Source organism: Ruditapes philippinarum, unplaced genomic scaffold (genome assembly GCF_026571515.1).
Source record: "Ruditapes philippinarum isolate M1 unplaced genomic scaffold, ASM2657151v2 ctg38_1_1_1_1, whole genome shotgun sequence".
NCBI lineage: Eukaryota > Metazoa > Mollusca > Bivalvia > Venerida > Veneridae > Ruditapes > Ruditapes philippinarum.
Genome location: NW_026860353.1, coordinates 399,808 through 522,471, shown reverse-complemented (window position 1 = coordinate 522,471; position 122,664 = coordinate 399,808). Strand labels below are relative to the sequence as shown.

Here is a 122,664-nt window from a genome sequence, read left to right as displayed (position 1 = left end):
TTCGGGCGATTCCGTCATACTGCGGAATCAGACGAAGTAATATTACGGAAATCTAAGCTATTTTAGTTACTTCGGTAATCCCAGTTTGTTTATATAAATAGGATTTCTATTTTTACTTGATTTATCGGTTTAAACCGTAATAAATTATAAACGAAATTGTTCCGTTTCAATTGTTTTTCAAGACGCAAAAATTTAGTTTCTTTTATAATTGTTTTGTGTCTGTATTAGTTTTATACAATAGAGAATGGTGACTGTAGTAGTATTCCGTCTTCAAAGGGTGGTACTGCTTACCAAATCACGCATGATCGAGTTATATTTAGATCTACTGAACGCAATTCAACTTCTTGGTGAGGTAATCTAAAAATAGCCCATGCATATCATTAACCTTGCCACGATAGCGCATCGTATTTGTGATCGTGTAACATAATAGATACATTCTTATTAATTGGTACCACGTAACGAAGTCTTTTAGTGCATTTACTTGTCTCTAAAGCTGCTATATAAATGAAATTAGCAACTGTCAAAACGAAAAAACCCTACATATCCCTTTAAAAGTGAAACTTTTTTTTACGAGAAAAAAACAACTAAATAAACCCTTTATGATATGCAAATACGTAATAAAAAAAAATTGTGATAATAAATTGAAACAAAAAAAAAATTAAAGGGAAGGGATGATGGCACAACTGAGCAAGCCTTTCCTTTTAAAAGGAAACTTTATTTTAGTGTCCAACTTTATTTGTCATCCAATGAAAACGCTGTATTTCTAAAAAATTATGTGCGTTAATTTTCATAAAAGGACAAAAGTCGTTACTATATCGAATTCCGTTCATAGTCGACTTCTATTTTTCATAGTACTTCATAGAACGGCATAGTGACGTAATAAAGTGAGTGATTAAGAGGCCAAGTATATGTTAGTGTTCATCCGTGCTGTTCTACAGAAATTAGAAACTTCGACGGGAGCGATAGCGACAGGAGAATGTTTCTAATTTCTGTAGAACAGCTAAGGATGAACACTAACATATTTAGTGTCAAGCTTTATTTGGCCCTTGATTACGTCACTACGCGGTACTATGAAGCACTATGAAAAATAGAAGGCGACTATGAACGGATTTCAATATAGTATCGAATTTTTTTTCTTCTATGAAAATTAACACACATAAATTTTAAAAAATACAGCGTTTTCATTGGATGACAAATAAAGCTGGACACTAAATAAAGTTTGACACTAAATATGTTAGTATTCATCCGTAGCTGTTCTACAGAAATTAGAAACATTCTCCTGTCGCTATCGCTCCCGTCGAAGTTTCTAATTTCTGTAGAACAGCACGGATGAACACTAACATATACATAGATATCCAGGAGTGAAGCAGTCTTTTTATAATGCAGTCCTAAACATTTTTTTCTTTGTCAATTATTAGTTGTGGAGCATTTTAATATTGACTGTTTTTTAAGTATATGTTAAAGTTTATTAATACGTATTTACTAAATTAAATAGCCCATTTCACTACGATTTCTCACGTAAATTAGCGAAGTGCTACGATCAGATTCCGAGCATATAATCAACTGACCAATCAAATGCTGGTGGATGCATGTACAATCTATTACTAATAATAGTAACATAAAAGTAAACAAAGGAAATTTACATGGCGGATTCTTATCACAAAGTTGAAATATTTTGAGAAATAGGCCGTTATATACTGCATAGTTAACTCATTGACGATAATGCATCAGTTTTAACTTCTCTCCTATACCTAACGCCACGATAACGAGTCGATATCGACTTTACACCTGTCCTGTTTACTTCCCGGTCGCCACGTTGTAGCGTCGTAAATCATTGGTTGTTTTCAAGGTATTCCCCGAGAATATTTAAATATTAGCCAATCAGAAATCGTCAGTATTTGAGCTTACATTTGAGACCGATGCGGAGGATAATCCATTTGATTCTGATAATGAAATGTTTAATTTTGACATCAGAAAGTAGTTTAAAAAAATGAAAGTAGGGATTTTGACTGAAGGGGATTATGTCCGTACACCAAAATGAAAGTGTTTGTAGGGGTTTCCCAGAAGAATAAGCATTTTTTAATTCAATAAACACTCGCTCGTCAGCCGCTGAATATCGTAAATATAAACAATACATGTACACTCGAGAACCAGTATTTCATTGGTCAAACATATTAGCACTTTACCTCCCACGTGATGCGTGTCTACGAATGTTTCCGATAAATTACGAAGGGCTGGTGAAATGGGCTATTGGTCAGGCGCAACGCAGCCGCGCGACCAATTTAGTTTTTGTATACTAATAAATTTTAACCAGATTAGTGTTTTCATAATTAATTATCATTATGTCGATTTTCTTTTCTTTTCTTTTTTTCTTCTTTTAGATGTCTTTATCTATTTACCTAATTTTTGTTTGTTTGAAGCTTTGCAGAGGTGTAGTTACTACATATACACAATATATATACTTCTGAATGTCAAAAAATGCTGTACAATACCAAAATATTGTATGATATTTGGGGACCGGGAGGATTAACTTCAGTTTAGGAAATGCAGTTTCGGAGTGTATATTACTTTCTAACAGAGAATATTGATAGGTTTGTTTGGTTTGTTTTTTGATGTTGTTGGGTTTGTTTTTTTTTGTTAGTTTTTTTTTTTTGCTAATTGGCTATTTTTTCAATTTGTTGTAGTCGAGTGTACATTCATTTGGTTAGTTGCGCTTGGAATGTTTTTTTTTTCATCTGAAATACCAAATATTGTTCATACATTGTTATCAATACATTGCAATATATGTCGCACTACATCTTTAACAGGGATATGAATTCATTATATTAATATGTTTCAATGTTTCTCACGATCAACAGAACGCTATAACTATAACATGCATTACGTACTTAACTGAAAATGTTTCAACTTGGTATTGAATCCAGTTCCAGCTTGTTATGAAATCTATTTTCAGTCTGTAAGGCAAGCTTAATTCAGTTTGGTTGGTAGTTGGTATTTGGATATTCTTAATTCCCGATGGTAGTTGAAGACCTGTGAAACCCCAACTACCCGAATGAAGTTAGTTGATTTTTCGAACTTTGCATGAATTTCCCTCAAAATTTTTAACTGATAATAATATATATTTTTTCCAAAACATGGTAACACCTCCTGCTCTTGTGACTCAGTTGGTTATTGGGGTGAATTCCCAACCACAGACCAGATTTTATTGTTGGTTATTCGAATGCATTTTCCGGAACAAATGTTACTGATTTATATGGAGATATATATATATATATTTACAGCACTACCAAGACAAAAGGTTATAAGCAATACAGATGTTTTGGTTATTCGTGTAAATCTAAAACTACCAACCTGAAAAAACAAAGGGAGGTGGTAACATGTTTTAGAATATACACATTTTATTATATGTACGGAACATTTATTCCACAAAAATACTTTTTTTCTCTGAAAAACATGCAAAATCCAAATTACAAACTACATTTTGGTAGGTAGTTGCGGATAACCAACTTACCCGTTGATATAGGGTAGAATAAATGTACATGTACATCTATCTTGTTGTTACATTTGTTCTGGAATAAATTCTTTTTTTTTTGTTTTGAGGGGAATACATGCAAACTATTTTCTGGTAGAGAGTCGGGGATCCTCTGGTTGATGTATGAAGAAGGGAATACTATCATGATGTTTAATATATCGATATTTCTTGTTTCATAATTGTTACATTGGTTCCGTAAAAAAACTCGGAAATACATGCTAAATTCTAATAGCTATTAATTAACTACTTTCTGGTAGTAAACATGTACGATCCGAGGGTGATCGGTTCTATTGAAAAGGAGCCAAGCCCGTTCGATCCTTTATGTAACACATTGATAGATTCTACATGTTTTGTTGTTGTTGTTTTTTTCAAATGTTAAGCGGTCATGACTAAGAAATCTTTTTGCGCAGCTTTAGAATCAAATGGTTATAAAACTCGATTGCACATCCAGGGAATTTTCACCTAACATAATTATATAGTCAAAGGAGATCAAACGCACAATGTGTTTTTAAAAATTTAATGTGATTTGCACACATTCGAATGAGCTACAAAATGATACCACCATCGTTATCTTTGTATTTCACATAACTTAAGGTTAATGGCATGCACCCTGGAAAGTTGCCATTAAACATATATACAGCACGTGAATGGTTTCCCACAAATAAATTGTCTATTTATAAAATAGAATGAGGTAGTCTTTATTTTCTGCACAAAACGTATTAATAGCCACGCTTAGTTTAAAATAACAGATTTAATCATTTTACTCATATCGAATATGTCGATCTTGGGATAGGGTGTAGGGCGACTATATGGGATAAGCCGAGTTATCAAGACAGAATGACACGATTTATTTTGCGAGTTGTCGATAAAATACAAAAAAAACAAAGCATTCATTTGAAATTTCTTGCGTTGTAAAACCCTGCATTGTTGCCAAACATTTTCTTCAAATGGAAAGACAATGTTTTCTGATCTCCGTATACAAATAATGAACTGTATAACTGTCTAATTATACCCCCACAAACGAAGTTAAGGGGGTATAGATAGGAGTCAGCTTGTCGGTCCGTCGGTCGATCGGTCCGTCCGTCCGTCCATTTCATGGTTTCCGGACGATAACTGGAGTTTGGAATGAGGTATTGTTTTAAAAAGGATGATTCAAGTTTACCTACAAATTACAGAGGTATTACTTTGATAAGTTGTTTTGCTAAATTATTTACTATAATGATAAATGAACGTTTGAAAAAATGGGTACTTGAAAATGATATTCTCACTGATGCACAGTTTGGTTTTAAATCTAACCACAGGCACGAGTATCGGACCTGGGAAGAAAAATTTGACCAGATTGATAATAAAACCTGTGTTCATCTTAAAAGTGTCAAAAACCTAAAAAATGTGTAAATAATGACCCCCTTTAAAAATATACTATAAGTTAAGAGAAGGCCGGAAACTCCAGATTCGAGCCTACGAGCAAGGGATTCATTTCCCGGGCCGTTGTGAAAACAATTGGCCAGACAATTAAAAAAAACTTTTATCACTATTTCACGTTTGTATTAAGCTTCCAAATGAGACCGACCCCATGTCTCTAGCCCTTCCCGTTCATGACATATCTATCAGGAAACGAGCGAATTCGTGCTAAAAATCCTTGGTAGACAGAATTGCGGCACAACGATTCGGTACGTAAACATAGACTAATACATGTTTGTCAGCTGAGTACGGGTCAAAATCACTTGAATTTACTAAATAATATTACTAAATACATTAAGTTGGACCACTCACAATAGTCAGTAGCATCTGATACACGCAAAATTCGAATTTCAAACCTTTCCACGGTCTTTAGATTCCTTTATCAGCTGTTCGATATTTTGTAACGAGTCTTCTGATTGGCCAATAGCAACGAACGCGCAACGTTTCACACAAGGATGCCTATAATGGCGTAGAAAGCCATTGAAAGACCGTGTAAATGTTTGAAACTCGAATCTCGTGTGTATCAGATGCTTTTGACGGTTGTGAGTGGTCCAACTTAATGTATACCTGCACACCAGTTAACGCACTATATGCATTTATGGGTTTACGATTTTTAAACTCTTGACTCATTTTCAACAGACAGGTATTCAAACTACATGACACAAGTGAACAAGAACCACCACCGTGCAGAGGGCTACGCTGGATTTTCTTTATCTTTTAATAACCTTTAAAAGAAAAAGAAAAAAATACTTTTTAAATTTTAATTGGTAGGTCTAGTCACACTTGTTATTTGGTCCAAGTATAAATCATTCCCTAATGTTCAATGTTCTCCCCTAAATAGTGAACAGTTCTGAACCGTGACATATACATCCTAAACTGTGCACATGGTCCAAATTATCAAAAGACAAGAAAGTAGGTCACTTCATCAAAATCTAGGTCAGCTGATTTTACATGTTACCAAATTTCACAGCTGTACATCAAAGAACAAGATAGTAGACCGATGATCAGTTCATGACAATGTTTGTCACCTGATATTAAAATTTAATTTACATCTAAAACTGTGCGCATGGTTCAAATTTCATTGCTGCACATCAAAGGACAATAAAGTTAGTCACTTCGTAAAATTATTAAGGTCAGCTGACATCAAAGTTCAATTTTACATCTAAACTGTGCACATAGTCCAAATTTCATAGCTGTACATCAAAAGACAAGAAAGTAGGTCACTTCGTCTTATTATCTAGGTCAGCTGATCGCTCATTCTCAATAAAACACAGCATTTGATGTTCCACTGGGTAGCTCTTATACGAAGGTTTTTCTTGAGGTCAAAATGTCGTTAGAAAGGTGGCTGCCACTTTGTCTAATAGGGACACTCTCAGTTTTACATTTCTATCTGTTATTTTTCTTTTACAAGTACCATTAATGCCCTAAAATGTAACATACGTTACTGTCGCCACCTAGAATTTTCAACTTTGAAATTGTGTTTCAGAAAAATAAGTTCCAGAATAAACGAAACATGTGCAATTAGTCATTGCTGTGTGTATATGCACTTTGATTATTGGTAAACATTATATTTGACTGTTAAAATCTCATTGGTATAATGGATGATCAAATGTCGCCAAATGCATATAAATAAATAGTGACAAACCTAAAACAATAAGAAGTGAAACCCAAATTACATAATTGAATCGATGCATGCTTAATAATACAACATATATATAATTATAAGTAAAAATAAGCTTGCAGCCTCTCAAATATCATTCTATTTTCGGAAACTTTCATTTTTTATTCAAATCTTTTCAACAGCACTTTTAAAAGAAACATACGTTACCATTATTTAAGAGCTAATCCATTCAAAGAAGAATCCAAACAAGAAAGAAAATTAATATGTGTGTAACTCTGATATATTAACCACAAATTATGGCGGCTTAAACGGTCTTGCGTCATTTTTAACCCACTTTCAATGTAAAAATGAAACATACGTTACAGAAACATACGTTATCAACTTTTTAAAGTAAGTTTATCAAATGGGAAATTGAAGTCAGAAAGCACATATTACATCAGCATTAACTTTTATTTGACATTTGTAAGTAAATTTTGTTAACTTTGGTCGTGTTTTTACTTGTTTAAGTAACCACAGTGAAACAAACGTTACTTTTATCAAACAGACTTTATATTGTTTACACATGCATATATAAAAACATAAAATCGCATTTTTATGACAATAGAATGATGTGCATTTGATTCCTAAATAAAAAAGTCGATTTTACATGTAAGTTTAAATTCCCGTGATAAAGTTCATAAATGAGCGAGTGTGAAACATACGTTACTCCAACTTACAATTCAACAATTTTTGAAAATTAAAGATAAAGTTGGGATTAGCATGCCTGTTAGTAACGGTTACCTTGTATAAGATGTAAGAAGACACAAAATTGTTTTTACAAAGGAAATGATATGTTAATAATATGTTGATGTACCAGCAGAAAATGTTAAAAATATATTACAAGATATTGATGTTCTCAGCAACAACTAATTCGTTTCTGCAAAGAGCTTACTGGCCGTATTTCATTCTATATATAATAATGTTAATATAATATCCGTAAATATAAATTATTTTACAAAAAATAAAATTGTTTTCTCAACCTTTACTTGCATTTGAATAAAATGAAACATACGTGACATCCTATATGGGGATAAATATCGAACTGCTTAGTACTAAATTTTCCAAATATTTAGAAAGTGGAAAGTTGAATGTTTTGAAAAAAAATGCTAATACAAAATTTGTGTATGCATTCGACCTCTCATATATTATATATGATATATATCCTTTGAATGAAGACATAAAATAATCATTTCCAAAATTGACTATTTTTGCTTTCTACGAATATTTAACTTTGAAGAAATTGACTGAAAATCAGCAAGGTACCCAACTTCTTTGAATTTTCCTGGGTTAGAAAGTCCCTCTAGATAGAGAATTTACAGATTTTGATATATTTTACAGATATTTGTTATTAATATGCAGCCAATATGTTACATTATTAGATCTTAAATCTACGTTACCGAAGAAATACAGTGTCATTACCGAAATAAATGCCATCCTGTTATATCATAGTTTCTTGTTCAAAATATTTCTGGCAAACTTGCAAAATACCCTAAACTTTTACTTCAGCGATAAAAAATGACACAATGATAACATCAAATTTTTAATATTTTTCAACCTCAAATGCTTTATTTTATTGAGAATGGGCGTGATATCAGAGTTTAATTTTACTTCTGGAACTGTGAAATGGTCCAAATTTCAAATCTGTACAGAAGATAACACGAAATTAGGTCACTTTGCTTAAGTCACAGGCTTATTGTGGCCAGGTATGAAGACAATACACATAGAACTTAAATAGATATGAACTACGTTAAAGTTTTGGGAAGGGAACGCCGCCACTACATTTTTCTAAAGAGACGACATGATAAAGCGATGACATCAAGATAAGATGAAGTGACAAGATGATAAGATGACGCTATAGCTCGAGACCACTGTATTTTGCATACTCTCTTTGGCATGTCGTTTTCTTGCTTCGACGTTTTGTGTGAGACGTCGAACATGCCACAAAACGATGGCACAAACGAAACACTTTGCAGCATGAATACTCATACAAATTCAGGATAATTGGCTTACTTTTACGCTCAAAATGCTAATAATCCATAGCAATGGCATAGAGATAAATTCTCGCCATCAAATTAAAGTTAAATCTTTTAGGGCTTGACGGTGACATGTTTTGGTCCTTACTCGATAGCATTATACTACTAGGCTGATGTATTCTCGTTAATTGTACAATACATGCATCGAAATTAATTATGTGGCTTAGTCTTCTAGAATGATGTGTTTACTTGATTGTGGGCCAATATTTTCGAGCTCGAATCCCACTTGGATAGGGATTTTCATCTTTTCATGAAGAAAGTGATAATTTTCATTTAATAGCACGGTATAATTTATTTTGTTTCAATATTTTCACTGTACAAACGGCACAAATTTCAATTCATTAGCTGGAATTTAAAAAAGCTTACCAATTTATATTATTCCTCGATATTAACACCGCTTATTTGGCTGGCTTTATTATAGTGAAGTAAATAAAGTAAACATCTTACTAAATACCCGTCCAATTATTGGAAAGCTGTCAATAATTATTATATAAATGGGAAACCATAAATTTGATCATTGACTTACATGAAAAATGATATCATTTATCTAAAATGTAAATAAAATGTAGACTATCTAAATATAATAAGTGTCAAATTGTTTGATTCAGTGGAATAAAAGGTTTAAATGTAGTACGTTGTCAAAACGTATGATATTTAGATCTCACCCCGGTACGGAATTAGACCCAACCCGTAAAAAGTAAAGTTCTTTAAATTTTTGAAGTGGCCCAGTTTAAGTTAAATTCTCTCTAGTTTGATTGGTCATAATTAAATTGTATTTATTGCATGTGTGTATTTTTGCGTGTTATATGATGACTTAAAAAGTTGTTTTTTGTGTATTCTCCAGGAACTCATTTGTTGGCGGAAGGATTAAAAATGTACTTCCCACCAGCAGTCCGGAGTTTTCAAAGTGGCGAATTTAAACAGTGTTACAACAGAATGAAGATTTCTGAAAAAATTAGATGGCTAACATATTATATTTTGGGTCTCATTTAACTTAGATAGTGTTGATGTATAAAGTTGAAGACAGTATATAATTCATCAAGAACAGTGGAATCGAAAATTAAGCCTCAAATGTGACTGATTTACTATAGAACAAAGAATACGAAAATTTACTAGGCCGACACCATCTATGTTGGCTGATTTGGTACAGGCAACCTATATCGTTACCGCCTTTTCATCTTGTCGCTAGCGCGCTGTCTGAAGAAAATGACCCCCTCAGAAACCTACAGAAAAGTGATCCCCTTCTCCAATCGCAACTACTCGGCCCTTTCCGTCAGTCTTCGGATAAGGTTATTATAGATAATAGCCGAGGCAGTTCCGAATGCCCCTTCTCCAATCGCAACTTTTCGGCCCTTTACGTCAGTCTTTATTATAGATAATAGCCGAGGATGTTCCGATTGCCCCTTCTCCTCAATCTCAATTTTGACCACAACTGAAATTTTAAAATGTCATTTGGGCAATAGTACGAACCACCTGTAGTCAACCTGCAACAACCGGACAAGCTCTGCACCAAGAATGGTAAAAATTACCTCAAAATCACATTAGAAGCCTTACTGGTAGTAGGCCTATGAGAAGAAGTGTTGAGGCTATCATCCACGCACGTGGCGGTTACATACGTAATTAAAAATTTGGCTACATAATGTCATTTTAGGTTACGTAATCGTCAACATTTACCAAAATCATCCACTAGTAAATGTTTTGTAAACGCTCCAACACAATATCTGTAAACAAATTTTTGAAAAAAAAAACAACACATTTGCTTATGCTTAAGAATTAACTAAACTCATAAATTTACTGGTTTATGATTACTAAATTTGTATGTCTACTAATCAAATTACTATTTCTTAGCTCAATTGAGTCGTCATCTAATGGCGGTGCTTTCAGTGACAACCAGTTTTAACTTATTTCCAGGTGTATATACCGGTATATAAAATAATCACGCATTATTTTTATCTGTGACAGAAGATAACTTCTGTCCCAGTTTTTTTTTATAAATGTAGACTTTCATCAGTCCTTCACATGAAAGAATCCAAACTCCCAGGTGGTTACTAAAAGTAAAATTGTTTTCCAGTTATTGACACCTTCACGTCCTTCCTTGCATTCTTTATCTCAAGCTAATTCGTCGTAATTCGTCAGCAGTTTAAGCGCATCCCATTCGACCCTTCGAAATCATCAAACGCTTGTTTTTGAGAGACACCTTCAAATATGAATGAGACCGGTCTGTTAGTTAGAGCGATTCAAACATTTGTACCCGAGCCGTGCTATACGAAAACATTTGTAGATTTTAACTTTTTTGATGGTTTGTAGCTTGCTTTAATCTAATTGATTAATTGTAAAATATGCCGACGTTGAAAAAATTTAACATCTGATCATTTACTGATTTAGTAGACGCTTATTAGATCTAGTAACAAAGGAGGGCCGGGGTCAACATCTGATCATATACAAAGGTGCTAGTGGCATTGATTTGACCTAAAATGTGTTTTACCTTGTTATTTATGCAATAAAATATCAATATACTAAAAAAAAAATTTTTTTCAATGTTATAGATCTATTAGATTCTATTAATTATAGACAAGGTATGCAACATCCGAGTACGAAAATAATGGGTGTCAAAATTTTCAACCGAGTGGTAATACAGATTTTCGCATGGAATCAATGCAATATATATTTTTCTATTAGAACTGACTATGAACAGATCCTTATTTACACTTAAATTACCGTAGTAAAGCCCGAAAGTCAGAAATCATCCAGGTCCGACAGATGAGACTGTCATGACATCAGTCTGTGCGAAAGTCTGTCGGTCCTTGGACCTCGCCAACTAAAAATCAGGAGGGCCGAGATAAATTTCTATTCAGTCGGTCCTCATGTCCGAATAAAATTTCAGCCAGTTGAAAATTTTTGGCCTTCTGAAATATGCAAAACTTCCAAGATCAATCTTTTTTTTTTTCATTTTTGCTTGTATTCACATATTCAGATAACCAAAATCACCGCAAGATACAACCGGTTTTTGCTAAGTAATGTAAGCCACCATCTTGTCTTGGACAATTTCCTTACCAAAACATATTTTGTCTCCAACCTTTGAACGATGTATCGTTTTCTTGTGAATTAAACTAAAGTTTTATATACATGTATTATGTTTTTGTATATTTTTTTCATAGTATCTGATAGATAAGTCTAATAATTCATATTTTCTAAATATTTTTGTTTATAATTATGGCAACATCCCTCCCCCACCCCTACAAAAAAATACCTTTCACAGTCCGGGCCGGGAAAAAATCATCAGGGCCGGAAATAAATCTAAGGATCCCAGTCCTTGTGGCCGGAAAAAAATTTTGACTTTCGCATTGACTGTGACATGTACATTTAATGGTTGAACGATTTTCTGCCTGTCCTATTTCGTTTTTCGACTTTCAGGCCTAAACAGAGAGAGCTACAAAATATCAGAACAGTATGTGGTTTTTATACAGGGGTTCTGTGCAGCCTAGTTTTACAAATAAATTAAACGTTAACCATAAGCTTACTTCAATTTTACTGTTTTTACCGAGCGTTCAGGCCGCATTTTTATGAGCCCATTGTACCTTTTTGGTCACTTGATCATCCACAGTGATAATACCCAGGCGCCATAGGCAAGATGAACAAAAATGAAAGGAAATTGTGACATAATTGACAACTAAAACTAAAACTTAAAAAAAAACTTTGTTTCAGAATATGATGTTTTGAATTTTTCTTAAAAATTTGCTTTCTTTTTGACCCTTGTTGCTGAGAGGTTGCTGTTAATGGTTGAGTTATATGAATTGCAGCCACTGTTAATCCCAGTGTGATCATAAGAGGTAACTAAATGGGTTCGAATAACTGGAGTCTATGCATCTCTTAGCTCCAGCAGGTGAGGTGGTTTTGACCCCTGGTGTTGCTTTCAAGTAATCAGGGCTTCCATAAGTGGAAGTTTGGGAGTCTTTTACTTCTGATTTTTGGCTTGTCATGTGACTGCCAAAATATACCCTTTTCCTTCTTTACCCATAGAATGTGACTTCCAGTGTTAGACATTTTGTAGTCTCCGACTTCCAAATTTTGGAACTTAATGGAAGTTGTAACACCTGGGTTAATCAAAATCATCTTTTGTGTTTTGGAACCATACATGTATGACAAATATGGAAAAAGATCCTGTCTAAAATTGTTTTGTCTTAATTATGCATATGATACTAAAGGACCTCCAGGGTGACATGCATAATAAAATTGTAGTTTTCTACATATGTTATATCATGATTAAAATTAGCTCTGCCCTGGGAGTCACTTGCTTTAGAAAAAACAGTGAGTCACCTCTTACCTTTACGTGAATAACTACTGTGCCCTTTTTGTGTGGATGACAACTGTGCCTAGAGCTTCTATGTTTAATGCATAGCATTTCTCAGTAGACCTCTGTTAAAGTTTTATGAATATGACTCATGCACCTCAGGGTAAAAAATGCCCACATCCTTGAGGTCAATTAGTATCATAAGGAAAATTAAGATAAAGCATTTTTCACAGTGTCTATTCTAGGATTTAAAAAACGGGGGATTTTTATCGAAAATTGAGAATTTATTACATTTCTTAATCTTTTTCCTTCTTTCTGTATGTAAAATTTACCCCCTGCCTCTGAAAAAATAGGGGGGAATTCTTAAAGATATGAGTGAATCCCCCATCCCCCCTCCTAGAATAGACACTGTTTTTCAGACAAGTTTTTCTTCCCTGACTGAAGTATTATTTTTGATAACTTGAACAAATTCACATTCAGGCGTATATTACCCAACCTTTGCAGTGCTCTTGTTTTAAAAATTGTTTTATTTTATTTCAATTAATGATTAAAAAGAACAAAAACATACTTATTCATTATGAAATGCTATGCAGATGAATTCCACAGAGCTAATTTCTTAAACATACACATAGTACCCGAAAACATTGTTAAGCTTAGTTTTTTAATTCATCCCTGTCCAAGAGTCATAACTGTTTCTGTTCATGTTTTAAAGTCTTGTCAGATGTTTATAAATAAAGAAAACAATTGGATGTGGATTTATAAACCTCATAGTAAATTTAATGTATATTCAGCATGGTTCACCGTTGTAGCAGAAACATTTTTGAGTCTACTTGCTATCTATTCTAACATTTCAAAAACAGACAAATAATGAATTGGTTATTTAAAAATTTTGCTGTCAGTGAAACACCAGTGGAGTCGTTTAAGAAACTATTTACAGGTAGGTTATTTTCTAGATCAAAATGAAAATTGATAATAAAAGACTTTCTATGTTTGTATTTTCAGTTGAATGCTTCAAGATAGTGTTGAGCAAATGTCTTGGATATTCCATCATCCTGGGATCAGTTCTAGGTAACATTAACTATCTTCATAAGTGACAGTCAGCAATATGTATTTTTTAACCCTTTCGCTGCCAGAGGGTTATTGTTTTATTGATCACCTATTTGCCAGAGGGTTTTCTAAGAAATTATTATTAATTAATATAATTATCATTATTTGTTATTAGTATTATAAGAATTATATATCTTTCCAAATCTGTGAGTATAATAATAATTATTGTCGATAGTATAATTTTCTTTATATTAATAATTATTATTATTAATTGATTATTATTGCTATTATTATTATAGAAACGGCTAAAGCCGTCCATATGGCAAATACGCCGAAAATAACAGGGACGTCCCTATGGCAGTGAAAGGGTTAATGATATTAACAAGCTACCATTTCAAGATAACTGATTCTTTCATGGGTGTGAATGGGATACATATCAACCAGTAATATTTTACATAATACAAATAAATACTTCATGACATCAGTTTAATTAAGATTTGGATTTTGTATCTGCTTTTGTTTATAATTTACAATATAACTTGCTTTTTGTCATTAAGAGTATTTATTTACAGGTGAGCTGATTTAATAAAAGGGTCATCATGTCACTGTTTTTTATAAGAATGGTGTATCTTGCTTTCCAGGATTGAGAAAAGTGGAGTAAAAGATTGTCACAGATAATCACTTCAAACTTGAAATACTTGTTTACTATCAAGGGCTGGTAATTTTGCTGAGAAGTTTTGCAGAATTAAGCCTTTATAATTATATACCATAATCATGCACTGATTAAAGTGAACACACTGGTCCTCAGACAGCACATGTTTTAATGAAGAAATTATTGCCCTTTCATTGACCTAGTTTACTAAATTTTAAACTTAATTTATATTTAACAAGTAAATCAAGGGAAGGAGAGAATACACATCAAACATCAGGAGGGTTTATAACTGGTTTATTCTAGGATCTACCGGTTAATTTATATTTATTTAACTTAGACAAATTTTTTATGCATTTCAGTAAAGCTTCCACAAATCATAAAGATTATTAAAGGCAAAAGTGGCGAGGGTATCAGCTTCTTTGGTCAGTTGTTTGAGTTAATTGGTATATCAGCTAATGCATCTTATGGCTTCCAACATGGATTCCCATTCAGGTAATAAATCAATCTCTAAAGCTTTCTGTTGGTAGGTACGTAGATGAAAAACTGTGGAAACTAATGAAAAAAGATCACACTGGCTTGAAGTCATTCTAATTTTAAATTTGTTAGCTCTTTGTGATTTAAAGTGTATCTGATGCAAAAATTATTGTTTGAATTTTAAAAACTATACTTCCAAAATGGTTGTATAAAATAAATATGGTAATTATGACGAAACTGATATATTGAATAATTCAAATATCTCGTCTTTATTTGACCTTGACCATTAATGTCTAATTATTGAAATTTGCTTAACTTGTCAAAATTGTGTGGGGGCGTGGGAGAATGGTTAACGTGTCGGACTAGAAATTTAAGGATTGCTGACCGCATGGATTCAAACCCTGTCAGGGGCATGCTGTTGTTTCCTTGAGAAAGAAACTTTCCATTCATTGCTTAGTACTGGTCGGTTCCAGGAACGGGTTCATGAGTGTTTCAATAACCTTATAGCTTCCAACACAATCAAACTTAAATAGATTTGTATAAACTAAATTGTCATAATTATAACCACATTGTACTTTAAAAAGCAAAAGAGTGATAATGCTTATAATTGAATATCAACAGTTAACTAGTTCATACATAGAAATCTTGTTTTATCTTGCAGTTCATATGGAGAAGGTATATTTTTGGGTCTACAAACCACTGCTGTCCTGTTTTTTGTCCTATTCTTTGGTGGAAATATACTGGGTGCATTCCTGTTTGTAGGAATATATGGAGGAATTATGGCATACCTACTTTCTCCAATGGTTTCCATGTCCCTATTAGCAGCTATACAAACAGTGAACATTGCCGTAGTCATGGCTGGTAAGGTATGCATCATAATTTCACACAGAAATGCTCTTTTAGATGATTAGAATCCCATTTAAGGAATTAAGGATGAGGAGATACTCTGAAAGTAATGTCTCAAATTCACAAAAATTATAATGTCATCTGAAATACTTTTGTACCTTCAACCATATTGCACTCATTTATTTGTGTCAATGTTATAGCTAAGTAAAGATAGCAGTCTTTGACATAGGTAGCCTATTGTATTGATTGAACATAACAAGATGCAAGCCCTGAAAATTTGTAATGACGCAAAAATAACAAAAACAAATCTTGTTGTATTAATTAAAATGGGAATGTATGTTCTAGTTTTTTCAGCTCACCTGACCATGAAGTGGTGAAGGTGAGGTAAAGTGATGGGGCTCTGTTGGGCGTATGTTGTTGTTCATTGTCAAAAAATGGGTTGTTAACACTCTAGCAGTCACAGTTTTGATTGGATTGTCATCAAACTTTGTCAGAATGTTTGTCAAAATAAAATACAGGTCAAGTCCGAATATGGGTCATCTCCGGTTAAAAACTAGGCCACAGGAGCTGAAAGTAGAAAAATCTTAAATTGGTCAGGAAAGTTGCTTTGATGATTTCTGGGTGAAGTTCAAATATGGGTCATCTGCAGTCAAAAACTAGATGGTCAGGAAGGTTGCTTTGATGATTTCTTGGTCAAGTTTGAATATGGGTCATCTCCGGGCAAAAACTAGGTCACAGGAGCTAAAAATAGAAAAATCTTTTTAACACTCAAGTGGCTGCAGTTTAATTTAAATATTCTGGAAATTGGTCAGAAAGGTTGTTTTGATGATTTCTTGGTCAAGTTCGAATATGGGTCATCTCCGTCAAAAACTAAATCACAGGAGCTAAAAATAGAAAAATCTTGTTAACACTCTAGTAGCTGCAGTATTGATCCAAATATTCTGGACATTGGTCAGGAAATTTGTTTTGATGATTTCTAGGTCAAGATTGAATATGGGTCACCTGGAATCAAAAACTAGGTCACACTGCCCAAATATTGAAAAACCTTGTAAACACTTTAGAGGTCACATTTTTGACTCATTTGTCATCAAACTTGGTCAGGATGCTTGTCTAAGTAATTGTTTGGATGAGTTTGATGGGTCAGGTGAGTGATCTAGGGCCCTCTTGGCCCTCTTGTTTAATGAATTGTTTTTATGCTTGGACATACAACTTATATTAATAAAGTAGTATACTTGTAATTCATGCTTTTAGCTTGACTATTCAAAGAATAAGGAGAACTATAATTGTACTCACCCATGTGTCAACCTAATACTTTGGATAAGTGTTTGCATGCTGGTTGATATCTGTAAAACTACTGAAGGGAATGGGTCACAATTTTAAAAAAGGCTATTGCCCAAGGCCTATAACTCATACATGTACTTTGACAGAATTATAGACTTTTTTTGAATTTATGAATTTCTACATTATCCAGTGCTCCAGGCTCTTGCTTAACTATCAAGCACTGAATGGTCAAGCAGGCTGTCCTATTGACAGCTCTTGTTATTTTCCAGTTAATTTGATTTAAAAGGTATATTATATTTATTCCACAGCTTCTGCAGGCTCTAGCCAATTACAGAAATGGAAGTACAGGGCAGCTATCAGCAATTACAGTTGGTCTTATATTCGGGGGATCAGTAATTAGAATTTTCACATCAATACAAGAAACAGGGGACCAGCTCGTAGTTATAACATATATGTGTGCAGCAACATGCAATGCCATTTTAGTAGGTCAAATGATTTATTATGCAAGCAAGAAGAAACAGGAATAAGTTACGGATGTTTTTATTAGGAGAATTGTTTCAATTTAGTATTTAATGAACTTGATAGTAATAGATTTAGGTAGTATATTGATTATAAATTTATGAAATTTAGTAAGATTTGCTTCTTTTTGTTCCAACTTAAGTGATTCATAAGAATTTTTTAACATATATTAGGTCAATGGAGCTGTAGTTTCCAATCCCACTAAAGACTTTAGAAGCTATAATGTTTGTAAGATAAAGGTCCATTGATGGTTCTAGTCATATGTCTGTTGTATGGCTGAAATGATAAAAGGTGTGACACATAAGGTCTTATACTAGCAAAGCTGAAACATTACTATATGACTTTCACTCTGTTCATATCATTTAAAACATTATTAAGAAAAAAGAAAAGGTTGAAAAAACTACAAACATTGTCAATCTGTAGCTCTGTAATAAGATGTTAAGAACAGAAAGTGGCAAAATTTGCTGAAATATCAGAAGCAGAATAATGATGACATTGTTTTACTTTAATTTATTAAGTCAACAAATCCTTATGAATTTTTAATAATTTATTAAATTACATTGCCTGCCAAGGCAATATACATGTACTTGTTGTTTAAATCGTAATAATTATAGATATACTGCCAAATGTATTTGTTTTGAATATTATATCCAATGATTTTGTTTTAATTAATATTCTCTGCGCTGTTAAACATATCAGTGTTTTATTCTTCATACAAAGTAACTTCCATTAAAGGATGCATTTACGAGGCCAATAGGTTGATAATTGTTGGTAGGTTTTGCTTTTGTTTTCCTGCCATTTGTGAAGTGATAACCTATGATTTTTTAAGATTAAAATCTAAGGGCATTAGATAATGTTTTTATTTAAAGTTTTTTCCAGCTTAGAAATTCATTCACATTAGGTTATTTACTTTTTAAATCTACCTTCAATTTTCTAAGAAACACTTTTTTAAATTCCAAGGGTGCTAGTTATATTTCCTCCTATTGGTCAGTATAGTTAGAAGAGACATGTATAATTTGGTTCATAATTTGTATTGTCTTGTGATTATAAGACAAATGTGGCTATAATAATGAAATAAATAGAATAAACTTTTGTGTTGTTTTTTAACTTGTTAATGAAAAAAATAATTATAATAACTTAAGTATCTTATTATGCCCCCATTTCGAAGAAAAGGGGGTATATTGCTTTGCACTTGTCGGTCCGTCGGTCCGTAGACCAAATGGTTTCCAAGTGATAACTAAAGAACCCTTAGGCCTAGGAACTTCAAACTTGGTATGGTGATTGGTCATGACCAGTAGATGACCCCTATTGATTTTGGGGTCAAGGGGTCAAAGGTCAAGGTCACATTGACCTTGTAAGCAAAAACGGTTTCCGATCAATAACTAAAGAACCTTAAGGCCCAGGAACTTCAAACTTGGTATGGTGATTGGTCATGACCAGTAGATGACCCCTATTGATTTTGGGGTCAAAGGTCAAGGTCACATTGACCTTGTAAGCAAAAACGGTTTCCGATCAATAACTAAAGAACCTTAAGGCCCAGGAACTTCAAACTTGGTATGGTGATTGGTCATGACCAGTAGATGACACCTATTGATTTTGGGGTCAAAGGGTCAAAGGTCAAGGTCACATTGACCTTGTAAGCAAAAACGGTTTCCGATCAATAACTAAAGAACCTTAAGGCCCAGGAACTTCAAACTTGGTATGGTGATTGGTCATGACCAGTAGATGACCCCTATTGATTTTGGGGTCAAAGGTCAAGGTCACATTGACCTTGTAAGCAAAAACGGTTTCCGATCAATAACTAAAGAACCTTAAGGCCTAGGAACTTCAAACTTGGTATGGTGATTGGTCATGACCAGTAGATGATCCCTATTGATTTTGGGGTCAAAGGTCAAGGTCACATTGACCTTGTAAGCAAAAACGGTTTCCGATCAATAACTAAAGAACTTTAAGGCCTAGGAACTTCAAACTTGGTATGGTGATTGGCCATGATCAGTAGATGACCCCTATTGATTTTGGGGTCAAGGGGTCAAAGGTCAAGGTCACATTGACCTTGTAAGCAATAACGGTTTCTGATCAATAACTAAAGAACTTTAAGGCCTAGGAACTTCAAACTTGGTATGGTGATTGGTCATGATCAGTAGATGACCCCTATTGATTTTGGGGTCAAGGGGTCAAAGGTCAAGGTCATATTGACTTCTTGGGTAAAAACAGTTTCTGATCAATAACAAAAGAACCCTTAGGCCTAGGAACTTTAAACTTGGTATGGTGATTGGTCATGACCAGTAGATGACCCCTATTGATTTTGGGGTCAAGGGGTCAAAGGTCATGGTCACATTGACCTTGTAAGCAAAAACGGTTTCCGATCAATAACTAAAGAACCTTAAGGGCTAGGAACTTCAAACTTGGTATGGTGATTGGTCATGACCAGTAGATGACACCTATTGATTTTGGGGTCAAAGGGTCAAAGGTCAAGGTCACATGGACCTTGTAAGCAAAAACGGTTTCCGATCAATTACTAAAGAACCTTAAGGCCTAGGAACTTCAAACTTGGTATGGTGATTGGTCATGACCAGTAGATGATCCCTATTGATTTTGGGGTCAAGGGGTCAAAGGTCAATGTCACATTGACCTCTTGAGAAAAAACGGTTTCTGATCAATAACAAAGGAACCCTTAGGCCTAGGAACTTCAAACTTGGTATGGTGATTGGCCATGATCAGTAGATGACCCCTATTGATTTTGGGGTCAAGGGGTCAAAGGTCAAGGTCACATTGACCTCTTGGGTAAAAACAGTTTCTGATCAATAACAAAAGAACCCTTAGGCCTAGGAACTTTAAACTTGGTATGGTGATTGGTCATGACCAGTAGATGACCCCTATTGATTTTGGGGTCAAGGGGTCAAAGGTCAAGGTCACATTGACCTTGTAAGCAAAAACGGTTTCCGATCAATAACTAAAGAACCTTAAGGCCTAGGAACTTCAAACTTGGTATGGTGATTGGTCATGACCAGTAGATGATCCCTATTGATTTTGGGGTCAAGGGGTCAAAGGTCAAGGTCACATTGACCTTGTAAGCAAAAACGGTTTCCAATCAATAACTTAAGAACTTTAAGGCCTAGGAACTTCAAACTTGGTATGGTGGTTGGTCATGATCAGTAGATGACCCCTATTGATTTTGGGGTCAAGGGGTCAAAGGTCAATGTCACATTGACCTTGTAAGCAATAACGGTTTCTGATCAATAACTAAAGAACTTTAAGGCCTAGGAACTTCAAACTTGGTATGGTGATTGGTCATGATCAGTAGATGACCCCTATTGATTTTTGGGTCAAGGGGTCAAAGCTCAAGGTCACATTGACCTCTTGAGAAAAAACGGTTTCTGATCAATAACAAAAGAACCCTTAGGCCTAGGAACTTCAAACTTGGTGTGGTGATTGGTCATGATCAGCAGATGACCCCTATTGATTTTGGGGTCAAGGGGTCAAAGGTCAAGGTCACATTGACCTTGTAGGTAAAAACGATTTCCGATCAATAACGAAAGAACCCTTAGGCCTAGGAACTTCAAACTTGGTATCGTGATTGGTCATGACCAGCAGATGACCCCTATTGATTTTGGGGTTAAGGGGTCAAAGGTCAAGGTCACATTGACTTTGTAGGTAAAAACGGTTTCCGATCAATAACGAAAGAACCTTAAGGCCTAGGGACTTCAAACTTGATATGGTGATTGGTCATGATCAGTAGATGACCCCTATTGATTTTGGGGTCAAGGGGTCAAAGGTCACATTTACCTCTTAGGTAAAAACGGTTTCAGATCAATAACTAAAGAATTCTTAGGCCTAGGAACTTCAAACTTGGTATGGTGATTGGTCATGACCAGTAGATGACCCCTATTGATATTGGGGTTAAGGGGTCAAAGGGCAAGGTCACATTGACCTTGTAGGTAAAAATGCTTTCAAATCAATAACTTAAGAACCCTTTGGCCTAGGAACTTCAAACATGGTATGGTGATTGGTCATGACAAGCAGATGACCTATTGATTTTGGGGTCAAGGGGTCAAAGGTCAAGGTCACATTTACCTTGTATGTTAAAACGGTTCCCGATCAATTAACTAAAAACGCTTAGGCCTAGGAAGTTCAAACTTTGTATGATGATTGGTTGTGACCAGCAGATGACCCCTATTGAGTTTTGGGTCAAGGGGTCAAAGGTTAAGGTCATGACCAGTAGATACTTGATAACCCTTGTTAATTGTTTGATCACTGGGTCAGAAGTCATGCATAATAACCTTATCACATGACTAACTGGCTGCTGATAGGGGGCATACATGTTTTACAAACATATCTTGTTAAAACCTGTCTTTATAGACAATTACTAATAGAAGATAAGCTGTATAAAGTATGGAACAAAGGGCACATTTACTAGTGAGAAATCTAATCTATACTTTCTTCTACCCAGGTGTCTTTTTAATCATTTACTGACTGCCACATAAAAAATGTTAGGTACCATGATACATGTTCAGCAATGTTAAGATGAAATTAAGGCATACTCAGATTTAACTACATGTATGTAGCTTAGTCTATAATTTGTAAAGCTTTGCTAAATTATTTACATTTTAAAACTGAAATTCCCCTTTTTTGCAAAAATATGTTAAGAGGAAGTTTAAAATCTGTAAACAAGTGATATTCATGTGAAAATCTAAGGAAGTACTTGTATGGGAACATATAAAGTTGTTCATGTTTTTCCCTTTCAGTCTTAAATCATATAAACCAATGATTAATAACTTTGTTTCATATGAAATAAATAAAATTTCTTCAAATTTCATAATTTTACCCTCCAAGTACCTAAACCATAAATTTCCTCTTACAATTAACCATTTGAATTTTAATGTCCTGTTCGGTGTTTTAAATCAGTATATACATGGTTATAATTGTAGGAATTCAATTTTTTCCTAATGGTTTTTATTGAGAAAATTACCATGCTTGACCGTGAATAGGAGTAAATTGATAGATAAGGGATGATTTTAAAAAATGATTTTGTTAATGCAAAATCACAACAGTTTAAGTTTTCATTTATGTCATGATTGTGAATTTGATCCACCGGCATGTTTGATTGCTTAAACATTGCAAAATGATTGTGACACTTGTTTATTTTTGATAATTCAGACACATTAATTTTTTATGATTCACACTTGTGAATTTATAACCTTTTATATACTGTAATACTGCCTTAATACTGTGATTGGACAGTGATATATTTATGTTTGTTTGTTTGTTTTTCATTATACGCCTTTACCCAACAATATTTCAGTCATTTAGGCGGGTAGTTTCCCAACCATCGTTCCTAGTACATCGAGTTACACCAGTACTAGACTACCTTCCTCCGCGCTAAACTACCAAAGCAATCCCGGGGATCGAACCCACGCAGAAAGGCAACTGGATTAGAAGTCATCGACTCTAACCCCTCGACAACGAAGGCGGTTATTTATGTAGTTTGCAATGAATGTTATCAATTTTTATTATCTTTTTTTCACATGAATAAACAACAAGCCATGTGACTGGAGGGAATTTTTATAAATATCCTTGAAAATTTATGATACAATGTATTAATAAAAATGAGGTGGTAAGGCAGTTATTCAAAATGTTTTATCATGAACAACTGCCATTATCAGTTATTTTTAAATCACCATTATAATAGTCATTCGGTTGTACAGAATAGATTGCTAATTTAGCCCAACCTAGCATTGTATATTATAAGGATAACATAATACATAATTGTGTATTTTTCTTAGATATGTAAAAACAGCGAATAATTATTTCTAGTAATGACAGAAGTTTCACATCATATTGTATTATTGCCACATAATCACATAATCACTTATTGTTTTAACTTTACAAAAAGGAGGAAAATCACATGTTACATGTCACATTGTCTTGCTCAGTGTAAAATTTGTTATATTGTTTTATGCAGAAATAAAGCAGTACATATAAATAAAATAGTGTTGATGTCTTTGCAAAAGTCAGGTCTTTAAAATGGTCGTACATAGGAATGTTTGGTTCACTTCATGTAAAAAAAAACAACAATTAGAACCGGTTGGTCAAAAAGATATGGTATCAATTGAATTTCATGTTCCTACAGAAAGACCCTTGTTCTAGGAATAACTTATGGGTTGCATACATCTTAATAACTAAAAATAGGTCTGATATTAATAAGACTGAAGTAAGATTATGTTGTGCCTATACAGTAGAACGTACGGTACAGTTGTTAAATTTGTATTAATTGTATCTGATATGTACTGTACTTGTATCCCAAGTAAAACGTGATTTTGGAGTAGAAATGAATCGGATTGGATCTTTTACTAATGAATAATACAGACGCTCTCACCCCTCATTCTGAAAGCTAAACAAGTCATCAAATTTTAACAATTTACTTCTTGAACAATCGATAGATCCCTCCCTACTCTGACCTTTGAATAACCGCAAACATTGACATACGTGTGCTCTTTTGGTGGTAAAATTCTTATTGCATCCGCTAATCTGATAATTAGAATTAGTCAGGTCCGAATGCGGAAACTCAATACTCCCACTTATAAAACTGGAAGTACAAAACGAATATGAATGATTTATGATACCATAAACGAAATTCTTAAAAAAAACCGAGTCTTAGGAAATGATATTTTATAATGGTATCCCATAATTGTATAAATACAAACTTTGTCATAAATTATGAAAATATTGTCATATAAATAGATACACGACAAACAAGGAAGTATTATGACGTGTAGGGGAAACGAGATTATAACGTAATGTTACGTGTTCCAACCAGATTTAATGTCACCCTCAATATATAATTATACATGTATATTGTTTTTCCTGCTAGTTTATGTGACATATTTATGCAGGGGTAACACGACTAACCGGAATACCCGAAAACAGAAGAAAGCCGAAATACCTGATAATAAAAAAATATTCACTCAAATTGATACTTCGTGTCATAATTCTAGTATTTGCCTAATTTTTAGTGTGTGTTATCATTTTCTCTATTTTTTTCTTATCGATGAATTGTAAATATAATTCTTAGTAGTAATTATATGTTTAATTTTGTATAGTCCTGAAAAATATTTTTGTATGCATATTACGTCAATAATAAAGAAAATAATTATTGTCCTTAACAGTTTTTATTCTCAACACTATTCTTTCAATTTTCATTCGAAATATTTAAGTTATTTCATTCTACGCACATAAAACAAATACCCGCCAACTCTTTTTTTAAAGTCGGGGGAAAATAAAAGAAAGTTCATATATGGATTTACATTGTTCTCGTTGTATATTTATCTATGTTTTATTTGTAGAGATGGGACTGCGTATAATAACGAATACATGTATATGTCGTTGTTGCAGAAGTATGTAATTTATTTCTATGCTCAATAAAATAAGACAGTAGAAATAACTTTTATATTTGTAAATACATGTATCTTTTTTTACTAAGATTACTTCCCGTTGAATGCATACGACTGTTTGATTAACTTCATATAAAAAATTAACAAACAACTAAGTTGGAACCGGTTGGTCAACTACTAGTATATCATATATGTATCTGTCAATATGGTATAAATTGAATTTTATGGTCCTGCAAGGTCTTTCAAATAGAAAGGCCCTTGTTCTTGGAACAACTCTTATAAAAGGGACTCCACTGAGGTTTTTTGACATGATGGGACTGAAAATATTTTTTTCAGATAAATGGACCATTTGAAGTAGGTTTAGACCACAAATCTTTTCTACGCTGACGATTTGCATTTGTACATGGCATTTAAACCAAATGGAGCCATTTCACGCAATGAGACCTTGCGACGGATTTAAGCATGCCTGAATGACATCATACTATGGATGAATAATAATAACTTTCTGAAACTCAATGCTCTGCCCCCTCATTCTGAAAGCTAAACAAGTTATCAAATTCCAACAATTTACTTCTTGAACAATTGATAGATCCCTCCCTACTCTGACCTTTGAATAACCAAAAACATTGACATGTGCTCTTTTGGTGGTAAAATTCTTTTGCATCCGCTTATCTGATAATTAGAATCAGTCAGGTCCGAATGCGGAAACACAATACCCCAACTTCTAAAACTGGAAGTACAAAACGAATATGAATGATTTATAATACCATAAACGAAATAATTTAAAAAAAAACGGAGTCTTAGGAAATGCTATTTTATAATGGTATCCCATAATTGTATAAATACAAACTTTGTCATATGAAAATATTGTCACATAAATAGATACATAACAAAACAAGGTTCCAAGTATTATGACGTGTAGGGGAAACGAGATTATATCGTTATGTTACGTGTTCCATCCAGATTTTATGTCACTTTCAATATATATATTGATATTTCCTGCTAGTTTATATATTATGCAGGGGTAACACGACTTACTGGAATACCGGATTACCCGATAACAGATAGAAGAAAGCCGAAGTACCTGATAGTAATGAGGTGTAATAAATCAATATTTACCCAATAAATACTTCGTTTCATAATAATTATTCTAGTATTAGCCTAAATTTTAGCTCGACTATTCGATAAGAATTTATAAGTAAAGCTGTTGTAGTCATCCGAGCGTCGGCGTAACCACTTATGGTAAAGTTTTTGTAACACCTCAAATATTTTCAAAGGCAATTGACATATGGCTTTGAAACTTTGCACACTTCTTCATCATTATGACCCTAACCTATAGACAGGAGGAGGTAACTAAATCAAGCATTTTGACCGAATTATGCCACTTTTTCGACTTACAATTTACGTTAAAGTTTTTGTAATACCTCAAATATTTTCAAAGTCGATTGACAAACTTTGCGCACTTGTTCACCATTATGATCAAAACCTGTAGACAAGAGGAGGTAACTATATCAAACATTTTGACAGAATTATGCCCCTTTATTGACTTTGAATTTACATTTAAGTTTGGATACCACCTCAGATATTTCATATTTTATTAACATCTGGCTTTGAAACAAGTTGAAATTTTATACTCTTCTTTGAGTGCATAATAGGACTCTCTTCAAGGCAAATAACTGTAACATGGTGTAAACGTATGTCAGGATGGGGAAAATAAATACAATTCTTATACAGTTTTCTAAGTTTATAACAAGTATTTCGGCAACAACAGTGTCTAGTGAGTTACTAATATTGGATTTAAATACATACAAACTTACAAGTTTGGATAACAATGTCGTTTGTAAGATGTTTACTGAATTTGAACTTTGGCGGTTTTACAACTTTATTTACATTACTTGGGGGTCAAGACCGAAGTGACAACATTTGTTGGATTCCGACTTTTATAAGGTTCGATGTTTGAAATCCACCAATAAAACAACAGAAATCCGGAAATCCTCCAATGGACAGACGGCCGGATTTCTGAATCTGAAATCTTGGATTTCAATGGCGGCCATATTGAAATCTCATATAAAATCTACATACGAACATCATTAATATACAGAAACATGTAGTGAATACTTAAGGATTTCTGACCTTAATCAATCATAAACTTTACATAAATTACGTTCTTGAATTGAATTTGACTGAAATTGACATTAACAATAAGAAATCTTCAATACAAAATATGAAGTGACAGATTTCAAAGATGTCTGTCATTCGACGTCTGCTACACAAAAATGTAAAGAGAAAATCAGTTATCTGCTATACATACAAGATAGTTTAACAATTTTATCAGCTTAAATTGCAAAGTCAATAAGTGTTAATACAGTGTTCCTTCAGATCAATCAGGTAAGTGAATCTTTATCTTGTAGAAGTCAACAATAGATGAAGCTATTGGATTTTACAATGTCACATGGATTTCATTATAAGTCCTGTTGTAAGTACATTTCAGAATAATGCTAGTATGTCAGATCCTTACAATGGATTTAAAGAAAAAAATTGCTGTTTAAATTGTTAACTAAGAAAATTTTACATTATCGAGGCTATTTTTACTATCAAGCACTTATTAAGAATAGTCGATCATTGTTGTCCTACCGACATCTCTTGTTAGTGTGTATTAGTTGCCCCGTACTTCACTTCAGTGTTGTTATATTTTCTTGTCCTTCGGGATCATTGATGCCAGCACTATAAAGTGTTGAGAATTGAGTACCGCTCAAGCCGGTGCTAGGGAGCGTGAGGGATGTTGCACTTATTCATTATCCCTCATGTACAGACTCAATCAAACCGAGTCTGCAATTCTTATTAGTCGCCGGTAGAAACCGGCGACTATATTTGTAACAGTTTAATATTATATCTATGGTAGGAGAAGGCCTTGAAATCTGAATATAAAAGCAAATCAATTACTGAACAATTAATTTAAGGACCACAATTATTTTTCATAATCTTAAAAATTCAAAAATAAAGTAACATTGCTAAATGAAATGAAATATACAAATATTGACATCTTAAAAAAGCAACATTACAATTTTCATAAAATGAATTAATAACGTATCCCTATATATGGACTAGTCATTGAATTTAGGGATACTTTTACTTTTTTTTTTCTTAGTGTCAAGCGTTGCTATTTTATGATTGATAAATCATGAATGATATTTGAAATGACATTAAATTATTTGGTTGTTTATATCTTATGAGACCTATTATATTTCATTATTTTATCTTATTATAAACAGATTCTCCCTGTTCTATTGTAAGAATCACGTGACTACACGTTGTATGTCAGTGTTATAGAATCTATCAATAGTAACAGATTGCTGATAAGACATATGTAAGTAACTTGTGATTAGTTGGAAAACGGTATGGCGTCTGATTAGATGCATTTGTATAAATAATTACAAAGTTATCTCTCATTAATCAGTTTCATATTTTATATCATTAGAAAGGTCTGTATACAATGTACTCATAATATAAGCACATTAAATTTCAAAACCTTTTCATTTTTTCTTGGTAAAGGGTTAAACTTGGCCCTTTCTGTCAAGGTTCAATAGTTTAGTTTAGGTTGAACATCACAAAATAGACTTATGAGAAAGAGGCACATTTATTGAAATAAATAGTGGTAATCGTCGTCTTCGTTATATAATAATATTCCGTCGATTTCTGTCGCGCAGGTTACCAAAACGGTATGACTGATGAATAAGATACATAATAAAGAAAACTAATAAAATATCTTTTTGTTAATATTTTATCGAACTGAAAGGCAATTAAACGTTTACTATATCGTATGTAACGACAGGAATATTGATTTTAACTAAATAATTTATTTTTTCGATAGCGCAAAAAAAAAAATTAAAAAAATGCAGATGCCACTTTTACGGTAGAATTGCATTGTTTCATGCAATAATTAATATACATGTATATATATATTTTCAAATATTCGATGACCGTTGATTATTTGGCGGAAATTATCGGATTCTGAACTATACAAAACAGATTTCGATGTCTGGTATAACGGTATATGTATAAGGTAGAATAACAAGTAGAATTACAAGAATATCACTCGCCTTACAAAATAAATCAAAATTATTAAATAATAACAAAATGTTATAAATGAAACACGATTTATCAACTTATGTATCATATACATGTAGTTAACAGAAATAATAAAAAAAAATTGTTTTATGAAAACTGCAAAAGGGATTTTCAAAGATTCGAACTTGGCCTACTAGGTCACAACTTCGTCCTACTTACCATCTGTAGGCCATCGAGCAGTATTAATTGATTTAATATCAAGATCTATACTATCAATAAAATCTTTAGCATAAATCATAATAAGTTACGTAAACTAACGAAACACCTCCCGAAAATTAATATATGTGTCTCAGGTCAATATTGCCAGACAATACTTGCTTATTAAATAATCATAGCAGTTCTTGACAATATTGCTAAGCAAATTTGCTTTATATATGATGTTTTATTGTGAATAAACAGTTACTCAACATATTGTTTCTCTTTTCTTTATACTTGAACCATTAATTAAACTGATATTTTCTTATATTTATGATAATACAGTCATTTTCTATCCGGAGACTTGATGCTTTAGCATCAAAATATCTACTTGTGTTACTTTGTTGTGATTAATGCTTCCGAGGGATCACTATTAATTGTTTCCAGAATTTTGTACATCACAATAGCAGGTGTCAAGTGCCGTGTGACAGCCGTAAAAATGCGTATTATGTCAGTGTTAAAGAAACAAGTATGCTTCTTTAAAAAGAAGCATGCGAGAGGTCTTTGTTGCTGCTGAACTTTTTTTAATTCGAAAATATTTGGGAATATTTTTTGCACAAAAGACACAATGAATGTTTATAAATTACAATTATTTAACAAAATAGAATTAATTATATTTATTTTATTATATTTATTTATTATATATTTTGAATATAGTATCATAATGAAAGTTTGTTTTACGCTTTGTTTTTTTTTAAAATGTTTTGATTGGACTTTTTTCGTGGCACAATAGGGATACTTTTCTAACAGGGAACAATTTATGGTTATGTCATCAAACTAAATTTTAAATAAATGATATCCATATGAATATTCATGTGGAACTCATTTTCATGTATGAAAGTATTAAAAGCAGTATCACAATAAAAGTTTAGAACTAGATTCTAATAAAATTCAATAAGCACGTTTTAGGTTAATTTTTATTTGTTTGGGTCGTCAGACCGAAATTTCAGACTCTAATGCTGTTAATTGCAAATACCGAAAGTAGTCCGCTTTTTTGAAGCGGTTAGATCCCTTTATATGTACACTAACGCCGAAAATTTCTGGGGAGATCACTGCGAAAAGATTGTCAAATGACAGGCGCATTAATTTTCAAGCAAAATAATTCCCGAATGGTCGAAGATTTCTAATATTGTTTTATTCTTTATAGATATACATGCTTATAGTAAGCTCCATGATTATTTACATCTGTGTTAAACAACAGTTAGCGTCGTTACAAATCCTAATTTAGAATAATATGGTTTTCTTCAGGCCGTTAACATGTAAATTAACCGTGGTCGAGGGATTTGCGCGCTCGCTTAGGTAGCGAGAGGTCTTGTGTTCAAATCCCAGTTAAGGCAACTCATTTTTTTTCAAATTGTTTAAGTCAAATGAACATTCGATTGAATATCAGTGTTGCAATTAGTCTTATAGCCAGTTTACTACAATTAAACCGCTGAAAAGCATTGGTTGCACTATACAAAAACAAATTGGTTTATAGTCTCACAACCTGCACCTTTCTTACATACCGAGACCCAAACAAATTCAGCGCCTTCTGTGCTTTGATTTAAGTATGTAGCGGGCATAAAGTTTGTTTATCAAACAATTTTAAGTCCCAGATTTACATAAAAATGTTTATATCATTTGATAAGTATAAACAGTGTATAAAGCTGCATGCCTTCAACCACAATATTTGAGGAAAATGTTGAGTAAAATTTGTGCCATTTGCGCCAAAAAATCTCCGTTGCGTTATTTACAGTTGAGCAGCAAAATTCGATACACGGTTCACTCGATCATACAATAGTGCATAATACTGTACCTGTAAAATTCACTGTAACTATTTATCAGAAACGCTATTCAGAAAACAATACAGTCATCGATCGATTTATACAATTTAAAAGATTAAAAAGGAATGAAACATCAACGTAGCGCTAAGTAACGTAAATGATATTTTCTTTTTTTCTTTGTACCGATTTGTTTACTTCGATGATAATTGTTTGAAACGTAGCATGCGCAAAACAATTTTTGTAGACTACTCCTTATGATATCACGCTGTAAATGAGATTCGTTCACTACACTCAGATACGCAAAAAATGGATACCGCCAGCAATAGTCTGAACACAGTGGAGAGGTCTGATGGCCTCTCCATTGATGACCTCTCCAATAATTAAGTTTTTCTTCTCAACACTACTCTTTTCATTCGAAATATTTAAGTTATTTCATTCTAATGCGCATAAAACAAAGACTTGCCAACTCAACATCTAAAGTCGGGGAAAATAAAAGAGAGCTCATATATGGATTTACATTGTTCTCGTTGTATATTTATCTATGTTTTATTTGTAGAGATGGGACTGCGTATAATAACGAATACATGTATATGTCGTTGTTGCAGAAGTATGCAATTTATCTTTATACTCAATAAAGTAGTCAGTAGAAATAACTTTTACATTTTGTAAATATTTTATTTTACTGTAACAACAGTTGATCCAGTATGATTTGTGACGATAGATGTGGCCAATGGTTCGCTGCAAAGATCTGATTCTAAGGGCCAATATATTCTACACAATTTGAAATAAAAATACGATGAATAAATGTTACTATCTTAGAAATAATATACTGACTTTTAACTTCAATGCAAAATATAAATAGGAATTCCATATGATAAACTTCCTTCAATTGAGCTACAATTAAACGCCACGTAAATGTAAAAAAGAAAAGAAGAAAAAAAGAAATGAAATAAATGTTAAGTTTTTACTGATTTTTTTTCTACTGGAAAGTTTATTGTATTAAATTGGACATTTTCTTATCATTAATTGGGTTTTTCTCGAGGTTTATTAGCATTATAACATTGATTATTCAAAGCATAGGCCTCTAACTCTATCTGAAAAAAGAAAAACTATCCAAAGAAATTGTTTATATTATATTTTTAAAATGTGAATGTCAGTCCGAGGCTCTGTAGAAAGACCGAACATTTGGTTTTTAGTTTAAATTTTTAAACGATACCTTTTTAAAATCTTTGATTACTCGGATTCCAGACCGTAACAACGACAGAATAGTTAAGATTACTTCCCGTTGATATACCCAAGCAATGTTCTTAATTCTTACTCCCTTTTCTCAAACACTTTGATTGATAGTGTGTGTATACACACTATCGAAATAGGTAACACAATGAAATAAAGAATCATGCTTCGCAAGGCGCCCAAAAATTCGATAAAAATATGTTACGACAAAATGACTTATCATAAACTCTATATTTATTGCCGACTGGTTAAGTTGTTAATTTGTTTGTCAACACATACCTACATTTACGTAAATAATATTTATATTTGTATTCATAATAATTTTATTATTTATTTGACATATGATTTTTATTTTAAATGTAATGCATTTTTAAATGAAAAAAATGTTTAAAATTTAAAAATCGAATAACGAAAATTTAATGTTTTTTTTCTTTTCCCTTTCAACGGAATAATGCTTTTTTTTGCTCGGGTGTTAAAAATTTTAAAACCCAGCCCAGGGGTAAAACCCACCTCATTTAGAGGGGGTAAATGGGATGTTTAAAGACTCCATTTAAATTTCCCCTCTTACGATCACGCAGGCCCACCAAGGGGCAACTTGAAAACATTTTATATATGAATTAAACTTTTTTTTTAATTTAAACATGTATTTTGCCAACTTTTGACGGGAGCTAAAAAAACCTAGGGGTTTTAAAAGAAAGTCATGGATTTTTTTCAAAGTGCAATAAGAAAGTAACAAATCACAAGTTGATGCCCAAAAACATTAAAACAGTTATCATTCATCACAACAAAAGGCTCGGTGACCTGTTGGCTGGGTCACCAATCTCACAAAAGTTCACAAGCATTCCCTGTGATTTTCTTTCTTTAGCATTTCTAACGGTCAAATTACATTTCTTAGAAACACCTATCATGAGTTAACGTTTAAAACTTGCTTTTATAGTGTAAAGACTACTGACAGTTAAATCATGAAATTCTCGTGCTTTTTCAATGTTTTCTTTGTCACGGGGGAGGAAGTGTTACACGAAGGATGGGAGTTCTTATGATAACTTGTTTGGAGTTCTTATGATAACTGTCACGGAGTTCCTGGAAAACGTTACGGATTTTCTGTGGAAAACTTTTCTATATACTTGGAGAACTCGCGTAAAAAAAATGGTTATTTTTAACTTTAAAATGGGGAGTTTGAGGTGCTAAATTAAGCTTTGAATAATTAAGCTTGCCCTACATATTGTATTATGTTTCAGAAAAAAATCTTTTAGTCCATATTTCGTCGCCGTTTGAAAAAATCTGGTAGTTTTGAGAAAATTTTCCAAATTACTTGCTAATTCGTACATATTGACCTTTTCATTTGTGATCTTCTTCGTTGCTATACATAATCACCTAATTATAGTGGAGAGTTGCAAACATAAAGCCCGGGCTAATAAATGTATACCCGATTTTTCAAATGTTACGGAGTTCTTGTGATAACTCAAAATATGTCCTGGAGTTCTTTATGATAACTTTTGTTACTGCCAGTGTGTTTCTTGTGCTTAATTACGGCACGTTTAAAGCGCATTTTATTAGTCAATTAAGTGTATAAATCATTATGAAGAATAGTACGCTTATCATTTGCACAAAAAAATGGTTATATAACGTTGGTTTTGATCGTGTTTTAGTTCCTAATTAAATTTGTGCGAAATCATATTGACTTTATAAAACCCAACGAAATGCACTAAATATTGTCTTTGTGTATACTGTTCGTCAACAAAAGTTTATGTCATATGTTTCCGCAAAATGCAACATTGAGGCATGTGGCAAAATTAAAACACGATCATTCAATAAATCTGGAGAAGACATGAAACTGCTTTGTGTACAGTCTATATAGGATAAACAGGTGCTAAGCTATCTTCAGGAACGACCGCCTCCGTGGTCGAGGTGTTTTTTAGTCGATGACTTCTAAATCCAGTTACCTCTGGCGTGGGTTCGATCCCCGGGAAATGCTTTGGTAGTTTAGCACGGAGGAAGGTAGTCTAGTACTGGTGTAACTCTCCAGGAACGATGGTTAGGAAACTACCCGCCCATATGACTGAAATACTGTTGGGAAAAGGCGTAAAATGAAACAAACAAAGAAAAAGAAATCTTCAGGAAAACCTGAATCAGCAGTAACATGGCTTAAACCGCCAAGGAAAAATTGTTTAAAACTTACACTTTTTTCTCAGTTACATGTTTTAAGCAACCGCCTTTCTAAAGCAGACAATAAGTTGGGCTTCCCTCAAGAAGCGGCTAAGTAAATTGTATCATAATATACCATTTGTATCATAGTTTGGGGACCTTTCTTTGAAAAAAGTGTCAGAGTTTAAATCGTATACATATACATGCACAGTGCGGTAACTGGAGTGCAGGTATCAGTTACCCGCACTCCAGATCATGCCCGTTGATTGGCTTCATTTTTTGCTGGGGTTTACATATTGTGACGGCAGAGAAGGGAAAGCGGCAGAAATATCATATTCAGATGCTCGATCATTGGTTACTTTTTCCCGGGGTTTAATAATGTGACAACAGGGAACGTGTTTTTATGTTTGACTATGATACAAAAGAGAAAGAACACCAAAACACTCGGCAATCTGATTTATACTCGGGGGCTACGCCCCCTTGTACAAATCAGATAGCCTCGTGTTTCGGTGCTCTTTCTATTACTTATCGTATATAACCGGGATTCCCTTCACACCCATGCACCCAAAATGTATGATCTTTTTATGCATAAAAAATCAACCGATTACTACCGATCTCTTCGACAGATTTGCACGTGCCCTACGGGTTCGAGCGAAAGAAGTTCGACAATATATTTTTGTAATCAATAACAGCAAAAGTTGTTGCAAAATTTCCACAATTAGGACTCCAACTTTGATAAGAAAAATGTATGCAGTAATTTTCCGAAATACGGAGATTGCTGTACGTCACGTGATGTTACATTTGGATTTAATAGAGAAAGGACAAGGTCGATAAACGATGAACCTTACGGTGACTCACATATCTTATTGCAGACTTACTTTTCTATCGTCATACCATAGTCATAGAACTTTATACGTTTCTATGACAAAAACTGATACCTTTTAGAAATTGAAATACCCGTTGAATACATAAAAAACGACACCCGTCTCATTAAATTTAGATAAAGGTAGTGCATACTACCTCCTATTTTGCTGAAAACCATTTACATGCACACCGATAGCATAGTTTACTTAATGTTCTCTAAAACTGCCAGGAATAATGTATATATGACGAAATCATGCTTGAGTATTAAATTCGAAGCGTATTTTTATCCTGTAAGTAAATTCTCTACATCAAGTATGTTTACAGCCATTCCAATAAAATTTAAAAAAAAAAACACACAAAAAAGACCAAAACAATCACAAAAAACACAAGAAACGGAGGTAAGAAAAATATCTCTTGAACTGAAAAACACGATCAAAACCAACGTTATATAACCAAATTTTTTGTGCAAATGATAAGCGGACTATGCTTCATAATGATTTACACACTTATTGACTAATAAAATACGCTTAAACGTGCCGTGATTAAGCACAAAAACACACTGGCAGTAACAAAAGTTATCATAAGAACTCCAGGACATATTTTGAGTTATCGCAAGAACTCCGTAACATTTGAAAAATCGGGTATAAATTTATTAGCATTGGCTTTATGTTTGCAACTCTCCATAATAATTAGGTAATTAAGTATAGCAACGAAGAATATCACAAAATGAAAAGGTCAATATGTACGAATTAGCAAGTAATTTGGTAATTTTTCTCAAAACTACCAGATTCTTTTAAAAAAAGGCGACAAAATATGGACTAAAAGATTTTTTCTGAAACAAAATACAATATGTAGGGCAAGCTTAATTATCAAAGTTAAATTTAGCACCTCAAACTCCCCATTTAAAGTTAAAAATAACCATTTTTACGCGAGTTCTCCAAGTATATAGAAAAGTTTTCCACAGAAATCCGTAACGTTTTCCAGGAACTCCGTGACAGTTATCAATGAGAACTCCAAACAAGTTATCATAAGAACTCCATCCTTCGTGTAACACTTCCTCCCCCGTGTTTGTGAGGATTAACTCACACTGTCACAATATATACAAGTGGCTGACTGGATATATGTGTATACAACGGATAGCGATGGAAATATAGAGGTTAGTAGTGAAACTTTATGCATTACAAATATTATCTTTATTTGTGAATTTCGATATTATTGATGATTTATTGACAATTTTTATGCGATTGAAATTATTTAAATATCTTACTTTCTAAACAAAAAACACATTGCTTTCTTCTTCTTTGTCTCATTTGTTAATCGTCAGTGATTTATAAACGATCTATGCCTTTTAAATTGGTGAATTTTAGTCCGGCGCCATTTCAGAAAACTAATTTTTCGTTTCAGTTTCAGCATCATGAAGAAACCTTGTACATCGCAGTGCCCCATTAACCACTTAAAACATTTGCTTGTAACCTTATACACATACTTATTTGAAATCATGAAATTAATTCACTACCCAAGGTTCATATCTCTAGCATTTATTTTGACATAATTATGGCAATTGTGATCTTTTGGTAATTCTATGTATGCATCATCAATCTTCAAGACTACTAAAGGCTTTCTCTTGAAACAGTATACATGTACATGTTTTTGAGATTGCAATCGACTGCATTATTGCCCTTTGTGAACTTAGATTGTTTTACATGAAACATTGATATCTTTAAAACTCCGGAAAGTTTTCATTTGAAACTTACCACACGTCTTCGGTATCATAATTTGGGTTCACATTCCAAAGCCTATAAGTCTTGACATGAAACCAATATGACCATAAAACTTTGGTCAATATTCAAGACTCGTAACTAGGTCATGCATTTTAAAATCGTTTTTGTCCGGGCATTTGTCAAGCGGCCGTCGTCTCTTGTTATTTTTTGCCTCCTGTTACAACATAGGTCTCAAATAAAATTTCTTAAAATAAAGATATAACTGTCTAATCAGCTAGAATCGTGTTTTGTCATCTAAAGAAACAGAAGAAAATATATGACCCACACATTATTGAATATGTAATGCAAAAACAACAGTACATTTGCTTTAAATATCACAAATGACGAAACGATATGCATTGTTAGTTAAAAAGGTATTGCTTTGCTGCCTTTTTTAAAAACTAACATATCTACAATTTGTCACAAATTCTGCGAAATGACCATTTTACAACAAATTTGTTTCAATGCCTGAATTTATAATGCATTTATCGATTAAACGATCTGTGTAATGTAAACAAGACATTATTATATAGCCTTTATGTTGTCTTATAACCTCGAGATGCACTTTCGATTACATCTCCGAATCTTCAACATCTCCGAATGTTTAAATAAGGTTCTGTTTCTCCTATATAAACATAAAACTAATGCTCAAATCTAATGGCCTTTTTCCTAATGGCCATTATAAACACCTATGTTTAAATCGGGCTGTTTGTTATCAAAACACTCAATTATGCTTAAATCAGACTATATTTGGTTTTTTTTTCTTTCAAATTATACATCTTTTACTCAAATCAGGCATTTTGTAATTTTTTCTTTATAATCATAAAACTTGTACTCAAATCAGACTACATTAAGTATTTCTTTTCTTTTTCCTAAAAATCACAGAACGTTTACTAAATTCAGGCTTTTTGGTATTTTTCTTTATAATACATGTGTATTATAAAGACCTAGTAAAGGTGTGATGACTTGCTCGTCGTATTGCTACAAAGTACGAGTATATTATTAATTCTTTATATTACAAATTTGTAAAATTGGAAACAGAAAGTTACGAATGTAAGATAAAGTTCATGAGCTTTTAATGAATGAAAGTAATGAAAATGACACATAAGCTTTGGTTAAATGTAATACACATATCTTTTTGTTTGTATCAGCAGCGTGTGAAGATGGATGGGTCTTGTATGGCACGAAGTGTTATTACTATAGCACAGGTGCAGTAACCTGGGACCAGGCGAACGTAAGAGTTTTTTGACAATTTTTGTTTGTCTCAATATTCGAATTAAATAACCTATTAATTCAAAATGTAATTTTGCAGAACACTTTGTATTAGAGTATTCTTAAATAAATTATAGAAATTACTGATATGTTACCGTTTCAGCTATTGGTATAACTACACGTCACTGTGAACTGGCGGAACTAATATGGTTTTATCCTGCTTTTTATTTGCCAAGCAGTAACTGTATAGTAACAGTCATTTCCGGTTCAAGTACAGTTTGGTTTCCGCCTACCTTGTTCATGTTGCGAGTAAATCACAGGTTTATCAAATAACAGACGATTTGCCTAATGCATGGAGGGCATGATTTAAAAAATTCAAACGTCGCAAAAAGTATCATTAAAACATCACCGCAATATAAATTCAATTTAATTATTGAATTGCTTTGTTTTTAGCCCGACTATTCGCAGAATAATCGAGCTAATGCAGTCACCCATTTGTCGGCGTCGGCGTCCCTGTGGTTAAGTTTTTGTATGTAAGCTGGTATCTTCTTAACCAATAAAGGGAATGGATTGAAACTTCACACACTTGTTCTCTGTGATTATCTGAGATGATTGACACAAGTCCCATAACTCTGATTCGCTTTTTTCATAATTATGCCCCTTTTTCGACTTAGAAATTCTTGGTTAAGTTTTTGTATGTAAGCTGGTATCTCCTTAACTACTGAAGGGAATTGATTGAAACTTCACACACTTGTTCTCTGTGATTATCTAAGATGATTGGCACAAGTCCCATAACTCTGATTTGCTTTTTTCATAATTATGCCCCTTTTTCAACTTAGAAATTCTTGGTTAAGTTTTTGTATGTAAGCTGGTATCTCCATAACTACTGAAGGGAATTGATTGAAACTTCACACACTTGTTCTCTGTGATTATATAAGATGATTAGCACAAGTCTCATAACTCTGATTTGCTTTTTTACATAATTGTGCCCCTTTTTCGACTTAAAAATTCTTGGTTAAGTTTTTGCGTGTAAGCTGGTATCTCCATTACTACTGAAGGGAATGTATTGAAACTTCACACACTTGGTCTCTGTGATTATCTAAGATGATTGGCACAAGTCCCATAACTCTGATTGCTTTTTTTTTCATAATTTTGCCCCTTTTTCGACTTAGAAATTCTTGGTTAAGTTTTTGTATGTAAGCTGGTATCTCCTTAACTACTGAAGGGAAATATTGAAACTTCACACACTTGTTCTCTGTGATTATATAAGATGATTAGCACAAGTCTCATAACTCTGATTTGCTTTTTTACATAATTGTGCCCCTTTTTCGACTTAAAAATTCTTGGTTAAGTTTTTGCGTGTTAGCTGGTATCTCCATTACTACTGAAGGGAATGTATTGAAACTTCACACACTTGGTCTCTGTGATTATCTAAGATGATTGGTACAAGCCCCATTACTCAGATTTGCTTTTTTGCATAATTATGCCCCTTTTTCGACTCATGAATTCTTGGTTAAGTTTTTGTATGTAAGCTTGTATCTCCATAACTACTGAAGGGAATGTATTGAAACTTGAAGAGTTTGTACCTTTTCGGACAATTTTATGTATTCATATAGGTAAGCATTATTATACTCTATGAAACACCCTTGTGATAAATTTTCGAATAGTCGAGCGTTACTGTCCTCCGACAGTTCTTGTTATATATATCCTTAGATGGCATGTCAGGCAAAGAACGCGACACTTGTAGAAATTCTTGACGAATCCCCAATTTTTATTCCTAGTGATGGTAAGTTAGTTATAAATTTTTTTTATTATTATTTTAGGGAGGTAAGGGCATGATAACTGTGTTTTAAACTTGTCTTTTTACATGCAGGCTTTATAACCTTTGACCCCCTTTCAAAGTTCCATTTTATTTAGTTTCGTCAATTGTTTTCTCGTTTAGGGAAAACGCATTCTTTTACCTTGGGACCATATGCCGCTTTCATGGAATGGCACTCACGTGTCACATTGAAGGTTTCCTGATAAACGCCGTATGGACACATCAACCGAATTCTTCTAAATTCAAAATTTTACCATTTTGTGGTTAAGCCAGTGCAAGGGGGTGAATGATAGCTTGCACTTTCCAGTACCGTCTATGAACAGGCTTTATCAACATTTGTCAATTTTGTCGTTTTAGACGTTCTAAAGGGATTCTTATTTCCACTATTTTACAAAAATGATCAGACGAGAAGAGTATATTAAATAAATTTAAATCTGTTTATCTTACTATAATGCCTGAGAGATACATGTATTCCCATAGATCTATAGACTAATAGTGAGATATTTTCAGCGATCAGTGTTCCTTAAAATTTTCTATGTATCTTTATGGCAAAATATGCCATTTTGTTAGTATTTTGTTGTACTCATAATAATTACAATATCAGAATATGGAGCTAGGGTCGTACCGTATTCGATCAGATCGAAAAAAAAAATACGTTGATGAGTACAACTAAAATACAAACAATTGTCATATCTTGTTAAAAAAAACCCAAGGTACATGCAATACTTAGAATCAATTTTAAACTCCAAATTATGAAATACTAACCGTAATTACGGTTATTGAATTTTCTAACCAGTTTTTTAGCTACAAACCGACCGTACCAGTTTAAATGGATAAACTTGACGCCTCTAGTGGCTGGTGATATTGTAATCAATAGGTTACAAGTATCATTTTGATTTGATAATTTAGCATAGCAGCCAGACATGAAGATTGTATTAGTGATGTATTATATGATAAGTGTGTGGGGGTAGGGCTACTTAGTGACATTGACATATTCATTTTTAGACAATTTCTTTTTACTACTTAGTATTTCATCCTTATTGTTTTTACAAGAACACGCAAATTTTTAACACGAGACACGTCTCTCTCTTTCTCTCTCGATTTGTTTGAAATTTGAGAAAATGATAACTTGATCACTGTTTATGCTATAATGCATTTTAAATTGGGAACGTTCATAAAATGATGTGTTTTTGCAATGCATATTTGTCATTATGTCAATAATATGACTCAGTTGTAGAAGTCCCTATTCACGGGTTTGTCTATTATGATCATTGACTTATTCTAAAATCTACAGTTATAATATTTATCAAATTGTCAGCGATGTCATAATAATGAAAATATATAAAATAATAAAAAAAGTGTAAAGAGTCGCTGTACTTTACATTTGTTGGTAATTTATAGGAGAATCAGCCTCGACGGAGAGGTGTACGTACTGTGGTTTATGAAAGGTGGTTTCCACAATTTTTTATTTTGGTATATTGGATAATACGTATACTAATAAGTTGGAGGCGCACGTAGATAGAACAATCAAATTCATATGCTAGTGTCAGCTTGTGCCTTGTTATTTAAATCTGCTTAATCATTGGTATGTTTTTTTAGCATGTAAGCACACTACCACCTTTTAATCTTAATAATATTTTTATCTGTCGTTAGAGATTAGACCAACTGTTCTCTGAAACTTCCCACAAGTACTCAAATCATCTTTCACACTAATATTACAAGTAAAATTAACAATGTATCTTGGAATGCCCAATGATTTACGATTGATTTTGTATGCAAAAAAAGGCACATTCTGGATTGGACTAAGTAGTAAGAACGACGAAGGTGAATTTATTTGGAACTCGGGACAACCTTTGACTTTTTCGAACTGGGTCAACGGAAGTCCGAGCGGTTCAAACAATGAAGACTGTGTTACTTTGTTCTCAAATGAAACCGTCTCTGGGTGGAAAGATTTTACCTGCCAGTCTACTGTCCGATATATCTGCGAACGGGAGCTAATAGGTAAGAGCAAAAGGAAACTTTGCAAAATATATATTCTTTCAAGAGGGGCAATTTTTAACCATTTCATTTTAAAAGTTTGTAACGGATTGCTTTTAAATTTGAACACTGTTTTCTCTAAAGTCACATGCATTTGTATATTTCGTTAAACTGTTCTTATTTTATCGAATTTTGAAAATATGAATAGAAATATTCAGTTAATTTCTGCTTGTTACATCCTTTGAATAATTGAATTAATAATTATCTTTTATGATGCAAGTATTGCAAACAAAACTGTGTTTATAATTCGTCATTTATTTGTATAACCTTTATGATTTATGAGGCCTTATAATGTAGATGTAGCAAACTTTCGTTACAGAAATATCACTTCCTACTTCCCCTGAAGTATGTTTATGGCTACGACAAGAAAACACCAGCGTGCATGTGACAAACTGGACATTGTTAAACATGGGCAATTTCACGGACAGTTTACCGGCCAGTATATGGGAAAATAATACATGCCCGTCAAGTAACTTTTACATCTGCGAGAACAACGCACATGGTACGTTCCTTGGAACGCACCGGGTAAGTTACCACTCATGGTATGTGTTACGGGCAAACGTAACATAACCACTCTACGTAGACTACGTCAGTTACGAGCACGCTAGTTAAATTACGCCAGTGAATCATACATGTCCCTCTGATAATGATAATGTGAACACATTTAGAGTTATCATTTCATAAAGATCATTATTAAAAACGAGCTTATTTATTTATATTTTTGTGTAGTAAATGCTAGGCATTGCTAAGCTTATTAATACAATTAGTTACCCTTTAGTCATATAGGTTTTCACTGTCGTCTATCATGATAGAAGGGGCATCCGTGGCCGAGTGGCTAAGGTCGTTCACTTCAAACCACTTGCCCCTCACCGCTGTGGCTTCTAGTACTGGTGTAACTCCCCAGGAACGATGGTTAGGAAACTACCCGCCTATATGACTGAAATACTGTTGGAAAAAGGCGTAAAATGAAACAAAAAAACAAAAAACAAAATCGAATCCCGACAGGGACTTTGGATTCTTTCATGTGAGGAAGCTATCCAGCTAGCTTACGGAACGTCGGTGGTTCTACTCAGGTGCCCGTTCGTGCCTGAAATAATGCACTGAAGGACATCTGAGGTCTTCATACACCAGTAAAGCTGGAACGTCGCCATATGACATATAATGTGTCGACCCAATTAAACAAACAAACAATCATGATAAAAGTTTTATGGCTAATGCCATATTTAACACAGACAAACAAAATGAATGATTAGACATTAGCATCAATGAAAATACGATAAAATTGAAAATACGGAATGATGAAGATATTAATTTGATAACCCCGCAATGAAATAATTTATTGATTTTTTTTAAAAATTTATTTCGTACTTTTTCGTGCAACAATAGTCCCTAATAATCATGTGATTTACAATGTAAACGAATAGAAATGTTATTAACTTAACGCGCACGTGTATGCATTTAATGAATTGTTAATCACTGTTTAATAAAGTAATACAAGAAGAAACTGGTCGCTTCCTTTGGGGTTCTTTATTATAAAATAATCCACTTAATAAACACTAACATATACGTAATAAAACGGTCTACTGATGTAAAATGATAGTACAATCTGTATACGTGAAGAATACTTCTTGATGACAATTACCAAAACAGTGGACGCTCGGATTATAGCACGTTACTTTTAGGACGCTTAATACTAAATAGTGGCAATAGAACGAGCTTTACATCAGGAAGCTCTCCTTTAGCAACGCTGAATAGAATAAACAAGTCTGCTCCTTTAACATGCAAGAATAGACATCGTCTTTCCAAAGCATAAACATTATATCTCTTGCACATTGTGTGCAAATTGACTCAAATGTAAAGTTGAAACGTCTTTATTTCAATATGATTAAAATGTATTGCAAAAACACGCATTTTATTGACCGCTTTTATCGTTAACACAATTTGTGCCTTTACTTACACGTGTCAATTTTTCTTTCAGGCTGTTATTTTCCTAACATCTGTGACGTGAATGCTGAATGTGTAAGTGTCAATGGAAACTACACGTGTATCTGCAATACAGGGTATAAAGGGGACGGTAATATATGCACGGGTAAGTTAACTAGATTCCTATGTTATTTCCTTACCACTGAATGTTAAATTCGCAGGTGTATTAAAATGAAATTTGTTAATGACTCTGCAAATCATATCTTTAATCGTGAATGTTTTAATGATGAAAATAAGAAACATTTATTTTCATTAAACACGATGCCCATGTACTGTTTATTAAATATGAACAGAAGTTACAAATGCGCACTGTTAAAAACATAATAGATGAAAGTTAAGCGGTAAAGGCTACATTCAAAATATAAGAATGAAGCTATCAACTGTAGGTCATTGAACACTGGATGATTTTTGTTATGTTGATTAACTGTTAGTCTGCTGATGTTTTGTATTTTCATTTTGAAATAGTTCTTTCAAAATATTAGGGATTTATTTATCCAAATACAAAAACTGAACTTCCAGCAGTCTATAGCCTTGCTTGGCTGCATGTACGTACACACAAACACGAAACAATATTCAGCGATTAATCGATTTAAGAGCTAAACATGAAACTGAAACGAAAGTAAAGATATGATAAATAAATGAATAAGAGGTATTTTACTTGATGTATAAAACCTGTTCAGAAAATGTGGCTTTTAAAAGTTGAAGTTGTTCTGTCGATTTAAACATCCTGTTAAATGTAAAACTCATTTTAATTACTGCTACCTCATTTCATTTCGTAAATTAAGGACGAATTATGTTTGTATAATTAACCATAGTTTTAAAGCCTGCTGACGCCAAAAATATTTCTCCTCAATATTGTTAAAATTATCCTGCATGAGTCATGGGCTGTTGTATGTAAAAGCCTTCTTTATCCATTTACAAAAGAACTGTTTGATGATACACACATTTTCGTTTGATTTCAGATATTGACGAATGCGCCGATGGTGACCATAATTGCTCTCCAGATGCTAAATGTGACAATACGCCCGGCAGTTTTACTTGTACTTGTAATTGGGGATATAACGGCAATGGAGTTTCATGTATTTGTATGTACAGACACAATTCTGAGTTTATTCATCGTTAAGAACACAATTTTTGTCTGTTAGCGGCATAAAAGCGGTGCTAGGCCCGGTTAACTATAGGTAGTGGGAAAAAGAACCTCAGGTGGTGGCGCAGGTTTTTCCGATCCTGTAATTTACTGCATTTTGATTGTACCTTATATAATTACGAACCAATGAGAGAAATAGAATGAAAATGATATACCTGTTTTGATTTGAGCACAGACATCTTAAGTAGATCTCGTATATAGGCTATTTTATCTTCAATATGTTACCGTCCCAGTTTTAGAGCAACGACCCTGCTGCTGTCCATATAATAATATGTTATAAAAAGTTACAAATATTTAACGCGGTTGGTTGGAGGGCCATTTGGCTAAATTTCACCACAATATAGTGTATGACGCACTGACTAGAACTTCTAAATCAACTGACATCCACAATCTAACTATATCTTTTACTGTATTTTTAGCTCAGTTACGATACCGGTGTAATCCCGATAACAGTATTAACCTGTTCTATCTGCCGGAAGATAGTTACTTATTTGCCATGCAAGTCGTCGAGAACGGAAATGACATACCTTGTACGGTGCACGACGAAAATGCAACAACTGTGACATTGACTGGATGCTCAAAGGTATAAAAACGCTAATATTTGTATCTTAAATTTTTCCAATTCTGAAAATGCAAAGATTAATGTTGAAATGCGCTACTGGTTTGCGCGCCGAACACACAATAAAAACTGCAAGTGCAGTAGAAAGTAAGTAATTTTCGTTTTTAGTAGATTTATATTATTGACAAAATTTATGAGGTTGAGAAATGTATAAGGGAGTATCTTCAGAAACAATCTTTTACCAGTATGTATGAATGGGTATTTGTTATATTCTGTTTGCAGTTTAAGTGTCTTTCTTATCGTTTTGTATATTAAGAAATAGCCTTTTTATTGCCGCTTGCCTTGATTATGAGTTTTTCAAGGGAGGGAAATGCGCATCACAAAAGTATTTTTAAATACAAAATGACTTTATTACCTCAAATGACCATTAACTATCTGGAAAACGAATCCAATACGAATCTCTCTTGCAGATGCCGAGTTGTGATATTTTTCTAGAAACAGTGCTCGTAAATAAAAAATAAGTATTCAGTCTAAATAAATATTATCACTTATTATTAAATGGAGAGTTTTCGTATTTAATTATATTGTACACAGGATGAGGAAATTATCGTTACATACGGGTCGTACAGTGGAGTGGTTACATACAAGGTACATGGCGGCAGAAATCTGGTGATACTAAAATTAATTTGTCTGGAGATTTCCGATGAAGGAGTTATTCATTCAGTAAACAGTTCTTTTTCAACACAGTAAGAATTTTGTTTTTATTATGGATCATCAACTTAAAATTGTCTGTTTTTGTAGACAGGGAACCTGTCATTTTTATTTGATTTGTTCCGCTTTTCTTAATCTTAATCATGAGCGGTTTTTTTTCATGCAGATAAGCGTAACAAAACTTAGCGCTTCTGACAAGTCATGTTTAATTATATTTTAACTTATTTCGGTTTATTAACCTATTGAAGTGTTTGGTTATATACAAATAAAGTACAAATGATTCTATTGGTTTATTACAACCAGGCTAGGCATAGACGATGACATCAAAATCGATCCTACATACAGCGTGAAGTCATTACTAAGTGCAGCTTCAACAACTGTGGGAAAGGAAATAACTTGGACCATACTCTTTCCAGGTAAATATGACACATGAAAATGCGATACAAAATACGGGATTTCTTTACAACTGTATTTTGTTGTGCGATAGTTCCTACTCTATTCCAACTACATCAATTTGTAATTCTGTCTTAATTTTCAATTAGAATTATTATGGTAGTGTTTTTCAAACGACAATTCTTTCCAAATAAGGCAGAATGTCTCTGTGGATCAGTGTTTCTGGTAATTACGCTGACTTAATTTCTTGGCCCGCACCGCTATGGGTTCGGACCTCGACTGGGGGTTTAAAACTTTCTAATTTCGCAAGTTGTTGTATACATATCAAGCATACAAGCACATGCAGTGAAAAATTTACTTGGGGCCGCAAAATGCCTTCCTCTCCGTTAATTTTTTTTTTATTATTTTTTAGAAATAGTTAACAATTTATACTTTTGTTTAAAAATAACAAGGCTGTCCTGTCAGCTACCCGGCTAGTATTTATGAAAAAAGATGATAAGTTTAAGTAGCCGCTTAATTTGCGCTTGGGAAGAATACAAAAATATACCGTAACTACAAAAGATCACATGTCAATGCTTGTGGTGAAATTAATTGTTATTCAATTAAAAGGTAGCTTGAATGTCGCCATATATAAATGTAACTAGTACCTAAACTCGGATATATGATTTTAAGGATGCCTGTTCTATTATATTCCATCCGTCAGTTAGCAATTTTGTCTGTTTCTTTTGAACTGGTGGAAGGTAATTGAAACTACTAGGCAGAGATATTAACCCATGAGAGCACAGATTCGAACTTCTTTAGATAAAGGTCAAGTTCACACTTAGTCATTTTCATAATTATCTTGTCTGCTCTGTATCTTTCAAACCGGTAGAAAGAAATTTTAACGTTTCGGCAGAAAAATTACTTTGCAGCAGAACACATGTTTTAGCTGAGAGTTACTTAACTTATAGAGGAAAAGTCATTTAATTTTCATTGTGTAAAACTACAATGTCTAGAGCTTATATATATTTCGCATGTAGCATTACCTTACTGACATTTACAATGCTGATATTCATCATGACCTTTGGTTTTTTTGCCCCGCCCCCAGGGACTCTTGATTTATAGAGACTTATATATAGTAAAAAACACATCTTAGACTTATTTTGAGAAAACTATAAAGCACACTTTGTGGACCACAACATAACTGGTATTAATCATGCCTTCTTGGTATAAATTGGCCTCGCCCCTGCGGTCACTTGGTTGGTATAGTCTTTACTGAGAAAACATATTTCAGTCTCAAGAGTTTAAAAGATTGTCATGTATCATTGTCTTGTTGGCCACTACAAAATGGATATTAATCATGCATCTATTTTATATAGACTTTTATAGCAAAAATTATAGGATTCTTATTGTGTAAAACTACAATGCCAAGAGCATGTAGCATTTCCTTATGGATATTAATTTCTTATCATGCCTCTTGTGTCAATATATGGCCAACCCCGGGAGTCACCTCATTTGTACGTGAATACTTATATAGAAAAACAACATTTAAGTCTAATTGGGTGAAACTTCAGTGCCAAGAGCTAAGATATTTAACATGCGGCATAACCTTGTTGACCTTTGCAAAACTGTTATCATGACCCAAGGGTCAATGTTTGGCCGCCCCAGGGTCAATTGATTCATATAAACTTATGGAGGAAAACACATTTAAGTCTTATTGTGTGAAACTACAAAGCACAGATCTTAAACATTTGGCATGTAGCATAAATTTATAGATGTTTACAAAAGTTTTATCAACCACGAACATCAGGCCAAATTGGTTCTTCCCATGGAGTGATTTGCTTTATGTAGACTAATGTATGGAAAAACACATTTTTGTGGATAACTACTATACTAACTAATAACGCATTCATAAAGTTGCCTAGAATACCTCTATAAAGTTTTAAAATGGCTCTTTTCATTGAAAATCCCCCTGTTACAAATTCAAATTCGAAAAGGCTCCAATACTTTTCACATTTGGCTGGACCATAGCCTTTGTAGCTGAAACTCATTCTTAAATTTCTTGATACCATGGCATTGAGGAGACATCTCAAAATTGCCAAAATCACTATTTCGCTATCAAAACTGATTTCAAAGTGTTGCAACTTCTCAATGGATTAAGATAAAGTCAAAGGCTTTTCAGTGTTGGTTACACATTACCTTAAGGTCGGGCTGATGCCATTTGTTAGCTTCCCCCAAGTCCAAAACCAAACAATTTCTTGGAGATGAGTGTCTGCTGCCCCCTTTAAACCCCTAAGCAGAAGGGGGCATATCCCCACTATGACAAACCCTTCATAAATCCATTTGAAAGGGGATGGTTCCGAAAAAAAATGATCACATGTTTAACAACAATCCTCAAACGAAAACAAGTGTTGGGGTCTAAATAGGACATTTTTTCACTATTCAAGGTCTCCACAAGAGGGGCGGCGGTGAAAAGGCGTGAAAATACGTATAGCAAAGTTATATTCAAGCCTATATTGCCTCGCTTGTTTAAATTATAAAATATCAATTCGTTGATTATCTTTGGATTTGATTTTTATACATTAAATTTGTAGAACACTATAGTTTAGAAGTAAGTAGCTGCACGGCGTATCCGGGTAACGATGACTCATCCTCAGATTATGTCAGTTTGATCTCTAATGGAGGGTATGTCAGAGTCTGGCGAATTATATCTTGATTTAATCCTTATAAATCTCTTTAATTTATCAACTGGATAGACGTTTTTTTTAATTAGATATATATTCATTGCAATACTGTCGAATTTAAAATAATTTTTTTATTTGTATTTTATTATGTAACTGCCTGAGAATCAAGAGTTATTAAGACTGGTTTTCGCCGAGGGTTGGGGATTCAAACAAAATGTCCGTATTGTGAATGTGCGTAGCGTGTTTTTATCTGGATCGCATATCCACTAGTGTAGATTTACATATGAAAATATTAGAGTTTTGCCTCACAAAAATAAATAAATAAAAAAACGTAGATCTACATTTCTTTATTGCTTTATTGCCTAAACTAAAACACAATAGATGTGAATAAAAATAATGTTTTATATGTTTTTTGTTGTAATATTTCAGATGTGCGGTCATCAATGACCTCATTAGTCACTTTGACATTTATAGTAATGGAACTGCTTCCGCCAGATTAAATGCCTTCAAATTTTACGGCTATGAGAGTGTATTCTTGAAATGTAGTCTGAAAATCTGTCCATCCGAAACAACTCCTACAGCTTGTATGGTATGCAAATAATGTTATGTTAATGTAAATGCAATCTAAAACTCTTATATTAACTTCGGAGAATATTCCAGATAAAAAATTTGTAGTGTGAAAGTTTGCCATAAGATCGTATGGCATTCCATCAGTGTTTAAAATTAACATACAATTGGATGATTGCCAAAAGATTGGTTTTTACGAATATATGTATACACATTTACTAAAATCTCTTCTAGTCGTCTAAATAATAACCGGTTTAAAGTTTAAATACATGTATCATTATTACAGACGACATGTAGCCGAGAAAAAAGAAGCGTTCAAATGAGAGCGTCAAGGCGACCAAGATCGGTACTTCCGGTGACAATAAGCAACTTGCTGTATGTAACTGAGGTATACTCTAGCGGGACCTTAAAATGTATGATAAACTTTTTGATAATTTACCAATTGTTGTGAAAAAACAACACATTTTTAAAAACTTTTTTACCAACACTATTTCATTTGAAATTTTTTGTTGTGGTTGAAAGCGTAATTAACTTTTGTGCTTACGTAAGTTAAATAAATATATGTTGACATAAAGAATAACAATAACAATATAATTTTTGTGCCCCCACTTTAGGGGGAGAGATTTAGATTTACCATTGTCCGTCTGTCCGGGCAAACATCCAATGGTCTATGAGCTTCATTCCAGCCATAATTTTAGTTAAAAAAAGGAAATCCCATAAACCGACTGGTTTATGTGGTAATTTTACTGGTTTATGAGGATCAGAGAACAAGCACATAAACCCCTAATGTTGGCATGTCTGTCCTTCCGTCTTCGTCTGTCCGTTCTCATTTTGTGTCGCACATAGCTCAAAGAGTATATGACCTAGAGTCATGAAACCTTACAGGGATGTTGATCAGTATGTTAAGTTGTGCACCTGCGGTTTAGCTTGTGGATTTATTCTGTTTTGGCAAATTTATTGCCCTTGTCTTAATAAAAATTTACAATTTTCAACTTGTGTTGCACATAGCTCAAAATTATTTGACCTAGGGCCATGCAACTTTACAGGAATGATCAGCATGTGTAGTTATGTACCTGAGCATTTTCGTTTAGATTTATTTAGTATTTGTAGAGTTATTGTCCATGACATAGTACAAATTTTTGCAATTTTCAACTTGTGTCACATGTAGCTCAAAAAGTATTTAACAGAGGGTCAGAATGTTGATCAGCATGTGAAGTTTTGCATCCGGGGTTTCGCTTGTGAATTAATATGTTTTGTCAGAGTTATTGCCATTGACCAACGGTAATTTGCAATTTTCAATTTGTGTCGTGGTACCTCAAATAAACTAGAGTCATGAAACTTTACAGGGATGCAGTTGTGCACCTTGGATTTCGTTTGTGGATCTATCCAGTATTTGTAGAGTTATTGCCCTTGACTTTTGTTTTATATGTTCCTTGAGTGCTTCAGTTAGAATCAATCAACTTTGCAGGAATAATCATCCACATCACTGTGAAGCTATACACCTGGGACTTTGCATGTGGATTTTTTTCACATTTTTAGAGTTATTGCCCATGACTTGGTATAAATTTGCAATTTTCAACTTGTTCATGCATAGCTCAAGAGTATTAGACCTGTAGGCCTGAAAGTTTACAAGAATGTTGGTCAGCATGTGTACTTATGCACCTTGGGGTTCGCTTGTGGATTTATTCAGTATTTGTTAAGTTCTAACCCTTCACTTAGTAAAAGATTTTTAGTTTTCAACTTATGGCACATGTTGCCCAAAAAATATTTGACCTAGAGTCATAAGATTGACAAAACAGTGGAGTGTGGGGGCACCTGTGTCCTATCGACACATTTCTAGTTAAACAGCCTTTGTATTTCTTTACCGATGTCTAATATTTTAAAGAAACTTATCTTAGTTGGATGGAATTTGGGGTCATTAGGTTCTAGGTCAAGGTCTTTCACCTAAACATATGTGATGAATTTTTATTTGTATGTTAAATATTTTCAACTTCTGCATTATCAAATAGCAATGGCATGCCAACTTATATTTTTTACAATAACAAAACGTCATGCCAAGTTATATAAATGTGTTTATATTTTCTTTTCTTTTTTGCACTTTTTATGTCTATTACGGAGTGAACGGATAAACCCTTTCTTAAAAATTGTTATTGACAAGAATTTTGGCCGGGGCATTTGTGTTTCTTTTCTTTAGTTATTTTGGTTTACATTTAATCAATATACAAGCAAATATTCTTCTGAAAAAATCAGTTCAATGTAGCTTTATACATTTTGAACATTTTTCCTTTTTTTCAAATCTCAGAATTCATTTTGAATCGTTAAACTTGAAGAACCATGAAAATACATAAACACCAACGTACTGACAGCCACATAGCACTCACCAGTCTGTTGTATTATAAGTTTAATTGATAATATTGTTGTAATTTCATTTCAGGTATCCTTGACTTCTCCACAATAGTCATGTCTTGTGTGATGATTGTTTTGACAGAGACTGCACGAGGATGATTATGATTATTGAGAAAACTATTTATAGAAAAAGATGAAATGTATAATTATGTGAACAAAGAAAAATAATATATTCCCAGAGATTAATATAGTTGGACAAATTATTACATGTAAATAAAAACTGTTCGTAATCCTGTCCTTCTTTGTGTCGCCTGCTACAAAACTTGTCTGAATTACTTCTCAGAAACTTATTGCGCAATTGTATCCAAACATTACAGGAATAATCAGTACCAAGTCTACTTGTGCATACCGCCAGCATTTCCCAGTTTAATGATTTTTATCAGAGCAATGGCTCTTTTTAAAGATTTCCATACTTATCCTTTTATATACCACTAATGCGATTTCGATGAGACTTTAAAGAATTGATCAGTAGCTCAAATACTTCCATATTTTATAATGTGGTCGAGGGGTGGTATTTTCCTAGACCGTTACCTCCCTATATTTGTCTCAATTGTTTTAATTTGTATATCTTATCACGGCATAATCTATTTACAAATGTAAGATAAAAACACTTTTATTTTATTTTCACATTTATTACAACATTGCTGTCATATTATGGTGATACAGATTTTTTATATATCAGCAAAGTTCATCGCTTCATTATCAATATATCAACACAATCTGACATAAAGAGACGGTCATATGATATACATAAATGTAATCACTAATTCTGATAATATACATTGTATTTGTTGACTTATACTGTAAAATAGTTTAACACTTCTTCTGATGATCGGGGTCACGCACGAAATGCCTAGAAAAGGTACCGTATTGTTTGACAATATTGACATAAGACATTTTAATATTCAATGACTTTTTCTCGGCAATTACTGGATTCCGGATAAACCATACGGAATTTAATGTATGGTACGACGGTATATGTATAAAGTAGAATTACCTTTACAAGCCTCGGTGACAAGGTGTTAGACTCACTTGGTTTTAAATTGAAGACTGTAGGTTCGGATCAAGTGTTTTTTTTTTCTTGTATTAATTCTTTTATATTTTCAAAACTTGACCATTATGTGATGTGGATGCATGTAAAGTCGCACATATTGTATTTTGTTTGTTTGTTTTGGATTTTACGTCACATCGACACAGTATAGGTCATATCGCGACGTTCCAGCTTTACTGGTGGAGGAAGACCTTTGGTGCCCCTCCAAGCATTATTTCAGGCACGAACTGGCACCTGAGTAGGACCACCGACGTTCCGTAAGCTAGCCGGATAGCTTCCTCACATGAAAGAATCCAAAGTCCCTGTCGGGAGCACATATTGTAATTAAATTAATTAAAATTATGAAATGAAAACAAATGCTAGAAATGAAACACGATTTATCAACTCGCGTTTCTTATAATTATAAGAAATAAAAGGAACTACAAAAAGGATTTGTCCAAGATTCGGACTTGCGACAACTGTGTCACAACTTCGTCGTCCTTAGCAATAGGCCACCGAGAAGTATTAATTGATTTAATATCGAGATCTATACTATCATTAAACTCCTAAGCGTAAATCATAATAAATTACGGTTAATGAGTAGCAGGTCAATATTGTCAAACAGTAAGCATAATTACTTCATATAACCGTCTCCTGATATATACTTCTACAACGTTTTGAGTACATTGTGTGTCATAAGAATAACTATCTATAAAAATATAAAAATAAGCAAAAATACAAATGGCAAGCAAGCAACCATTAAATCTATTTTAAATTTAAAGGGGTTATTTATAAACAACATGATTAAACTGCAGATAATTCTTTGAATGTAGATACATGTTTGAAAGTTAAGTTAATTTTAATAATCAATATCTTAAATTTTGGGAAAATGTCATGAAATTACGTAAACGCTTTCAGGATAGGTTTTAAATGGCTGATTTGTATAAATGTAAATGTCTTATAAAGATAGATATGTTTAATAAAATATTTTCCTAAAGGCACACTAAGCCTGAGAAATTATTAAGATTTTTCGTCTGAAGAGAAGGCGTTTTATAATGTTTTAATACACGACAATCTTCAAATCCATGTACCTGTATAAGTTTAATAATATTTCATTGCAACTAATACGTGTTTCACGTGCAGAAAGTAGCGAAAATGCGAAAAAAATGCCATTAATGTAGAAATACGCAAACAAACGTAAACTAACTGGTACTTTTAATTTGTTTCCCATACAAAAAACTATTATAACTTCACTAACGGCCTAAAAGCAAAAATATAATTCAGTTATATGGGCAACGGGTTCTGTGTCGGAAATTGTAAAATAACGCTAATAATATAAATACCTTTAAAATTTCCAGAAATGAGTTAACATAATTGTTAATTGTTGGACTTTATGGGCCTCTAATGTTTAATACGTTTAGCATTTTGCTTTGTCAAATAGTGCACTAAATATAAAAAAGAATGTATTTTTAACAATCGATTAATCCAAATTACTCCTCAAATTATCATTTAGTTGGGGTTTTTTTGTGATTGTTTTAAATTATGCAGTAGCTTCTTATTGGATTTTTTGTTTTCTTATTTAAGAAATGCATACGAAATTTTGTTTTCAGAATGGTTTAAAAATACACTTCGAATTTGGTGTGACCGTATGTAACAACCAGACAACCATTTTGTATGCTAACATCTGAGAAAAAAAAACATTCGTATTTTATAGTTTTCTGACGTGTATTACATCTAACTTACGGGTTTATTCTAAAATGTTATGATAATCTTTCACCAATATTTCCAAAAGTTTGCTTCAATTTGTCTAATTTAAGCATATTTTTCGTATTGTATAAAAGTTTCATAGGTACACATGTAATTTTTGATAAATCAATTTCGAGGATAGTAGTCTCATCTCGATGTACTTTCTTAGAATACCAGCCTGAAACAATGATAAAAAGTTACTTTGTAGGGTTTTTTTCTACAATAATAAAAAGAATATAAGATTAATTATTCACAACCACAATTTAAAATTATACAGTATTACAGTAAAAAAATGAGCTACATTGTTACAGGTAGAACATAAGATCAATTCAACTTGCCGTTTTCGGTTAACCTCGTACGGACACGCGAACGGTTCAATTACTTTATGACCTGGTGGTATGAAAAATGGCCTTTATTTTATCTTGTGACTATAATGTAACCCTGGTGTCACGTGACCTGCGTCCCATATCATAGGGAAACATAGAACGTTTATATATCAGCAATATCTATTATTTGAAAATACACCCGGTAAACCCGAGACACGTACCAAATTTCTGTCCACTTTGTTTCGATCATTACTACATTTAAAACATATAGCAAGTGATACCAACTGCAAAGACGAGTACCGCCATGGAACTTGTGACTGCCACTGCTGTATTGCTCGATGCTGTTTATAAAAGTATGAAAATAATCATTAATCTGTAATAACAAATCGTTCCAGGAAAATGTTGATATGTAGCAAGAGTTAAGAATAGTAAATGAAATGTTGTTTGTATTTCCTTTTTACATTATACCTCAGAAGTCAATATCCTTAATTGTTTCGAAAGGTCAAACATGTGTTTAATAATGCTTAAAAATGGGCTTAGAGCATGTTAAACCACTGAAGAAAGAAGTCGTAATTGTGCATTAATGTGTATTAAAGGTAGCAAAATGGAAACAAACAAAAAAGAATTTGATTTCCATACAAGATAATAAAAATCATTATAATAATACCAATTGCCAAAGAGCAAAACGAGTCCCATGTTTTTTACTTTGTAACTAAGTATCAACATCTTTTAGTTTGTATCAAGCCTCTCTTTTTATCCGTTTTTTATGCTTGGCCTAATATTTTGCTATCACATAGTATCAAACCCATCCTAGTAGATACAGTGTATATCTCTTTTCATGAGTGGCTAAAAATTAACTATCACATCAAGAGCGTCCAAGTAACATGTGATCATTGGATACCCCTCTTTTTATGCCTCACTCAATATTTTATTAGGCAGTATCAAAACCGCCCTAGAAGCTTGATGTGCGTACGCAGTGCTTTTTTCCCCTTTGAGGTGTTCTACAAGACTATCATGTATGTAAGGTGTAAAATATGTTAATTATATATTTGATAGCACAGCAGTTACTACATGTATATAGATATTTAGAATGAGTCGATTCAGTGTAACAGATTCCCGTCTTAACTTTAATAACATCAGAACATAAGTTTTACAACACTCACCTAGCACCAAACATTTCTTTGCAGTTTCTCCAGGACACGAGTCACAGAAAAGCGACGAACACTGGTTACTTTGTGTGCATGTAATTCCTGACGCCTTCTTTGATGTGTATTTTGCTGTAAAATGACATTGCTCAATTCACAGTAACATATGCAACAAAACTTTAACACTCAACAATATAGTTTAACCCCCTTATAAACAGATCATTATTATTATTAATGAACACGGTTTGCGTGATTCAAAAGTGCCAAAAATTTATTGGTTGTTAGAAGAGACATATTTATGAAAGTGTATTTCTGTCTTGCCCGCTCTACAATGTACCCCGCTCTACAATGTACCCCGCTCTACAATGTACAAATTTAATCCACTTGAATCATCCACTGATCCAGATATTTCGACAATTTTTTATCAATCTTGATGTCATTGGGTGTAATAACTCTAAAGATATTCGGAGTTTTGTATCTTAGACTACTTAAAAACATGGCCTGGCTGGTATTAGCTCGAACGACATAGACTTTGGCTAGGTAAGGCAAACATTAACATACGCAAACCACACGATAATTTCCACGAATCCTGTAATCGATGACTGATGATCTAAACCGTCTGAAACAACATATTTTATCTCCTCCCACAATCTCCATTTCAGATGCAATGTGAAAATACAGAACTTTTAGCTTGAATACATTTATGAACACAACGTTGACAATGCTTCGAAACGAGAACAGATGTCGTGTGGCGGACTAATATAATAATCTTTACGTACTCTAGTGGACAAAGTGTGTATGTAGTACCGCTATACTCCCTGGAAACTTTATCGTATGTGCTTGGACATGTACAAACACTACTGACACAGGTCTCTGCCTCCTGTCCTTGGTTGCTACCGAGGTCAAAATGTTTGGTGTATCCTACCGCTGTTGCACAAGCTCTAGTGGACAAAGTGTGTATGTAGTACCGCTATACTCCCTGGAAACTTTATCGTATGTGCTTGGACATGTACAAACACTACTGACACAGGTCTCTGCCTCCTGTCCTTGGTTGCTACCGAGGTCAAAATGTTTGGTGTATCCTACCGCTGTTGTACAAGCTTCAGTTGCATGCGCTTTCAAAATGGAAGAAATGAAACTTTTATTTTTTGTATGACAAATGTATTTTACTAAGTAAACCTGACAGGTCTTGAAATGGATGTCTCACAAAATGGCTTCTGTTCATTGTAAAAAAAATCTGGAAAGAAAGTGATCCCTCTGAAGTATAATCACAACAAAATTACATAAGAATTGCAGACTCGGTTTGATTGAGTCTGTACATGAGGGATAATGAATAAGTGAAACATCCCTCATAATTTAATAATTTATACGTAAATGTAATTAATGTACTGCATTTATCTTCAAACTTTTTATATGTTATAAACTCCGCCAGTTTTTGTTATTTACGACGATTTAAAATACTCCGCTACAACTAACACTTACACAAACATTATTGGCAGGAAAAAAAACAGAATCTAAGCACTGAAAGTGCTGGTGGCGCCAAACGCCGACAAATTTACTCAAAGATTTAAGTCACACATACTCATTATTTGCTCTGTTTTATACAACATATTTCGCAAAAATAACAAAAATAGCCGAGGTAGTCTGGGATCCTGATGTAAACGTTACCAACTAAGGGCAATCAGGAAATCTACACTATGTATCAGATAACCGCCAACTCTGTGTACACAATATTATCATCCTCACGCGAGTACTTGTGGAGCAGCCAAGCGTTATATAACTTGTGCGATGACTTTGGCAATTTTCTTACATACTTATACACACATAAGTTAATATTTTCAACAATGTTCGCCTACACTAATTCCTTGATAAGAAATGTAACTAAACGTACATGTATAATATGGATCGCACATACATGAAATCTTTACATTTTTGTTAAGTTTTAAGAACTACGAGTATATTTACTACACAAACAATAACTTGGCTCAAATATTCTGTTGGTAAAACTAAAGCAGTCTGCCACAAAAGCTGTCATAGCTCGCAGAATTTATACGAGCTATCAAAATATATGGCATACAAACGTCATTTGATGCCAGTAGAGGTCGCCAAATTGTACTTAATAGGTCAAGTGCAAATAAAACGCAGCATATGATATGGCATATATGACAATATATCATGACACATGGGTTCGATGTTAAAGTGAAATAATGTTATATACTTTAACATTGGCAAACAATGGCACTAATAAAATATATAAATAAGTGCTTATTCGTATATTCAAAATATATGCATGCATATATCTAAAATGATTTTATTATAAATACTCACGAACTATGCACATTTTGTTTTCTGTGATATAACCGGTTTTACAAGTGCAGTATCACAATAATGTGTGCAAGAAACTCTGAGTCCTCCAAAATTATAAAACCATGGAGGAAAAATGTTTTGTAGCCCATGCCGTCTACAATAAATTTCTCACATTCCGCCACTTTCTGCTATTACTTTTATAACTACTATAAGCAAAGTCTAAAGGACAAACACATTATTGGTTAAAACATCGCGTATATACAATAGATAAGGATATATAGTACATAATAGTATGTATTATACGTTCATGTTCAAGTGTTATTTAGCTAAAATTTCAACATGAGTGCGATTATTGACAAATGTTTAAATGAAGTCTTTTGCATGTTTATGATATACATTGTATTAACAACAGAAACATTGTTTTGTTAATCGTAAATAATTTTCTTAGACTATGAGACTTCTTGGACACACGTGTTTAAACAATTATTTTTAAAGGATTTCAAAATATACCAATTAAAACGTTCATGGCGATAACAAAATTGTTAGAAAAGTTATCAAAACTTATTATTTAAACAAATAAGAACAACATTTTTACGGCACAAAGTATCAAGAATGTTAAAAACCCACTGCTGTTAGAGCTGGTGTAGCCATAACACTCGTTGTCTGCCGAACATTCCTCAGTAATAGCCTTTAAACCAGTTGTGACACACATTTTCAAAATGCTGTTGTACGTTTGTCCGGACGGACACTTGCACAGGTTAAATTAGCTGTTACATTCTGCTCCATACAAACAATGCGTTGTTGCAGAGCAAGCTTCGTCTAACTGCTTGTTTGTCACTGAAATAATTTGTCGAGTTGTACTCCCCGTGTCAGGATGGGTGATCATGTGACATTTGTAAATGGTGCAAATGGGTCACTGCTTATGGTATTTACTAATGAAACACCATGAGTTAACGTCTAAAACTTGCTTTTATAGTGTAAAGAGTATTCACAGTAAAATCATGAAATTCTCGTGCTATTTCATTGTTTTCTTTGTCACGGTCACAATATATACAAGTGGTTGAATGGATATATGTGTATACAACGGATAGCGATGGAAATTAATATAGAGGTTAGTGAAACTTTGAGCATTCAAAATATAATTGTTATTTGTGAATTTCGATAATTATTGATGATTTATTCAAATTATTGACGTTTTTTCCATGCAATGAAATTCATTATGATCGTAATATTTTTGTTATCTAAACAAAAAATATATTCTTTTTTCTTCTTCGTCTCATCTGCTCATCTGTAAATCATCACTGACCTGGTGTTTCTAAACGATTAAGTTGGTGAAGTTTAGTCCGGCGCCATTTCAGATACTAAATTTTCGTTTCAGATTCAACATCATGAAGAAACTGTCATTGAAGTTTTTCCATCTGTATCTGATTTATATGTCTGCACTATTATCCTGTTACATAACTGTCAAAGGATCAAGTATGTTGTTTTTGTTTGTCTGTCTTTTTTGTTCCGCTATTTGAAGAAAGATAGTGGCTATCCAACTTACCAGGGCGTCGGTGTCGACGAAATTCCAGCTAGAGTTGAATTTTGAGCCAGCCCGAAGATCGAAATTCAAAATTTCAAAAACCCCATTTCAAGCTGGAGTTATTCTCGAGCCAGCTCGTAGATTGAAATTTAAAATTTTCAAAACTCAAATTTCGAGCTGGAGTTGAATTTTGAGCCAGCTCGAAGATCGAAATTCAAAATATTTCCAAAACCCGAATTTCGAGCTGGAGTTGAATTTCGAGCCAGATCGAAGATCGAAATTCGAAATTATAAAAACAAGAATTTTAATTCGTTTGAATTTTTTTTAAGTTAACTCATTGCAACCAATCTTTTCCAAACTGCCATGTTTTTCAACGTTCAATTTTCGTGAACAATTGACACTGACGTGTTCGTTTACGTTACGTAACGTTATATTACACTGTCGACACTGCCGATTATGTTTCGATTGCCGCTTCTGTCGTGAAACAAGATACTTCACGTGTGAGAAACACTATTTACTATTTACATTTTACTTTATTGACATATATGTTTACCGTTAAATATACCATTGTTTCAGAAACGTGTGCTGAAGTATACTCGAGTACGAGTTCACACCCATCTAGCGGCACTTATACACTTGCTAACGCTCAAGGACAACCATTCAGAGTTTACTGCCTATTTAAAAGCGGTTATGGCTACGCTTTTATCTCAAACACTATAAATGTGGACCCAAACCTAGCCCAGCTGTTTACCCAGAAGACCGAGATTCTTATCAGACACAAACGCACGAACGGACAGCAGTATGACGCCACAGTGGCACAAATTACCCGCTACTCGAGCAAGAATCTCGGCATCTTGTACAATTCCTATTCAGGGTATAACGTAATAAGAAATAGTCACATGACCCCGTATCTGTACGTCGGTTTCGTACCCAAGGCCGGAGTCAGTCATTACCATGACACGCAAGGCTGGAGAGTCCAGGGGAGAGATTTTACATTTCGGAACTGTGACGGCAACCCTAACAGTTACTTTACACTGTTGTATAATAGTCAGAGAAAAGCCTATGGAAGTTATTCGCACGGGAAAACAGATTTATTGCACGTGTGGTACGATTATGCGACCGCTACTAGCACGGCAGACTACATTCCTGATGAATTTTTCGCTAGCCAATTTGAGATTCATTTTGGTGGTTGTGGTGGGTATCAAACCTCGACCAGCTTTTCCGGTGTGGCCGGCGCCTCCATTGGTCTGAAATTCAGTAAGTTATTTATATAGAGACCTGCGAAGTGTGATTGTTATTATGGTGTATAGATTGCTCAAAGAGAACGATACCGTTTTTTGCCTATGTATGTCCATGTATGTCTAGTTAGTATTACAAAATTGAGTTATTTTCTTAAATGTTGAATTACGCCTTTATGTTGAGTCACTCTATGTAAGTGCATATCATATGTCCGATGTATGGCATCAAATTTTGTATTTAAATTATGATCTTGGACGTATGGAAATTATAACTAACGGTACATTAAAAATTTCAACTTTAGAACGGAACCAAGTTGACTTTTTGTGCACTTATGATCTTTATGTTGTTTACTAACTTTATAAGATTTGCGTTGAATATTTCTCTTGCATTTACCTCATTTCAGTACTGTCGTGTGGAACACCGGCGACAATTACTTCCGGTTCACGTTCTCTTACCGGAACAAATCCTGGAGATACCGTCACGTACAGCTGCAATGCCGGGTACACAATTACCAGCGGAAGTGCCTCTCGGACATGCAGTGGTGGTGTTTGGAGTGGGAGTCAGCCGACCTGTGGAGGTAATTTATATATGAGAAGTTTTTGATATCATGTAACTGATAGGGAGCAGTTCGTCTGCCTCTCACCTAGCACGTGGGTGAACGACAAGATTTATAAGCATATTTCTTATTCTGTGACCTAGCATGGCCAATTCGAGATTGTTTCATATCACCTCCAAACTTTTCTTTCTTTTTCGTTTATAATAAAAATATCAATCTAAACGTAATAAATATGCACATATTTCGTTTATTTGTTTCCCTTTCACTGTCACCGGACTTTATGTCACCCATTGAATCATAGTTTGGGGACCTTTCTGTTGAAAATGTGTCAAAGTTAAATCGTATACATATACATGCACAGTGCGTTAACTGGAGTGCAGGTATTTGTTACCCGCACTCCAGAGCATGCCCATTGATTGGCTCATTTTTGCTGGGGTTTACATAATGTGACGGCAGAGAAAGGGAAAGCGACAGAAATATCATATTCAGATGTTCGTTCATTGGTTCCTTTTTGCCGGGGTTTCATATTGTGACAACAGGGAACGTGTCTTTATGTTTGACTATGATACAAAGGAGAAAGAACATCAAAACACTCGGCAATCTGATTAATACTCGGGGGCTACACCCCCTCGTACAAATCAGATAGCTAGCTCGTGTTTCGATGCTCTTTCTATTACTTATACCGCATTAATGCTATCATTTTCATTTGTTTGTATCTTTATTGGTACAGGTTCCAAAAAATTCTCATTTGCCAATACACATGAACTATTTTATGCTTTTGCAATGAGTGTAAGTATAGTGAGTTAGTCTTTTGTATTGATTTCAAATTACTAATTTGTTTACATTTTGCTACCTTTACGACGTATTGCTGCAAATGAGGTGCTACTTTGTTCAACTATAAAAAAAATCCATTACAATGTATTATAATATTGTCAAACATCAGTTTGTAGTTTTTAAAGAATAATGAATTATTGGATTTTTGAAGCATAATATGCCTATAAATGCATGCCTGTAGTAAGCGTCTAACAAATTCATTGTACTCAGGTGCTTAATTTGGATTTTGTCTCGATACTTATGCAACATTCATTCTGACCTTATTACACTTATGAATTTATAAGTTCAAGGTATTTATGTTATTTTATAACTGTAATATTTGGCACAAACAACTTTTAAAACTGTAATCTGTCTGTTCAATTGCAAGTCATTCAATATCATTATTGGGTCAAGGGTATTTAATTCTGCATTTATTTCAAGGCGATTGTACACGCTCCTGCGATAAGACAATATGTTTCTTGTGTTTAATGATGCCCAATAAAACGGAAGAAGGATTTCGCGCATGCGTTGGACTGACAGATGCTCTACGGAAAATTGTAAATGTAGCGAAAAAATCAGCGAAACTCAATTTATACATGTATTAGCAGTCATTTCGGAGCTATTATTTATTTTAACTTGAAGAGTAAAACTGAAAACAATTAAATTATAAATAAATGGAACAACTTCAGACTGTTACGTCATATTTTTAATATATAATATATTCTAGTAGGTGTAAATTGGGCAGACATTGCTCACGACTAGGGATTATTTTAAACTATTTCTCGTTTGTCCTTACCGTCAAAACTCGGCTAATCTAAATAAGTAAGTGAAAGTTATGTAAACTTTGATCAAGTAGCACAAGGTTAGGTACTTAAAGGGCAAAGGTAATATAAAATCTCATAATAGGATTATACAGCTGTTTAATTTAATAGCATTTTGGTGTTAATCGTTCAAATATATGGTATAAGTCGAAAGTTCAGATATGATTGTGTCTTATACTGAAGGTATATACAGTCAATTGTTATAATCGTTCAGCAACTACGAGAGGTACAAAACTATATAGGATAATGATGAGAACTGTATCATCATCATCGTCATCGTCGTCGTTACCATCATTATGATAATAATAATAAAAATAATAATAATAATAATAATAATAATAATAATAATAATAATAATAATAATAATTATTATTATCATGACCGCCTCGAGGGATTAGAGTCGATGACTTCTAATCCGGTTACCTCTCTGGCGTGGGTTCGATCCCCGGGAGATGCTTTGGTAGTTTAGCGCGGAGGAAGGTAGTCTAGTACTGGTGTAACTCTCCAGGAACGATGGTTAGGAATTTACCTGCCTATATGACTTGAAATACTGTTGGGAAAAGGCGCAAAATAAAACAAACAAACATCATCGTCACCATTAACAACAACAACAACAACAACATTAATAATAAGAAGAAGAACAACAACAATAACAACATTTACATCATCATCATCACCATCATCATCATCATCTTCAATTTGTGTATCTTTTTGTAAATCTTTAAAAGATAATTTCTACGTTTTCACAAAGTCCCTTCTAGATGATTCAACAAATTTAAACATTTATTTAAATATTAATCCAATCAAAGTATTTTTGACAATACTATTTATTCTTTCTCGGGCTGAGATGTTTAGTTATAATATTGGCAAGTAAGCTCACATCTCGGTTAAGAACTAAGATTCATATAAATGGCGTATCCATAACAAACGATACGAATGATAGAAATAAGAAAGACCTCAGTATTTTTTATATAACATGTTATTGTTTGGAGAAGTAAGATGTCTAAACTACGTTGTCCCGTTAGGGCCATCTCGACACACATCACATACGATGGTGAAATGTCGGAACCCCGAAACAAAATATCATTCTGCTCTCTTAAATACAATGCATATATTTTACCAATTAGCAATAATTTTGTTCATGTGTCATTTGCTCGAAAGGAAATTTACTATGTGAGCAAACAGGCATCTTAGAATTATTCTGTTTCAAAATATTGACAAGGAAATTGTATACTGTTGACAGTAAATACAATAGTGTTATACAATTTCACATTATTTGATTGGTACTCACTTCTTTTGTAATTTCGTCAACAGTCAATATAATTAAGATATGTTAATATTAACATATGATGTCAATATTATGTAGCACTTGTTTTATATTTTATTCATTTTAAGCTTTATACAATTAAATGACATAAGTTTATTCGCTTCTTCATCATCAATGCTCTTTACATCCATTTTATTAATTTCTTATTCTTTTATTCCGTTATCTTCACTTGTTTTTAAGTTAAAAACTTACATACGTTCCCGAAACATTACTGAAAATTAAGCATCGCTGAAACTTAACATAACACATACAGCTAGATTCACATAATTAAACATCTAGATTCAAATAATTAAAGCTTAATTTGTCTAACGTTAGGATAGGTTGCACGATAATATTGTTAGGAACGATGATGATTGTATTTGTATAATTATGACATTGTATATTGTGTGTATATTAATACAACAACAACAAAAAAACAACAACAACAACAAAAAAACAACACTAAATAAAACTTTCATTTTACAGATATCAATGAATGCGCAAGTAACCCGTGCAAAAATGGTGCGCAGTGTGTAAACGGTCAGAATAGTTTCACGTGCAACTGTGCTTCCGGTTGGACTGGTACAACTTGTACAGCAGGTATAATGTTTTAACTTCAATATTATCAATTTCATCTTAAATCTGTTTGTTTCATACCATCTATTATATGCGTTTTGAGTAGAATATTATAAGATAAGCAGAACCTCCTTCCTAATATAATGGTTAAAATATTAATTTCTCGAAAGTTTTACCTCGTACACAATGTATATGTTTTTGTTTAATTAAAAGTCAAGTAATAAAATGTTAAAAATACTTGACGAAACAATATATTGTTTCATTTACATGCCGTGATGATCATTTCCGTCATAGATTTGCACAATTTTGCATTATTATTACACAATACACGTTTCATTTTCATATTCCTGGTGACTTGATTTAAAAGCATGCGAATATGGAACAAGACTTTCTAAAATTTCAAGCTTTAAGAAACTTGAAACTTTTCCCCCTTGAACTGTATGAGTTAACAATTTGATTTATGTCTGAGAAAAAGTTGTTTTTTTACGTTTATTTAACAATTTAGATGTAAATGAATGTGCTAGTAACCCGTGCAAGAATGGTGCTGCATGTGTGAATGGGGCAAATAGGTACACCTGCACATGTACTGCAGGATGGTCGGGGACAAATTGTGACACCGGTGAGTTAAACAATGTTTAGAATATATAAACATTGTTTTTATAATTTACTCAATGTGTTTGCTGTTGTTCTCAGTGCAGTTTTACCTGTCCCTTTCAATAAAATATGCTTTTATCGTAGTAAAGAGTTACAGTGAAGCAGAAATAAAACTTTGTTCACATATTCCGTGAAATAAATATCAATATAACTTTTAAAGCTGTGTCATATTTGTATGTTAATCGTAATGTATGCAATGTCTATAAGTTCCTAACACACCAATGAAATAAGGTTTTTACCTTTATTTTTCATTTACAGATGTCAATGAATGTGCAAGTAATCCATGCAAAAATGGCGCGCAATGCACGAACGGGCGGAATCAGTTTACGTGCACATGCGCTTCCGGTTGGACAGGAACAACATGTACAACAGGTGAATTTTAAATAACGTTAGAGGAAGAAGTATACATTCTCAGCCAATGTTTTTTAATTATCATCTTCTAAATTCGACAATTGATATGTCTCATACAGATATAACAGGAAATAAATCGCAGTCTTGTTTACCGACCATTCGGTGTATAAATACATATGAAATATGAGGGGGAACAATTTTAGTTAACTGTATGTAAGTTATCATTTATTTTTGTTTATTTTCCTTTACATTTAACACTGTGGCGCCGTTATATGTCGTAACGACGCTAAATGTCGCACTTGTCTCACTATTGCCGCTAAATGTCGCAACCGCCGCTACATGTCACCAAGTATTTTTCTGTTATATCGCAACACTAAGTATTTTGCCGTTTTATCGCAACACTACCGTTAAATGTCGTACAATTTTCCTTTACCGATAATTTTCACAGCACTACAGCATACAAAAGACATGTTGATTAATTTAAACAGAATTATAAATGACTCGTTCTATTAGAACTTATACTATGTACAATCATCTTTTAATAAATCAAATTTTTAAGTAAATGGTGGCTGGTCTAACTGGGGTAGCTATTCTAGTTGCCCTGTCACGTGTGGAACTGGGTCAGTTACAAGGTCAAGGTCATGTAACAATCCAACGCCAGCTCATGGAGGAACAACCTGCTCTGGAAGTGCTACTGAAACTGGCACGTGCACGAAACCTGCATGTCCAAGTATGTATACCAAACTGTTGTTTTTTCTTTTGTATAAAATAGGGAGGGGGCTGAAGGGGACTGAGTGGGGGAGTGATGCTCATATGTACGATCGTTGGTTTCAATATAGTCTAGGTTGCATGTATCTTATGTTTTATTTTTCACTTTGTATGTAATATCGTGTATCGCTTTCTTGTATGTTCCGATGTGAGATCTAAACTGGAAGGTGTACAAGTCTAATGTTGACAGATTTAGCAGGTTAATTGTTCAAATAAGCTTTCTGGAATGACCATCCTAATGCATTTCCTCAGCTTAGAAGAGTATTCAAATAGGCTATAACTACTGTTAAATACACATATAGTACCCGATATTTTCAAAGTGCAATGAATCTAAAACTAGACGGTAAAAGTTTGTAACCAACAAACAAATGAATGGTGTACGTATCAGCTTCGGATTCGGCAGCGATGGATCTTTTTATTTTGACAAGGCTGGTACGACGTCACATTTTAACAAAATTGTTTAACGCAAATACATGAAATACAAATAGAGATTCATTTCGACGATTTATATGGTGTAGAATAATCGGTTGAAATTCTAATGACCCGAGACACACCGTTAAAGCCATCTATAGCAAAGAGACGGTTTTATAATACTGCACGTTTGTAACATCGCTTTTAAATGGATAATCGTGACGTTTATATAGTTTTATACAACCGACTGCTGTCAATTTATGAAGAAATCACACATTTTTCTCTATAAAAAATGCTTGCTTGGGTTATATTTCTAAACAACCGTTTATATAGGGCCATATAACTGTCAACTAATAATATTCACGGCAATTTAACCTAAAAAGAGTCTTAATCATTAATTCATGATACCGTGCACAGTTAATTTCATTGGGGAGTTCGGGTGTTGGTACTGGGGGGGGGGGGGAGTAAAATTACATACAATAACAATTCTAATGCCGTTTTGACAAGCATATTATCTACAGATTCGTATTTTATAGAAGTATAAAAAAGACATGTTGTTATAAATGACTCGTTCTATTAGAACTTATACTATATACAACCATCTTTTAATAATTCAAATTTTTAAGTAAATGGTGGCTGGTCTAACTGGGGTAGCTATTCTAGTTGCCCTGTCACGTGTGGAACTGGGTCAGTTACAAGGTCAAGGTCATGTAACAATCCAACGCCAGCTCATGGAGGAACAACCTGCTCTGGAAGTGCTACTGAAACTGGCACGTGCACGAAACCTGCATGTCCAAGTATGTATACCAAACTGTTGTTTTTTCTTTTGTATAAAATAGGGAGGGGGCTGAAGGGGACTGAGTGGGGGAGTGATGCTCATATGTACGATCGTTGGTTTCAATATAGTCTAGGTTGCATGTATCTTATGTTTTATTTTTCACTTTATATGTAATATCGTGTATCGCTTTCTTGTATGTTCCGATGTGAGATCTAAACTGGAAGGTGTACAAGTCTAATGTTAACAGATTTAGCAGGTTAATTGTTCAAATAAGCTTTCTGGAATGACCATCCTAATGCATTTCCTCAGCTTAGAAGAGTATTCAAATAGGCTATAACTACTGTTAAATACACATATAGTACCTGATATTTTCAAAGTGCAATGAATCTAAAACTAGACGGTAAAAGTTTGTAATCAACAAACAAATGAATGGTGTACGTATCAGCTTCGGATTCGGCAGCGATGGATCTTTTTATTTTGACAAGGCTGGTACGACGTCACATTTTAACAAAATTGTTTAACGCAAATACAAATAGAGATTCATTTTGACGATTTATATGGTGTAGAATAATCGGTTGAAATTCTAATGACCCGAGACACACCGTTAAAGCCATCTATAGCAAAGAGACGGTTTTATAATACTGCACGTTTGTAACATCGCTTTTAAATGGATAATCGTGACGTTTATATAGTTTTATACAACCGACTGCTGTCAATTTATGAAGAAATCACACATTTTTCTCTATAAAAAATGCTTGCTCGGGTTATATTTCTAAACAACCGTTTATATAGGGCCATATAACTGTCAACTAATAATATTCACGGCAATTTAACCTAAAAAGAGTCTTAATCATTAATTCATGATACTGTGCACAGTTCATTTCATTGGGGAGTTCGGGTGTTGGTACTGGGGGGGGGGAGTAAAATTACATACAATAACGATTCTAATGCCGTTTTGACAAGCATATTATCTACAGATTCGTATTTTATATAAATATAAAAAAAGACATGTTGATTAATTTAAACAGAATTATAAATGATTCGTTCTATTAGAACTTATACTATGTACAATCATCTTTTAATAATTCAAATTTTTAAGTAAATGGTGGCTGGTCTAACTGGGGTAGCTATTCTAGTTGCCCTGTCACGTGTGGAACTGGGTCAGTTACAAGGTCAAGGTCATGTAACAATCCAACGCCAGCTCATGGAGGAACAACCTGCTCTGGAAGTGCTACTGAAACTGGCACGTGCACGAAACCTGCATGTCCAAGTATGTATACCAAACTGTTGTTTTTTCTTTTGTATAAAATAGGGAGGGGGCTGAAGGGGACTGAGTGGGGGAGTGATGCTCATATGTACGATCGTTGGTTTCAATATAGTCTAGGTTGCATGTATCTTATGTTTTATTTTTCACTTTATATGTAATATCGTGTATCGCTTTCTTGTATGTTCCGATGTGAGATCTAAAGTGGAAGGTGTACAAGTCTAATGTTAACAGATTGAGCAGGTTAATTGTTCAAATAAGCTTTCTGGAATGACCATCCTAATGCATTTCCTCAGCTTAGAAGAGTATTCAAATAGGCTATAACTACTGTTAAATACACATATAGTACCTGATATTTTCAAAGTGCAATGAATCTAAAACTAGACGGTAAAAGTTTGTAATCAACAAACAAATGAATGGTGTACGTATCAGCTTCGGATTCGGCAGCGATGGATCTTTTCTTTTTGAGATGGCTGGTACACACTACTGCTGTCAATTTATGAAGAAATCACATTTTTTCACTATAAAAGATGCTTGCTCGGGTTATATTTCTAAATAACCGTTTATTATAGGGCCATATAACCTGTCAAAAATATTTATAACTCGATTTTTCAATTCCTTATAGCGCCCGTAACGCTATTTACTATATTGACAGATGTTTACCGTTAAATATATCTTGTTCTGAAGTATACTTGAGTGCGATTTCACCCCCATCTAGCGGCACTTATACACTTGCTAACGCTGAAGGACAACTGCCTATTTAAAAGCGGTTATGTCTACGCTTTATCTCAAACATTTTAAATGTGGACCCAAACCTAGCCCAACTGTTTACCCAGAAGAGCGAGGTTCTTATCAGACACAAACGCACGAACGGACAGCAGTTTGACGCCACCGCGGCACAAATCACCCACTACTCGAGCAAGAATCTCGGCGTCTTGTACAATTCCTATTCAGGGTATAAGGTAATAATAAATAGTCACATGACCCCGTATCTGTACGTCGGAGGCCGGAGTCAGTCATTACCATGACACGCAAGGCTGGAGAGTCCAGGGGAGAGATTTTCCATTTCAGAACTGTGACGGCAACCCTAACAGTTACTTTACACTGTTGTATAATAGTCAGAGAAAAGCCTATGAAAGTTATTTGCAGAGGAAAACATATGTGAGAAGTTAGCAGTTAACAGTGATCTAAGCAAAAAGGCATTACGATTTATATAGGGAAATCAATGATCTCCTGTTATGCTCAGCTGGGTAAGCAATCTAGCAGAGCATTCCAAAATAAAGTGTAGAAATGCTCTGCTGGTATGCTCAGCTGGCTAAGCAATCTAGCAGGCCATTCCTAAATGTAGTGTAAATATGCTCTGCTGGTATGCTCAGCTGGCTAGGCAATCTAGCGGAGCATTCCAAAATATAGTGTAAAAATGTTCTACTGTTATGCTCAGCTGGCTAAGCAATCTAGCGGGGCATTCCAAAATATAGTGTAAAAATGCTCTGCAATTAAGCTCAGCTGGCTAAGCAATCTAGCGGGGCATTCCAAAATATAGTGTAAACATGATCTGCTGGTATGCTCAGCTGGCTAGGCAATCTAGCAGGCCATTCCTGAATATAGTGTTAAACTATTTAGCTTTTATGCTCAGCTGGCTTAGCAATCTAGCGGCACATTCCAAAATATAGTGTAAAAATGCTCTGCTGAATGGCTCAACTGGCTAGGCAATCTAAAAGGGCATTCCTAAATATAGTGTTAAAAATGCTCAGCTGGCTAGGCAATCCAGCAGAGCATTCCAAAATGAAGTGTAGAAATGCTCTGCAGGTATGCTCAGCTTGCTAAGCAATCTAGCAGATCATTCCTAAATAAAGTGTAAAAATGCTCTGCTGGTAAGCTCAGCTGGAAAAGCAATCTAGCGGAGCGTTCCAAAATATAGTGCGAAAAATGCTCTGCTGGTATGCTCAGCTGGTTAAGCAATCTAGCAGGGCATTCCTAAATATAGTGTTAAAAATGCTCAGCTGGCTAGGCAATCCACCAAAGCATTCTGAAAATTAGTGTAAAAATGTTCTGCCGGAATGCTGAGCTGTCTAGGCAAACATGCAGGGCACTCTTTAATAAAGTATGAATTTCGTTGGTCTGCAACTGATTATTTGACACTCGTAGACTTTCTGAAATATCAAAATCATCAAAATTCCTGAAAGTCTGTAAGTGTCCAAAAATCAGTCGCAGACCAGCAAAATGAACTCGTGGTAGGGTCGCTAGAAGTCAAAATTGTCATTATCTCCATTCGCACCACAAATTAATGAGAGTCTGCGAATGTCCCAGAATCAGTCGCAATCCATAAAAATGGACTCTGGTGGGTCCCTAGAAGTAAAAATTGCCATCATCTTTATTGGCACCAAACTTTCCTGAAAGTCAGCGAGTGTTTAACAATACACCGCAGGCCAATGAAATGGACTATTAAAGGTCCCTAGAAGTCAAAAATATGATTATTTCTATTGGTACCAACCATTTCTGAAAGTCTGCGAGTGTCCGGGAATCAGTCGCAAACCAACAAAATGGACTCTTGAGGGTCCCCAGAAGTCTAAATTGTCAATATAAGCATTGGCACCAAAATTCCTCAAAGTCTGCGAGTGTCCATCAAAAAGTCACAGGACAATGAAATGTTCCTTTACAAGTCAAAAATATCATTATTTCTATTGGCACCAAAAATTCCTTAAAGTCTGCGAGTGCCTCAGAAAATCCTAGAAGTCGAAAATGTCAATAAAACGTTGGCAACAATAAATCCTGGAACTCAGAATCAGTCTGCCAGCTGAGCATTCCAGCAGAGCATATACATACTATAATTCAGAATGCACTGCAAGATTGCTTATCCTTCACAGCATTTTCACACTATTTTTCAGAATGTTCTGCTAGGATGCCTAGCCAGCTTAGCATTCCAGCAGATCATTTTAACACTATATTTAGTAATTCACTGCTAGATTGCCTAGCCACTTTAGCATTCCAGCAAAGCATTTTTACACTTTATTAAGTAATGCTCTGCTAGATTGCCAAGACAGCCGAGTATTGCAGCAGAGCAATTTTACACTTTATTTAGGAATGCCTTGCTAGATTGCTTAGCCAGCTTAGCATTCCAGCAGAGCATTTTTACACTATATTTAGTAATGCCCTGCTAGATTGCCTAGCCAGCTTAGTATTCAAGCAGAGCATTTTTACACTATATTTAGTAATTCCCAGCTTGATTGCCTAGCCAGCTTAGCATTCCAACAGAGCATTTTTACTCTATATTTAGTAACACCCTGCTATATTGCCTAGCCAGCTTAGCATTCCAGCAGAGCATTTTAACATTGTATTTAGTAACACCCTGCTAGATTGCCTAGCCAGCTTAGCATTCCAGATCATTTTTTCACTATAACTAGGAATGCTCTGCTAGATTGCCTAGCCAGCTAACGTTCCAGTAGAGCATTTGTACACTATATTAAGTAATGTCGTGCTTGATTGCCTAGCCAGCTTAGCATTCCAGCAGAGCATTTTTACACTATATTTAGTAATGCCCTGCTAGATTGCCTAGCCCGCTTAGTATTCCGGTAGAGCATTTTTTCATTATATTTAGTAATGCCTAGCTTGATTGCCTAGCCAGCTTAGCATTCCAGCAGAGCATTTTTAACTATATTTAGTAATGCCCTGCTAGATTGCCTGGCCAGCTTAGCATTCCAGCAGAGCATTTTACACTATATTTAGGAATGCCCTGCTAGATTGCATAGCCAGCTTAACATTCCAGCAGTGCATTTTTACACTATATTTAGTAATGCACTGCTATATTGCCTAGCCAGCTGAGCGTTCCAGCAGAGCATTTTTTCACTAAAGCTAGGATGCTCTGCTAGATTGCCAAGACAGCTGAGTATTGTAGCAGAGCATTTTTACACTATATTTAGGAATGCCCTGCTAGATGCCTAAAACAGCTGAGCATTACAGCAGATCATTGACTCCCCTATATAAATTGAAATGCCTTTTTGCTTAGCTCACTGTTCACTGCTAACTTCTTACATACGGGGAAAACAGATTTATTGCACGTGTGTAAGGCCCAAACGGTTACACGTTTAAACGAATTCGTTTCGATTTTTTTTATTCGTAAACGGTTACGATATTTTTACCGTTTAATCGAACTGACCATATTGTCTTACAAATTATCTTAATCATTGCCTGTAATCTTGGATTTTCTCAATTGTATTTAGTTTAGTCCAAAGTAAAAAATGAAAAATGTGTGTTTACAAACCTTCACACACCATCACCGTGCAATAATCGCTCGTGACATAATACATTGTTGGTAAAGTTGATTTTCCTTTGGTGAAATGGGGATACAATGCAGAAAATGTGTGCCGCCTCAATCGTGATGAGCCCTGAACATTATTTACTTGTACATGTATTTAAAATAGAAAGTAAGTCATCTTTTGCGACTCAAATACATTGTGTAGTATAGTACATAGAAGTATCACCGTTTAAACGGTATCGTTTCGGTTCTTAGCAATCATGTACACGTTTACAAAATATTGTAAACGTGGGAGCCTTACGCGTGTGGTACGATTATGCAATCGCTACTAGCACGGCAGACTACATTCCTGATGAATTTTTCGCTAGCCAATTTGAGATTCATTTCGGTGGTTGTGGTGGTTATCAAACCTCGACCAGCTTTTCCGATGTGGCCGACGCCTCTATTGGTCTGAAATTCAGTAAGTCATTTATAAAGAGACTTGCGAAGTTTGATGGTTATTATGATGTATAGATTGCTCCAAGACAACGATACATTTTTTGCCTATGTATGTCTAGTAAGTGTTACAAAATTGAGTTATCTTCTTAAATGTTGAGTTACGCCTTTAGATTGAGTTACTTAATGTAAGTGCATATTATATGTCCGGTGTATATCATCAAATTTTGTTATTTAAATCATGATCGTGGACGTACTGAAATTAACTTACGGTACATTAAAAATTTCAGAATTAGAACGGATCCAAATTGACATTTTGTGCACTTGTGTCCTTAATTTGTTTACTTTCTTTAAAAGATTTTGGTTGAAAATTTCTCCTGCATTTACCTCATTTCAGTACTGTCATGTAGAACACCGGAGAAAATTACTTACGGTTCAACTTCTCTTACCGGTACAAATCCCGGAGATACCGTTACATACAGCTGCAATTCAGGCTACACAATTACAAGCGGGAGTGCCTCTCGAACATGCAGTGGTGGTATTTGGAGTGGGAGTCAGCCGACTTGTGGAGGTAATTATATATGAGAAGGTTTTGATATCATGTAACTGAAAGGGAATAGTTCGTCTGTCAACTAACAAGTAAATACACGACACGATTCATAAGCATATTTCTTATTCTGTGACCAAGCATGACCAATTCGAGATTGTTTCATATAAGCTCCAAACTGTTAGATTTAAATAAATCTAAACGTAATAAGTATGCACATATTTCACTTATTTGTTTCACTTTCACCGGACATTATGACAGCCATTATGCCGCATTTATGCTATCATTTTCATTTGTTTTTATCTACTTTTTTCAGTTATAGAAAAATCCATTATTATAATATTGTCAAACATTAGTTTGAACTTTTTTAAAAATTAAGAATAATTGGATTTTTGAAGCATAATGTGCCTATAAATGCTTGCCTGTAAGTAAGCTTCTAACATAATCATCAATTCATACATATTACATATTACAGATAAAATTATATTCATGAAATAATCAGAATACAAACGATTTTGATGTCTTGTGCCGGTGATTTTAAAGTCAAGTAAAGTTACCAGATCGGATGCAAATCATATATGCAGCAATATCTTTAAAGAACAATTTTACAAGATCCCAAAATATCAAGAGAATTAAAACGAACCTTTTCTTGTTAGTCCCCTACCGGTTTACCGGAGGGGACTTTAGGTTTACCCTCCGTCCGTCTGTCTGTCTTTCTGTCTGTCCGTCTGTCTGTCCGTCTGTCTGTCAGTCCGTCAGTCCGTCCGTCCACAAAACTGGATCCCGCGATAACTTGAAAAGTACTAAAAATATTTTTATGAAACTTGATATATGGATAGATGGCAGTATGGAGATTATGCACATCTTTTTCTTTTCTTCCTATGTTGAAAATTCTGGTTGCTATGGCAACAAAGAGGCTGAAAATATGGAAAATTTTACACATAAATTGGATCCACTGATAACGCAAAAAGTACTGGAAATATTTTTTATGAAACTTGAAATATGGGTAGATGGCAGTCTGGAGATTATGCACGTCTTTTTATTTTCTTCCTATGTTGAAAATTCTGGTTGCTATGGCAACAAATAGACTGTAAATATGGCAAATTTTACACATAAACTGGATCCAGTGATAACGCAAAAAGTAATAGAAATATTTTTATGAAACATCGAATATGGGTAGATGGCAGTCTGGAGATTATGCATGTCTTTTTCTTTTCTTCCTATGTTGAAAATTCTGGTTGCTATGGCAACACGTAGACTGAAAATATGGCAAATTTTACACATAAACTGAATCTAGTGATAACTCAAAAAGTACTGGAAATATTTTTATGAAACTTGACATATGGGTAGATGGCAGTCTTGAGATTATGGTTGTCTTATCTGTTCTTCCTATTTTGAAAAAATATTGGTTGCCTTGGCAACAAGTAGGCTTAAAACATGGCAAATATAACAATATTTGTGATTAGTCAAAAAGAGCTGAAAATTTTTATGAAATTGCATCTTTAATTCAAGAGTTATCTCCTTTTTAAGAATTTTGCTTTTAAAAATGTTATATTTTGGTAACAGGGATGTTTCAAATATTAACTTTAAAGTGTCCTTCAGTCCGTCTGTTTGTCTGTTCATAAAAACTGTTTCCTGTGATCACTTTTAAAGAACTTTTCCAACAAATTTACTTAAAATAGAGAAAAATTGAAACATTAGTAAATGGCCAATGGCCCTTCAGAATGTTGATGGGGTTCTAACCGGTAGGGGACTTATGGATTGCTTGCAATACTATGATAATTGCTTGTTTATCATAAAGCAAGGGTTATATAAACTCATTTGGTAGATTAACAAAAAGTCAAGTGACTTTATTTTTATTTTAAAACTAAGATTGCTATTACAAAAAAAAAATATATTTTCAAAGCCTATAATGAAAAAGAAAGAAAAAACTGTCATGTTTGCAATAATGACTCTAAGTCCCGAGGGAAAAGTCAGATTTTTAAATTTGAGATTTTCAATGACCTGTTTTGAGCACAACGACTTTATTGGCGTCCGCGCCGAAGCGCGACGACCCTTATGGTATGAAATCAGATTTTGTGAAAGGGCAATTGCAACTTCTAAGGCATTTAAGTCGGTCATAATAGCTTTTTAAAATTGTGAATTTCGATCTTCGAGCTGGCTCGAAATTCAACCCCAGCTCAAAATTCGGCTTTTTAAATTTTGAATTTCGATCTTCGAGCTGGCTCGAAATTCGACTCTAGCCCGAAATTCGATTTTTAAATTTTGAATTTCGATCTTCGAGCAGGCTCAAAATTCAACTCCAGCTCGAAATTCGGATTTTTTATTTTGAATTTCGATATTCGAGCTGGCTCGAAATTCAACTCCAGCTCGAAATTCGGCTTTTTCGATCTACGAGCTAGCTCGAAATTCAACTCCAGCTCGAAATTCGGCTTTTGAAAAGTTTGAATTTCGATCTTCGAACTGGCTCGAAATTCAACTCCAGCTCGAAATTCGGCTTTTATTATTTTGAATTTCGATCTTCGAGCTGGCTCGAAATTCAACTCCAGCTCGAAATTCGGGTTTTAATAATTTTGAATTTCGATCTTCGAGCTAGCTCGAAATTCGACTTTTGAAAAGTTTGAATTTTAGATCTTCGAGCTAGCTCGAAATTCAACTCCAGCTCGAAATTCGGCTTTATTAGATTTTGAATTTAGATTTTCTAGCTGGCTCGAAATTCAACTCTAGCTCGAAATTTGGCTTTTTTTTTAATTTTGAAATTCGGGTTTTCAAAATGTTGAATTTCGATTATCGAGCTAGCTTGAAATTCAACTCCAGCTCGACGAAATTTATTTCCATTACGAAATTCGGCTTTTGAAAATTTTGAATTTCGATCTTCGAGCTGGCTCGAAATTCAAGTCCAGATCGAAATTCGGCCTTGGTTTACTTTGAACTTCGATGTAAGTGATAACTTCTCGATACTTAATCTTTTACGTGCAACGTCTTGTACATCACAGTGTCCCATTAACCACTTAAGACATTTGCTTGTAACCTTATACACATATTAATTTGAGATCATAAAAAGAGTTCACTATCCAAGGTTCATAACTCTAGCATTTATTTGGACATATTTTTGGCACTTTGTGATCTTTGATAGTCCTTTGTATGCAACATCAATCTTCAAGACTACTAAAGGCTTTCTCTTGAAACATTATACATGTACATGTTTTTGAGATTGCAATCGACTGCATTATTGCCCTTTGTGAACTTAGATCATTCATCATTAAGTATCCAGGCGCTTGTTTTTCTATCAAGCGGTCTTCGACTCTTGTTATTTTTGCCTCCTGTTACAACATATGGTCTAAAAGCAAATTTCTGAAAATATGGATATAATTGTCTTATCAGTTGGAATTGTGTTTTGTCATCTTAAGAAATCTTCGAATGCAAAACTTATACTTGAATGTTTAAATAAGGTTCTGTTTCTTCTTTAAAAATACATAAAACTAATGCTCAAATCAAACTATTTACCTTTACCCTTATGATCATTATAAACACCTATGTGCAAATCAGGTTGTTCGTTATTTTTCTCAATTATCATCAAACTTCTGCTCAAATCAGGTTATCTGTTTTTTACTTTATAATCATACATCTCTTACTTAAATCAGGCATTTTGTAATTTTTTCTTTATAAGCATAGACCTTCTACTCAGATCAGGCTGTTTATTTCTTTTCTTAAAAAATAATAGACCGTTTGCTAAATGCAGGCAATTTGTTACTTTTCTTAAAAATCATTGACCGTTTTGCTAAATGCAGGCTATTTGTTGCTTTTATGAAAAATCATAAAACGTTTGCTAAATGCAGGCAATTTGTTACTTTTCTTAAAAATCACAGAACTTTTGCTAATTGCAGGCAATGTGTTACTTTTCTTAAAAGTCACAGAACGTTTGCTAAATGCAGGCAATTTTTTACTTTTTTTAAAAATCATAGAACGTTTGCTAAATGCAGGCAATTTTTTACTTTTCTTTATAATCATAAAACTTGTACTCAAATTTGGCTTTTTGTAACATTTTTCGTATAATCATATTGTACACAAATCAGGCTTTTCGTAACATTTTCCTTATAATCATAAAACTACTCAAATCACACTAAATTAAGTTTTTGTTTCTTTTCTTAAAAATCACAGAACGTTTACTTAATTCAGAATTTTTGTTATTTTTTCTTTATAATATCATAATGACCTAGAATAGGTGTGACGACATGCTCGTCGTATTGCTACAAAGTATGAGTACATTGTTAATTCGTTATATTACAAATTTGTAAAATGTACCAAACGGAAAGTGACGAATGTAAGAGCTTTTAATCAATGAAAGTCATAGAAAATTCAATGTTAACTTAGCAGGAATATTAAAATTAAATTTGTTTGTGACTTTGCAAAGCATATCTTTAATCGTAAATAATAAGAAACATATATTTTCTTTAAACACAATGCCCATGTACTGTTCATTTAATATGAACAGAATTTACATATGTGCGCTGTTAAAAACATATTGGATTAAATTTAAGCTTTAAAGGCTACAATTAATATGTAAGAATGAAGCTATCACCTGTAGGACATTGAACACTGGATGATTTTTAGTTATGTTGATTAACTGTTAGTCTGCTGATGTTTTGTATTTTCGTTTTGAAATAGTTCTTTCAAAATATTAGGGATTTCTATATCCAAAAACTGAACTTCAAGCAGTCTATAGCCTTGCTTGGCTGCATGGACGTACAAACAAACACGAAACAATAGTCACCGGTTAATCGATTAAAGGGCTAAACATGAAACTGAAACAAAAGTAAAGATATGATAAATAAATGAGTACGAAGTATTTTGCTTTATGTATAAAACCTGTTCAAAAATGTGGCTTTTAAAAGTTGAAGTAGTTCTGTCGATTTAAACATCCTGTTAAATGTAAAACTCATTTTAATTACTGCTACCTCATTTCATTTCGTAAACTAAGGACGAATTATGTTTGTAAACTTGTCCATAGTTTTAAAGCCTGCTGACGCCGAAATATTGCTCCTCAACGTTGTTAAAATTATCCTGCATGAGTCATGGGCTGTTGTATGTAAAAGCCTTCTTTATCCATTTACAAAAGAACTGTTTGATGATACACACATTTTCGTTTGATTTCAGATATTGACGAATGCGCCGATGGTGACCATAACTGCTCTTCAGATGCTAAATGTGACAATACGCCCGGCAGTTTTACTTGTACTTGCAATTGGGGATATAACGGCAATGGAGTTTCATGTATTTGTATGTACACAATTCTGAGTTTGTTCATCGTTAAGAACACAATTTTTATCTGTTAGCAGCATAAAAGCGGTGCTAGGCCCGGTTACCACATGTAATGGGAAAAGGAACCTCAGATGGTGGCGCAGGTTTTTCCAATCCTGTAATTTACCGCATTTTAGTGTACCTTATATATATATTTACGAACCAATGAAAGAAATAGAACAAGAAACATGGCAATGCCATGAAACCAGGTTTTTCAATTATCACCATTGTAGATAAATATGTTGTATTTGAAATACAAATACAAGCAACAAACAATGTAACTATGTGCAATGTAAAACATGAATAATGTAGGAGGAATTGCCACAGAGGAAGTGTTCACTATAATTATATTCTATATAAGGAAAAAAAGGGCCATAATTAAATAAAAAATTATTCAATCACAAAACCCTGAAAATATGTGCCAGGGCACTGGATGACAAAGCTACTGTGAAAGTTTGAACAAAATCCGTTGAGAAATGTAGGAGTTCAGCACAGAAGAATTTTTTCACTATATATTCTGTATAAGGAAAAAGAACAAAGGGCCATAATTAGGTCAAATATTATCCACAATACCCCGATAATGTGAGCCAGGGCAATTGATAACAAAGCTTCTGTGAAAGTTTGGTCAAAATCTGTTGAGAAATGTAGGAGAAGTTGCGCATAGTAAAAATTTTTCACTATATAATCTGTATAAGGAAAAAAAACAAAGGGCCATAATTAGGTCAAATATTATCCAATCACAAAACCCTGACAATATGCCCCAATGCACTTGATGACAAAGCCTCTGTGAAAGTTTGGTCAAATTCCTTTGAGAAATGTAGGAGGAGTTGCGCACAGAAAATTGTTCACTATAATTATATCCTATAATGGGGGGAAAAAAGGGCCATAATTAGGTCAAATATTATCCAATCACAAAACCCTAACAATATATGCCAGGGCTCTTGAGTACAAAGCCTCTGTGAAAGTTTGGTCAAAATCAATTGAGAAATGTAGGAACAGTTGGGCACAGAAGAAATTATTCACTATATATTCTATATAAGGGAAAAAAACAAAGGGCCATAATTAGGTCAAATATTATCCAATCACAAAACCCCGACAATATGCGCCAGGTCACTTGATGACAAAGCTTCTGTGAAAGTTTGGTCAAAATCGCGTTGAAAAATGTAGGAGGAGTTGCGCACAGAAGAAATTGTTTACGCCCGCCCGTCCGCCGCCCGCCCGTCCGCCCGCCCGCCGACATACCTCAATCTAATAACCAGTTTTTTCCTTCGGAAAACCTGGTTAATAAAAATTATATACCTGTTTTGAGTTGAGCACAGACATCTTAAGTAGATCTCGTATATAGACTATTTATCTTCAATGTGTTACCGTCCCAGTTTTAGAACAATGACCCTGCTGCCGTCCATATAATAATATTTTATGAAAAGTTACAAATATTTAACGCAGTTGGTTGGAGGGCCATTTCGCTAAATTTCACCAACATATAGTGTATGACGCTCTGACTAGAAGACATCTACAATCTAACTATATCTTTGCTGTATTTTAGCGCAGTTACGATTCCAGTGTAACCCCGATAACAGTATTAACCTGTTCCATCTGCCGGAAGATAGTTATTTATTTGCCATGCAGGTCGTCGAGAACGGAAATTACATACCTTGTACGGTGCACGATGAAAATGCAACAACTGTGACATTGACTAGATGTTCAAAGGTATTAAAACGCTAATATTTGTATCCAAATTATATCCAATTGATTAAACTGGTTTGCCCGAGAAAGTTACTGTCGAACACACAATAAAAACTGCAAGTGCAAAATTAGTAATTTTCGTTATTATTGACAAATTTATGAAGTTGACAGATTATCATATCAAATGTATGATAACACTAAGGGGGTATCATTCGGAACCATCTTTTACCAGTGAATATGTCTTTTTTGATCATATTGTATAAGAAATAGCCTATTTATTGCCGTTTGCCTTTATTATGCGTTTTTCAAGAGAGGTGAATGCGCATCTCAAACAAAATGATTACTTCATATGACCAACAACTAATTGGATAACGAATACATGTAAAATATCTCTTGCATATGCCGAGTTGTGATTTTTTTTCTAGAAACAGTGCTCATTAAAATGAAAAAAAAATATGATTATTCAATCTAAATAAATATTATAACTTAGTTTAAACATATTTTATTTATCAGAATATATATGCATGTTACAGTTTACAATATACATAGAGCAATTCAAATATTATAACTTAATAATTAATTAATAATTAAATGAATAGTTTTCGTATTTAATGATATTGTACACAGGATGAGGAAATTATCATTACATACGGGTCGTACAGTGGAGTGGTTACATACAAGGTACATGGCGGCAGAAATCTGGTGATCATAAAATTTATTTGTCTGGAGATTTCCGATGAAGGAGTTATTCATTCAATAAACAGTTCTTTTTCAACACAGTAAGAATTTGTTTTTATAATGGATCATCAACATTAAAATTGTCTGTTTTTTATAGACAGGAAAATTGTCAATTTTATGGTACATGTTTGTTCGCTATTTAATCTTCATCATGTGCTGTTTTTTCATGTAGATAACGTAACAAAACTTAGCGCTTCTGACAAGTCATGTTTTAATTATATTTTAACTTATTTTGGTTTATTAACCTATTGAAGTGTTTGGTTATATACAAATAAAGTACAAATGATTCTATTGGTTTATTACAACCAGGCTAGCCATAGACGATGACATCAAAATCGATCCTATATACAGCGTGAAGTCATTACTAAGTGCAGCTTCAACAACTGTGGGAAAGGAAATAATTTGGACCATACTCTTTCCAGGTAAATATGACACATACGAAATACGACATTTTAAATGTGTATTTTGTGGTGTGATAGCTACTCTATTCCATATACATCAATTTGTAATTCTGTATTAATTTCCAATTGGAAATTTTATGGTAGTGTATTGCAAACAACAATTCTTTCAAAATGAGGTAGTTTGGACCATGTAATTCTGTCTAAATGAATTTTTATGGTTGTGTTTTGCAAACAACAAGTCTTTCAAAATAAGGCAGATATAGAATGTCTCTGTTGACCAGTGTTTCTGCTACTGACGCTGACTTAATTTCTTGGCCCTCACCACTGTGGGATCAGACCTCCGAACGGGAGTTTAAAGCCCTCTAATATTGTTACAGATGGAAGGTCAGTTGTAATAAACATATACAAGCCCATGCAGTGAAAAATTTACTTTGGAACGCAAAATACCTTCCTCTTCGTTAAATCTTTTTTTTTCTTTTAGCTGAAGGTTACTTGATTTATAGAGGAAAGTCATTTAATTTTCATTGTGTAAAACTACAATGTCTAGGACTTAAAGATATTTCGCATGAAGCATTACCTGATTGACCTTTACAATGCTTATAATCATCATGACCCTTGGTTTTTATTGGTACCGACCCCAAGGTCTCTTGATTTGTAGAGACTTATATATAGGAAAAACACATCTTAGACTTATTGTGAGAAAACTATATAGCACAGAGCTAAGATCTTAGGCTTGAACATAATTTTGTCGACCACAACTTAACTGGCATTAATCATGCCTTCTTGGTATAAATTGGCCCCGCCCCTACGATCACTTGGTTGGTATAGTCTTTACTGAGAAAACATATTTCAGTCTCAAGAGTTTAAAAGATTGTCCTGTATCATTGTCTTGTTGGCCACTACAAAATGGATATTAATCATGCCCCTAGTGTCCATATTGGCCGATACCCGGGGTCACATATTTTATAAAGACTTTTATAGGAAAACTTATAGGATTCTTATTGTGTAAAACTACAATACCCAGATCTTAGATATTTGTCATGTAGCATTTCCTTATGAATATTAATTTCTTATCCTGCCCCTTGCGTCAATTTATGGCCAATCCCGGGAGTCACCTTATTTGTATGTGTTTATATAGAAAAAACATTTAAGTTTAATTGGGTGAAACTTCAGTGCCAAGAGCTAAGATATTTAACATGCAGTATAACCTTGTTGACCTTTACAAAACTGTTATCATGGCCCAAGGGTCAATATTTGGCCGCCCCAGGGTCACTTGATTCATATAGACTAATGAAGGAAAACACATTTAAGTCTTGTTGTGGGAAACAAGAGCACAGAGCTTAAACATTTGGCATGTAGCATCAATTTTTATCCTGCTACTGTCAATATAATCAGCTGGATAAAGCCTTGCCGGATAAACTTATCTATCTCCAGTCATTACGTCATATGATGACGTCTGTTGTCTAGCAGCGATACAAAACTACATAGAGATGCTACTTTATCGGGAAAAACATAGGAACTCGAGAACGGGACCGCAGATTGCGGCGCATATACTCGATCGTGTAACGGTTTTTAAAAACGTTTCTGCTTCATCTAAATACCTTTTAGTATTATCCGAGTATATGGCCTCAAAAAATATATTATCAATTGGACCCAATCTGTCTCTTTTAAAACTGGTCAAATTTTACGGTATTTTTCTTTTTTCAATATACCATAAAGTTGACTGATTTTTGAATTTTTGAAAATTGGATTATTGTTAAATAAACCCCAGCCCGGGAGAAGGTAATTTGTAAAATTTTATTTGAATTTTAGGGCCAACGTCAATTTTTGTATTTTAAAGAAAAAAAACTTAAAAAACTAAAAAAAATTCATCTAACTTGTTAATTTCCCAAAATTAGCATATAAATTGGGCTTATACAAAGGGAAAAACATTTTTTTTTTCTTTTTTTTTGAAAAAAACAGAGTTAAACATTTTTTTTAAGCTAAAATTTTTTTTTTCTTTCTTAACCCTTTTTTGGGATTAAACATTTCAAACTTTGTGAGTTTTTTCAAGGGATACAAATTCAGTAAAATTTTTTCAAAAATTTTAAGGCCATGGCCATTTTCACTTTTAAAAATTTCCGAATTCTTGTATTGTTTTAGCAAAAATTTTTTTTATTGGCGCAATAAAAAAGTCAGGGGGCTTCTTACAAGTTTTTTTTTAAATTAGCAGATTATATCAAATTGAGATTAGATAATTAAAGACCACCCGCTCGCATAATATGAAAAGATCTTCAAAGGTCGGATAAACAATATGTAAAGCCGGTACGGATTCGGTGTTATGCGCCGCAATATGCGGTCCTGTTCCAGAGTTCCTATTGGGGAAAAGTAAGAATAAAACCATTTAATTATTCTAAAAACATAATTAAAGCAGGATAAATCAAAATACACTTTCTCGCTCACCGGATAAATCTTTTCCATCCCGACATCAACCATGTATTCTCTATATAGATGTTTACAAAAGTTTTATCGACCATGACCCTCCAAATTGGCCCTTCCCATGGAGTCATTTGCCTTATGTAGACTAATGAAAAACACATTTTTGTGGAAAACTACTATGCCTCTGTTTTTGGCATAAAGCATTTATAAATTTCCTAAAAGACCTCTTTAAAAAGTTTTATGTACCTAGGGTAAAAATGCCCCTACCCTGGAGGTCATACAGTATTATAAGGATAATTAACCCATAACTGCTTGATCATTTTATGAAAAATGGCTCTTTACATTGAAAAGCCCCCTGTTACAAATTCAAATTCCTGTGAATCTTCAAAAAGGCTTCAATACTGTTCAAACTTGGCACAAATGTTGACTGGACCATAGCCTATGTAGCAGCATACTCAATCTTAAATTTCATGTTACCATGGAAACGAGGGGACATATCAAATTTGCCAGAAATCACTATTTTGCGTTGATATTTTCTATCAAAACTGAAGTGTTGCAACTTCTCAATGCATTGAGATAGAGTTAATGCTTTTCAGCGTTGGTTACACGTTACCTTAAGGTCAACCTGATGCCAGTTTCAGCTTCTCACTAGTCCAACATTTCTTGGAGATGAAAGGGTCTGCTGCCCCCTTTAAACCCCCAAGCAGAATGGGCATATCCCCGCCCTGACAAAACCTTGATGTATTTATTTGATAGGGGATGGTTCCCCGCCCGAACAAACCCTTGATGTATTAATTTGATAGGGGATGTTTCCCCGCCCGGACAAACCCTTGATGTATTTATTTGATAGGGGATGGTTCCCCGCCCGGACAAACCTTGATGTATTTATTTGATAGGGGATGGTTCCCCGCCCGGACAAACCCTTGATGTATTTATTTGATAGGGGATGGTTCCCGCCCGGACAAACCCTTGATGTATTTATTTGATAGTGGATGGTTCCGAAAAAAGTAATCACTTTTTTAACAACATTTCTCAAACGAAAACAAGTGTTTGGCGTATAAATAGGGCAGTTTTTCACTATTTGAGGCACCCACAAAGGAGGGGGTGAAAAGGTGTGAAAAGACGTCAAGGAAAGTTATAATTCAAGCGTATATAGTCTCGCCTTTGCCGTGCCCTTGTTTAAAATATAAGATATCAATTCGTTGATTATCCTTGTAATTAATTTCTATACATTAAATTTGTAGAACACTATAGTTTAGAAGTAAGTAGCTGCACGGCGTATCCAGGTAACGATGACTCATCCGCGGACTATGTCAGTTTGATCTCTAATGGCGGGTATGTCAAAGTCTGGCAAATTATATCTTGATTTAATCCTTATAAATCTGTTTATTTTATAAACTAGTAGCCGTTTTTTAAATTAAATATATATTAATTTCAATACTGTCAAATTTAAAACAAAATTTGTTATTTGTATTTTATTATGTAACTGCCTGAGAATCAAGAGTTATTAAGACTGGTTTTCGCCGAGGGTTGGGGATTCAAACAAAATGTCCGTATTGTGAATGTGCTTAGCGTGTTTTAATCTGGATCGTATATCCACTAGTGTAGATTTGCATATGAAAATATAAAAGTTTTGCCACACAAAAAAAAAACAAAAAAAACGTAGATCTACATTTCTTTATTGCTTTATTGCTTAAGCTAAAACACAATAGATGTGAATAAAATATAATGTTTAATATGTTTTTTGTTGTAATATTTCAGATGTGTGGTCATCAATGACCTCATTAGTCACTTTGACATTTATAGTAATGGAACTGCTTCTGCCAGATTAAATACCTTCAAATTTTACGGCTATGAGAGTGTATTCTTGAAATGTAGTCTGAAAATCTGTCCATCCGAAACAACTCCTACAGCTTGTATGGTATGCAAATAATGTTATGTTAAAGTAAATGCAGTCTAAAACTCTTATATTAACTTCGGAGAATATTCCAGATATGTGAAAATTTGCCCTCTGAACATTAAACAATTTATAAGCTCGTATAATAATCCATCAGTGTTAAAATTTACATACAATTTGATGATTGTCCGCATGCTATCAAACACTTGGCTGTATTCAAAGCTTTCAAGGCAATTTAAGTTACATCCTATGAAGAAGATATCCGTTTAGCTTATATAAGGTCAAAGGTTTAACTTGAACGCTTCCAAACTGTAGGCACTGACAGGCACTGTATTAATTACCACTATATCTCTGCGCGTAAGAGATTCAGAAATTCATCACACGCTTAAAAGTTATCATTGCCCGTTTGTGAAAGAAAATAATCATTAGATAAATTAAATCACTAGATTAAATTAATTTTAGTTTGTACGAATTTATCTTCTAAAGTTCGATTGTGTTGGAAGCTATAAACTTATTGAAACACTTTTGAAACCGTTCCTAGAACCAAACAGTATTAATGAGTGTAAAGTTCCTTGCTCACGGAAACAATGGCTTGCCAAAAAGGGGTTTAACATACGCGGCTAGCAATTCATAGATTACTAGCCCAACATGTTCACTCGGACACATTTATGTTCACACCTTGGAGGTTTCCATTCTACAAGTTTAGAAAATATACCTAAAGGAAACTAATACCTGGTCATTTGTTATGAAATATAGAAACATTCCGAAATGACTAGATAACAGGCATTTAGTGTATATTTTTAAAGAAAATGTCCAATATGTAGTATTTAAATGTATATTATTTGTTTTGGTTACCACTATGTATATATCTAGAGATATAATTTCATTCATTTTTAAAGATATTGTTTTGTCAATTCCCTTTTTTTAAAGATGTGTTCTTTATTTTGGTTTTGTTGAGATACACCTAAACAGTAAAAACAAAAACATGACTTTATAACTATACATACATAAACATCGAAAAACTGCACAAGTAGCAAAAAAAAAAACAAAAAAAAACACAAAAAGAACAGAAAAGTAATACCTTTTACGAATATATGTATGCCCATTTACTAAATCTCTTTGGAGAAATAATAATCAAGTCGTCTAAATAATAACAGGTTTCAAATATTTTTTTAAATTTAAATACATGTATTTTTACAGACGACATGTAGCCGAGAAAAAAGAAGCGTTCAAATGAGAGCGTCAAGGCGACCAAGATCGGTACTTCCGGTGACAATAAGCAACTTGCTGTATGTAACTGAGGCATACACTAGCGGGACCTTAAAATGTATGATAAACTTTTTGATAATTTATCAATTGAAAAAAACAACACATTTTTGAAAACTTTTTTTTACCAACACTATTTCATTTGATTTTTTTTGTTGTGGTTGAAAGCGTAATTAACTTTTCTCCTTTCGTAAGTTAAATAAATATTAGTTGACATAAGAATAACAATAAAAATATATATTTTTACACTTTTTCTTATACAGCCTTTGTATTTCTTTACCGATATCTCATGTTTAGAAGAAACATTCCTTAGTAAGATGGAGGTTGGGGTCATTAGGTTCTAGGTCAAGGTCTTTCATTTATATATAAGTGATGAATTTTTATTTGTATGTTAAATATTTTTCAACTTCTGCATCATCAAACAGCAATGACATGTCAACTTATATTTTTCGTAATAATAACACGTCATGTCAAGTTATATAAAAGTGTTTACATTTTCTTTTCTTTACTTTATTTTTGCACTTTTTATGAGTGAACGGGTAAACTCTTTCTTAAAAATGTTATAGACAAGAATCTTGGCCGGGGGCATTTGTGTTTCTTTCCTTTAGTTATTTTGGCGTACATTTAATCAAATAATCAGCCCAATGTAGCTTTGTACCTTTTGAACTTTTCAAATCTCAAAATTTGATTTGAATCGTTAAACTTGAATGACCAGGAAAATACATAAACAACAAAGTATTAAGTACATTTTAAGGCAGCCACATATTACTCACAGTCTGTTCTATACATTCAGTTGAAAATATTGTTGTAATCTCATTTCAGGTATACGTGACTTCTCCACAACATCCATGTTTTGTGTGATAATTGTTTTGACAAGGACTACACGAGGATGGTTATGATTATTGAGAAAACTATTTTTATAGAAACAGATGAAATATATATATATATATATATATAAATATAGAAAAAAGTAATATATTCCCAGAGATTAATATATATAGACAAATTACTACTTGTAAATAAAAAATAAAAACTAGTTCGTTATTTTGTCCTTTTTGGTCGCCTGCTACAGAACTTTTCTGCGATAACATTGTGCAGTTGCATCCAAACTTTACAGAAATGATTTTTTTTCAGAGTAATGGCCCTTTATAAACTTTTATTTTTAGAGATTGTCCGGACTTATCCTATTTTACCACTAATGCGATTTCAGTGAAACTTTACAGGATTAACTAGTAGCTCAAGTACTTGCATATTTTGCACGGGTTTTACGTTTGAATGATTTTTGGGAGAGTTATGGCCCTTGAATCAAATTGGTGCTTTGGCTGTTAATAATTTTTGTGTCGCCAGCTACACAAAAGCTAGTCCAAACTAGTCCTCGGAAACTACTTTTGCAATTTCATTTAATAAACATTCTAGGAAGGATCAGTACAAAGTATTGATGTGCATATCGTTTAGTGATTCTTGTAAATGAGTTTTACGTTTGAATTTTTTTCCGGACTGCTCTTCTTATACGATTAATGCAACTTAAATGAAACCTTACACGATTGGTCGGAAGCTCAAGTATTTGCGCATAGAATACGTGTTTTCCACTTTAAAGATTTTATGCTGAGTTATGGCTCTTGAATGAAAAATTCTGTTTTTGGCCTGTAAATTATTTTTGTGTTGCCATCTGCGACATAAAGATCACTTCTCCGTCGTTTGAATCTACTGGTGAAATATCATCCAAATCTAACAGGAATGATCAGTACCACGTCAAATGTGAATATCGTGCGCTTTTTCCGGTTCAATGAATTTTGTTAGGGTTATGACCCTTAAATTACTTTTCTTTTTAGCTGGAGAGCTATTTCAGTCGCCCTCGGCACCCACGTCCGCGTCGGCGTCTGCGTTGGTTAAAGTTTTTTATAAAGTCAAATATCTCAATTATTGCTTGAGATATTCCATTGAAACTTACAATACTTATTTATAGTAACAATGTACATCAGATTGACAAGTTGGATAACTCTGCCTACAATATTTAGAGAATTATGTCCCTTTTTAATTTAGAAATTTTGATTTAAGATTTATGAAAAGTCAAATATCTCAATTATTGCTTGAGATATCCAATTGACATTTGCAATACTTTTTTAACAGTAACAATGTACATCAGTTTGCAAAGTTGCATAACTCTGCCTGTAATATTTTCAGAATTATACCCCTTTGAAACTTAGAAATTTTGGTTAAAGTTTGACTTAAGGTCTTCAACGCTATTTACTTGAAACTTTACACATGTACCTAGGGTCATAATTGAAGGTCAATCTCAAGATTCATTACTCTGCCATGTATTTTGACTGAATTATGCTCCCTTCTGTACTAAAAAATCTCCTTTTCTTGGTTAAGTTTTACATGCTAGTTTTGCACTTTCTGAAACTATAAAAGATACAAACAAATGTATATTTGTGGTCATAAATAATTATCACTGAACAGCACTCATATCTGTGTCATGTATTTAAGCCGATTTTTCTCCCTCTTTTTTACTTAGTGTTTCCATATCTAAATAACTATCAGAGATTTTGATTTGAAACTTCACATATGCATAAAGGGTCATAATTGTATGTCACTGACCAACTTCCATAACTCTATCTTGCAGTTAGACTGATTTATCTCTCCTTTTCTACTTAGTCTCTTGGTTAATGTTTTTACATGCAAGTATTACATATCTCAATAACTATCAAAGTGTTCATTCAAAACTTCACATATGCATTTCGGGTCATTATTGTAGGTCACTGACCAAGATCCATAATTCTATCTTGCATTTAGGCTGATTTTCTCCCCTTTTGAACTTTATATTTAGATCAACATGAAGGTGCAGTAATTATTACAGAACAATCATTATCATTTCCCAAGGTATTTTTCTCTCAATACATTTCCTTTTCTAACATGACTGTCCATTCAAATTCCAACACGTCCATTACAAAACTGCTGACTTGTAAGGGTTCCTGATAATTTATACTTTTTACACATTTTTGTTCACAGGTAAAGGCCTTTTTATAATTAATGTGTACTCTTGTGTATAGAAGTACTTATGCTATCATAATTATTTTACATCTTTATACATTGCAATTTGACCGAAAGTGTACTTTGTTCAAAAGTGTTTTTGCTTTGTTCAAATGTTTATTTGCTTTTATGATATTTAGATTCTTATTGGTAACTTAAGCTTATGGCGGCATCTTCCATTTTGTATATTCAAAAATGCTAATAAAAAGTACCAGTTGTTTCATATATAACTGCATCATTTTGAATAAATATTTAAATTTTCACTTGCAGTACTTCAAACTTCTTTTCATAAGTCATGCTCATAATAATATTCTGATAAATATAAAATGCATTTCCACTAAACCAGACGGGCTAGCGCACAGGTAGAGTGCTGGTATGTCGAAGGTAAACCTGTATTCAATCCATGTTTTTTCTATTAGTCTAATGCCATTATTTTGATAACTGTATTAGTTGTCGAACATGCTGTTATCGGACATCTCTGATTTGCTTAATTTCAAATTTATGTCACTTTTTTTATATTCAATGGAACTCATGGTTAACTTTTTGCTTGTAAGCTGGTATCTCTTAACTACTAAAGGGAATGGAATGAAACTTAGCATACATTTTCACTGTAATTTTTTAACATGATTGGCACAGGTCCCATAACTCTGATTTACTTATTTACATATTTATGCCCCCTTTTTATATTCTTTGAAACATCCTTGTGACAACTCTGTCGAATAGTCGAGCATTGCTGTCCTCTGACAACTCTTGTTTAAGGTTGTCCTGACTACTCCTATTGTACCACTATTGCGATTTCAATGAAACTTTACAGGATTGATTGGTAACTCAAGTGCTTGCGAATATTACATGGGTTTTTTACTTGAATGATTTTAGGCTGAGTTATGGTCTTGAATAAAAAAGGCGCTTTGGCCTTTTTGCAAGCTAACAGAAGCTTGTACATGCTACACAATACCCACAACTTATAAGAATCACATTTTGTAATTGTCTGTTTGTTTGTCCATCCGTCTGTACGTCTATCTGTCCATAAAACTTGTCCGGACTACTCATCAGAAACTATTGATGCAATATCATCAAAACTTTACAGGAATGACAAGTACTAAGTCTAATTGTGCATATAGTCAGCATATTCTCGTTCAGTGATTTTTGTCAGAGTTAAGACCCTTTATTAAATTTTTTTCCAAAGTTTTGTTCGGACTTCTCTTATGATTTTATTGCAATTTAAATGAAACTTTGAACGATTGATCAGTACATCAAGTACTTGCGCATATCAAACACGTTTTTCGTGCTGAGTTATGGCTCTTGTGTGTGTGTGTGTGTGTGTGCGCGCGTGCGTGCGTGCGTGCGTGTGTGTGTCCTGCTACAAAGTATCTGCAACTTTTTAAAAGTACACGAATTCATTTATGAAATATCAAGGGAGATTTTGTTATTTACTAAAATGCAAATTACATTCTGTAACCAAACAGACCACGTCAAACTTCAAAGAAAAGATTAGCTTTTTTAGACCGCTTGTTTACAATAACCGATCAAATTGCTGAAGCTTTGGAAACGCGATTCTGTGTTAGATTCAGGCAAAGATGTATCAGTGTGTATTGTATTAAAGCCGATTATATGTGTACGTAAATTGCGTAACGCTTTGATGCAGATACCTTGCATTCAGCTGAATAATGTTGGCGAGGGGGTGGTGTATTCCTAGACCGTTGCTTCCCCGTATTTGTCTTTATTGCTTTAATTTGTATATGCCTGAAATAATTTCGGGCATATTATGTTATACCCCCTAGCGTCCGTCTGTCTGGCTATCTGTCCGTACAAACCAGAGATACATTATGAGGTTTGGTCTATTGTCATCATAACAATAGATGTCTTTGATGTCATTCATTCCGTTTCTCTTGTGGGGTTATTTTCTGCATTGTGGGGTTAAAAAGAACAAAAGAAATAACAAAAGAAAATCCCATAATGTTGCTCTGGTAAAAACGTCCGTCCGTCCGTTCGTTATCAATTTGGTTTTCGGTGCATAACTTAAGTTCCATTCGGCCCACAATATTCATAACTTCATAGGATGATTGCCCATATTGGGTAGAAGATCCCTATTGATTTTTGGGTCAAAAGGTCAAAGGTCAAGGTCACTATCACCTTAAAACTGAAAACAGTTTCCGGAGCATAAATTAAGTTCCATTTGGCCTACAATCTTCAAACTTCATAATTAGGATGATTGTCCATATTGGGTAGAAGACCACTATTGATATTGGGGTCACAAAATCAAACGTCAAGGTCACTATGACCTTAACACTGAAAACAGTTTCCAGAGCATAACTTAAGTTCCATTTGGCCCTCAATATTCAAACTTTATAGGATAGGATGATTGTCCATATTGAGTAGAAGACACCTATTGATTTTGGGGTCACAAGGTCAAAGGTCAATGTCACTATGACATTGAAACTGAAAACAGTTTTTGAAGCATAGCTTATGTTCCATTTGGCCCACAATATTCAAACTTCATAGGATGATTGTCCATATTGGGTAGAAGACCCCTATTGATTTTGGGGCCATAAGGTAAAAGGTCAGGGTCACAATGATTTTACACTAAAAATTGTGGTTTCTGGAGCATAACTTAAGTTCCATTTGGCCCACAGAGTTCAAACTTCATAGGATGATTGTCAATATTTAGTAGAAGACCCCTATTTTGGGGGGGTCATAAGGTCAAGAGAACTGAAAACGGTTTTCTTCAATAACTTAAGTATTAATTAACCTACATAATTTATAATATTGAGTACATTTATTATGTTAATAATATATTTAATAGCACAGCAGTTACTATATAAAAATTGGCTTATATTATGTTATATCCCTGGCGTCTTTATGTCCATACGTCATAATAAAATTATTTAATTCCCATGTCTTACAAATGCTTCACCCTAACTAAAAAAATAACTTTCAGGCATAAAATGCTCCGCCTAGCGGACATCTTGTTATATCTTATTAAGGCATAATCTATTTACAAATTTAAAATAAACACTTCATTTTGTTTTCACATTTATTACAACATTGCTGTCATATTATGGTGATACAGATTTTTTATATATCAGCAAAGTTCATCGCTTCATTATCAATATATCAACACAATTTGACATAAAGAGACGGTCATATGATATACATAAATGTAATAATCACTAATTCTGATAATATACACTGTATTTGTTGACTGTAGATTAGTTTAACACTTCTTCTGAAGATCGGGTCACGCACGAAAGGCCTAGAAAATGTACAGTATTGTTTGACAATATTGACAGAAGACATTTTAATATTTAAGGACTTTTGTCTCGGCAATTAAAAGATTCCGAATAAGCCATACTGATTTTAATGTATGGTAGGACGGTATTATGTATAAAGTAGAATTTACCTTTCACTTGGTTTCAAATTGAAGACTGTAGGTTCGGATCAAGTGTCTTTTTTTCTTGTATTAATTCTTTTATATTTTGCAAAACTTGACCATTATGTGCTGTGCATGCAAATCACTTAAAATAGTATGTAAAGTCGCACATATTGTAATAAATTAATTAAAATTATGAAATAAAAAGAAATGAAACACACGATTTATCAACTCGCGTTTCTTATAATTATAAGAAATAAATGGAACTACAAAAAGGATTTGTCCAAGATTCGGACTTGCGACAACTAGGTTACAACTTCGTCGTCCTTAGCACTAGGCCACCGAGCATTATTAATTGATTTAATATCGAGATCTATACTATCATTACACTCCTAAGCGTAAATCATAATAAATTACGGTTAATGAGTAGCAGGTCAATATTGTCAAACAATAAGCATAATTACTTCATATAACCGTCTCCTGATATATACTACTACAACGTTTTGAGTACATTGTGTGTCATAAGAATAACTATCTGTAAAAATATAAAAATAAGCAAAAATACAAATGGCAAGCAAGCGACCATTAAATACGTATTTTTAAATTTAAAGGGGTTATTTATAAACAACATGATTAAACTGCAGATAATTCTTTGAATGTAGATACATGTCTGAAAGTTAAGTTAATTTTAATAATCAATATCTTAAATTTTGGGAATATGTCATGAAATTACGTAAATGCTTTCAGAATAGGTTTTAAATGGCTGATTTGTATAAATGTAAATGTCGTATAAAGATGGATATATTTAATAAAAGATTTTCCTAAAGGCACATTAAGCCTGAGAAATTATTAAAATATTTCTTCTGAAGAGAAGGCGTTTTATATAATGTTTTAATACACGACAATCTTCAAATCCATGTACATGTACCTGTATAAGTTTAATAATATTTTATTGCAACTAATACGTGTTCTACGTGCAGAAAGTAGCGAAAATGCGAAAAAATGCCATTAATGTAGAAATACGCAAACAAACGTAAACTAACTGGTACTTTTAATTTCCGTACAAAAAAACTATTATAACTTCACTAAAAGCCTAAAAGCAAAAATATAATTCAGTTATATGGGCAACAGGTTCTGTGTCGGAAATTGTAAAATAACGCTAATAATAAAAATACCATTAAAATTTCCAGAAATGAGTTAACATAATTGTTAATTGTTGGACTTTATGGGCCTCTAATGTTTAATATGTTTAGCATTTTGCTTTGTCAAATATTGCACTTTTTAAAAAAAATGTATTTTTATCCATCGGTTAATCCAAATTACACCTCAAATTATCATTTAGTTGTTTTTTATTTGTGATTTTTTTTAAATTATGCAGTAGCTTCTTATTACATTTTTTGTTTTCTTATTTAAGAAATGCATACGAAATTTTGTTTTCAGAATGGTTTAAAAATACACTTCGAATTTGGTGTGACCGTTTGTAACAACCAGACAACCATTTTGCATAATAACATCTGAGAGAAAAAAACATTCGTATTTCATAGTTTTCTGACGTGTTATAAATCTTAACTTACGGGTATATAATAAAATGTTATGATAATCTTTCACCAATATTTCCAAAACTTTGCTTCAAGTTGTCTAATTTAAGCATATTTTCATATTGTATAAAAGTTTTATAGGAACACATGTAAATTTTGATAAATCAATCTCGAGGATAGCAGTCTCATGTCGATGTACTTTCTTAGAATATCAGCCTGAAACTAAGAAAATAAGTTGCCTTGAAGGTTTTTTTTTCTACAATAATAAAAAGAATATAAGATTAATTATTCACAACCACAATTTAAAATTATACAGTATTACAGTAAAAAAATGAGTGTAAACATACAGCTACATTGTTACAGGTAAAATTCGACTTGCCTTTTAGGTTAACCTCGTACGGACACGCGAATGGTTCAATTACTATATGACCTGATGGTATGAAAAATGGCCATTATTTAATCTTGTGACTATAATGTAACCCTGATGTCACGTGACCTGTGTGTCATATCATAGGGAAACATAGAACGTTTGTTTATCAGCAATATATATGTTATTTGAAAAGACACCCGGTAAACCCAAGGAACGTACCAAATTTCAGCCCACTTTGTTTCGATCATTGCTGCATTTAAAACATATAGCGAGTGATACCAACTGCAAAGACGAGTACCGCCATGGAACTTGTGACTGCCACTGCTGTATTGCTCGATGCTGTTTATAAAAGTATGAAAATAATCATTAATCTGTAATAACAAATCGTTCCAGGAAAATGTTGATATGTAGCAAGAGTTAAGAATTGTTAATGAAATGTTGTTTGTTACATTTTTCTTGTTACGTTATACCTCAGAAGTCAATATCTTTAATTGTTTCGAAAGGACAAACATGTGTTTAATAATGCTTAAAAAATGGGCTTAGAGCTGTTAAACCACTGATGAAAGAAGTCGTAATCATGCAGTAATGTGTATTAAAGGTAGCAAAACTGAAACAAAAAAAAGAATTTGATTTCCATACAAGATAATAAAAATCACTATAATAATACAAATTGCCAAAGAGCAAAAGACGACTCCCGTGCTTTTTTACTTTGTAAGTAAGTATCAACATCTTTTAGTTTGTATTACACCTTTTTATCATTTTTTTTATGCTTGGAATGATATTTGCTATCACGTAGTATCAAACCCATTCTAGTGGATATATCTGAGTGGCTTAAAAATTAACTTTACATCAAAAGCGTCCAAGTGGCATGTGATCATTGGACACTCAATATTTTGTTATCAAGCAGTATCAAAACCGCCCTAGAAGCTTGATGAGTGTACGCAGTGCTTTTTCCCCTTTGATGTGTTCTACAAGACTATCATGTATGTAAGGTGAAAAAATATGTTACTAATATATTTAATAACACAGCAGTTACTATATAATTATAAAAAACGAGTCGATTTGAGTGTCACAGAATCGTGTCTTAACCTTAATGGCATCAGAATATAAGTTGTACAACACTCACCTAGCACCAAACATTTCTTTGCTGTCTCTCCAGGACACGAGTCACAGAAAAGCGACGAACACTGGTTACTTTGTGTGCATGTAATTCCTGACGCCTTCTTTGATGTGTATTTTGCTGTAAAATGATATTGCTCAATTCACAGTAACATATGCAACAAAACTTTAACACTCAACAATATAGTTTAACCCCCTTTTAAACAGATCATTATCATTATTAATGAATACTGTAAGTGCCAAACATTTATTGATTGTTAAAGGGACATATTTATTAAAGTGTATTTTCTGTCTTGCCCGCTCTAAAATGTACACATTTTATTCACTTGAATCATCTAATGATCCAGATATTTCGACAATTTATTTATCAATCTATATGTCACAGGGTGTAATAACTGTAAAGATATTCGTAGTTTTGTATCTTAGACTACTTAAAAACATGGCCCGACTGGTATTAGCTCGAACAACATAGACTTTGGCTAGGTAAGGTAGACATTAGCATACGCAAACCACACGAAAATATCCACGAATCATTTAATCGATGAGCGATGATGAAACGAATCAGATTAAACTCCCCGAAACAATATCTTTTATCTCCTCCCACAATCTCCATTTCAGATGCAATGTCAAAATACAGAACTTTTAGCTTGAACACATTTATGAACAAAATGTTAACACACTTTACTTTATTTCATGTTGCGGACTTATATTACGAGTCGTATAACCTTTACGTACTTAAATGGAATACTTACTGTAACAAAGTGTGTATGTTGTACCGCTATACTCCCTTGAAACTTTATCGGATGTGCTTGGACATGTACAAACACTACTGACACAGGTCTCTGCCTCCTGTCCTTGGTTGCTACCGAGGTCAACATGTTTAGTGCATCCTACAGCTGTTGTACAAGCTTCAGTTGCATGCGCTTTTAAAATGGAAGAAATGAAACTTTTAATTTTTGTATGACAAAATTAATGTATTTTACTAAGTAAACCTGACAGGTCATGAAAAGGATGTCTCGAAAAATGGTTTCTGATCATTGTAAAACATAATTGCTTAATAATTTATACGTAAATATAATAAAGGCAATGCATTTATCTTGAAACTTTTTATATGTCACAAAGTTAAACACTTCTCGTGATTAACAACGATTCAAATTAGCACTGAAAGGACTGGTTGCGGCACACGACGACAACTTTATTAAAAGATTTAAGTAACAGAAATCATTTGCCCTGTTTTACGAAAATTACGAAAATGGCCGAAATAGTCAGGTATCCTGCCTACTATACTCTCAATTAAACGTTACCAACTAAGGGCAATCTGGAAATCTACACTATGTATAAGATAGCCGCCAACTTTGGGCACACGATATAATCATCGTCATGGGCAGCATAGCGTAATAAATCCGGTGCGATGAGTTTGGCAATTTTCTTACGTACTTATACACACATGTATGCATGCATAAGTTAATATTTTCAACAATTTTCACCTACACTAATTCCTTGATAGGAAATGTAACTAAACGTACATAACAAGGAATCGTACAATGCATGAACATCTTTACATTGTTTTTGTCAAGTTTTAGGAATTATATTTACTACACAACAGTAAATGTAACTTGGCTCAAAATATGATGTTGCTTGAGAATCTCAGTAAAACTAAAGCAGCCTGCCTAGCTGGCAGAATTTATACGAGCTATCAAAATGTATAGAATTCAGATGGTACCATATAAACGTCACTTGATGCTAGTGGAGGTCACCAAATAGTGCTTGCAGCAACGCACGATATGTCACGTGCAAATAAAACGCAAAACATGATAATCTGTCATGACACATGGGTTGATGTATGATAAGTCAAAGTGGGGAAAAAATTATGTACTTTTACAATGGCAAAATATGCGCATATATAAATAAGTACTTATTCATATATTCACGAATGTATGTTTGTATCTAAAATAATTTTATTAGGTGAAACAATTATACTCACGAACTCTGCACATTTTGTTTTCTGTGATATAACCGGCTTTACAAGTGCAGTACTTTGTACTCGACGATGAGCCGGATGCCACAACACACTCAACCTCTGGAAAAAAAATTAAACTGACTAAATCCTTCATTAATTGGTATCAGAATAATCTGTGCTAGAAACTCCTATTCCTTCGCAAACATTGGAGAAAGCATGTGATGTACTCTTAAGTCTTATATAAATTTGTCACATTACCGACTTTCTGCTCTCACTTTTATTATAAGCAGATCCTGAAGCTAAAATAGCTTATTACATAACCGAAAAAAACAACTCATTAAATAACCAAAAAAAAACAACAACATTTTTATGGCAAAAAAAGTATCAAGAATGTTTAAAACCCACTGCTGTTAGAGCTGGTGTAGCCATAACACTCGGTGTCTGCCGAACATTCCTCAGTAATAGCCTTTAAACCAGTTATGACACACATTTTCAACATGCTGCTGTACGTTTGTCCGGACGGACACTTGCACAGGTTAGATTGGCTGTTACATTCAGCTCCATACAAACAATGCGTGGTTGCAGAGCAAGCTTCGTCTAACTCCTTGTTTGTCACTGAAATAATTTGTCGAGTTGTACTCCCTGTGTCAGGATTGGTGATCACGTGACATTTGTAAATGGTACAAATGGGTCATTGCTTATGGTATTTGCTAATGTTTCCTTATTTCTTTCTACATTTGTATGGTAAATATATACCATGTTTTTGGGCAACTATTTGCAGATTTCCGGGGTATATAAAAATTTGTAAACTAAGTGATCCCTCCAAAGCATTAATCACAACAAAATCACATGAACAAGTTTTGATTGAGTCTGTACATGAGGGATAATGAATAAGTGCAACATCCCTCACGCCCCCTAACACCGGCTTAAGCGATACTCAATTCTCAACACTTAATAGTGCTGGCATCAACGATCCCGAAGTTTCCATTTTTGCTCTTTTACTGTTACCGTACTTTATATGTGGCAATATTTTGATGAAAATGTGTGTTACAATGTCTACAAGCATATCGGAAAAAATATAAGAGCTACATTGGAAAAATATGTACCATTGGAATCGGTAAAAAATTATCTGGAACATGGTGTATATTTATTAGCTGAAAGTTATCAAATACTATAAGCAGAGACCGTAAACAGATTTCACGTGATCACCCATCCTGTATGTGCTTTTTACTTTCATTCTTATTTAACAACAAGTAAAATAGAAAAATAAGACATTTTATAGAAATTTATTATTATGATAAATGATAATCTCTGGATGATATAATTTTTGTTGCTAAGAAAATACAGTACACAGAAACAAAAGTTGTATTTAAAAAAAAACTGGATGATATAATTTTTTGTTGCTAAGAAAATACAGTACACAGAAACAAAAGTTGTATTTAAAAACACATTTAAAATCCCATGAGAGCTGTAATTGAGAGAAAAGAATTTTTATCTGAACCTTGTTTAAGTTATAACTTCGTAAGGATATTGTATATCTTACACTTACAAACAGGTAACATATAAGTAAATAATGCCCTATAATGATAATAACTTCCGACATATCAACTTACCAAACAGTCTCTCATTTGTTGTTGTTCGTACCTGAATAGCTTGGATAGAAATATAGTTTGACATTTTTTGTTCTTACCCGTTTTTAAGATCAGAACTCAGCTACTTGGTTTTACTTACAGCACGATGTTTTCGCGGTGTTCGATGTGAAACCACTGTTGCATCGACACTTTCCGTTGTCACAATTTGAGTAGTCTTTCACACATTTTGAATTCGAAACAGTACATGCATCATTGTTTGCGCATGATTCATCAATATTAGCTGAAATTGATAAAAGGTAGATTTTATATGAAACTCTTTTAAAAATAAAACAAAATAACTTTTTTTCTCAATTGTAGATTTCAGCGTCCGAAAAGAGCTCAATCTTTTCCTTTTTCCATAATATTGCATTGATTACGGAAAAATCAGTCGCAAAAAAAATCAGCTAGTATTCTCTCCGAAAGTTTTTTTTGGTATGATCTCTTTAAAAACAATCGCTAAAGCTTAATCAACCCACATTGCCTAGATTACTAAATGGTCTTTCAGAGGTCAATATTAGACATCAACATATTTATGATGACATTTACATTTTCAATCATTACTCTGTCATCCATATTTTGTAACAATTCGGTACAAATGTTGAACATGATGCGACGGTTTTTCATGTGCAAGACCTAGATCCCTCGACAAATGTAAAGGTCACTATTAAAAGTCAAGGTTAATTAGTGAAAAATAACTCGGTTATGCATATTGCGATTTCGTTGCCATTTGGCCACAAAGATGAGCATAGTGAGTGAAACGATGTGTCAAGCGCAAGACCTAGACCTCTTACTCCAAGGTCAAGGTCGCACTTAGGTCAGCATTTAGAAAGTTTTAAACTGCCCTAAACTGTGTCATACATTATGGGATTATGACGTCATTTTGAAAATGAGCGAATCAAAATGAGTCTTTGTTCTCCTTGCAAATGTGATAATTAATGCTGTACTTTGATCGAACAGAATAATTGTTATTTAATTATTTATGTAAAAAAACATATTGACAGGTTGAATGATCATGTATATTTAAAAAGAAAACTTAAAGAAAGACAGTTTTTTTTCTAATTTTAAAAACTATTTTGAAAGTACTTTATACACTATACTAATACAATATATGTCACTAATATTGAACACTTTCGCAATTTATTTACTGTAATGTTCTGCTGTGGAACATTGAAGTATACTGGCTGAAATTTTCCAAGTTTTCGAAATGTTCACCGTTTGAAAATGCATTTAATAAAAGCTGAGCAGGCATTGTGTTTTAAAAAAGGAAGTTTACAAAAAATGGAACAACAGTACAGCTAACATTGTAACATAACTGTTAATGATAGATCTTGATTGTCTGTGGTCTACCCACTGCTAATAGACATTTGAGCCGTGCCATGACAAAACCAACATAGTGCGTTTGCGACCAGCATGGATCCAGACCAGCCTGTGCATCCGCGCAGTCTGATCAGGATCGATACTGTTCTATGGAACGCCGTGACTGTCTTATGATATCAATGTTTTTGCTATCTTGTGAAATGATGATATTATTTTGTCATTTAAGCATATTTACATGTGCAATTTACATCATATTTTGTCTAAAGACAATGCTGACTTGTTCAAACAGCATGTTAACTTGTCAAATAATAGTTATGACATGTGCAGACAACATGTTAACTTGTCAAAATATCATGATGACTTGTGCAAACGACATGTTAACTTGTCAAAATATCATGATGACTTGTGCAAACAACATGTGAACTTGTCAAAATTTCATGCTGACATGTGCAAACAGCATGTTAACTTGTCGAGTTATCGTGATGACATGCTCATAATACCTTAACAAGTTAACATGTGTTTTGCACAAGTCATCACGATTCTTTGACAAATTAACATGTTGTCTGCACAAGTCATCATGATAATTTGACAAGTTAACATGGCATTTGCACAAGTCATCATGATACATTGACAAGTTAGAATGGAGTTTGCACAAGTCACCATGATACCTTGACAAGTTAACATGCTGTTTGCACATGTCATCATGAAATTTTGACAAGTAAACATGTCGCTTTCACACAAGTCAACATGATACTTGGACAAGTTAGCATGTTGTTTGCACATGTTATCACGATGATTTGACAAGTTAACATACTGTTTGCACATGTCATCATGAAATTTTGACAAGTTAGCATGGCATTTGCACAAGTCATCATTATACTTGGACAAGTTAACATGTCGTTTGCACAAGTCATCATGATACTTAGACAAGTTAACATGTTGTATGCACATGTCATAACGATAATTCGACAAGTTAACATGCTGTTTACACATGTGATCATGGAATTTTGACATGTTAGCATGGTATTTGCACAAGTTATCATAATACTTTGACAAGTTAACAGTACGTTTTGACATGTCAGCATGTTACAAGATAACATGTCATTTGCACAAGTCATCAAGATTCTTTGACAAGTTCACATGTTGTCTTCACAAGTCATCATGGTAATTTGACATGTTAACATGCTGTTTGCACAAGTCATCATGATACTTTGACAAGTTAACATGCTGTTTGTACATGTCATCACGATAATTCGACAAGTTAACATGTCATTTGCACAAGTCATCATTATACTTTGACAAAGTATCATGGCATTTGCACAAGTCATCATGACACTTTGACAAGTTAACATGCTGTTTGCACATGTCATCACAATAGTTTGACAAGTTAACATGTCGTTTGCACAAGTCATCATGAAATTTTGACAAGTTACTATGTCAATTGCACAAGTCATCATTATACTTTGACAAGTTAACATGTTGTTTGCACAAGTCATCACGATACTTTGACAAGTTAGCATGTTGTCTGCACATGTCATCATAATAATTTGACAAGTTAACATGCTGTTTGTACAAGTCAGCATGTTCCTTTGACAAGACATGATGTAAATTGCACATGTTAACATGCTCAAACGACAAAATAATATCATCGTTTCACAAGATAACAAAAACATTGATTACATAAGACAGTCACGGCGTTCCATACTGTTCGCTATCAGTTTCTCTACTTTTATTGGATTTGTAAGCGAACAGCATGGATCCTGATCAGAATGCGCGGATGCGCAGGCTGGTCTGGATCCATGCTGGTCGCAAACCCATTACGTTGGTTTTGTCATGGCACGGCTCATTTATTGATTTTTGTCTGTTTCCGCAAAATCGATAGAAAATCAAGTTGATAATGCATGTACCGGACGTAACAATATTCATTTCACCGCGCAAGAATCACTTTTCATCTATTTTACGGATCAAACATTGTGCAATTACTCGACAAACTATCACGTTTTTTTTGTTTAACTGGGAAGACATATGCGTTCAGATTTACTGCCTTTGGAAATTATTGAACAAAGTATAACTTGTTATCTTTACGGCACTATTTATTTATTTTCTTCACCATCAGCCAATTATTCACGCTACACCGACACCTCTCTAACTAAGTATCTAGAAAGGCGTAATGACAACTGCCAAGACAATCAATGATTTTTAATTTAGCAGTCAACAATGTAATTCAGCATAATTGCGTGTCTTTGCCGGATAGATGATTTCAAAATATGATAATGTCATCGCAAGCGATAATGGGTAAATGACGGTTCAAGTACGATATATTAACTACAATTTCTTATATAGGAAAACATTTTTGGTGTTCATGCACAAACGTTTGTTTTGAAGAGACTGCGGAAAAAAGAAGCTTTTTTAAATCATTGCAATCAAACCATGTAAATTAAGAAAATATTAACGTAAGTCACACTGGTTGATGGAGACAGGTGTGTGTTCTAAATGGTATTTAATTGCAATATGGTGAACTATTAATTTTGAATCGAGTAATTCACTAAATGCGACTTTATATATGGTATGTTATATTTTCTGGAATGATATATACATGACTAAGTGATACAAGGGAGGCCAGTGAGGACATTATATGCATTATACTAAAATGTTGATGATGTTGCCATAATAATAATAATAAAAAACAAGAATATTGGACATAATTTTATGTTGTTTTGACCGTGTCAAATCATATCGGACAATCATGCCAGAAAGTGTTTTCCTTCCTTTTTGTGTAATAAACTCAACAATAACAGAACACCGGTTGTCATGATAACACATATAAACAATTTATTATATGTGTTAAGTATTACCGTAAATTGAATTTCGTCCTGAGTTAGTATAGTGCCGAAATTTTGAATATAAGGCCTAAAGTATTTAATACCCGGACGCCTCATTCAATTTTTAAAAGTCCAACGGGCCGTTGTAAAGCTATGATAGTTCATAATTTGCAGATCTTGGTTCAATTTTTTCTGCATAAACGAAATTACAGCACACAACACAGTGATATCAAACAAAAATTATTACAGTCAAAACACAAGAAAAAACAATTATAATAAGCAGGTTCTTTCAACTAGAATTCTATTTGAAAGACCCTGTAATATGTAATTTATGCAATAAATGGGTCCAATAATAATGGTTCGCGCATTCACAATGCAGTTTTTAACTTTGTTCATAGCGACCCTTTTTGAAAACAAGAGGGCCATGATGGCCCTAGATCGCTTACGTGACCCATCAAACTCATCCGAACAATTACATTGACAAGCATTCTGACCAAGTTTCATGACAGGTGAGTCAAAAATGTGACCACTAGAGTGTTAACAAGGATTATCCATATTGGAGCAGTGTGATCTAGTTTTTTACCCAGGTGACCCATATTCAAACTTGACCTAGATATCATCAAAACAAACTTTCAGACCAATTTCCAGGATACTTGGATCAAAACAGTAGCAACTAGAGTGTAAAGATTTTTCTATTTTTAGCTCCGGTGATCTAGTTTCACATGCAATTTCGAACTCATCCGAGCAATTACCTAGACAAGCATCCTGACCAAGTTTGATGATAATTGAGTCAAAATGTGACCACTAGAGTGTTAACAAGGTTTTGCCACATTTGGGCGGTGTGACCTAGTTTTTCATCCGAGATGACCCATGTTCAAACTTGACTTAGAAATCATCAAATAAACTTTCAGACCAATTTACAGGATATTTGGATCAAAACAGTAGCCACTAGAGTGTTAACAAGATTTTTCTATTTTTAGCTCCCGTGACCTAGACGTAGACAAGTTTCCTGACCAAGTTTGATGACGATTGAGTCAAAATTGTGACCACTAGATTGTTAACAAGATTTTTCTATCTTTAGCTCCGGTGACCTAGTTTTTCATCCGAGATGACCCATGTTCGAACTCATCCAAGCTATCACCTAGACAAGCATCCTGACCAAGTTTGATGATGATTGAGGGCTAGAGTGTTATTAAGGTTTTTCTATTTTTAGCTCCGGTGACCTAGTTTTTCATCCGAGATGACCCATGTTCGAACTCATCTAAGCTATCACCTAGACAAGCATCCTGAACAAGTTTGATGATGATTGAGGCAAAAATGTGACTGCTAGAGTGTTATTAAGGTTTTTCTATTTTTAGCTCCTGTGACCTAGTTTGTCATCCGAGATGACCCATGTTCGAACTCATCCGAACTATCAACTAGATAAGCATCCTGACTAAGTTTGATGATGATTGAGGCAAAAATGCGACCGCTAGAGTGTTAACGAACTAAATGTGGACGGACGCCAGAGAAGAGATTGCTCCGCCCACTGATTCATGTGACCCAGTCATTCAGAACCTTAGGAAAAACACGGTACCGACGTATACAGGAAACTATTATGTCACTAAAGTGACCAATGAGTTTACCTTATACAGATTGGTATATATAAATTTTTAAAGCTTCGCTTTGATAGTTCAATACATTATGGTATTTAAAAAAGCAACAAATAACTGCATTCATGCATTAATTATGAATAAAAACGTTTGGCAAAGATATTGTTATATTTCTCGATGACATCAAGGAAGATGTTTCTGACAAAATATCATATAAAAATCTGGAAGCAAAGTTGATCCCTCGGAAACATTAATCACAATAAGATTACAAGAGAATTGCAGACTCGGTTTGATTGAGTCTGTACATGAGGGATAATGAATGCGTGCAACATCCCTCACGCCCCCTAGCACCGGCTTGAGCGGTACTACAAGTTTACAAAATTCAAAGATAGTTAAAATTGAAGTAAAGAACATATAAATAGTAAAATTATATCAATAACACAGTAACATTTACAAATGTTTTTAGGGTTTTATGTGCGAAATCACTTATATATAATGCATGTGCGTATAATTTGTTAAAATTGAATGAGAAAATTGCCCTTGCGTAACTTTGTAGTATGATATTTGATTTATGTTAATTTGTACGTGATAAAACGCAATATTATTCACTTCAAAATAAGTTCGCATCTATACACCAGACGGTGAGACCTCGGTTTTTAATTAAAATCGTGATCAGGTATAATGATATTGAAGCAGATTTAATCTTAATTTATTCAGCTTTCATAGAAATATTTAGGTAGGATAATTTGTCATAAAATATTCATTGCATATTCTCTTATTTTATGTGCAAGTACTTTTTTCTACTGTAGCAATTTATTGACACTATGTTATAAAGAAACGAAAAATGTCATATCAGACCTTATAATGTAGTACGCGATTATGAATAGACATAATTGTAATAAAGGAAGGAATAGAATATTTGTTTACTAAACTTTTCTTTGTTTAATGAATTGTGGTATAGCCAGCCTTCATAACCTCTGATCCCAATTCAATATTCCATTTTATCTAGTTCCGCCCATTGTTGCAAACGCATTTTTTACTTCGGGACCACATGCCGCTTTTCATGGAGTGACACTTATGTTCGAACTCATCTAAGCTATCACCCAGACAAGCATCCTGACCAAGTTTGATGATGATAAAGGCAAAAATGTGACAGCTAGAGTGTTATTAAGGTTTTTCTAATTTTAGCTCCGGTGACCTAGTTTTTCATCCGAGATGACCCATGTTCGAACTCATCCAAGCTATCACCTAGATAAACATCCTGACCAAGTTTGATGATGATGATTGAGGCAAAAATGTGACTGCTAGTGTCTTAACAAGGTTTTTCTATTTTTAGCTCCGGTGACCTAGTTTGTCAACCGAGATGACCCATGTTCGAACTCATCCAAGCTATCACCTTGACAAGCATTCTGACCAAGTTTGATGATGATTGAGGCAAAATTGTTACCTCTAGAGTGTTAACAAGGTTTTTCTATTTTAAGCTCTGGTGACCTAGTTTTTCATCCGAGATGACCCATGTTCGAACTCATCCAAACTATCAAGTAGATAAGCATCCTGACCAAGTTTGATGATGATTGAGGCAAAAATGCGACCGCTAGAGTGTTAACGAACTAAATGTGGACGGGCGACGGACAATCATCGATCCTAAAAGCTCACTCTGAGCATGCTCAGGTGTGCTAAAAAGACAGAAAAAACTTACCCGTAAAGGCCCTTTCAATGAAGATGCATATAAGAACTAGTCTGTACAGGGCAGTCATCTGAAAATGTGTATTTATAGAACATTAACATTGATAACCAAACAAAAGTGCTAATAAATGAATAGTTTATTGTTTCAAATATTTCGATTGAAATAAATAGATTAATAAATAAATTAATTAATAAAAACAGAACATATATCTATGCACTCCTAAAAATATACAACGATATTTGCATTATAATTATCTAATTATTATTTGAAATTTATTTCATAGCTATCAAAATAAAATCTGTTTTATCTATATTCATTTTTGTTATTTTACAATCAAAATTGTAAATTAAGTAAAACTACATAAACACTGTCTTTTTAATAGGAAAAAACAAATTTAAGAAAAACAAATTCTAAAGCAAACTTACTGTGGCTGGATTCCGTGAACAAATAACATCGGGAACAAGTAACGACTGTAAAGTTTGAAAGTGTTGATCACGTGTCTATGGTAACGCTGATGAAGTATCGTGATGCAAGATATTTCATTTTAAAACCTGTTTAATAAATGATTGGAAATGCTTTAGATCATTGCTAAAAGATCGTTAAAAATCGAAGATTACACCATATCTTATTATCACGCATAGTTAGATGGCTAAAACAATGAATAAAACATCAGTTGGTAATGTTTTTTTTTCTGTTTGATGAAAGCTTTATCAGGAAACTATGGATAAAAATGACTACATAATTTCCAATTCTCTCAGCGGAGCGATTCATATTTGTATTATTTCTAGGGAACATTGACTCATGTATATCTTTTGATAATCATTATTTTATGTATATTTATATATGAGTTATGGTGCCCGTATTGTGTATGCCTGTTTGAAACAGAGAAACAAAACGACATAGTTATTTCTTAATCGTCCATTATTATTACTGACTGTAAGTAAAATATAAAAGTTAGCATCCTCTAGTAACTTTGTTTCATCGTTTCAATGTTTTCCCCATTAATTGTCATCTAAGTTTTAAACAATATTACTTACATTATTTGATTTTAAAATCAAAATGGAATTTGATTTGAATAGGAATATTTAATTTATAATAAAACAAAGATTTAGTAGATACTGTACAATAATTCAATGGAGAATTTTGCAACTGTAAATGAGTCGAAAGTTCGGAAGAGAATTTAATGACTAGAAAAGCTTAGAAGAGAAAAACAATCGAACGCAAAAGTATCAAAAAGGCGATCTGTCATATTTTATTTCATATATTTATTGAAAAACTGTTAGAAACATCTAGAAAATATCATTATTTTGTTTTTATATTTATTCTGACTTATATCTTTTTCCAACACTTCTTCCCATCGCGCAATCGAACAGACCTCTACCTATAACGGAAGCTCTTCTAAAGTATCAATTGAACAGGCTATTAGTGTTAAAATGACCAATGGAAATTCTGCCTATATTCATTTCTTTACTGTTAATTCTAGCGGAAGTGAAGGTGAAATCAGACGGCCTTCGGTCTAAAAAAAGGAACGTAACGTGATGAGCGATTGACCTGAAACATTGCACATAAGATATTGGACAGTCATTAAATGGTACACTTATCTCGGAACAATATTTACAGTCCTTTCATGTCAAAAAAATTCAATGAAGCTGCTTTAAACGTCGAATTGTTAGAAGGGCTAGGCTCAGGAACTATGCCCTTACCATGCTTACCTTGTCGATGTTTCACCTTATTCAGTTGGTTTTTTTTTTCGATATGGAAAAATGCAGTTCAGTAATTATGAACAACTGTATTTCGAATGTAATGATGCTTTAACTTCATGTATACTCGATTTAGATTGTTTACATTAGCAACGGCTTTGATCCATTTTGAAACGCTTTCTAAAAGGCTACTCCATATTCATACCTTGGGAATGGTACATAATATCTCTGTAATGTTTTCTTGATTAAAAGAGAATTCATTATTTTCCCTAAATGCGCAACGACCTTTGATCGGTTCCTTTGTGATGTTACGATTCATTGACATCATCGTAACGTAATTACAATCTCGAATAAAATTGATAAATGTCAGCAACAACACCACTCGGGAGAAGACTCTCATTAGCTTTATAGCTTTCTGCTCAATCCCAAAATGTACGTTGTTAATATTGTTCTCTTGTTAAATGTTTTGTTGAATAAATATGTTTAAACCAACACCACTCGGCAGGTATTTTTCAATTCAAATTTAATTTAATTCAATGGATTTATTATACAAAATCTCTTATCTTTACAAAGAATATGAGACAAATGGTACCAACATACTGATTAAAGTAGGTAAGACCGGTAGATTAGACGTACGGAGGGGTTTCCTTATTGTAAATTTCATTTTACACCTGCATTCTTTTGAGTAACGATTATTTGAAACGATTGATCTAAAAATAACATATTTAACTTTTTCAAGAGCCTGAAGGTTGCTTTAGTCATTATGTACGTTGGTACCATTTGTCTCATATTCTTTGTAAAGATAGAAAGTTTTGTATAATAAAATAACTGCATTAATATAAAAGGTAATTTAAAAAAGACAACTGTAATTTTAAAATCACATTTGAATTACCACTGAAAGTAAAACAAAGCAACATATTAAGGGCATAAAAATACCTAATCAAATATTAAATCTACTTTTTGATAACCTATGAATACAGGGCCAGTTGTCTTTTCATTTAATTCAGTCTAAATGTAACATGTTTTTAAGGTAGACATAAAAAACAGGAATTGCTGTTGTTAGTTGTAGAACAGTTATTTGAATAATTAACAAAACAGACTCAATTTAAGTTGGATAGAAAATGATTAACAAGGCAAGGCGACGTCCACAGAACGCTGGCCCCGGCACAACCCAGCACCCAGAAGGACTCAGAATAAAAAATGTGGGAGCTTGCACAAGGGTCAATAACTGATGCAATTTACTATATAATAAGACAAAAAATACGCAATGCAATAACAAAAAAGCTTGTATCGATTACATTTGATGAACAGGTAAAAAAACAATCAGACACGAAACAATACCTGTAACAATTAAAAAGATAAAACAGAAAATCAATATAGCCGCAGTGATGGGTAAATATTGCGTGACAAATGAAACATTCAAGCTTTCATGCTGTAACACGTTCAACATATAATATTCATGCTCTAGGTCACATAACTCACTCACTAAGGTGCTCCATTGAGGTTTAATGACATGAAGCGCCTTAAAATATTTTTGTCGAGACTTGTGTACCATTTGATGTATGTGTGGATTAATATCTTGTGTGAAAACTTTCAGATCACTATATTTTGTTTTCCCAGAAAAAGTATTTTATTCTGCAAAATAACTACAACATGAAATTTTCATTCAAACCTTGCTAAATGTCGTACAAAAAAAATCGATTTTCAATTTAAATTTGATTATATATATTATTATCTTTTGCAGATTTTTTTTCATTTAAAGTACATCACTTGATCAGTAAAAAAGTTCAAATTTATGTTTGTTGGCTTTTTGACCTCAGTAGCTCCTTTGATATAGTCTTCAATTTTTCCATTACCAATAATACATGATCCGATACCTAAAAGTTTTAATATAATTGAGCCTCGTCATGACAAAACCAACATAATGGGTTTGCAACCAGCATGGATCCAGACCAGCCTGCGCATCCGCGCAGTCTGTTCAGGATCCATGCTGTTCGCTATCAGTTTCTCTACTTGTTATAGGGTCTGTAAGCGAACAGCATGGATCCTGATCAGACTGCGCGGAAGCGCAGGCTGGTCTGGATCCATGCTGGTCGCAAACCCACTATGTTGGTTTTGTCATAACGCGGCTCAGATTATAATATTAGTCAATGTTGGCATTTCTCGAGAGTCTCTGTATCCTAATTGAACTATTACTAAAGTTGTGTGTTTTATTGTTTGTTATATAAATTTATGAATTTTTGAATTGACTGCAGACATTTTCTTATCTTCAAGCTTTTAGATTATCAAGACTTTTATATAAATCTACAATTTTTTTATGTTTATCGACGTATATCAACATTCGCCATCAGACGCCGATGTCGAGGACTCATTCAGAACATTGTAAAAAAACATTTACTATGATACCTGTACTTTAAAAATAACCAAAGCATCTTTTTTAATCCATAAGTTACAAAACTGCTATATTTGATTATTCAAAAAAGTTTTTAATTGGCGTACTGCTACAGTTTCCTTAAAACGTAACTCTCTGGTCCTAAAGCTGCGCTTTGCCTTGAATCTTGTGCGGTTTTGAAATTGGTTCAGTTACCGTTATTGTGGTTTTTGATTCCAGTTTGTTAACATTTTGCTCTTAGAAACAAATTTTATGGTCTATAGGTGATCAAAATTATCATCACGACACATTTGATACTTTCCAGAGAAAGACAAAAGTAAAGTGTATTAGTTTCTGAGCTTAATGTGCACTTTATCTGCATGAATATTTATTACAAACACAGATAGCATCAGGTTCTGTGTGGCATCAAAACTTTCATAATGTTCTTAGATAACTGTTCTGATAATGAATGGCCATATTTCATGCACTTCCTGAGGAGACAGAATTTTTTTTCTTTTTTCTTGGTTTTTGTTTTTTGTTTTTGAGGGGTTTTGTTTGTTTTTTGTTTTTTGTTGGTTTGTTGTTGTTTCAATTAACGTGTTTCAAACAACTTATATCTTTCCATATTAGACAATGTTTCCGATGAAAAATATTTCATGATGCATACTTTAAAAGTACAAATCGTTGCTTTATATGTTCAAACATTTTTGTATTGATGCATAGTTGTTCAACTTTGTATCATAAAATAGTTCCGAGAAGATTATGTACGAATTTTTGGAATTCAACAAGATCGTAGGTGCACAGAGTCTCAGAGCGCAGCGTATCAATACCATCTTAATTATTTTGTTAGTTGTTGTGTGGCTCCAGCCCTATTTTTCGTTGAAAATTTTAACAATCTTTCAAACTATTGAACATATATATTATTTGAGAAGTTAACAATCTTAAACTTCTTTCCTTATTTTTAACGTGTTTTTTAAGTTATTTATTCATTTTATAATTTTAATGTCTTGGAATCAATTCATTATAATATATTGAATAAGAACATTTCTGTTTCAGTTTTTATTTACCCCATTTCATTTATTCCATCTAATAAGACAAAACAAAATGAAGACACCAGATTCTATTTTTATTTAACCAATATGAGTCCTGATATGCTACGTTAAAACATGAAAGAAAAGTTTGGCCGATTCCTATATGCTGTCTTCTCGTGAATTTTGACATTGTAGATCAACGCAGTGTTATTTTCTGTAGATTCATGCTGGTTTATGCATTTCGCTCTATTGATTACACAAATGAGAATCAATTATAAAACATACATGCTTTTCAAACGAGCATGTCTTAAAACTAATAGGAAATTACATGTACATGCCCATGTATCAGTTGTACATGCAATCTTAATAGATTTATAAGTCCAATTATACACTTGCGCAATTTCTTGTGATATAAAATTTACATTTGTTCACGTGCCTAGTTTATCGCAATTTCTTCCATTGTAGGGACAAAAACTCATAAATATCTAAGTAAATGTTTGATATGGTATTAAGTCCCTTCATCATATTGACACGAAAACTGTATTCGTATAGATTTTTAGTAATATAGTGGTTTTCGTCAGGTTGTATGGATATATATCTTTTATTCCTCCATTGAATGAAGAGCAGAACAAGCATACATATAAATATCATACATATATACAAAATTATGACAATTCAACTAACATAGTACAGTAGTATGTCAACAAACTAGTCAAATATCAATAACATTGTACTAATTTTTGAGAGTTCACAAATGTATTTTGATAACACGTACACATATTTAACAAATGCAAATATTTAGTGTCAGTACTACGGACTGAAGTAAGATTTCATTAATTAGTAGAATATTTATTTAGTTACATTTGTGCTACCTAATTTAATGTAACTCTACAATAATAATAGTCAAAATATTGAAGATAAGTGTGATCATAAGAGACACTACTTTTTGGTGGTAAATGCAAAGTTTTATTTGATAGAACAGTCTATTTCGAAATTATTGATCGAAACTTAATAGACTGAAACAAAAAAAATAGCATCAATATAGTAATACCTTTAACAACAGCCTGCTTAAGTACGAAACGAAAACATTAATTAAGCTGGACAGCAAAAGGGTGGGATGTCTGAGATGTTTCTTTATATGAAAATATTTCCACAAACATAATGTATATCAGAAAAAAAACTTAATATAGCAAAATCATAAATGCAAGATCGTTTTATCTGTTTGTGACAATGACATTTAAGTTTATATATTTCGGCTGTTTAGAAATATTGCAAAGACCATCTATATACGGTCATATAACCTGTCATAAATATTCATAACGAATTTATAATACAACAAATTTCCTTTTTTTAAGAGCAACTAGTTAAATTTCTTCATAAATTTACATCGGCCGTGTATATAGAACTATATAACATCATGATTATCCAATGAAAAGCGACGTTACAAAAGTGTAGTTTTATTCATGGTAAACTAAGGTTAACGGAAAATGGGCAATGTACTTCCTTGGTAACAAGACTTAACAGACACAGCATCATATCTTCAAAGAACTAGGACTGACATTTGGAAACATTAGCTTCGATCAATTGAAATAGTCGGAAAGTTAATGAAAGCTGAATTATACATAGTGAGAAAATGGATTCTCAAAAAAAGCACTGAAAAGAAAGAAAAATGAAAATGTTGCTGACTTGGTTTGATTCAATCTGGTCATGGACAGAAGAAGAAAGTACTACTGTCCTGTAAGCCCCTACGTCCGGCTTAAGTAGTATTTTGTATTTAGACAAGAAAATGGTGAAATTTTGGATTTAGAAAAATCTGCTGTGTTCATTTCGTAGAATCTTCATTATGGCATGTTTGTTCCATTTGATTTGGAAAGCGGCACATGGCCAGGAAAATGAAAAACAAAATCAACAAGGAAGGGCGGCATTCAATGAACGCATCCCCCAATGCATGACCACTGGCAAGGAGCCCAGCAGGTCACCAAACAGGACAAGGCACACGAACACACAAACTATCATTCATGAACAGACTCAATCAAACGAGCCTGCAACATTTTCTACTTTGACGTGTTGGGCTTTCTGGATTCTGTTTTTCTCTATTCTTTTAATTGGCCCTGTTCATGGACGATACTTGTAAATGCAAGTTACTGTTCACGCCTCCTAGCACCGGCATGAGCAGAATTCAACATTTAAACATGAGAAATTGTAAAAATTTGAATTTAGAAGCATCCCCAGATATGTCTTATCGAGATAATCACGGAACCCTTAGCGTGACACGTCGACCCATTCCATGAAAATCGGCTAGTAGTCACAAAGTAAAAGAACGTGTGTGTCCTAAAAAAGAAAACAACTGGCATAACTAAATTCGAACTCATTTAGTTTTAAAATTCAAAACTTTACCATTTCATGTTTAAATGTTGAATTTTGCTTAAAGCCAATACTATATACCTTTAAGTGAAAAGTTTATTATTCTGCAACGCGCTTCGTAGCTTAAGGGAAATTGATTCTAAATGATTTAAGAAAATTTAAAGGCACAACTACTTTAAGGCAGCATGCCCCCAGATTCATGCTAATTTTCATGAAAATCAAAAAAAAAGAATTAGGAGTACAATATTGTGAAGTGAAACAAGAAAATAATTTATACACTGCAAGCAGCACTTGCAATCCATGTAAATTACCAACTTAGGCCAAAATAAACAAAAATAGCCTTCACTGTGTTAGTAACTGTGGCGCCGTTATATGTCGCAACGACGCTTAATGTCGCACTGTCGCACAATTGCCGCTAAATGTTGCAACCGCCGCAAAATCGTCATCCTTTAAATTTCGCAATGGTAACGTTAAATGACGCACACTTTTCACTTTCCGTTAAATGTCGCAACGCTCATATTAAACTAGTAGCTAATGGTGTTGCATTAGATTTGTCCATATGTTAGTTATCTGTTACTTATCATTAGTACCATACACTTTGAAGTGTCTTCTAAAATGATTGGTTGAAATAAGAGTTTTCTTATTTGGTTTCAAAATCTATAACTCTATATAAATCTATATTCATGCCTCTTTGGCTTTTGCACACATGCGTGTTTTCATGAAACAACCTACTTGCCAATGTTTTGAGCTACGATATAACCTGAAGATAGATCTAACATACTAGGAAGCATATTGTAGAAAGATTTGATTGAGATTTTATATTGTGTCCGCATTTTCTCTAAATCTTCGCCTTGAAAGGTTTTATGCTATCAAATTACGAATTACGATCTTAAAAATTTAGTTTAGTTTTTTTTTCCCTTTTTTTCTTTCATTATAATTTGAAATAGTGTTTCAGTCATACACGTACGGTATGTTATAGATTTTTTAAAAATATGACAGTGGGCGGAGTCAAAATACATATTTATTTTTCAGTGACAACTTTCAGATGTTTTTCTCTGACAGTCAATAGCTTCAGTTATTCATTTCATTATAAGAAATTAAAATGATAATTGTGTTATATGTTTTCTCAACACAGTGTAAGATGACGACATTGAATTGAATCTCACTGATGAATAATCAAAATATTCTTGCATACAATTAAAATCTTTGTGAACAACTTTTATTGGTTTTACTCATTGGTTCCGGCTCGTGAAAATATATGGAATTTTAGCATATTTAATGAAAATATATTTCATATTTCACTCACATGAAATAATATCCTCTAAGTAGTATTTGTAAACAAGGTCATATTTATGTCAGTTCCATTGACACGTAGGAGATTGTTCAATTTTAAATATCTTTAATGATTTTTATCAACACTTTTTGGTCTAGGTGATATTTATTTAAAATACTTTGTAGCATACAACAATTGATTGTATAACGAAATTATGCAATATTCAGAATATGTTTATTATTTATAATATTCATTTTCCATTGGGTTGTTTTGTACAATCTTAGTCACTTTTACGGGTGTTTTTACTTTATTTTTGCACTTTAACAGCTTTTTTTCAAAAGTATATCGCATCAACTTGATCCTGTTCTATGAATATTACAACAAACTCTTTTTATGTTTTGACGTTTTAGCTTTTTAAGTCATCTGAGGCTGACATAATGTTCTTGTTTATTGTTTATAATGTATTTATGTACTCTGAAAAAGGCTGTTTAGACGAAACGTTGGTACATGAAAGGGATGTTGATTAAGAATTGTAGTTGACTACCTTTTTATACTATTACATATTTACAGTTCATGAACATAACTTTTAAGTCAAATGCTTGTGCACAGAATTATATTTGTATTTCTCACTTCTTAGCAAATTCAGCCAATAATTGTTTATAAAACATGTCAATTTTTTTTTGCCTCACTGTAGAAACACAAGATTGTGATTGTAAAAAATGTGTTTTAGGTAACGATTTGAAATAAACAGGAATATAAAGTGTACAAAATGTTCAATTTTATCTATTTACCAATATCTGGAGGAAAGTTACGAATTTGTTGTTTTTAGTTGTTTCGTTTTTGCTATATTTTGTTAGACTAATTGTTTTTGATGTTAGTTTTTATGTGATTAGTTTCATTTCCGTTTGTATGGTATAACTAGGGTTGAATAACTAAAAGTATCATACCAATGACATTTTGGTGATATTAAAACGTTCTGATAATAAGCAACAGTTGGTATGTTATTTGCCAATAATTTCTAAGCGCACATTAATATGCATTATCATAATGAAGAACCTTTAAATGTTAATAGAGGAAGATGAATGACATTGTAATTTATGGTAGAAGATACAAAAATTAGCGAAATGTAAAAGTAATAATCGTTGAATAGTTAACTATTTCACTAATGGCAAGGCAAATAAGATAATGCTGATAATGCTAAATTTTGATATTCCCCATAGAAACATCGATACACTTACTGAAATGAACGGGAGTAAGGCAAAATTACAAAGTCGATTCTTATTCATCAAAACTTATTTAATATATAATATATATGACACAGTGAGAGGACAAGGTAACCGTTGATACAATGCACTGTCTCTTTTATCAAAACTTTTACAAACAAATATTGCTAAATTTTTAACAATTAAAATATTTTCAGATTCAAATAATTCTCTAAATTTAATTACATTAGGTCTCTTCCAAAAATATTTTTTCATATGTATTTGTCTAATATCTTGAGGACATTAAAATAAAAAATGAAACTCATCCTCTAGAGTCAAAGTCTACATTTTCTTTCGTCAAATAATATATTTGTGGCCTATGCCATCTACCCGCTTCTACCTCTAAATATTAAAATGTGATAACACTCTCAGTCTTGTTAATGCGCTTATTTTAACAATGTCTAAATACGGCTGATATCAAAAACATGAAGAAAGTGTATATGTCCTGGCTCTTTCTTATTTCTAATTGAGCGTTCCATAGTTGTAAACAATTTTCATAAATGCATCTATAAAAATATTTTTGTTTCCAACTCCTTGGAATAGCCACACATGATTAAATCCTAATGAGTCTAGTAAAAGTTTGCTTATTATATGCCCATGTAATCTCATTAGGATACATTTCTAAGTCTCTTAACATCATATCGTATACATGTCTCATATATTTTGTACATTCTTATTCTAATATTTTAAACCAGTATCTTACTATACATTTTGGCCTATTAGAAAGTAAACTTGTTCGATAGACAAAATTATTCTGGGTTTGGGCATGTACTCCTAAAAGTTGTTTACAAGATTGTAAATGTATTCTTTCTATAACTTTTGTTTCTTTGAATCCCCATATTTCACATCCATAGTTTAATATAGGAACAACTAACTTATCAAACAGTTCTTAGGAGTGCTTAACATCAATATTAGTGAATTTAACTAAATAAGACTTGAGTTTGTATATATTGCCTTCAACGCCTGACCCGCTAATGCCTCGTGCATTGCGCTAAAAGAACCACTTATGGTAAATGTAATACCTAAATAAGAAAAAATGTTAACAATGTCTACAGTGTGACTACTCGTATATGTGAAGTTCATATTTCTTCTGTTTGTGCAACCTTTTCTAAATACAATTACCTTTGTTTTTTCAACATTTACTGTTAGTTTCCATTTCATACAATAGTCAAATAACAGATCTTAACCTTTTTTGTAAACTAGTTTCGGTTTCAGCAAAAATCAAAATATCATCAGCATATAGCAAAAGGAAAAGTTTGAACATATCTAAGTTTACATCATCAAATCCATGTAATATGAAATGCTCCTCAATGTCGTTTAAGTACATTGAGAATAAAAAAGGCGAAATACATTCTCCTTGACGAACGCTCAACATGCATGAAAAAATCAGTGCTAACTGTATTTAAATGCTTAACTCTAGATTTAACATTATTATACATTGATCTTATAACATCTAATATCTTTCCTCTAATGCCTAACTTTAGTAATTTATACCATATTATATCACGTACAACAAAATCAAATGCTTTGGTTTTACTGTTAATTTGGTTTGGGCGTTTGTCTTACCTTTTCACTATACATGTCAGTTCGTTTGTACTCGAATATTTCATCGTTTCTGTCTGACCCTATTGGTGATCCAATTGAAATGTTATCTACCTCAGTTTCATTTGAGTACAGCTTCTTCATGGCACAGAAACAACTTTGATTCGCGTCCTCAATTCTGCTAACACCTAGCTTCTACTACACTACGCCACTCTGGAAACATATCTTTGATCATTACATCTTTAATGAACAGTTTGGCTGGATATTTTATATACATTTTTACTTTATCCTGACGTGCTTGTTTTGCTTCTAGAGAGTTATATAAAGACTAACGCGCGTTTGCAATCTCTTTCGGATAGTCCCTGTACACTTCAAACTTTGACCCTCTCAGTGTGTACGCTTTCTGCATCACTATTTCTGTATCTGTATAATATTCAAATTTAACAATGAGTGGTATCTTTGGATCATCTGTATTTCTGTATTTTCATATGTCATTTGGGTCATGCCCCATGAATCTCTACGCAATATCTCTGTCAGTCTGATTCAAATTTTCAGTGACTCCATAGAAAATAATATTATTTCTTCTACTTATTGCTTATTGATCAATTGAATGATAGGACATTTGTGTCAATGTTTGTGTATGTAAGCTACATATGTTCTCTAAGTGGTCTATTCTCTGGTTTGTTGAAAAGACGCCATTGATTACCTTCTGTATATCATATTCACGCACTTTTCTTGTTTCTTTTCAATAGCCTCAATTTTGTTAACATTTTTGTTCATTTGTTCAAATATACAAACTAGTTTTTGGTCCGTACTTAGATCAACAAATGCATTAATTTAAATACTTCCTCGACTCCCTTTTTTCTCTTACGATTTGGGTTTACATACTGTCGTTCATGACGGTCATCGCGCTCATCAAACCGGTTTTGTATACTTACAGAAAAAATATTTTTTACAGATTGTTCACAGTCAGATTCGTCTATTGAATCTTCCATCTCGCTACGACATGTTTCATGATTCATTTTCTAATAATTGCAGACTTGCTATCAGATTCGGCTTAATTTTAATCATATGTTTTCTTTGTTTACAAACTTTGTGCTTCTACCCGCAATTGACCGGAAGTTATTATATATACTGAACAAAAACATCCCCTGTATGCAAGTGCAGATATACATAAATATGAAAATCAGGATTAAAGTAGATTTATGTGTATTCAAATATTATTCTATGCGATTGTTTGCGAAAGGTTTATCCAAAGGTAGCGAAATTGTAGTTGAAATGCCTAACAAAACCGCAAATTAATATCGGCTATGACCACCTTCAGCATGAAGAACTGACTGTCTGGCATCG

At 33.4% G+C, this 122,664-nt stretch overlaps 4 protein-coding genes across 7 annotated transcripts; 3 read left to right on the top strand and 1 right to left on the bottom strand.

The window, feature by feature from the left end:
- The first annotated feature begins 10,830 nt into the window (after positions 1 to 10,830).
- On the top strand, positions 10,831 to 17,971 carry LOC132759773 (mannose-P-dolichol utilization defect 1 protein homolog). The gene is made up of 5 exons (XM_060751619.1): positions 10,831 to 10,985; positions 13,980 to 14,045; positions 15,036 to 15,168; positions 15,812 to 16,016; positions 17,586 to 17,971. Exons 1-5 carry the CDS (start codon positions 10,892 to 10,894, stop codon positions 17,802 to 17,804), a joined length of 717 nt encoding a protein of 238 aa, XP_060607602.1. The 5' UTR covers positions 10,831 to 10,891; the 3' UTR covers positions 17,805 to 17,971.
- Positions 17,972 to 36,588: 18,617 nt separating this feature from the next.
- Positions 36,589 to 90,279, top strand: LOC132759768 (uncharacterized). Of its 2 annotated transcripts, none has more exons than XM_060751609.1 (19): positions 36,589 to 36,671; positions 60,705 to 60,802; positions 61,428 to 62,108; positions 62,494 to 62,667; positions 66,073 to 66,186; positions 66,668 to 66,781; positions 67,075 to 67,188; positions 67,727 to 67,897; positions 68,973 to 69,143; positions 70,224 to 70,394; positions 75,476 to 75,649; positions 80,783 to 80,905; positions 82,473 to 82,636; positions 83,240 to 83,391; positions 83,660 to 83,772; positions 87,414 to 87,504; positions 87,931 to 88,090; positions 89,267 to 89,393; positions 90,155 to 90,279. In XM_060751609.1, exons 2-19 carry the CDS (start codon positions 60,715 to 60,717, stop codon positions 90,229 to 90,231), a joined length of 2,979 nt encoding a protein of 992 aa, XP_060607592.1. In that variant the 5' UTR covers positions 36,589 to 36,671; positions 60,705 to 60,714; the 3' UTR covers positions 90,232 to 90,279. The 2 variants fall into 2 exon arrangements, with proteins under 2 accessions (XP_060607592.1, XP_060607593.1); XM_060751610.1 differs by lacking the exon at positions 36,589 to 36,671 and adding an exon at positions 60,292 to 60,437.
- On the top strand, positions 38,417 to 52,923 carry LOC132759769 (uncharacterized). The gene is made up of 13 exons (XM_060751611.1): positions 38,417 to 38,509; positions 40,201 to 40,273; positions 42,092 to 42,307; positions 42,663 to 42,845; positions 44,322 to 44,432; positions 45,289 to 45,411; positions 45,893 to 46,056; positions 46,627 to 46,778; positions 47,047 to 47,159; positions 49,710 to 49,800; positions 50,229 to 50,388; positions 50,653 to 50,754; positions 52,801 to 52,923. Exons 2-13 carry the CDS (start codon positions 40,201 to 40,203, stop codon positions 52,822 to 52,824), a joined length of 1,512 nt encoding a protein of 503 aa, XP_060607594.1. The 5' UTR covers positions 38,417 to 38,509; the 3' UTR covers positions 52,825 to 52,923.
- Positions 53,950 to 110,361, bottom strand: LOC132759770 (prion-like-(Q/N-rich) domain-bearing protein 25). Of its 3 annotated transcripts, XR_009629765.1 has the most exons (10): positions 110,197 to 110,360; positions 109,784 to 109,841; positions 102,454 to 102,594; positions 101,128 to 101,337; positions 100,747 to 100,842; positions 99,515 to 99,685; positions 98,770 to 98,883; positions 97,863 to 97,982; positions 54,931 to 55,726; positions 53,950 to 54,675 (listed from the first exon to the last, which is right to left on the bottom strand). XR_009629765.1 is itself a non-coding variant. In XM_060751612.1 (9 exons), the coding sequence occupies exons 2-8, from the start codon at positions 109,839 to 109,841 to the stop codon at positions 97,900 to 97,902; spliced, it is 873 nt and encodes a 290-aa protein (XP_060607595.1). In that variant the 5' UTR covers positions 110,197 to 110,360; the 3' UTR covers positions 54,713 to 55,726; positions 97,863 to 97,899. The 3 variants fall into 3 exon arrangements, 2 of the variants coding, with proteins under 2 accessions (XP_060607595.1, XP_060607596.1); XM_060751612.1 differs by lacking the exon at positions 53,950 to 54,675 and having other exon boundaries at positions 54,713 to 55,726; XM_060751613.1 differs by lacking the exons at positions 53,950 to 54,675; positions 54,931 to 55,726 and adding an exon at positions 95,386 to 97,495 and having other exon boundaries at positions 110,197 to 110,361.
- Positions 110,362 to 122,664: the final 12,303 nt, after the last annotated feature.

Bases quoted from the DNA above. Each gene is read 5' to 3' on its own strand.
- LOC132759773 (XM_060751619.1), top strand. From the start codon at position 10,892: ATGAATGAGACCGGTCTGTTAGTTAGAGCGATTCAAACATTTGTACCC. The intron at 15,169-15,811 runs GTAATAAATCAA...TTTATCTTGCAG, and splicing joins CAACATGGATTCCCATTCAG to TTCATATGGAGAAGGTATAT. The intron at 16,017-17,585 runs GTATGCATCATA...TTTATTCCACAG, and splicing joins CCGTAGTCATGGCTGGTAAG to CTTCTGCAGGCTCTAGCCAA.
- LOC132759769 (XM_060751611.1), top strand. From the start codon at position 40,201: ATGGCATGTCAGGCAAAGAACGCGACACTTGTAGAAATTCTTGACGAA. The intron at 49,801-50,228 runs GTATGTCAGAGT...GTAATATTTCAG, and splicing joins AGTTTGATCTCTAATGGAGG to ATGTGCGGTCATCAATGACC. The intron at 50,389-50,652 runs GTATGCAAATAA...TCATTATTACAG, and splicing joins CAACTCCTACAGCTTGTATG to ACGACATGTAGCCGAGAAAA.
- LOC132759768 (XM_060751609.1), top strand. From the start codon at position 60,715: ATGAAGAAACTGTCATTGAAGTTTTTCCATCTGTATCTGATTTATATG. The intron at 66,782-67,074 runs GTGAGTTAAACA...TTTCATTTACAG, and splicing joins GGGGACAAATTGTGACACCG to ATGTCAATGAATGTGCAAGT. The intron at 89,394-90,154 runs GTATGATAAACT...ATCTCATTTCAG, and splicing joins CACTAGCGGGACCTTAAAAT to GTATACGTGACTTCTCCACA.
- LOC132759770 (XM_060751613.1), bottom strand. From the start codon at position 109,841: ATGACTGCCCTGTACAGACTAGTTCTTATATGCATCTTCATTGAAAGG. The intron at 102,595-109,783 runs GTAAGTTTTTTC...TATCAATTTCAG, and splicing joins CATTGAAAGGGCCTTTACGG to CTAATATTGATGAATCATGC. The intron at 98,884-99,514 runs GTAAGTATTCCA...ATCATTTTACAG, and splicing joins AACATACACACTTTGTTACA to CAAAATACACATCAAAGAAG.